The 144,179-nt window shown below is 38.6% G+C and overlaps 1 non-coding gene across 1 annotated transcript; it reads right to left on the bottom strand.

Annotated features, from left to right (window-relative positions):
- Positions 1-55,705: 55,705 nt before the first annotated feature.
- On the bottom strand, positions 55,706-55,778 carry Trnas-gga (transfer RNA serine (anticodon GGA)). The gene has a single exon. It is a non-coding gene; the product is annotated as a tRNA-Ser (tRNA).
- Positions 55,779-144,179: the final 88,401 nt, after the last annotated feature.

The raw sequence follows: 144,179 nt of genomic DNA, 5'->3' as shown, positions 1-144,179 counted from the left end.
TAAGAACATAATACTAAAAACAGATGTGAATCTAATCGTTTCTTTCTCTTAAGAATGATGCCTTCATATCTGTCTTCCATCCTTTCACCGGACTCACAATGAAATAGCTCTGCCCCAGGCACTATTGCTGCCCCAGTGTCATAATTCTGCGATAGTAGCAGTGCACTTGCTAGACCTCAGTTCGTGTGGTCGGGTAATTACGCGTGGAATCAATAATCACTCTTTCGTTGGACCCAATGCCAGTTGAACTCTAATCAAATGTAAATCAATTTTTATTTGCTTTTGTGTTGCCTTTTTTTCCTTTTCTTTACAGGAAGAGTGCCTCGATCCAGTATTTACCTCTTTCCCTGGCTGAGTCTGATGTCATCATGCAATCCAGCGCAAAACGCCCACCCTCCCCCTTCTTCGTCTTCTCTATCTTTTTTTTTTTTACTATGACCTCTGTACTTTTGGAAAGGATGGGAGTGAGGTGGAAGCTGTCCCTATTGAAGATGTGTTGAGTGCATGTGTGTGTGTGTGTGTGTGTGTGTGTGCATTCGATGTGTCCATGTGTGTTTTCAAACGGACGGCATGACGAGGAAACGTTTACGCTCGAGTGTCATTGGAATTTCACCTGTGGTAGTCACCGATCTTGCGATCCATGAATCCATCCATCGCTTACTACAGCGATTGCCACAGCTTGGCTGACTGGTGCACCCGGCATTTTGTTTGCCATATTGGAAGGAGAAGCAAGGAGAAAAAAAAGTACGCGAAGATGCGTTTCCTCCCGGTTTAGCCTCCGGGGTGTCATCCGTGTTCGCAGCGGAGTCAAACAAAGAGATATTCGATCACACGCAATTTAATCATTATCGGCTCAGTCTTAAACGTCAATTTTATCACACTGCATCCGCGCGTGGCGTTCACACAAAATCAGCGATGTGGGATCTGTTGGAAAACAAAGTTCAGAGAACTATGCGCTCTTAATCTGACAGAAAAACCTCGAAGGGGTTCCGATTGCTAAACAGCGCTGCTATTTCCAGCTGGGGTAAATGTTTGAGTTTAATTTTAAAAACCATTTTAGGATAAAGAAGCCTCCGTGAAGTGCGGGGTGGAATAACATTAGCCCGTTAAACACAACGACACCGACGGTTATTAACGTGGGGGCAACACAGAGGACGGCGCGCGGAGCGGTATGCTGCAGCTATTTCAGGCCCCGCGCTACTGATGAGCGCGCCCGCCTTGCCAGGCACGCACCCACCGGCATGGCTTCGTGAGTGATGAACGAGGAAAAAGGGCGGGAAATGACAGGCTCGCCTGCTGACTGTTCTATCTATCACTGTTCATTCTCTCTCACCTTCTCCACTGCGCTCTCTCCCCATCTCCCCTCTTTATCTCTCGCTCTCTCCATTTTCCTGTCTTTCTCCCTGACCTGTCAAATCTATCTATCCGGCTTTTGCTATCTGTCTCCTGATCTTTATTGTTCTCTTTCTCCCTCCCTCTATTTCATTCTGTCTCTCTCTCTTTCAGGCTGTCCTCTCGCCCCTCTCTTTCTCTCACTTTCTATTTACATCTATCCATCTATCTTTCTGCCTTATACCAAACCCGTGCCTGACCACACCAATATCCAGTATTATTGATGGCGCTTCAGTTCAGTCTGCGAAGGCCAGACGAGTAAGAGATAGATAGTGAGAATGAGCCGATTTTGAGCGACAGGCGCCGCCAATGTCAAGGTTTAACAAGTCCACACGCCGCTTGTATTTCTTCAGACAACGCGAGTAACGACCAATCAAATCCCAAAGTTGACTTGAAGGAAAGAGAGGGAGGGAGAGAGAAAGTGGGAGATAGAGTATATGTTTCGACTTCGACACCTCATGGTATTTCAGTTGTCGGCTGTCTGGTTGCTGAGACATGAGACGCCTCGAGATGGAATCAATGTCGCGGATATCTTGGTTAGATGTGGATGAATAGGTTTCACAACGCGTTCTGGCTGGTAATCACGAAACGAAAGGAAAAGAATAGGTAGAAATGCTTTCAGCTTGGAGTGAAAGTGTAAATATAAATAGAAAGTTTGAAAAAAAAGGTTCACAACATCTTATCACCATGTTGAGTAATCGATCGCACTACAAGCCTTTATTTAGAACATCACAAGTTCCGCGTTCCATACACATACGCATATATACAAAAACATCCCCACCCGTGAACCTGTTCCTCAACTGTGTAAGCCAGATCACAGTACCTTGGTTACAATCTCAGTATGTGAACACAGTCATTGCAGACCTTCTCTTGAAGATATGTGAAGAAAAAAAAGACTGGGTAGGCTTTCATGTTATAAGAATATTGTTCAAATATGAACTTGGTGCATGTATCGAAGTAACAGGTGAACGTGTATTCTTGTAAAGCAAATTAAAAAAAAATCCATTTATGCAGGACTTTAGGCTAAAATATGTAAATTATCGCTTTCTGTTTTTGTGTCTGTGTTTTTGTTTGTTTTCAACTGCTCGTTTGATTAAAACATTTAATGTTCTAAAGTCTGTGGTTCAGGAGTCATTGCAGACCATATTGCTAACTGTGAACTTTTTTTTCAGTGTGTGTGTGTGTGTGTGTGTGTGTGTGTGTGTGTGTGTGTGTTATGCGTTGGTGAGAGTGTGTGTGTTTTTGTTCAACATGTGTATTGTGTTACTGAAATTCATTCACCTTTAATTATCAACTCTGAAATGCCAACAACTACCCAACAATCGCCCTCAGATATTCCGTTCGATATGCTCAGAGATGTCAAATTGGCAACAATCCAGGCAGTCCCGGAATGGCCAAGTGAATACTGAAAAAAAAAACACACACACACGCATACACACGCACACACGCACACACATTTCGCTTGCAGATATTGCAATCTGCAACTATTTTTGCAACATTAACTTAGTGTCTTCCCAGATATACAGTGCGCATGCGTCGTAAGTGTGATTCTAATCGTCAAAACTATCCCAGTGGTAAGATTGCAGACTGCAGAGTTGATAATATAATAGACCGCTAGCGTTTCAAAAAAATAAACAATCAAGCACACACAACAAACAAAACAACGGAAGAACTCAAAAACAAAATGCATAGAAACTGTATACGAAGGACTACGGAAACAATAGAATTGACCCAAATTGGGAAAAGGTTTTTCAATGTCAGTATTCTCTTTCAAGTTGATATCTCCCTATCTATCTGTCTTTCTTTATTTCTTTCAATAAGGAAGTTATGTCTAGACTCGTATCCATGCCGGTAATAACATCGAAAGACGAACTCGCTAATAAAGTGTTTCGCAATTTCGGGATCATGTACGCAAAATGGCGTCGGCATGTCAAGAAGAATGAAAAAAAAAAAAAAGATGACCAGGTAGTGTTACCTCTCCAACACTTCATCAAATCGAGGCACAGTGTACTAGAGAAGCAGCCCTACATGGGTGTCGTCAGCACCTGGGTCCTTTTTTTTTTCTCTCTCTCTCTCTCTCCCTCCACACAAAGTCGGTCCGGATTGCGGCGGTGAACTTCTCGATGAGTATCGGGAACGACTTCTCAGACGGATGGCAGTCAACAGACACTCAATCGCGGAAACTTGAGAGAATATGGGTTAGACAAATCGCGACACTCGTAGACCTAATTTCTTTGGAGGACGGGCCACTTTTCTCCCGACTGCCACGACTCGGTTTTGGAATGAAGATTCGATCAATTCGGCTTAAACACCGTGGATATGTTCCCATTCTTTTCAGATACTCTGAACTTCCACCAAATAGCTTACCTTTGATGGACCATACCATCTAAATCTTTTGTCTGTTGGCAAAAATATGATTTTCATGTACTCCAAATAGCATTATTTCCGTGGAGAATGTGAACCACCTTCCATTTAACCTCAGGGTATTAATGACGTTTATGTTCACCAATTTCCCGTGTATAACAGAAATTCCCCAAAGATTCAATACCTTTACACGTCTAGTTCTCTATTCACTGGGTTACCAAAGGTATGTCTTAATGCATCTACTAGTATGGTCATTTTTGAGGAAAATAAAAATTATCCATAACCATCACTATTGGACTACAGAGAAAATGATGTGGGGGAAATCTCTGATGCGATAATTTGTTTCAACAAAACATTATTGATTATTTGTGGTTATACATTCTTCCCTTTTCTAAATGTTAAGACCTTATTTTTATGTATACATGTAACAGAAGTGTAGTTAAAGTTGATTTCTTTTGTTTGTTTATGTCATTGATCTGTAATTGTGTGAATCATGTTACTACAAATGTATTAGTGTTTTATTTTGTGTATATACAGGGCGCCATTGTAAAGCAGCTAGCAAATGTGCCTACCCTGTATTATTTTTAAAAGAAAACATGAATAAAATAATAATAAGATAATAAAAACCCCTCGCAGTGATACGATTTTTTTTTCTTTTCTTTTTTGACGAACTTTCCTTCCCAATCCCACACATTTTCTAAGGAAGCACATCACGATGTGTGAGTATTCTGAGACTAATGATAATTTTGTTTCAGTTTGACAAATCCCTTAGGTTTCTCATCCCCGGTTACAAGAAAAGATACACAACCATCAACTTCATCGATCGACTGGATGATATGGTTTTCTACTTATCATGTGGTTGTAGCAATTTCAAGTAAACCAGTCCTTAAGTACCCCTAAAGTTAAATCAGAGTTAAACGGTTTCATTTTCATTTGGGAGACCCATATCTTCTTCCAAAGGCATATAGAAGTAAAATGAAGTTCACTGCACCTTTTAGGAGCAAACTCTCTCTATTACTTTGACCCAGGGAGGGCTATTTGGTTTTGTTTTCAGCCTTTCTGCAGGTATCGCAGAGTAAATATGACGCGGATTTGGCGGGATTGGTCGCGATCAAAAGTTTAAACAAAAGTCGTTTGCGTCGGTGACTGTTGTCAAAGGGATATAGGACGCCGTCGTGTATCGAATACTCACGGTGGAGTTCACCTCATCCTCCGTATGAAGATGAAAGGATTAAAGGGGATGAAAATTATGTTACCACACCTTTCAAATCGCGATATCGTCTTAACCCATTGAATACGGGGAATCATATGTGTCACGTATTAAAGAGGAATTCCGGACCAAAATATTTTCTAAGCACAAAAATTTAGAATTTTATCAAAATCGGATGAAAATTAAGAAAATTTATTATTAGTGAAGTGATGATGTCATCCCATCATGCCATAATAGTTTGTACACACACACTGGTCGTTATTCTGAAGTTATTCAATCAGGAATAACATGACGTTTTGTACTTCTATAACAGAGAAATTATATTTTCGTCACTTTTTGTACACGGTCAATGGATAATTGTGAGTTGATGACATCATCAGCTCACTCATGTACATATTCATAGAAACTGTGCAAGAACTATCATGCAAAAAATAACTAATTTTTGAAATTTTTCAACTTCCTTAGCCTTCATCCGAGTTTCAAAGAATTTTCCTCTGTTGTGCTTGTCATATTTTACACTTTCTTTGCAGACCAACTTTAAAGTAGCCTGAAATTTTCATTTAACCCGTTCTATACGGGAACCTGGTAGCCTTTGTATTAAGTCTATGGGGATTTCAGAATTCAGTACAGAATGGGTTAAATCCACTTTTTGGGTGAAACTTTTTGGTAGCTTTTTGCATTTGTTGGAGACACAATTCAGAAACATTTGTCTTAAACACTTTTACTACTGTTTATACATTTTAGATATGATGCACTGAAATTGATAGAGATGTTTAAGTTCACGTAGGTTATAAAAAACAAGATACAAACGTACACATGATCAATAGAATGAGGTATAACTACCAGAGGGCCCCCCCCCCATAATCATTAAGCTAGAGGGAATAATCCTATGATGAGTTTATAGAAAATGGGCCTACTATGTTGACCATTCGAACACATCTTTACTGGTTCCTTGGGTGGTGCAGTTTCTTTCTTCTTTTTTTTTCCTTTTTTTTCCGTCAGTTTCCTGCCAATGGGTTTATTCTGAGTGTTTCTGCTTCATTTTGTTTCCTTATTGTTTCTGCATGTTTTTCACTTTGCTCAGCTTTAATTCAAACCAGTGTTTGCTTTCTGGAGAGTATATGCCCTTCCAGCAGCTCCGGACAGGTGTAACCCCCTAAACTTTGTTGTCATCAGGAGCAATGAATTATTGCTCCCACTATCGTCACCCTAAAAAGTACACCTGGTAGCAGTCAGTACAGCAAGATTGGTTATCAGATGTTTCTGCTTTCTCCTTCATAATTTGGCATCAGCCACTTCTGGCTCTCTCAGCCAACCAAAATACTTCCACATACTTCTTTCTCTAAGGGGAAATCCAGTCCAAATATAAGTAAATCTGATAAGAAAGAGTAATACGAGTTCAACAGTAAGATTTTGATCAAAATCGTGTGAAAAATAAGGAAGTTATGACATTTTGAAATTTCGCTAATTTTTCAGGAAAGTTCTTCAACGGTCAATATGAATATATGCAAATGACAAAGTGGTCATGTCATACCCTCACAACTTGCCATATAGTTTGTACATACAATTTTGAAATTTCCAGTTTTTCATTCAAACGCAATCATGCCCGACACTCAAATCCTGATATATCCAACTGATCACTATTCTGAAGTTATTCAATCAGGAATGACATCATGCTTCAGAATTCAATGACAGAAACATTGAATTTTCGTCATTTTTTTTTTTTTTTTGGTACAGGATCAACAATGATCAATTGAAAATTGTGAGGTGATGACATGATTAGCTCACCCATTTGCATATTCATATCCACTCTACAAGAACTGTTTTGCAGAAATTAGCAAAAAATTTTTATCAGACTAACTTATATTTGGACTGGATTTCCTCTTTAACCTCTCTTCAGTTGTTGAAAATAAACCTGTGACACTAACTGTAGTGTCATGATAACCGTGGCTAGCATCAACACCATCAACATCACCAGTTTCATCAACATCATTTTCACGAACCCCCCCGCCCTCCACACACACACACACACACATCACTGATATCGCGATCAAGATTGTTATCATTTGCTTCTTTGTTTGTTTGGCTTGATTTTATTTCTGCATTTTCCATCATTTTAGTACAAAATGACATCATAGATAATTTTTTCAGCATTACAGACAACAAAATATACAGTGTAAACATAACTTGCAAATCTATTATCAACGATGATTAATTTCTGCAATTGCCCTCCTTAGATTGTACCTTTAAATTATCATTATCATTATGGTACCGTGTAATTTGTATTAAATAATTGTCAATATTTTATGTTCACCAAGTCTATTAATTCTTCTTTAAAAAAATATTTATACAAAAGTACAATGTGTTTGTATATTACGTTTTTCATAAAATTGCAGAAATGAATAAATATCAAATGTCAAATGACGATGATCAAATAAAATGGTCTCCTGAATTTCTGTACATCAAGAATTGCCTAATTTGTCTTTGAGCAAGAGATACACTGTAACTTACGTTTGCATAAATGTATGCACAAATAGTTTATTTTCATTTTGAATTGTATTAGGGGAAAAAAGTTGAACATTTGAATTAATCATTAATTTATTTGCTTTAATTGTCAGATTCAATTTATACTGTGCTTAATTTGTTTGTTCAATTGACTTTGTACTTCATTTATGTATGAAAAAGAAATTCAGAAATAAAATCAGAATCAGAATCAGAATCAGAAAATGATTCATTAAGGGAACATGCATCAGACCACACATCGTAAGCATATGCTTGAAATGATGGTGACCTGAGAATGTGGCAATGAACAGAGGGGAAACATAAACGAAGTGGAAAACATTTGCCTGGAATTGTGCAAGGTGCATCGGGCTGTGTCATCTTCAACATCATCATCGTCGTTACCACAAGCAATGTTGCCATGAATTTCATCATTTTTTAAAATGATATTGTAAAGTCCAGCTGTTCCTTACTACCAACATCACTTGGTTCCGATAATTCCGATTTCCGGTTGGCGGTGTAAACCCCTCGTCGCGCGAGAAGGCGCCGACACCGATCTTCCCACAACATCGTCGCGCACGGGTTAACGTGAATCCCGGCTATGAAGAACACGAGAGCTGCTTATTGATTCAAGACGCGATCCAGGGCGGTACGTGAGACGATCGGTGACTGATCGTCATGGTATTGATAAACTTGGTCATTGACCACCGGGGGTGTACCAGGACGCAGCAAAGGGGGTTAGATGGGTCCTCTGTCTCCTCTTTTTCGCACCCCTCCTCCCTCCTCTTGCTCCTAATCGACATGCCATCATCGGTACACGTTGTCAAACCGTGTTTTTGTTTAGTTAATCCTGTCGACTGCCTGCATTACGTTACGGTATATCGCTTACAGCAACCCTCCTACATCAAAGTTCATCACTGGGATCAATATCCAGTTGTCGGATCACTGGGGATAAAACATCACCTGCATCAACCCTATATCCTCTCAATACCCCGCCCCTCCCCTCTATCTCTCTATCTATCCATCCATCTAACTATCTATCTACACATTTTTTATATCTTTCTTTCCACAACATTTTGCTGTCTTCTATTTCTTTCGTTCTACACACAACACGCACGCACATACACAGTACGCACGCCCACATACACATACACTTTCTAGTGACACAAAAATGAACTTATTACAGGAGCCATGTCTCCAGCGACTGAGATGGTACTTACGCCAGGTAATTAACACCGCGCGAAATGCGAAACCAAAGCCTTCTTAATCTGCACAGCCTGGTAAACAATACGATGTCGTGTCTTCAAACTGCTGATGTACTTTTCTTGGGGTCGGTGCGCCTGGGAGATAAACTTGCCCACAAGTTATAACACACCCAAACGACAAATAGAGTAGGCCTACAAACGTACGTAAAACTGGTCTTAAAAAGTTATGACTTGCAGACTTCCATTCTTTGATTCTTATAAAATTATGATTACATCACATCAAATTCAAATCAGTTTAATCTAATTCAATTCCTTTCCATTTTTCTTCCACAAAACATAATGATAAGAGAATCATAAAATGATCTTGAGTACACATTGGTTGAGTGTAAAGTAAAAATTAGAAGTGATTAAGGTACTGAAAACGTGTAAAGATGCAAAGGTAATATGCACAGACGTAAATATATTTTCAAATTTAAGTAAAAACAAAAAATGGTAATTTTTTGTGTCTTTGCTTCTTTGAATTTGCAGACTAGCAATAATGATACCTGTGAATTAGCCCCCTTCAAGATGAGACGAGCGGCATACTTTTCCTTCTAGCAACAGCATTTTGGTTGGTATCATAATGGTCATAGCGGCATTATATCCCTACCTTCTTGTTAGATATCGTCTTAAAAGGATTTGCCGTTTTGCATTAAGTTTTTTAAGTAAAATTTCGCGTTGAAAACACCCGAAAACACAAAGCAGCCGTATGCCAGCCAGTGTAAGGATAACAAGATCCGAATAAATCATTATATTTCTATAATAATATTTGAGATGAACAGTTGTATAATGAGTACGAAGAGGCGAAAATAACTTAAACTTTACGGATGTAGGATATCAATTTTGGTTAACTCGTGATGGTCATAAGTAAGTGTGCATGAAGGCGCCAGCGTTTGGATTGGTATCTCTTCGGAAAGAAGAAGAAGAAAAAAAAATATATATATATACCTTTAATGCATAAATTAAAAGTTGACCATATTTCAACAATTTGCAGTAATTGCATGAGGCCAACTAATTGGATGGAACGAATAGATGACTTCTCCATCTCCGATAATGACGGGAAAATTCATTCGCCAGTTTTTTTATTCCACAATTCAACAACTGGATTTTCGTCAACCGCCTCGTCGCTCGGTTTCCAATGGCGCCACCTTTTGCCGCCAGCAGCAGCGCCCGATGCTCCCGTGCTCCGCGCTCCTCCCATTCCTCAGCGGTCAGGACAGTTGTGTCACGCTCTGCGCCGCCTCCTTGTCCGTTCGACACTTTCTTGGTTCAGTGATATCTCACACACACTACTACTACTCACTACTGCTGCGCGCTCACTCGCGGAGCCGCTGCATCATGATGATAATCTATGACACAACTTGACGTAATAGACAGACCTTCATACTGTTACGTGTTGCGAACACTTACTGTAGTTCACAGTATATTATAATGGCATACCAGAACTGGTCTATAGCCCTGGACAGTTATTTCAATGGCGTTTCTCTTAATTGTGGCTTTTGAAAATGTAAAGAACTCGGATGTAGGTCCAACAGCCTACATTATTGCATGAAAGATCGTGTGTCCTTTTTGTAATCCTAAAAATTGACTTCCTTTCATAAGCTGGTAAGCTTTTTTATATTGTAGAGGTAGGCAATTCGGACCTTTCCTCAGAAAAATAAAACTGGAGGTTTTGTTATGAAGGAGGGGGAAATTTCTATAGGTTTCGGGGGGGGGGATGGATTATGTCAGGCAGTCAGTGCTGGGTAGAAAAGCGACGTTGTCAAGGTATACATTCCCTACAGAAACTTACAACTAGACAAGAACATTTACACCTTGCAACAAATCTCTCATTCTACGACCTGAATGAATGTTCTGTGCAAGGGGAAGCAGAATACCCGGAAATGAACGACTTTGATCCGGAAGTGTAATGAATGCGACAACAATTGTTAAAGAACACCATTGCATTAAATTAATGCAGTGTGCTGAAAAACTTATACGTGCAAAATGATGTCGTTGCCTTCGGGAACCCGATTGGCCCTGTGAAAAGTCGACGGATGTTTTATATTCCACTTGGAAACGGGTTAAGAGACCCTAAAAACACCAGCTCTAGGAAAGAGAGCGAGGATGATACAGGCAGAAATTAGACAAAGAGAATGAATGTCATGGCACACGCATCACAAAGAAACAACATTCATGCAGATTAAACCATCATGTAATTCTGATATCTTGACTATGGTGAGCAAACTTCACTATCCCTTCTTGCATTATATTTGATTATAATTATAATGACAACTTCTGAGCTGCTTATTAATAGTATCTCTTGATTTGATCTCAGTATTGTGTGGGACAAATTACTTTTTCCAATAATGCCTAATTAGATTTTTCAAATAAGCAACAATTACAACAACAACAACAACGACGACGACGACGACGACGACGACGACGACAACAACAACAACAACAACAACTCATTTTCCATCCTTTTTGTCCATGTGCTTTGTTTATTGTTTGGTTCATTTGCCTGACATGTTTCTTTCGAGTTACTTTCGTCATATTTTTTGGTTTCTCTAGGATGGTACTCAATCGTAATGAAATGGACTTGTGGAGTTAAAAAAAAGCGATATACCCCCAAAGAGTATGTTAAATCAAGCCAACTACAAAACAATTTGAAGCTATTTGCTTGATTAAAGTTAGAGGGATTAGTTTCGTTTCAACACGGATACATAAAATGTGTGAGGGCGGGGGGGGGGGGGAATTTAATGCTTCTGGACCCTACCCCGTGCTTATCATGCTCACACACACACTTTCTTGGACAATTAAAGATCAGAGATCCAAACTGACGTTATAAAAATAAAAAAAATAGACTCCAAGGTTCGTGGCGATGAGATGAACAGACGTTCTAGATACTTATTTCGATTTTCTTTCACTTTACACGGTTAAATGGGAAAACTACGTATTGTGGATTGGCCATCCGAATCCGCAATGTCCATCATGGTTATGACCATTTCTTAATCCAATCGAGCGCCCTCTTGCGTTCATACATTCCCTCGCTTTTCTTCAAAAATATTGATTGAGAATCAGGGGTAGTTATGAAGCTTTGCACACGTCCATTACTCGGCACAGCATGCAGTATCTATGACGAGAGAAGAAAATGGTTGTAACTGCGTTATAGTCGTATTTTCTCACAGAATATTTCTGAAGTATTGATGAAGTATCTAGGTATCTTGGAGCAATAAAATCATAATGATGATGATAATGATAATATAAGTTATGGACTATATTCTAGACATTCCGTTATCGCGTGGCCAGACGCCCCTTTTTTTTCAGAACAGGAAAAAAAATGTTCCATGATAATGATTTGCCTGCAACGTTGCTCGCAAGTCATATAGGTTTGATTTACAAAGCAGGCAATTATTTTTACTACCAGGCGTTTTGATAGTTACGCTATAAAGAAGATCCACGTACAAAAACACCCCCAAAAAATAATCAAATAATTACAACAGAGGAAAAGATAAGTGTTCAACATTTTCTTGACAGTGTGTACTGAACCTGCAGATTTGATGAAATTCGGGAGTTTATTCCATCCATTCGTTATTAATATAAATATTCAACATTGTCAGTAACAGGTACCACATATAAAACCAAATCAAACTGATTCAAAATTTTAGCATCATTATGTCATCAGTCACGTCGTAGCGAACCTTTATGCCAAGCTAACAGGAAACCCATACAGAGTCACGAATTACAGGATCGATTTCAGATGTTTGCAAGGGGAGAATGATCATACAGCTCCTAGTCGAGTAGTATACTCTTTTTTCTTTTGCTATAAAGCTACAACAAAATCCATGAGACACGATGTACAGTAAGAATGTCAAATTTTGTCAAAGGACGTGCAACCTATGTAGTGCAAATTATTATGAAACCAGACATCATTCTTCATAACGCTCATTGACTTAGAGTTGCACCCAGTTGTTTTCGGTCCAAAAACAAACATTTAAACAGCTTTATTCTTTTAGCTGGGACTGAAGGTAATCTGTTTGTTCGCTCGTGTAAACTTAATTTATTAAATAGTTTGATATGCTTTATTTAATATGAATAGGCAAATCGTGCAATACCGAGTTCGTGTATCGGTTTCAGACTCTACGGCCAGAATTACACGCGTCTGGTTTCGCTCGAGATGAATGGGGGTATTGTGACCAAACAATTCGTTTAGAATTGTTTAAAGCTTGCACTGGGGTACGGGTAAAGTACGGGTCACTACTGTAAATCAACCAAGGAATCTGGGGACTGAGTGATTGGCCTAAAACTGATACGGCCATCTGAATTCAAGGCAACATAGGTGGTCTGTGTGAATCAGTCAGAAGAAATAAAAAATGGGGTTATTTCCATGAGCTATCGACAAGTCATCAGGAGCGTGAATGCAGCGGACGATCAGAGCTCTCCGTATAGGAGTTAATGTCGTGTACGCGAAGGATTGTCCGCGAAACCGAAGCCGGAGCTGCGGGCAAACGTAGCGGCTCCCTTTTCCTACGGCTTTGCCGCTGTCGGTGTGGAGTTTGCTTATGAGCACTCCCGCATGTCAATGCGCTGTCAAAATGCCTCCGATACCTCAAATCATGCCTAAATCCGGCCGACTATATGGTATTGTACGATGATTGTGTGGCTTAGCATGACGTCTTCTTTTTTAGTCAAGTTAGCGACGGGAAAATGACTGTAACTTGCTGCTGAGAGTGATGCGTGTGACGGAATGGACAATGATATTTGGGGCGAATAGTTGCCTCCAAAGAACTGCAATTAGAATAACTTGAACGTGACATGATATCAAACGTACACAGTCAATAAAGTAGATATAAATTCGCACATTATGAGCATCATAAATATTACACTGTTTAGTTGAATAAAAACCGATTGATCGAGACACGATTAGTAGTACCTCGTTTTGCATGTACAAAGAGTACATAATTATGCAGGCTGTTATTCCTTTCTTCCATGTTAACATTCTTTTTTTTATTGGGTCATAGATTAAGATGTGATGAGACCATTGGGAAGCGTCAATTGCCATTAATGATAAAACGCTTTCGTTGCAAAACGTAAGGAAACAAAAAAAGAAATGAATTCATCATAATCATAATAATTCCAGACGAGACTCTGTATAAAATCACACATTATTGGACAGTCAACTATAACGTCACAGCACCATGCCAATCGTTATAGGTCAAACTATTGTTGCTGTTTACAAGAAAAAATGGTAATATCCATACTCATGGTTTGTTTGTTGTTGGTTTTTTTTTTTTTTTTTTGCCGCCGTACCGGTTTCAAGTTAATCGTTCTCGTATATAGTGTTGCATCATTTGGAACGTGAATGCATTGTCGGTAATAATTCCCGACTTGAGTGTCTATATCCCTATCTCATCTTACGGTAATATTTATCTTTTTCATCGTACAAGGTTACACCAATACTTCAGCAAAGGGCATTACCATCATAATCCTACAGCAATTCTATTCTTTTTTAAAAAGATCTGAGTATGATCACACATCGAATTCGTATAGACTCGTTGAACAGTCCGTTGCTGACCTGACCTGACCTTGAAACACTATCATATCTGACCCGGAAACACTTCATGCTGACAGAAATGGTGACGATACCACGGACTGTAGCAGTCAGCTGTCTGTTTTAGTGTTTCACGAATGTGAGAACCTTATGGTGTGTGTTTGATCGGTCCCACCTCCCTCGTTTGAGAGCGTTGACTGTGTACCCTATTGAACTACATATTTCGAGTGTCAGCAACCACAGCTTACACGTCGACGCAGAAAACGTTAAACGATTTGTCTACCGCTCGGTGGATTGAGGCTCTGCATTTTCTTCCAAGTTGTCGACATTTTGACTTTATTAATTTCAAGAACAACGACAGTGAAGACAATTGATATTCTCACTTGAAAAGCACTAATCTCATCAACTTTTCATCTCCCGTCCTTATTACATAGTTTGTATTGTTTAGTTCATGAATGGTTGATACAGAAAGAAAGCATAGTAATGTCTGAGTAAACTAAACCAAATTCATTGTTATTCGTATAGTTTATCCCCGGTGCCGAAAATCTGCACACTATTGAATAAACTCACATAATCGATCTCTCAGAGAAGTGCAATTTTTGATAAGTGTTGGGACTAAAATCACCATTTGGAAGGACATTTTCTCTGGAAAACAACTCGTAAAGCAAAGTTCTGGATAATTTTTGACTAAATTGATTAGGCTTTAAACTTAAGTTGTTTAAGACTGCAAATGCATCAAAGCCCCCGCCCGTCACCCTTCAAGCATTATTTGTGGTGCCCGTGTGTTATACGAAATGTGCAAACTCACGTAATTAACAAAACGTTCAACAGGTCCTTTGTTAAACATCGGAATAGCAATGTGCACGCTAATCAACATGCAAGCAAATAAGCGAGCAGAGAAACAAACAAACAAACAAACAAACCGCAGATACAACATATCATTTACTGTTGACGAACCTCTGACAAACTGCTCAAACGCCTTTTTCTTTGTGTATGTGTATATGTGTGTGTGTGTAAGTGCCGCACTGTAAGAAGGAAAATAAAACGCAACACAAAGTGCGTGGCATCTCGATCTATCCTTTTCACCAGAAATGAAATTATAAAAACATAACATAGAAATGATAAAGAAAAGAAAAAAAAACGACTATCTGTAGGAGATATGTCTCTGCATGTAATAATTGCACTGCGTTACTCCGCCGTTTTATAACGACGAAACCAAAGAAAACAAATGCGTAAACAACAGTAGCGAACAGGATATTGACTTTGGTTGGCCTTCTACTTGGGTTTGATTTTACTGAATGATAAACAAAGTGAGGCCCTGTTTATGGGGCGTTAATTGGGCTTTCAGAAACTGAGTTTATGTTGTATTTTTGGCTGCTTCAGGCACGTTCGTCGGCAAATCTCCTTCTTGCTGGTTCTCGTAAAAATCGACGAAGATTTGAAGACGGCGCATAGCTTTGTCTTCCAGCGAGAACAAACTGTGCCCTCAATTATTCACTCGGTTAACAAATTTTACAGCCAGCAAGGAGATTGTGTGCAGATTTACAGCTGAGATAACGGCTTAAACGCACTCGCCTTTTTCTTTTCCTCGACGCCATCCCCCGGTTAAGTGATCCCGGTAATTTTCACTTTCGGCACGTATCTTCCCTAGGTTTACTCTTTAAGTACGAACAAAACACTTCGCAGAGTAAAGTATAAGATGCGGTGGCAAGAATGAACGCCAATTAAGTTATCTTTAACGTTAGTTAACAAAATGCACGGTGACTGCACTGTTATACAAAACACGCTTTAACAGAAACCCGTTGACATTACTCCGTCCCAGTTTTCGTTCAAGTGAGACGCTTTATACACAGTGTGAGAAGATGAAGATAGGAATGCAGATACAAAGACTTACGCTACACCAGTCTTGAAGTGTTGCTACAACATCACCATGGTCATTTTTAGTTCAATTTCATATTAATGCAATCTCTGTCAAAATATTGCAAAATTGTCAAATTCCTATCGAAGAAACAATTACCCGTGGCACCATCACTACTTTCCAACCCAAGTTATGTCCCAACTGCCTAATTATCATGTTACAAAGTATACGAGCACATTATTCGCTTTATTCTTTACCATTAACACTACCGCATGAAAACAAAACTGCTTTTTTTCTCTTCTTTTTTCATGCGATAGGGTTGACGGTAAAGAAATGTGTTTCGATGATCCGTGTATCGTCATAGATGCAGTGATCAATGCTAATTTATTGGGAAGGGGGTGATCAATGTTAATGTATTTGGGAGGGTGGAGAGAGTTACCCGTCAGAGATAGAGTTGATATGTGTGAATTCAGGTCAACCAAAATGAATGGTGATGATTGAAGTTGATTTGGATCGAAAAATCTGATTGATGTCTTTTAAAAAAAAATGAAACGAAATGCATCAAAGCTAATCAATGTAAATTACGACGAATAAAATGCGATAGCATTGTTGGTATACCCTCTCGACATGTTTCTTCTTTTTTTTTTCATTTTCTTTGTTTTACCGTTTTCATGGCCCTGGTTGTCTCGGCAAGATATATCTTTCATTAAATAGATATTTCATATTATACCTCAAGTAATGTCAAACACTGTTTTCACCATTGCAAATTATGTATTGTTTCTATCATAATCATTATTCATTCGTTCATAAATATATTTTGCATTGAATTTCATAAAAATGCATTTCTTATAAATTGTAAACAATGTGATTCATTATATGTAAACTTTGTATTTGCATTAACTTCCGTTGGGTAAAAAAACAAGCATGAATAAATTGAACCAATTTGAATGATCACTACTAAAATATATCACGTACAGTAGATTCTTAATAAACGGAAGCGTATAGAAAAATGTGTATACTTGCGTGGTATAAGTACTCATTCGTAGAAGGAAATGACGCAACCAAACAGACATTATTTCATCCTCGCACTCTCTCTCTCTCTCTCCTTCTCTTTCTCACCCCCCCCCCCCCCCCCCACTACCCCACCCCATTCTTTCCCGGCGAGGTTTCTGTGCTATGTCTACATATCTTTTCCTCTTTCGGTCGACATATCTCTACCTTTTTTTTTCCTTTCTTTCTTTCTTTCTTTTTTTCGGGATCAGATAAAGACTTGAGTGGATTGCAGGAGGATACAAATATGACATCGAAGTGACTAGGCCAAACTTTGTGTCGCCAAAAAATGAAAGGACCCCCGATCGATGCGAGAGCAATATCGAACTTCTTGCGTTTCAGGTCACACGCGGATTCGGGTCACGTGACCCTGGACGCGCAGTTTCTCGCCTCGCGCTCGTTCCACCTTTTTTTTTTCTCGCGGCAAACATGAAAGTGACAAAACATTTTCCCGTTTACAGTCAAGGATTGTTCTCCGCTTTTCTCTTTTCCCTTTTCTTTCAGTCTTCTTTCTTTGTAGTTAAATTTACCATCTCAGCTAGATCTTTCTCTGGTTGAAGTCGAGTATCTTCGCCTGTCGATTCTGTGTTCTTTGGTGGGGTAAACAGCGCCAAGGAGAGTCCGCTTAGAAAAGGGTTCCCATAAGTGCAGGTGGCGGATATAATTGATTTTCTCCCTCTCCGCTTAAGTGCTTTTTCTCCTTGAGAAAAATAAGAAATAAATATTGCATTTTCGTCGTCAAAATGTTGTTCCGTGGGTATATTCCATTGGGGAAAATGAGGAAAGTGACATTATTGAATTATAAAGTGGTCGCCAGTTTTATTTTTTTTTCTCTCTCTCTCCTTTTTACCTGTCTCTCTTTTTAAAAGTGTTAGCTCGAGCAGAATATCCTGTGTGTTTCGTTGGGAGCCAAGTATATGACCGTATAATTACTAGTAGGTTCATGTCGTCGAATCTGAAACAAAATTACACCGTCTGGTCGTGATTGGACGCTGTCCAATTCGACAAGTTATGAATGATCAAAAGTAGCAGTCAGTAGGCTCCTAAAGGGCGAAACATCTGAATTTCATTTTATTATTGAACCGAGTATCGTAATTTATCACACATTCAAAAGCGCGAGAGAGAACATCGCTACATGGAATAATTTAGGACAAAAGCAAATCATAATCTGTTCCGCATCAATTTGTTTTGGTTTGATGTTGCCACAGGTTTAGTAAAGTGGCGCCATATACTTCCAATGTCCGTAACCATTATCCTCAATATTGCCTCTAGTTATATAAGTATTCTCTAATATAGTATTATGTTTTCGTTGTTTGTGTTCGTCTTCAAGTGTTGACTGCCAATCAAGTACAATTTGTAATCTTTGATTCGTTTGTTTTGATTGATTTTCGATCAAAAGCAATTATGTTTACGAGAAAAAAGGACATGAAAAAAAAAGTAAGAGATCGAATTATGTTGGGTAATAATGGAATGTGTATGTATGATATATGATATACACTGTATGCATATACACACACACACACACACATATATATACATATATATATATATATATATATATATATAGTAAAATAATCAGTAGAAGAATCAGTAGATTCTCAGATGCCATTTTTCTTATACACACACACACACACATATATATATATATATATATATATATATATATATATATATATATATACATATATGTATATATATATATATATATATATATATATATATATATATATATATATGTATATTACTGTTATAATACTCATCATTATTAGTATTACTATTAGGCATCACATTTTCGTGATGTTTATGCGTCATTTTCTCCACTATCTAAAATCAGGTCTAATCTCATTTTTCAGGTACGTTTCCATCTAGAACAGAAGGCGTACCAGAAGACTATCGGTTCAGCTGAAGATGTTATGTGGTGGCTGCTTCTTCTCAGATGCCAAACATATAATTCTTGTCTCAAAAAGGGACGCGATAATACCATATATAGATACATTGATCTACCCTCTACTATAACACAGTTTACTAAAAGCCACGGTCAAGACGTTCACAGGTAGCCAAGCCAGCCAGTTGCTTCTCGAAAGACTGACTGAAGTGAGCTGCCAGTATCTGATCGTACTGGAGCCATCCTCATGACATTCTGCCGTGGAGAAGCCCCTTCATAGGGGTGCATGTCACGACTTCGACTCCCACGTGTCACACAGCCCACGAGTTATACAGCCCATGATGAGTCATACAGCCCACGAGTTATACAGCCCACGAGTCACACAGCCCATGAGTTCGATACTGAGCAGGCAAGGCCCACAAGGCTGACACCTTAAACCCCATGTTGTAATGTTAAACTCGTGGGCTGTTTGTACCTATAGTGTCGAACTCAAGGGCTGTATGACTCGTATATGGTGTATGACTCAGGAACTTTTTTATTTCAATGTCGAACTCGTGGGCTGCATGACTCGTGGGTGTCGTTCTCGTGGAATGACCCTCTTCACAGCACCTAGAGGACAATGCGTTGCCACTCAATATCAATCGGATATTTTCAGCTCCCGATGCAGATTTTAGGTTGTCATCATTATTGTCTGGGATATTGTTATCGTTTAAAAAAAAAAGGTAAGATAAACTACATAGAACGAATTATCCTACCAGCCGCATCACTAAAGGATAATCTTTATTTCCAGCACTATATTGACCAAGCAACGACCATTTGTACTGCTAAAGATCGCGATTATGAATGCCTATTACTTTATATAACCTTGAAGGGCGTTCCAAACATTAGTCCTAGGATGTCTATGGGATTATGAGCCAGGTATCAGCAGTTTGGTATTGTTGAAATGAATATTTTTACTATATACGTGACGGGTAAAAGTGGAAGTCCGCAATTATATGAGAATAAAGTTCTAAATAACTATGCAATGTAAATGTAAAAGTACATCTTTCGTGTACGTGAGCACAGACATTGCAGTTTTGTTTTGCAGTAATGTTCTGTATTTTAAGGACTTTGAACTGGGGTTAACAAGGGTCGTGCAAGAAGACTGGTGCAAATCCTCGCACCCTTCTTCTACAAAGGGAGAATATGGTTTGGTGTAGATGCGCTACCGTTACCACACTTGCATATACATTACGGTAATCTATGATTGGTAGTATTAAAGCGTTGCAGAGCATAAGGAGAAATTCATGCGGCAATAAGTGCCTTGGTCTAAATGATATTTCATACCGATTCATTTGGCCGATTGAAAGTTTATGTTGGCTGCTGGTTGGGTATGTTAATTCATGGTGGTTAATAGCTTATTGTCATGGTTAATTTTTGCTAGTAAATCGCTGTCATGTAGGTTATGCATGATTCTCATTCCACTGTAGATTCACCTGGTGTGATGTTTGACGTTTTGATACCCATACTCAAGTGAAAAGGGTTTCTATTATGAATGATAACCAAACGTAATAAACGGCTTGAAACAAGAACAGCAAGGCATGAAACATTTATTGTTGTCGTTGTTGTTGTTGATGTTGTATATGAAGCCAGGATGAAATCTGGGCAGGGAGAAGTTCAATCTCACGGCAACATATGCCGATCAGCAGACCCCATCGAGGCTTTCACGTGGAGGGTTACAAGTTGTGAAATTACCGATGTATATGTGCTACGGCCTTGACAAAAGAAAAGAGAGAAATCAGTATTGCAATGGATTTTTTTTTTCATCTCCTCAGCTTGTTATCGCTCAAAGCCCAGCACGAAACGACTGAATATTTAATCCTTTTTACACTCCAAGCAGCGCCAGAAGCGTTGTCTGACCTTGATCGCCCGATATCACCTGCGAGCATGAGGCAGCGGCAGAGGGAGGGAGGGAGGGAAGGAGAAATATGAAATAATAATTGTGATTATTACATTGCATTTACGCCCGATTCATGAATTGCGCGCACGCGTCACGAGAAATGTGCGCGAGACGCATAATAATGTTTCCACGCGGCGCGTGTCGCCGTTTTCTCGACAGAACTGACGTCCATGACTAAGTGATTTCTCTGAAAAGAACACCGCCTCCATGATTACATCTTGTAAAGGGGGCCTCAAGTAGTTGCTTCACGCTAAAATATCATAACTTCATTAAGTTGCATTTCTTTTATCTGTATTCCCACGTACGTAGCACCAACACATTGTTATCTCTTTTTTTTTTTTTGGTGTATCGGTGCATTTGTCTAGTGATACCAGCGGCGTTACATCAAGCGCGTTGGATGAGCTGTGACCGTCAACAGTTCATCAAATTTATTGACTTAAACTTGACTTTATCTCCCTTCACGTCTCTCTTTCTCTTCCTCTCTCTTTCTTTCTTTCTGTCTCTGTCCTTTCTCTTTCGTGTAAATGACTCCTAATATGCCACGCGCGCTAAAAGTGTTTTCAATGAATAATTTCTGCTGGTGGAGACACGAGCTAACCTTTTGATCACTCCTAACTAGGCCAGCGATGGTCATTAATAATGTAACTCTCTATTCTCCCGCTTGTATGAAGAAAGAGCAATATGTACAATTCGCGTCATGTCAACAGTGCGAGGCAAGTGGGTCGGCCAGAGCATGCACGATAAAGAGCATTTTCCCCTCCATAAAAGGCCTATCGGACCATGCTCAAATTATGCCCACAGTTGTTTCATTACACGGAGCTTGCTCATTCTGTTATTTAGAACCATTGCACTAATCATATCAAAATCAGCCAACTATTTAAGTGGAGGATGACAAGGAAGAGAGAGAGAGGGAGAGAGGGAGGGAGAGAGAGATCTAGAGTGAGAGGGAGAAACAGAGAAAAGAAAGAAAGACATAACGAGAGAGACTCTAAGGTTGAAAAGACGTGACAAATTATGTGAAATCAAGCTGCAAATGGGTTGAGTTTGATCCATAACGCTCTAATTACGCTGGTGTATTTGACGCACACTTCTCCCCTTCTAAACTATATATATATACATACATATATATATATATATATATATATAAATTTACATATATATTTCGCTGTTATCAGTACACCTCCAACAGATTCTCAGTCGATTCTGTTCGAAGTCATCTGTAGAAAATACAAAATTACGAAACTCTGCAATTTATACATCATCTTGCCACGTGGTTATTCTGATTCACGCAACTGCACTTAACGACTTCCGGCGCCAAGTTATTTGAAATTACGTTGGCACACCGTATGATAAACAAATAGTACATGCGCTGAGGCGCTCTATAGTCGAAATTATGAAATATGCGAGGTATAGCAAAATAGTGCAATTTCAGTCAATCAAGAATCCATAGATTTACTAGTGCATGATAATATTTGCTGTATATCATCTGCAACAAATCTTATTGCGCAACAATAATCATGATAACTATAGGCCAAAAAATCACAAAGATTATGTTCTTCCTGGATAGTGCAAGTTTCGGCTGTGTAAATTATTGGCATGGATAAATAGATCATAAAGACGGATTACATTATACAGAGGCGCACGGATTCCAACACTCCGAATGCACTTTGCATGCTCTAAAATTGTTGCTATCTCTGGCGAGCCAGAGATAGCAACAAATTTGTTGGTTAGGAAGAGTCTTTGTTATGAAGATTTGCTTAACATTTGAATACGTTAAGACTCTGTAATGTGGACTCTAATCACGACTTTACGCAGATTGCGTAATACGGCCTTACAGATGACGTCATGCATGGGTTCTACTCTGTTTATAGGCAGTACATAGTGTATTCACTCTTCATGAATGTTTTCACCCTAGTGAATCGTTTGCTTGGGAAAGGGCTAGCTACTATCAGCGATAGATACATTCCAAGGTTTAGAAAATCAAGTTGCTGGCGTGAGATGTTGCTACGACGGGCAAGCATACTCTCTTGTCCCCAGCAATAAACTTTAAATGAAATTAAAGTATGAATAAAAACCATCATCATAAATCCAGTCTATTGGCGAAGGAAGCAAAGCTGGAGACCCTGATATGTGACGGGCAGAATACATGTAGGGAACAAATCTGTGTGGGTGACGTCAGCCAAGACATTTGAGGCGCATACGCATGCCTGGCTGAAACTGCAGTAGATTGCACTTTGTTACAAACACCAAATTGCAGTGGAATCTGAGTGTGACATAACGGAATAACACTATTCGACGTCCGCAACTTACACACTCACCGACTCTCGATTCGAAATGACAAATGTTACTGCTCACTGGAGTGGCATTAAGCAAGATGGTGTTTCCACGCTTGTCAGGAGGGAGCGTCTTTAACCTGTTTTCTTTTCCTTCCTTCTCTTTTTATTCTTTTTTTTCTCTTTACCACCACCATCCCAGTGGGGTCATAAATGAACTTGACCCGCGCACACTTGCGCGTGACGTCACAGCGCATCTTCCTTCGTCTGGTTTCACCATTTTGTTTTCTCTTGCTGCGCCGTGCTTTCGTCGCATTAGCCGATTATCGGACGCTTGACCTAGTATTACGTCGAATTACTCTACATAACCCAGATTCGTTATTAAGGGACCGATCCCCCTTTTCGAACAGGCGAGTGAACTCGTTCAGCCTTTCAGCCGAACTACCAAGCACTAGTGCGCGTAAAGTGACAGCACACCCTTACGGACAAGAAGTATCAATGGTTGCTTGGAAGATTATACCGGCCATATAGAATTTATGCACAATCCTTCTCCTTACATCCCTGTCATTTATATCCATGTAACATCGTTTTCACTGTACCTGGGTACCTCCAATCGTCCTAATAATCACGGGGAAATTTTGCTACTTATCACCACTGAGAATTTAAGTTGAATAGATGATGGAGGATTATAGAGGACAGTAGAGCAAAAAAAAAAAAAAAAAGCTGGTAGACGTATGTGGATGAGATGTCGAGCAAGATAAACTTTTGCCAGTGTTGTACTTCCTTATTTCAATCTTGGTAATGGGAGAGAGGAGTGGAAGGTTTGTGGACGACAGTATACTTCGGGGACAGTGCTCGCTCGATCTCGGTCGTTGTTGAGAGCAGTTTTCTGCTGGAATTTTAACAGGGACTCGTCTTGGCATATTGCAACGTTGATTCTTCTTTGGGCGTCTTTTGTTTTTCATCATACCCGACGCGTTTCACCTGGACATTTTACCTATCGCCTATCGGAGGCGCGGGAAAGGCGCCTCACGCCTTTAAGGCACAACAACTCGATCGTGTTGTCCCGAAATTATTGGAACGTGAAAGTCTCGTGCGCGGGTAAGCGCGCATACATTACGGAATGTTACAGCTATCTATCCCCTCTTTCTCTCCCCTCGCCCCCTCTCCCTCTTCCTTGCTTAAAGCTTTATCATTGTGATAGTGCTCTGGGTGCAGTTTTGAGCCTGAACTCACTTGTCCTGTATACCTCATCAGCATGTTTACATTATTGATCAATCACATTTCTGGCTCCCCTTTTCTCCTGTCCATAAATCAAGCCAAGTATCAAGTATACAAGGAGAGCAATGAGAAGGAGATACAAATGGAGAGAGGGAAATAGAGAGGGTGAGACGGAGAGAGACAGAGAGAGATGAAAAGGCATAGGAAGGATAGATGAAATAATGAATAGGTGTAGAAAAGAGAGAGAGGGGAAAATAGAAAGGATAGGAGTGAAGAGGGGGAGGTGATCCTTCCCAGGAGAGTTGACCTGCCAGAATCTTGGCTACGACAGGAAAAGGATAGAGCGAGTGGTCCATGAACCGGCTAGACGTATGACAAAATATCGCTTTCAGTAACATTCGGGTGACGACTGTGGTGAACGGGCACCCCATATCCTCTGTACAAGTCACAAGCGCAAAGTGCAAAAAGAATGACAATTTTTTTTCTCTTCATTTCTTTCTTTCTCGCTTCACTGTTTTCTTCTTCTCATTCATCGTTGTCTTTCGTCTTTCCTTTAACCATTTACTTCTTCCTCTATTACTTGTACTTTTGTTCTTGTTTTTCATTCTTTCATCAGCTACTGCTTCAGTCTTCTTTGTCAACATATTTCGTCATCCTCTCTGCCTTTTTCACTTCTTCTTCTTTTTCTTCTTCCTCTTCTTCTTCTTCTTTTTCTTTTGCATCTTCTTCTTCTACCCCTTGTCACGGGGCCCAAGGAAAAGATAGTGGTAATCGACGGTAAAGGACATCACACGCATCATCATCATCAGTGACATCAAACAGAAAACTGTATCGCCAGCAGACTTTGAGAATCAGCAATTGATAGCATCATTTCTAGCCCCCGAGTGCCCTCTCTGTCTAAAAAGAAAATCTCAAAAAAATTTATTACCCTACGTGGACTTAAGCATGCTACACTCATTTGCATAAGTTCATAACACCCTTCTCGTTATTCTGCTCTTGTTCTTTTTGGTCGTCAGCTTCTTTCCCCGTCTAAGTCGTCGTTTTCTTCGTATTCGTCATGGTCTCCTTCGTTGCCGTCGTTGATGTCCCAGACTCGGTCTTCTGTGTCTTCTCTTTCTCCTCCTTGTGCTTCAATTGTGTTTTTGCTTTTTTTTTTTGCTTTACTTCTTCTTTATTACCATTGATGTCCTTGTCTCAGTCGTTCGCATCTTCTTTTGCTTCATCTTCGTCGACTTCTCTGCTCCTATACTACTTCTTATCTAACTTCATCTTCCTTTTTTTTTCGTCTTCCTTTCTTTCTTACATTGATAATTTTTTCTCCCTCCTTTTGTCCATGGCTACTGGTTCTCGGTAAATGTCATTTTCTATAAGAAAAAGAAAAGGAGAAAGAAAAAGAGCTCACCCATTCTTGGAGCTTGTGGAAAATCGTGTCTAGAAAGTGATTGTGGAAAGCGCCTTGGGAAGGTATTTCATAATGGGTTAGCAAGTTCAAGTGGAAAGTCAACACCGCCCATACACATTGACACCTGTTTGATACGTTGCTCCGCCACGGCTTTTTGTATGGGTGTGCCTTAGATTTAACCCTTTGTATACTATCGTCGTAGTGTGATATGCATGAAGACTCCACTGGAATAGCAAAATCTCCTCTGGGAATCGAGCAATGGGTTAAATGCTCACTTAAGGCGCTTTTATCCATGCCAATCAAACGTGCAGGCTATCCTCAGGGCGTCATCATTTCTATTTTGGAAAACAAATCGAACCAGGAGGAGTCTTAGCGCTAGGGTGCAGACACACCCCCTCCACCTCCCCATCCCACCCCACCCCTCCCTTCCCTGGGGTGGCCTGGTGCTTTGTAAGTCAATATTGCCATACTCTGTCTTAGCGCAACATCCTCATCTGACAAGTATTCAGGGGGTTGAATGATTAGCAAACTTGACTTGAGTGTGTTGACCTTTTATGCAATGAGGAAGAAGAAGAGAAAGGGGGAAACCGTTCTGGACCACAGGAGCCACGCCCTTGCCACCTACCAACTGTTTCTTTACCATGCAGACAGGTTTAGTGAGGAGCCATACACATATTGCTCGCTGTTCTTTTGAGAAAGCGTCTCAAAGAGACGTCCATGTGTTAAAAATATTGCTTTGCAGAACAAACACATTTCAGTGATCACAAAGTGATATCATTTGATAGCATTAGAAAACAAAAGTGTGTTTATCTGTTGTGGGTAACAATATTGTCTTCAAAAGTTTCGAACGCAGCCTCTAGTTCTCTATTCTTACTCTGCGTATGCCACCGGTGGACGTTAATGTGCACCGTCATACATTCCCTACTCTTGTGGATCAGAATAAGATGGCGTCTTACGCTAATTCTGAACATTATTAGCCACTTCATTTGGGCTTTTACTTCCTGGAATCTGTAGTTTCATCCTCTCCTACTGTAAATGTCGACTCGAATTTTGTGTGTGATACTTGATGTGAAAATAAAGTGAAATCATTTTGAAGAGAATACCCAATGCATAATAACAATATTGAATGCGGAAGTATATCTTGTTTTACATATAAGTATCTACAAAAGAAGAAGAAGAAGAAGAAGAAGAAGAAGAAGAAGAAGAAGAAGAAGAAGAACAACAACAACAACAATAGCACCTAATTAATATCACAACCTTTACAACAAATCGTGTGTTAAGAAGCTTCCAAGTCCAAGAAGAAACAGAACATTATTCCTTCCGAGAATATACAAATGGACGAACGACCTTGTTTGTTGTTTATCATTTTTACAAGGGGCTCCATACAACCTATGTATTGTCCATCATTTTAGTTGGTCTTGTGGTCTCCCTCTATTTCTCTCTTTCTTTCTTTCTCTCTCTCTCTCTCTCTCTCTCTTTGGGTTTACCAACATATACTCTCTCCCATAGCCTTCGTCACTCCCCTCTTTCAGTGGTTGTCTTCCCTGTGTCTGGTCGTAATTCCGTAATTGGATTAAAAAACAAAGGGGTATATCGCTGCAAAACAATATCCATTTCACCGTGAATGCCTGGACACAAAACGCAGGTTTTTATGTCAAGTCCACTGCGGTCAAATAACCGGTATTCATGTGATTATGAAATTATGATTGTCGCTTGAAAGCAAACCAGGGAAAAGGAGTAAAGGGTGGGGTGGGGGGGGGGTAGGAAGAAGTTAAAAGGTTGGAAGCACGCAATAGTGGTGAGCAGCAACAGGGCGTTGTTAACTGCAGCGGTCCAAGGAGGTATACCACAATGTACTAGGCTCGCCCAGTACCTCCTTGAGTGAATTGGTGCAGTCTCTGTTGCCGGCGTGCATGCTTGACACGACTTCTTTTTCTTTCTTTCTTTTCTCTCTATGTTTAGGTCATTTGTTGTATCCGTGCTCCTTATCTTAATCTTTACGCTCGATTTTAAGTGGGACCTACGCTCGACACTTGCTTCTAAAGTAGGTTCCATCATATTTCTTTAGCATTCCTTTTCAGATTCCAACTTTCATAGATAGACCACTCTGCTCCATAATGTTTGCAATACTCTATTATGCCTCCCAGCTGGATATCATGTATTATTTTATTCTGGAATATTATGTCTCCTAGCTGGATATTATGTATTATTTAGTTTCATTATATTTGATGTATTTTTTCATCGAGAAATATGAAAATAAATTGAAATTGAATTGAATTGAATTAAATCTATTTGATAACAGCCAAGCCACTCTCGACCCGCTGAGCGTATAGTATATACAAAATCGTTCATAATGTAGCGTCACCATCATCATCATTATCATCAAGCGCATATCATTTAACAGAAAAAAAACTCAAATCTGTCACACAAAACAAAACAAAGCAAAACAAATGATGATACCTAATAATCGTTCTTATGATAAATAATGACAAATAGCAAAAGCAGCAAAAACATGAATGTCGAAACCGATACGTTGTATAAGTTCGTACAATTCAACAATGATGTTTATCATAATTGAAATACGGTTCTCTTTGTTCAGGATGGTTTTCACCGTGTAAGCACAACCCTTAACAGAGGGACCTGCCCCGATTTACTTCCCATCATTGCCAGGCAACCAGTTTCGCATTTGGGTCACGAGAGGAACGTTATTATTTAAGGTAAAACACTCTGTTCAAGGAAGAGTGCACCCACCAGGATTCGAACCCTGACCTTCTCTTGACACATTCAGCGTCTTGACTGTTTTACCGCTGTGTTCCCGAAAAAAAAAAGATCGATTTTGTTTTATGAATAAAAACGTTCAATCGGAGAAAATAAGGAAGAAGAAGATGAAGTAAAAAAAGAAAATGCGTGATTGCGCAGAGGATACATCAAAAGAATTAAATTTGTCATATTCAGAATGGCGAACTTTAAAGGCTATCATTCCCCTAATGCACACGAATTGTGTGAGGCAGGACAAACACGCAGTGATAGCTCAGCGGCCTAAAAAACCTCATCACTTTAATGCCATCCCAAGACGTTGAGGATAAGAAAATGTGCGTGATCACGGTTTGACAATCACATTCGCAAACGCTGCAGAGGTCTGCGAATGCTTGATTTGATGGCTGTTGGTTTAAAGATAAATGAAAGACTCTCGTATATCCGAAAATCATTTCATGACACTGAATCCATAGTTTTGATGATGGGAGGGGGTGGATGACGCAAAGGAAACGAGACTTGGGAATACATATCTAGATCATTTCATTCAATAGGACGAGCTTGGGAGAAAAAAAAAACTACCATAATCCCCCACACAGAGCAGTCTCTCATTCGGTAAAAAGCCGAAGTTCCACTGAAGTGGAAGAACAATTATTTCTCGAGTGCAATGATACGGAAATATCGGGATCTTTAGCCGAAATTACACCCAAAGAGAATGGGGTACAAACTCGTCCATGATGGACAACTCTGAAAGCTTCTCGCAAAGAGAGGACGGATGACATTTACCCCCGTCTTCTCCAATCCGTAGGGGAAATAAGAAAACCCCCTTCTTGATTATCATGCGATCGGTTTACATCATTTACAAGTTGATGCATTCTCCTGCCTTTATCATGTGAGGATAAATAACGTTCTATAGCTCTATTGTCAATATTACGGTGAGGCGCTCTCGCACTGTACTAATAAAGAGAAAACACGATTCCTAGATGCCATGTCGATGCACCATTTAATTGTGTGGTCCTTATAGCTGGTGGTAGAAGCGGTGGGCAGAAATGATTGTTAATTTCCGATAGGAAATACGCCTCATCTTACCCTGTTAACTATGTCGTCTCCATTATAAGCGTTTTACTACCTTTTCTTTTTAAATCATCGTATCATAATGACATTGATGTTCAAATTCTTCTACTCTTCTTTGCCTATAATTTCATACACACAGTTTCGTGTCGACTGATGTTATCTAACAGGGATTATAATCCATGGTTCTTTTTAGATCTTAAGCACTGATGGCCATCGTCATTTTGTACATTTTCGCATAGCAAGAGTCATGCAACATCCAACGCACCCGTAGCTGAGAGACAATGTGATAAATCAGGATTTTATAGCACCCGGATTCAGTCAGAACTTGTCTACTACTGTGCGTCACTCTAAGAACATTAACATGGTTTAGGGTTACTTCCAGTGATTTTGGGGGGCTATGATATTCAAGTGACACATCGTAAGGGTAAAACAGCAACAACAACAATAATGATATAATAATAATAATATGAAACAATCAGCGTAATTATAATGTAATCATTATGATTGTAATAATACAACATACATCTATTCCTAATTAATACATACCCATATCTATGTATTTGCGGGAAAATACATAATGCTCAAAGTCGTTCGACGATCCAATTCCACGTGATTGGACATGAATGCACATGACTTGCCCTCAAGTCGCTAAGTCTACTAAAAGACCGATGGAACAGCATCCATGGGGGGAGAGAGAAAAAAAATAAGTGAAAACTGTGAGAGAAAAAAAGTCATTTGACGTAAGATTTCTGAAAGGATTGCTGAAAGGAAAAGTGAATCTGAGCAGCCATTATCGGCATACATCTTCTGTTACATTGCCGCTTTTATCTTCGCCAACAAAGGTTGAAGAAAAATGTTAGCGCGCTTTTGACCTCAAAGAAATCCCACCGCCCTGCCACCAGTCGTTCTTTTTTTCTCTGTCTCTCTCAATCTCTATTTCTTTCTTCTTTCTTTATCTCTTTTTTTTCTACCGGGATGGTGGCTCACAAATCCATGGTCCTCCCTCTTATCTTTTTTTCAACTGTTAATGTTCGGAACTCCAGGTATTTCTTTGTGTCTTTTGGATGAATACAGAAACTCACGCAGCGCACCAGCAGAGGATCGCGATGATGATTCTTTTCTGGCGAAATATACGCCACTTGCAAGAGACACAATGTCCAAAGAATATAATGGAAAAGGAGAGGGGAAAAGGGTCTCGATACCGCTCCGCTTTCTTTCTTCCTTTTCACTGGGCTCGCCCAGTGTTTTTAGGATTGATGCGGATCTGCGGGGAGAAGGCAAGGCATCTCGGAAGGGCTGCCACGGCAACGCTCGTATGGGCGCCAGCCGTGTGGAGTCCATTCATTCTTGCGAGCAACAAAGCCGCGCTCCTGAGTTTATACAGCGTAACACGCTGCGATTTGAGCTCTATCAAGGCTGGATTACGCAAAAGAAAGAAATCATTCGCTTCTTCCTTTCTCTTTGGGCAAAATAGGATGGGGAAGAAGGGGGCCTAGCTACACCGGCTGAATGTAAATAGAGGTGAACATTAGATTTGCGCCGAAACGTATATTTTTCATCTTTCTTTCTTTCTTTCTTTTTTCCTCCCTTCTCGCCATTAATACGAAGGTCGCCTGGAATCGTCCAAATTGCGTTACTCGGCGTTATGGATACCGTAATTCAATAGGCGATTCAAAAAGCGGAATGAATTATGTTTTCTTATACTGGTTCCCAGCATTCAATGTCAGATTTAATGTACGAATCGAAATTCAGCTGGAGCATGTACTAATTTCATCAACACACTACCGAGAAACGAATCAGATTCCACCATGCTACGCCCGAGTTGATTCCGTATTTTGTTTTCCACTCGAAGTTCCTAATGGAACTCTCGTTTGATAATATATCGCCAAACTTTATTTCAAGAAAGGTCACTATGGTCTTTTCTCTTGACATCTAAATTCAATGGCACAGTTCGTAGATGATTGTTGGCCACAGTGCTCTTATCATCTTTCCACTGCATTAATTTGTGTTGAGCAGACGACGCGTTTCCAGTCTTGGTTACAATGAGTAAAGATAAGGAGTTTCAGCATCGCTGTATCATGTCGCTGATTGGTATACATGCCTGAAAAACAATCATTTTCTCTTAAAAAACTGAGAACAATTTGAAGTTCAAGTTTGTTTTTCTTCATCTCCAGATAATCCGTCAATGAGACATTGTACTAAATGCTCATGGAACCTACATCTTAGAAGCTTTTGCTTTTTAGTAGGTTCCTCATATTGATGTCCTTATATAGGCTTAAATTTTGTTTAATCTTATCTCAAATTGACTGTTGTCAAACTTATTTTTCGAAATCAAATGGCATGTAAAATTTTTTATGAATATGGAACAAGAATAAAAAAAAAATCCATTGCACTCACAATGTAAATGAAAGGAAAGAGATGTCAACATAAGTAACTGAAAAAGTAGGATATACATTACACATTTGATAAGAGTTGAAGAAGGAAAACATTCGACTGACAAATGATTTGGGGGTGGAGACGGGAGACACAATGAAAAGCGAAGCTTGTAGATTGTGCGTCCCATCAGTTACAATATACATAAAAGAAACAACGGGTGATCATCAAGTCCAGTACATATTACTCAATCAATTCACCAAATCAAGCATATATTTACAAATATGTCACATTGCTTAGGGATTGATAAAACTAAATAAAGTCTAAAGATCCAGCAGAAACGAGAAAAATCTAAAACATTTAAATGTAAAAACGAAATGAAAAATCATATTATGATGAGATTGAATTAAAAATACAAATTGGAGCCACAACTTTGGTCCAATAAGACATGAAAATAATCATTTCCGTTCAGCTTCGTCTGTTTTTCTGTTTTAGAATGTATGACGAAGTTCCTTTGTGCACAAGTGTTCATTTCCTGCTCCACTCACATCAATACCATGCATCCATACTTCTGCCTCAATTCATTACTTCCACCTTTTCTATGCCAACATTACCAGTTTGGTCTTTAATAGACCACTCAGCACTCAGTGCATTGGTATTTCTACTGCTGCTACTACTACTACTACTACTACTACTCCTACTACTACTACTACTACTACTACTACCACTACTACTACTAGTAGTAGTAGTACCACTGCTACTATTACTACTGCCACTACTACTACTTCTACACTACCACTGCTACCAATGAACGTAATAAAGGTAATAGTAATGATAATCATGGTGATTAATATTTCATATTAATATATAGAATAACAATGATAACAATGATATCGTTGGAAGACAATGAAGAATAATGATGAATTTGAATGATTTGACATCAAATGCTTATGAGACTTGATAAATCTCATCTCTTTATAGTTTCTGTAATAACTGTCAATGCCATTCTTTTTTTTTTTATTTCTCTCAATATCAGCCTAATCATGGCAGGAGGCATTTCTAGGTTACAGATAGTTCATTTCACAGTTGTAATCATATTCTCCTTCGGGCTGCAAGATCTGACAGACATCCATTGTGGTGTATATCTTGAAAAAAATACAAAACTCCATCATTTTCTGGTGATTTATAATTTTTCCAGTGATGTTTTATTCCGTCAAATAGATGTAAAAGGCATCATTATTTCAAGCCATTTGAAGCGATCTAACAAATCGTTCTGACGCCATAACACTATTGATCTCCGTTATCGAGGTTACATAAATCATACTGCAGCTGAGCAGACACTCGATCTGCAACCAAATATAGGTCCTCGAATCAAGTGAACAAACAAACAAACAACAACAAAAAACATCAAATTAGATGTGTATATATGTGTGTTTGTTTGTGTGTGACGTACGTCCTTCATATGCCGTCTTCCACAATGGTGCGAAATTAAAATCAGCATATATCGCCCATCATTGGGGGAGAGCTGCTTTTTCCTATATGCATTACGAAGGGGAAAGCTATTGACGAGTCTTGCGTCCCTGCGTCGGCCACGCGGAGCCCGTGAGCCTGAGTGGTTCATTCAGCAGTAGTGCAGCAGCAACAGCCCGGCTAGCCCCCACTTTTCTTTCGTTCTGTCTTCCTTTCTTTCTTTTATTTTGCGTAAACCCAACGTTTTGATGAATGACGTGAATGCCGCAGTTATCTCGGGTTATTTTTTGACTCTTTCAACCCCTGCCTTCTATATGCGAACGAGCTGTTTTCTGGCTGAATCAGACAGGTAGCTTTGTCTGGTTACAATGCTGGCTTCACAGTGGTCATTCATTGAAGTGACCCAAGTTGTAAACGATATATCAAACGCCAGGAAATGCCACGCAAGTCACCATCAATGAATAGAGTTCGAGAGAGAAAGAAAGAGGGTTTTTTAATGATAAAAATAAACGTGCATTCCTGGAACTGCTTTATTACGTCTTCATTCATTTTGTTTTTCTTTCTCATTAAGTCGCATATTGACCTGATATGACGTATCTATGCTTCTGTGTCATCGTAACAATGGCAGCGAAAACATGGGTGTCGTTATTAGTTTATGAACAAAAGAAAAATAGGCCAGAAACCGTGTGACGGAAAGAGAGAAAAAGAAACCCCAGATAAACCAGAAAGTAATTATTTAAATCATGCTCGTCTATCAACCCAAAACAGGACAAAAGTTGGGCAGTCTAGGGGTGAGGGTGATGTGTACAAAATGAGAATATTTTCATGCGGATACAACCCTATAAAAACATTGCATTTTCGCGAGTGAAGCACGTTTGGCGGCCTTTTTCTTTACCTCAGATGTTTACTTAGCATAGATATAGGCGTTTATCCTTTTGTGCGCATTCGTATGTGTGGTCTGTGTGTGTCCGTGTGCCTGTTTGTCTGTGTGTGTAATTGTGTATGTGTGTGTGTGTGCAAGTTTTTCTAAAGGCACAATGACCGTTCATATTTGCACAATCTTTTCTATTTATGAGATTCCTCTCCATAGTTTGCTGTGGACACCAACATTAAGAACAATTCAGTTTTCAGGTCAAACACTTTAACGTACAATGTTTGTGTATATACGTGTATGTGAATTGAAATAGTGTGCGTTTGATATCAAAAATTATTGAAAGAAAATAAAAAAATTAAAAAATGGAAACAAATCCCTAAATCATACTGGGGCAGGGATCTCTTCGCTCCTTGGACAAGATAACCAATACAATTGTCATAACATTCAAATATTGTATCATGGTTTTGTTTGCAACGTGTCTAAAAGACCTGTTGTTTTTCGTTTCCATCATCAATTCACTTTCCTACTATAGATAGACATTAATTTGCTATTTTGTTTACAATGGCATATGCATCACAGACATCAGAAAAAGAAAGTATCTTTGTCATTTAAGCAGAACATAATTAGTTTTAAACTAATCTCCGATATAGAATTGGATGGGGGAGGGGTCAATCAAGCTATTCTAGTTGTGCTTGTATTATAACAACACACTTTTACAGTAGTTTTTTTTATGTAAAGATTGCGTGTGTCTTTTTTTTTTTCTTGCCTTTTTAAATCGGATTAAAGTGTGGCTATATTCACCTGCTGTCCCTGTATAACTTTGTGTCGGCAATAGAAAATCAACGTGTTTGATGATTGCATTGCATTTTCTTTCACAGTTGATAGCATATTATCCAGTCATGTTATTTAGTTCCCCGGAAAACCACCCCAAACATCATGAACAACAATAACAGAACAACAAACAAACAAGCAAGCAAGCAAACAAGCAAACAGATATAAATACAAACTGGTCTGCTTTAATAGTACAAGTGAGTGAAGTGCTCTTATGTCGCCAATTTTACGGTTTTCTTTTAAAAAAATGCTGTGTACAGTTATTAATTAAACCTTTGAATGGGGAACGAACATGTTCTTGTGCTCTGCCGATTGCTACATGTAATTGAAGAAACAAAATTTCTACAAAATACAATGCAGAGGGGAAGGGGGAGACAACGTGAGGAAAACACAACATAAAAGAGACTGTGCAAAAACAGCAGAAAAAATATGTTATATACTATTATATATTCATGATATATATGATATAATATATTATACGAATATATTATATTCGTATATTCCTATTATATGATGTAAGTGGCGTATTTCATAAAGACACACACATAAACACACGCAGAACTATGCTTACATAGAGAAAGATAAAGAGAGAAGAAGAGTGAAGAGAGGAAGAGAAGGGGAAGGAGATAAAGCACGTTTTGTGTGAGAGGAAACCAGCCAGAGAGAGCGTAAACCAACCTGCAAACTGCGGAAAGTGGTCTATTAGGCAGCCCGTTTTTTTTTTCTCTCTCTATTTCTGTGTTGTTTTGTTTTGTTTTGTCTTGTCTTTAATCGTTTGCTTATATTTCAGCATGTGTGTGTGTGTGTGTGTGTGTGTGTGTGTGTGTGTGTGTGTTTGCATCTAACCCCGTTCAGGACATACAGGATCCCCCAGCCTATATGACAAACGAATGCACCTCTGCCTCAGCATCGCTCCCCCCCCCCCCATTTTTTTTTCTTCTGTTCTTTAAAAGTGAACATAGGGGTCAAGTTGGTTTTGGTTGGGCATCCATCAACCGAATTATTGGGCTTCCAGACAATTACTGGTCTGAAATGGCACAATTATGAAGTCATGGCCCTTCATACAAGCGGCGTGACCGTATGCCAGCTATTATGCTTTAGAGAAAAGTGCAACGCGCATTCAGAGCGCTCAACGTGCGTGAGGTGGAATCTAACAACGCCCTGGTATACGAGCAGCCTACAATGATTACGCATGCATGACTAAGCTGAACGACATTATCTGTATTAAAATGTCATGAATTAATTATAACCATACTATGTAGTCCATGCGTGATTCCGAATAATAACCGTTGCATTATACATACCATGCCTCTAACACCTTCTGTGAAATGAAATAAGTACTAAGACTCTTTACAAGCAGAAGAGGAGATAGATTTAAATAGATATACTAAGTAAGTTATTATGAATTATATATAGTAAGTGATCCACGTTTTACAAGCCCTGCTTTTCAGTGTACCACTATATTCCTCACTTATTTTTCTGTTAACCTTTCAAAGCATGCATTGCTGTTCTTGGTTGTTCTACTTAATTGTATTTTATCAAGTACTTTACGATCCACACTGCACCATGTATTGCTTATAAAATGATAAAACAATACAATTTGTGTAATGCATGCTTTGAACAACTTTGTTTTACTCTTTTGTTGGATGGAAAAAATGTAATTGAATCTAATTTGATTTAGTTTAATTGAGTAAATGTATATGTTTGTCTACATAGTAATATATCTAGCTCCTTACCCTCTCTCTCTCTCTCTCCCTCTCTATTTCTCTCTCTCTCTCTCAAATTCATAAATATATTTTTATATATTACTTATTATATATTCTATATCATTTTATATCATTCATATATTTTACACATGATTTTATAACATAATATACATCATATAATATTGTGTTATATGATATACCATATGACAGTTTATAAACACCAATACTACATTAAATTAAAAAAGACACCGACCTTATAATGTGAATGACATAACACAAATAATTAGATTTCAGATTTCAGAGAATACACTCTATACAATTTTTGTTGTTTTTTTATTTTGTTCTCTTGTTTGCGTGGTGCAGCTATGGGCTACAATGTAAAGCATGATCTGATCTTGAACTAGATCTTTGGTATTACATTTTTGTCTTTGTTTCTTTCTTTGTTTTTCTTCACTTTTAACTGATGTTCCGTTTTATCGATTCGTCTGATTTACACGAAGGCCTCACAGAGAGCGTTTTTACCTCGCTTGTGCTGCCCAGATCGAACGTCGGCTTGATCGAACGTCGGGTTGATGAATGTAATTGTCCCAAATATTATACTTCAACTGATCGCAGTCATGGGAATAGATGGCCTTGCAGTCCCTTCCCCCCCTACCCCTTCCCCCACAGATGGTAACTGGTAGCTCTGGTAAAAAAAAGGGGGGCTTTCCTAGTCCATGTCGATTTGAGTCTGCGCAGTCCCCGCCAATAATTCCCCTCTACTTAGCGCGTCAATATTTTCTCTCCGTGACAGCCGATGCCGTAACCCAGATAATAACTCGTGAACTAGAACAGAGCGCGAAAATCGGCACATTTCTCTACGCACGCAGGGCCCAGACAGCAAAGAAAATGACAGTGACGACGGGCAAAGGGAGGGAGAGAGAGCGCACTGTCGCTGACCCTTCAGAATTGAAAAACAATGCATTTCATAATATTCGGTGGCGGCGATATTTGCAGGAATGTAAACTGCGTCGCGACAACTCTCTAAACCAAAAAAGTATGTCTCTTTCTGTATCATGAACGAAGTATATCCTTAAAAAGAATGTTTTCTCTCTTTCTGTGGGGAGATGTTTTGTCAGGGGGATAGCCATGAATCATTATAACTCCAGTTTTATTCACTTTTCTTGGAGTTATATGATTTAGTGGTAAGGCATAGATGTCATAATTTTGTTGTTGTTTGTGCTGAGGACGCGCATGAATAAACTCGTATCCTCTATTATAGATTATTGGATTCCTTTACTATGCTCTTAATGTCCGGTTATTCAGAAGCTAGAGATTTAGAGACATTATCTGGTCAAAGAGAAAAGAACTTAGACTTCTAACATATTAATCAGAGAAAAGAGTACGACCCCCCCCCCGAAAAAAAAAGAGAAATAAAAAATAAAAACGCACACAATTACATAAAAGATGTTACACGACAGACGTTATATGCCGGACAGAAAGGCATCCTTTTTGGAGAATGCGGATTATACAACACAATGCTCTCGAGCTGGTCTGTGAATAAAAAATATTTCCATTCAATATTTCTATTTACTTCAAGAGACATTGTCTCCGCCGTCTGATTTATGATGTCCGGAACAGTCACAGCATCACAATACCACGTTCGGGATGAACAATTGATAAATCGTCCAGAAAGGCAGGAGTAAAGCTTATCAATTCAATGCATTTTGTTGGTAAAGGATATTACCTCCTTGTTTAAAGAAGCCCTGTTCTGTGATTGGTCTACGAAACGTCATGTGACCAAACATAGCGTTGCAATGTTGAAGACGGAATGGCGAATGAGAAACATGCACCATCCCGTTGACATACTATTCACGGCATAGTGCACCATACCATGAATATGACGTCATATTGACCGTATATTCATTAATTTTATTGATTTTTTTTATCGATAGTGATTATTAAGTACTACCGGTATCGGTCTCATACACAAGTGTGTATAATCACGTCCACTGACAGCAATACTCTCATCGTCTGGCCCGTGATGTGAAACAGACAACCAAACTAGACTAACATTTATTGGAAGTGAAAACATTTTTTTTTAAAGTTTTGTTCAAGGATGTAACACAGATGATACATACATGCCTCGGTTACAGGATTGACACTATTATTCCGTCACCTCAGAATCCATGATTTCAACTAGAGGCTATCATCGCATGGTACATGTATATCTGTTTACTATGTGGGACCAACATCTGTATTTTCTGAGGTGTCACAAGTCTCCATTCATCTTATGTAACACCGATGAGGTTGTGGTAATTTTACCATAGTACGATTTCCTCTCTATCTTTGAACGAATCGTGATAATGTATACATTTAGTTCTGTCAAGTTGTAGGATGAGGTTGCATCTTCTAGGCATGCTGTACATGTATTTGATTGTCTGTCTGTGCGTTCAAAATATCTATAGTCACTCATTTCTTTGCACGTGGATCAAGCTTGACAAGGTTCATGTCATGTCGCCTCTACCTCTGACTATTTCGATTTTTAGTGGAAAAATGAGCAAAGAAAATGGGATTCCATCGGGATTCGAACCCGAGACCAACGGATGCTAGCCCGGTGCTCTACTGACTGAGCTATGGAAGGCCCTTGTTCAGTGTCCGTCCGAGAAACCCTGATTCTCAATACTCGGATAATCAGAAGCTATAGCAGTGTGTTTGTGTGTGACACACACGCACACACTTAAACCTGACATAAACCCGAAGGATAATTTAACTTGGGGATAAATGCGAGGGATCACCGAAGTGATGCAGTTTTTTGAGTATGTAACAAACGAAAACAGAAGAAAACTGATCAGAAATGAATATAATTCATTAGTGGAAAAATAAGCAAAGAAAATGCGATTCCATCGGGGTTCGAATCTCGACGGAATCCCATTTTCTTTGCTCTTTTTTCCATTAATAAATTATATCCATTTCTGATCAGTTTTCTTCTGTTTTCGCTTATTTCGATTCTTGTTATATGCAGGAGAGATACAGCAATAATAATGTATCCATAGAAAAATGCTCGTATTTTGGGGCCAGTCATCAAAGTCTGGTGTCCTACAGTGAAACCTTGACGGATCGGATATTAAGAAACTACATCTAAACAAACGGTGCCGTCTCGTCGCTCAAAGAACATCAATTCCAGCGACAGGCGAACAATGAAATGCCGGTTTCTAATTGCCTGTCACTCTTTCTGATGTCAATGTTCATAGCCAGCATAACAATAATGATACAATAGAGAGACTTGTAATGATTGCTTTTCCCTCTTGTTTCTCGTTCTCCCTATAAAAATCTCCCTACAGGGGATCGCCTTTGTGTATTCACCGAATGAAAACGTTTATTGTAAAGGTTACATCAAAAAAGGGAAAAAGCGTCGGTACTTAGCCTCCATTGTTTCAATGCCCATTATCCTTTCACCGTTTGCATGTTTTCAATTCTTTTTTTCTTTATATCCCCGTATGGGGGTTGATGGTTGAAGGGGGCTCTAATGAAACGTATTCAAACCACAAAATGTCATCTTCTTTTGTTCTTTCTTCATTTCCGTATTTTAATTTTCCATTTAGTTTTAACACGCGGAGATGATGCCTTATACAAGATAACACAAAAATGCTTTGAAAACTTAAAGGGGGATGTAAGCGAAAAAAAAGAGAGGCATAGAAAAAAGGGTCAGAGTGAAGAGAGAAAGAAAGAAAGAAAGAAAGTGAATGAAAGAGAGATTGGTAAGGAAGTCAAGACCGAGGAGAGATAGAGAGAATGGAGGGGGGGGGGGGGTGACGAGAGAGATCAACACAACGTGACACGAATTCAGTTGATGAAGACATTAGTAGGCCAACGATGAATGGAGCTGAGGCGACCAGTTGCACTAGTCTCCGAGAGCAATGAATGAGTACAAGGCCGCCGCGGCGACTACATTTTTCCTCCCTCAATAACGCGTCGATATACATTTTTCTTACCCCTCTTTTATCGCACAATCTGATGGATGTCATTACGTCAACTTGGCATCATTGTTCCATATTTCTCGACTTCCTCGTTCAATCACATTTTTGTCTGTCTGTCTTTCTCTCTCACTCTCTCTCATTCTCCCTCTCTCTTTTTCTTCTCATTGTTCGGCGACGGTGCGAAATGCAGGATTACAAACTGCTCGAGAGAGAGAGAGAGGCTATGAAAAAGCGCCGGTTGTCTCTTGGTGTTTAATAGATTAAGTTTTTGAATTTAGGCTGGTGTGCCCCGCGTAGCGATCGACACGAAATCATTTCATTGCCTTATGTATACCTTTAATCTTCACCGCTATAAAGCGACCACCAGTTCGGTTTGACAGATACGCAAAAGAAAAATAATAATGATAATCACAACCTTCGTAGCAGGGTTTTACATTTGGCGTCTTTTGTCGGTGCCCAGCCCGACAGAATCACGCCGAGCACATCACGAGCGCCGAAACTCGTCTCATTGAACAATAGGAGGCGAGGCGCGGTATAAGACTTCAATTGAATGTAGGTTTAAGGAACCCCTCAGTTTGATAAATCCTCTTTTTTTTTCGTTTTGGTGAAATTTCGGATGCTTGGGAGGGGTGGAAAAGAAGAAGCGTGGAGTCATTATTGATAATCAGAATGGTAAATAGACCCATATGTCGAGATTCTGCTCTTGTTCTCCCAAGACTTTTGCCTTAAACAACGTTCTCACCACCATGCACGCTACATTGCATACGTTCAATGCTGGATTCTGACTGATACATAAACGCACCCTGTCTTGTTCAAGAGCTTCCTGTTTCGATATCCAAAAAAGCAGGTTCTTGACTGTGAAACCGTTGTCATATAAAACCCAGTATGTGTGTTTTCTGCGTATTTTTTTTTTTGTTTCTGTTGGTGAAGAAATGGATGATAGAGTGCTCTGTAGTCGATTGTCTTAGCATACCATTGTGGAAAATACATGGTATGGCAAGTATGAAACGTTCCATGGTAAATCGAATGAGTGATTTCCTACACATCTCAATTATGTGCACATTATTCATGCATGCACACACACTAACACACTGACACACCCTCACGCACACACACACACACACACACACTCTCTCTCTCAACTAAACACTAACAAAAGTAAAAACGCGGAAAAAATCTAATTTTGAATTTGATAGTCAGTTGAAGGGAAGACTGCTCCTGAAAAATTGTCATGCTGAAAAAAAAAAGAAATAGTTCACACGTTATGACGCAGAGGGGAAACTTAATCAGGTGTTTTTCACGAGATATATTAACCAAAGTACTGATAAACTGCGTTGCGAGTTGTGACGATGTAAGATTGGTGTAAGGAGAAACTAGTTTATTAAGGAGTCAAAGAAAAATGATATATGAAAAAAGAACAAAGACGGAGAAAGGTGAGTGCGAAGATAGGAAGGTTGAAGAAACCATCAAACAGCGCCTGTTAGAATTTGAGCACGTTCACAGGCATCCCGGAGGTAGTATAGGGCGTACACCTTGGGATTCTAAAGTACGTCACTCTTCTCTCCCGCCCTCCCAGAAAACTCCTAAGCCACCCCAAATAAAGTGACACAAAGACGAATCTAGCAATATCTTTACTTTCGTGAGAAACACGGCAAACACTTCGTGTATGTGTGTTGTCAGGAGGGGAATTGAGAACGAAAGAGAAACAGACAAAGAAGGAGAGAGTTGGGAAAAATTCTGAGCGAGAGAGAAAAGAGGAACGACATGAAAGTGGGTATGAAGGACTAAGGGAAAAAGAAAGATAAAAAAGAAACTAAGACAGCAAAAAGACGCATAAGTGATCGCAGCCTCTTAAGCCGGATTTCCGAAACCATCTGCCAATTGTGCTCATTTGTCCTTTTTTTTTCTTGTTTATCTTTTTTTCCATGGTACAGACTTTGTTTTCTCTCTACTTTCTACCTTATTTTCGACACCTGCCAATTACAATGGGTCTAGCCCAGGGCTGATCACGCCAGCGCACGTCGGTACGCCATGAGCCGGAGAACCGTTTGGTTGGGCTCTTATCGTCAGAGCGCCCGTTCTTGTGAGTATGGATATGGCAGTAGGAGTGACGAGCTCGTGTGCGCTCTATGTGTGCGTGCGCGTAAAATCGCGAGTATGCGGAATCTGAAGAGAAGACTGGGAGAAGGAGGCGGTGTATATGAGCTTCATAGACGGACAGGAAGATGAAGAGAAGGAGGGGAGGGGGTTGAACCGAGAGACAGAGAGAAAGTCACTTTATTTTTGTTCCTCCGATGTCAAATTTCCTCTCCAACCTCTAAACGCAAACGCCTAAACGCGAAACAATCGTAGAGGTTTCCGCCCTCTTTTAGCAGCGACCATTAACCGGGTAGACTTTCTTATTTGCCTGACACTCTGTGGAGATTGTTGGTATAGAGCGAGGCGAATGAGTGATACAATGAAGAGGGAAACGAAAGGGAAGGTGGAAGTCTTGCTTAAAAAGAAAAAGAAAAAAATAGGGAAAATCGACTGGAAATGAGGTTAAGTCAAGACAATGTCACTTGTTTCTTTTGCGCTTTGTTTCCTCTTGACCCTATTCTACGGAGAGGAAAAGTACAGTGATCTGTCAAAGAACGTAACGTAATTGGGGTTATGGGGCTGCCTTGCTCTCCTTTTCCCGTCTTTGATAGGCCTCGACGTGTGGAATGATGGATTACGCAGGAGCAGTCGTATGATGGCGATCACTTTAAACCTTTCTTTGGATGAGCGCTGAGGAGGAATGCATTTCGTCTTCACGTGGTTCCTCCATCACTTTTGTACCTTGCAGCCCAACAGCCACTTCCCATGACGTGGAGGAAATAAAATTGAGTAGACCAGACAAGGGATGCATGTCGTGAGACATAAACAACTAACACATCTCATTTCATTTCATTTCATTTCATTTCATTTCAATCTCATCTTTGTTTCATTTGAAAACAGGTCCATTTTGATCAAGTTAACAAGTTATGAACCCATGGAATTTTAACCCATCAAAATTAATGATCATATCCCTGCCTGTACAAGTAGGCCTAAGTATATTTCCTCCTACCTATGTATCTATGTATACATGTCTACATAAAGCTATCTGTACATATACACATGCATGTATATATACATGTATATATATATATATATATATATATATATATATATATATATATGTATGTATATATATACATAAATACATATCAAATGGTCATATCTCTGTCTGTATAAGAACTTATATTTCCTCCTACATATCCATACATAAAGAAATGATTATTACAACATCTATTTCAGTTTCACATGTTTAGAAGTTGTAGTTACAATAACTGCCACTTCATGGGCTTGTTTCCTAGCTTGCGATCCAGCGAGAAGTGCTCGGTTAGAGACGGAGGGAATCGCTCTCTCTTCGGCGCTTAGGTCACTGTTCTTTTCCACCCTCCATTTTTTTCCTCTCTTTCCACCACCCATCAATGAAAGCAAATTTACTCAACAAAGTCAACTATTGGCTGAGCAAACTATCGCTTGGGAAATAGGTTCAGTGGTGGCGTGTGAAACCTTCATAAATGTTTTTCTTGTCCCTTTGCAAGATAATCAAAACAGAATGAAAATTTCTGCATCAGTCATGTAGCTGTACCACCGTACGGTACAGTCCGCCCTTTTTTTTCGGTGCGAGCGATCAGGGCATATTGTATAAATTTTGACTCGATACCAATTTATGAAACTGTGTTTACACTGCGGCAGGTTTAACGTAAACGGAGACACAATGAGCGCAATTATGACCAATAAGGAGTCAAATATGGCACTCCAAACAATTAGCTGTTCGATTGGCTTTTCCCCGACAACTATGAGGTTGTTGGATAAACTTACCCACTTTATTAGTGAGAGAGGGGGAAAAGACACGAGTCTTAAGACGGGTTTTCAATTTATGGGTTTGCATACCAAATATGAGGAGAAAAGGGGGGGGGGGCTTGTAGTAGAGGGATGCCTCTTTCGTTCTCTTCCAAACACCGTCCGAGTGTATTCAACTTGGCAAATTCAATTTTCGCAGAGACATGGCATAGCATGCATATTCGTGACAAATACACGATTGTACATCACAATATCAAGTTACCTTATGCCATGTAGTAGTACAAATAGTTTGATTGAGTATTGATCTGATCCTGGAGCAAAAACATAATAATGAAACGTAATTATTCATTGTTTAGTTGCTGTACCATACTGCGAGCATAATCGTCCAGAGTGCTAATAAGGGGCCGCTCCCCAAACTGTCAAACTCCAGAACGTTGACTCTTACAGTTCTTTCATTGATCCCTCCTAGATCCAGTACAGTGTGTCACACCTTTGAAGAAGGTTTAAACCATAAGTGTCGTTACCAAGACCTGACGATCTGTTTGAGATGCAGTTTCTGTTGAATAAATCAACTCCTCTTTTTTTTTTAAAGATTATGGCGAGATTGAACGTTCAACGCACTTGAAGGCAACAGCGAATACATATCATATTGAAAATAAGCATATTGTGAAATGCCCAGTGTCTTTTACATGTACATCTCTGTTTGGATCATTGTATCCGGTGACAATTGAGCCAATCTAAAATATTCATCACTAAAAAAAAACCAAATTATTCAATCAATTAGTCAATGAGTTACCATGAATAAAAGAAAAAAGGAGGAGCCTGCGAAAAGACTTATTCTATAGGGAGTAATTTCTATTTACAGACATTAAATTGTCAATTTACAGTTGATTATTTAACATTACTTGTTGATTTGCTCAGATATTAAGCAATTGAACAATGATAAGCAAAGAAAGCGACACTCTGATAGTACATTGCAAAAACACGTAGCGGAATACATGTAAGGGCAATACCATGTTTACAGTGCGCGCGCGCGTGTGTGCATGTGTTTGTGTGCGTTGTGTGTGTGCGTGAATGTGTTGTGTGATGTGCTCTATTCTTCTGCTTTTCATATGTATGTGTGTGTGTGTGTGTGTGTGTGTTTGAAGTGATTCACTTGAAAATAACGCATTTTCCTCCAAAAATCTGTAGAGATTAGCGCAGCACTAACAATGTTACTCTTCACACAGTCAGTCTAAAGTTTACAGGAAAGTAAACAATCGCAATATCATGATTCGACGCATTATGCAAACATTCATGATTAATTTGCATAAAGTGTCCTCATTAACATTACCTGAAATATAATAGACACCATGTACCTACCACCCTGTGACACAAATAAATTCTCCAGACTTGCAACTAGAAAGATCACACACAATCTGCGTCTGCGGCATCACTGTATCAGTCGGACCGATCTATGGTAGATGCAGACATACTCTTACTACCAAAGATAAACTAGACCCATAGACCCAGTTACAGAATTGCGTCATTGTACATGCTCACACCACCGCATTTGTTTGTTTGTTTGTTTGTTTGTTTGTTTTTTGCATAGAGAGAGCGAGAGCCTGTTGGGTCTTTACACATTTGACTCGTAAAAGACAAGATAATGATATCAATACACAATACACGCATTCACACATAAACAGGTATTAGAATATGATTATGGACATGCATACAGATGCACATAAAATTGTGTTATTGTGAGTGCATTATTCTACGTATATATACGAATACATGCATAAATAACAAAAACGCAATCATGTACACGTATATATGTATGTAAAGTCAGGAGGCGCCACGAAAATTTGCTCCAGCGCTTGTTAGTTGGCGCGAGCCGCTGCCCAATATTAGATTCTTGGACGCCTGCTTTGTTTTATCTCAACTTTAGATCTGTTCCAGGGGTTAGTTTCTGCCCCCAGGCTACCGATTCCAGGGAGCGTGACAGCCATCCCCGTCCAGACATATCCAGTCTTGAAACATGATGTCTTTCTGTGGTGTGTGTGTGTGTGTGTGTGTGTGTGTGTGTGAGGGTGTGTGAGGGTGTGTTTGTGCTCGAACAGCACTGCTTTATTGCTCCTTGCTATCTACTTCCTTTGACAAGCTTGCATTTTGGAAAAAAAAAGTAATAACTTGTGAGACACAGAGAATAATTGGAGACATAACCTGCAGATGTAAGAATTGTGTGTGTGTGTGTGTGTGTGTGTGTGTGTGTGTGTGTGTGTGTGTGTGTGAGAGAGAGTTTGCGTGTGTATATGTGTGTGTATGCGCGCGCGCGTGAGTGTGTGTGTGTGTGTGTGTGTGTGCACGTCTGTGTGTGTTTGTGCGCTCCCTCTCTTCAGTTATGATAGGGGGTCAACAGCTACGAAAATCTTTTTGTCGTCATAACGTTACTGGAAAAGCTTTTTTGGTCTTTGATGAGCTAACAGCATCCCACATGAAACTTCCATGACTAGGTTGCTGTGAAGTGTTTTGGTCCTTGATGAGCTAACAGCATCCTACATGAAACTTCCGTGACTAGTTTGCTGTGAAGTTCTATTCTACATGTACGTGTAACTTCACAGCCATGATAATCTGTTGCATACGCGGCAAAAGCCTTAAATCATTTATTTAGTTTATTTATTTATTAAGTTATTAATCATTTATTTATTAAGTTTAAACAGTAGTAAATGGTGTGATATCCCACATGTTGACATTGGTGTTGGGCTATTGCCATCACCACCATCAGACCAATGTGCACGATGGGCGGATTTGTGTGATTTCGTTTACTAAATTAAGGGCCTAATAAATCCCATCTTTGTTGGCCAGGACTTTGAGAAATAGGCAGCATCAACCACTTCTCTGTCTCTGAGTAGAGCTAGGATGACTTCGGTCTTAGGATCTACTTAAGTTTTGTTCTCCAGTTTTTGTTTTCGTCGTTCTTTTTTTAATGCAACAAAAGGTTGAGAAAAAGCAATTAAAGTAAGTCAGTTGGTCTTGAGGCTTACCAATGTGCACCGGTGTTCCAGCTAGAGATGTTCCAACTGATAAACGATTTGATTTCCTTTGGAGAAACGTGGTCCACTCTGAAGGATCTAGTCCCGTCACAAAACAGTGCAATGACTGGATCTGTCTTCTGATTCTTCCCATCACAGGCCCCGTGGCTCCCAGCGGCAATACGATTTCTTCCAGAGGAACTGTTGCTACGTTCTGTCATAACCTTGTCTAATCATGAAATATAATATTCATAAGTTTCTTTCTTCTCTCTCTCCCTCTCTCTCCCTCTTTCCCTCTCTCTCTCTCTTTCTGTTTAGATCTTAATGTATTTATGCCAAGACCTCCCACTCCTTTAATACTCTATCCTCATTATAAGGGAAAAAAGTAACACCATGTACCACCAACAGAAGGATTTGTACACGGACCCCACCCCATTAGACCTCATCACACCCGACCCCCTAACATCCCACTCCGACGGTCTCGCGCTGTATGTTCTCCAGCTAACTTCAACAGAGTGGCCAAGCAATTCCGACAATTAAGGTTCAACACCATCATCGCTTAGAGACTATTGTGTATGTCTGTGTGTTTGTTTGTGTACTCACAAACACACAGAAACACCGACACACAAACACACACACAGACGTTCTGTATCATTTGTTCAATCAAGATGAAAGATGCTGGTTGGTATTCTAAGTAATATTGCTTCCAAGATGACCATTATTATTAAGCATGATCATTACAACACCATTGCTTTCAATCTGTTCACCCTCGATGAACTAATGATAGACATTCATAATTTCATTGGCTTGAAACCCTCCAAACAGAGCAATATACCCTGGACATTTGCTCATACACTTTGAATCTGTTTCGTGGGAGAGTTTCTTTTTGTTTATTTGTGTTCATTTTTGTCCATCTGACAAGATGGCTGAATATAGCCGATATTCAGCTGCACTAGCTGGTCTTCTATGGAATCAATTGGTTTTCGAAAAAAAAAAATCCGTTGTATGTTAAGCACCTAGTTTTTGTATGTGCAGGGTTGTGTGTGTGTGTGTGTGTGTGCGTGTGTGTGCATTTAGTGTGAAGCTTTCAAAGTTGTTGTTGTTGTTGTTGTTGTTTGTGCTTTTTTAAGGTAAAAAAAACTGCTTTAAACTGACACGAAAATGCAAATCCACCACAACAAGAATACCACGTGTCTTTCATCTCTACCGAACAAACATGTAGGCAGTCAATCTGTCCGTAATGTTTATTATGTAACGTGAAAATGTCGACAGTTTCGCCCATACTCTTTTAGAGAAAATTATATCTGTCGATTTCTTTTTTCTAACCACCTTGTGCAGGGGGGCTTGCACTCTACGGGCGGCTCGCGGGAGAGGTGGGTGTACGGCCGCAATGGCCGAAGACAGTAATCCAAAATGCGAGGGGACCCGCTGCAAATTTGACTTTTAATTCCTTTAAGTTGTTTCAAGATCACGCTCGCACACGACTGAACAAGATGGTAGGTCCTTTTTTGTGTGTTTTCATTCATCTCCCCTCCCTCCTCTCTCTCTCTCTCTCTCTCTCTCTCCCTCCCTTTCTTACTTCGACTCTATCTGGGAACCCATTGCCCGTCATTGGAGGAAATGGTATGGAGGGCTAGGTTTTTAATTTTGCCCCTAGGGACCCAGAAAACAAACTTAAATCCATTTTGAAAATCGGGCTAGACAAAAGACGACCTCCAATGTGAGAGAAAAGAAGGGACAGAGAGGAGGAGAGAGAGAGAGAGAGAGAGAAGGTGATAATAGTAAAAAGGAAAAGATTGTAGGGGAGGGGGGAATAATGACAGAAAGAAAGGATAATAGCGAAGGGAGGATGAAATGGAGGGGGGGGCGATTTTTGGCCCGTCATGTAGAGGAGAATCAGATCTACCCTCTCTGTCCAGCACAACTATCCGACTGCCTCCCTCCCCACTAATCCAAATTCTTCTTTGGCAGACATACAACCTTGTATGCCATCTTACAATTTCGTCTCCACCCAGTCGATTCGCTGAGGGGACCAACCCCCCCCCCCCCCCCAAAAAAAAAAAAAATGATGGAAATGAACATTATGAAGAAAAGAAAGGGTTGCGTTTGCTCTTTTGATCTTCCATTCCGTTCTCCTATTTCAAATATTTTGCCCTTCTCCTTCAATACGTCTCTGTACTTAACTTCCTTTTGACGTTAAAAAAAAAAAATCTCGCACACCCTTCCCTCCCTCCCCTCCACCCCCCCCCCACCTCCGTCCTTTCCATATCGCTTTTTGCTTTAGTAAGTTTGTCTTTAGGATGAAGTCAAAATTACTGTGCGCCCTGACGGCTTACAACAAGAGAAGAAAAGAGATAGCAAAAAAAGAAAGTGACAGAAATTGAGGAGGCAAGAGAAATACCTGTCTCTTACTTGGTAGCACAGAAAAGGCCCCCAATGTTCTTGTCGCCAATCATTTCTTGGTGATTATTCGAAACAAGGAGGTGTGGATATTTCATTCCCGAGTGTCAGAAAACACAGAGCGGTAAGTTTGGATACCTTTTGCAAGTTGTCAAGAAGATTTCAAATTATGTCTTTTCTTCTACTTTGAGTACTTTGATTCATGGACAAGACATCTTGGTTCGATTTGATTCAAGTCAATTTCAATAAGTGCAAAGCAATCTTAAGCAGTTTTAACAATATTTTTCTTGTCATACGTCTAGCTTAAAACATATGACCACACCCACTGCCCCCCGGTCGACACAATTTTTTTGGAAGGTAATCATCAAATGTTCGGCAGAAGTGTAGAGTCTCCCCTACCTACAGATACATGAAGTCAGAATAGGCAATATTACGTGCTGAAGCAAACAGAATTGTCAAAGAGGGGTGCTATCCTAACTTTCTCTAGATGATTAGTTCTCTGGATGCACCCCACTCCGCTTCCTCGTGTCCCCATTCCTCGGCCGGTTCTTTTGTCAACTATTCGGTGGCGACGCACTTCAATAAATATGTACACGTTTCGAGTTAAGAGGCATCCAACAACGGACTATGAGGCATTATTTAGCGAGCGCAAATAATTAATGTAAGGTGTATTGGACGCACGGGGTTGTGTGCAAATAATCGCCCTCACTGCTTTTTTTTTCCCCTTAGACGAGGAAAAGGCAAATGTTGTACCGTATTTGCGCACGTTAGATTGTTTCGTACTGCTCCGTGTGCGCTCAAATATGTTTTAACTTTTCGGCTTCGCTGAAATAACTGCTATTGCTGGAAACTCAAATAGAAAGTAGCGCGAACTGTAAATATGGCTGAGCAAGAGTCGGGGGTATTCTATTATTTGGTATACTGCTAATATAATTGATTGACTTTTTTCGACTAAGCTATGACGTAGTTGCCGAAGAATGCAGTCAATTTCCCCCTCTCTCTCTTTCTCTCTCTCTCTCTCTGGCTCTCTTTATGTGTATTTTGTTTTCCTTCATGCTGTCTCCTACCTCGTCTAATCTATTGCTTCATACTATCAGATACATTTTAAAAGGAGCTTGTAACAGTTTCATATTGTTCGAAACCAAACACATTAAGAAATGAAGTAACGCACTAACTTGACACGACCAGTTCACCTAAAGTTGTTGTCTTTTTCTTTCTTCATGTCGCTTTGTCGAGATACGATGAAAAAAAAAGTACAATCAGCAATATGTTTGACTGACGTGGTCATTATGTATGAGTGATGCCTAATATAAAGACTCGATAAACAACACTACACAATGATTTTTGGGAGCAAAGGGGAAAAGCTTTGTTGTGTGGTGAACAGAAATTTAGAGTTTTACGTCTAAACTTACCTTGGACAAAATGTATCCTGAAACTCCAATTTTCGAAAATGCAAATATTTTTCGGAAGCCTAATAGTGCAATGTTTTCCTATTGACCTATTATTTTTAAATGTCTACCCTGCCTCAAGTTAGACTGCACCAGCTATTTATAAACTGTATTGTGGTGACCAGTTTTCTTACTGCTTCTGTGAAAGAAAATTTAAAAGATAAAGGTTAATAAAAGTTTTGAAAACCCGGAGCATGGAAAATAACAACATCGGAAAGTGATGTCCTACGACTTTATCATTGACAATGACATTAACATTATTTCCACTTTCACTTATAAATGTCACACAAAATTAACACATTGAAGTTTGGAAGGTATAACTGGTAATGATTTGCACCACACAATACTTTTCCTTTTTAAAACAAGACACTTAGAAGAAGAGATTACTAGTAAGTGCAATCTTAAGGTATTATGGCTTTGAGTAGTTATACATGACATTGAATCTAGTATGGCATGATAATTCAAGGGAATGAATGTATATGTAATTGACTAAATCTTACTAAACTTAGTGGGAGGACGCTTTCTGGAAAGCTATAGTAAGCTTGTGTAAAATAGGTCCTTCGGAAGACCATTTTGAAGAGAGAGAAAATAAATGTAAACTATGGAAATATCTTTCTGTTTTCAGGCATTCGTGGTGACCTTTCACTCGTTCAAACTGAAATCTATTCATTAAATGTTTTATTAATTCTTCAAATGTTACATATATATATATATATATATATATATATATGCAGATTTTTAAGTTTGAAACAGTTGCTCATTTTATGGAGAGTAAGATGTAGTTTTTCAGGATCGTATCTACTTTGGTTACATCTCGATGTGGTGGTTTTCTAACTTTTTTTCCATATAGCTTTCTTTCGTTCGTTCTTTCTATACGAATTCGTATCGATGTATTTCCGTTGGGGAAGAAAAAAAAAATGGAGAGGGATACCCAATATATGATTCTGGCCTGCATGCCTCAATGAGCAAATTAATGCGATTACACATTGCCCCTACGAACCCGTCTTTTGTTGCCCGCTAACCGCACTGAAGACGCGAAAAGAGGGAATTTGTTACTTTTTCGAGGGCCCTCCGTGTCTCTCGCTGGCGCGGACAAGCGTGAAGGATGGGGGGCGAGCTGCACTGGGCCCGTTCAAGCCCCCAAGTCTCGGCGGGCGTTCTCGGGCCTCGCGTTCCATCGAAAGACTAGTCAACCGTCACCCTCTCTTGCTTTACCGCTTTAGCTTGACTTCCTCCAGTATTTCTTTCATATTCTCTCTCTTGTTGCCTACTCCTCTTATATTTTTCCCCATCTCCCTATCTCTATCTCTCTTTCTTTCATCCCTAAAGAGTGAAAATGCATATGTTTGTGTGACTCTGACAGCTTCCAGCCGAGGTATTAACTCTCTATTCGAGAGAAGAAATTTATTCATGAGGTGTATGCAAAAGTCCACTCTTTTGGACTTTCTTTGCTTTTTTTCTACTTTTTCTTTTCTTGATGGACAGATCTGTACATGCACCTGACCACTCTAGACTGTATTACTAGTGACCGCATAATAGTACGGGCCATACACGCTCCACTTTGCGGTTACCCTATTTACATTAGCATCTGAACGCTCTCAAACAGACTTTTCAACGTTAACTCCAGTTTTGTTTTGTTTTCTTTTTGTTTTGTTTTGCTGATAACAGTCTTGTGAATGCTTTTCTGAAAAGAAAAATGTATTAAACCCTACATGGGACCCTTACCCTTCTCCTGTTTAGTATTCACCGGGCAATGCGACATGGCGATCGATCTCAACTAACTGCGATCAATCGCAACCCCTTCGCGATCTTCAGTTCAGATTAGTCAACGTGGAATGGCGACCGATTGCTGTGGGTTTGCGATCGATCGCTTGGTTTTATGTTACGGGAACCTTGGCAATGATGTAGGTGCATGTAGGCAGCTGATGATTAGGAGGCCGCGTTTAACATTTTTAGGTTCAGTTCTTAATTTCATGTCTTCTCATCAAGAATAGACACCATTCCTAAGTTAGAGTTCGACAGCTTGGACTTTACTTCAGATGTAGTTCTTTCTCGTCTCTTGTATGGGAGCAATCAAATAGGTCCTCGTGAAGAATGACGCATCGATTCACCCTATCCTTTTCCAGGAACTGCTGATATAAATAATTATGTAAGCTACCAAAATATTCTCTTTGACAAAACAGAATTATGACTATTGGCACTTCCGCTGTGGGAAGCTTGTCCGTGCAAGTAGGGACAAAATGAGTTATTTTAATTCTGAAGTTGGCGATAATAAACAGCGTCTACTTTTGTCAACAGTCTGACTTGCTGTCGCAGAAGATCTTTAAAAAAAGGACCCTCTGACAATGGTAGGGACATGACAAGATTATACATGTCATGATTGTAGCATATTTATAACAAAAAATGACAGGATTACAGATCTATATAAGATCACTGTTGTGAAGGAAATCAGTATAAACGACGCGGATTCTTTTGTTGTTCTTCTCTTTCCATTTGTTCCTGTTGCTGTGTGTTATGCGCGTGCATATTCCGACTATACAAGCAGTATCTTTTTTTCTTATATACGCACGAGGACGCCAGTATGAGGGTAGTTCTTTAGAAAAACAAAACAAAACAAAAACATCGTATGCTGTTGACTCAAATGGTCATCTGCTCCGACCACGCTCTGAAAATTTTGTTAGAAAGGACATCAATTACGATTACAATCGCTGACCGTCTTCCTGGTCAGAGCGCTTGACCGTTCAACGAAAAAACCAAAAATAAGAAAAAAAAAAACGAAACGGGGAAACAAAACAAAGACAACAGCAACAGCTAGAAAGACGGATCGGCGAAAACAATGCATATGCGGCATCGTGTGCGAGGATGCGTACGAAGAGATATGATAGAGTTGAGTTCATTGCTCGAGCTAATTGCGGGCAATTAATCACCGTCAAATTCATCTGGTTTGCAGTCAGCGATGAATGGCACCTATTTGTTTGTTAACCGTCGCATAGGGAAAAGTAAAAAGAGAAAATTGATAAACCAAGCTTTGCCACTTTGGAAAGTAATTATCGTTAGAATACACATCGGACATTTTGTACAAAAAGTTGTGTATGAATAATCGTTCCCCGCAGTTTATGAAATCTGACGCCAAAAGAAGACCTACTAAACATTTTTTTTTTTTTTTTTTTTTTTGGGGGGGGTGGGTGGGTGAGGCGGCGGGGGAATATATGAGACAAGCAAGTCTTGCTATAAAGGTGGTGGCGAACTTATAAAGCTAAATATTGTGTACATTTACATTATTTATGGCAGGTCACATTTTTGTCGTCATTCAGTTAGAACTAGACGACACGTTCTTGTAGAAAACCGGAACACGAGTAAAAGAAACATTGATAACTTGAATTTCCATACATAACATATTAACTGTTGTATAAAAAAAAAAAACGAAAACATAACCAAAAAACAAAAAACAAAACCAAGCAACAAACAAACCCTTAATGGGGCATTCCAGTGCTAGTTAAAAGTTAGTCTAAAAAGACAGAACACATTTTTCGTAGCACAACTATGTAACTTTGATCCGAAAGGGATGGAAAGTGACAAAGTTGTGAAATTTTAATGTTTTGATTATCAGTCCCGTACAGTTCTTAAACAGTCACATTATGAATAATCATGCAAAAAGTGAAATGATGATATCATCCCCTCATAGTTTTCCATATATTTTGGACATTAAATGTTGAAATCTACCAGTTGTTTTGTTTTTATATTTTTATTCAGAAGGCAAGTATGCCCTTGTCTTAATTCCTGACCTCTGGCTGATCATTATATGAAGTTATTCAACCAGAGATAACATGACGTTTTACACTTTATTAGCAGAAAATTTGAATAATCTTATTTTTTTGCACACGATCAATGGAAAATTTGAGGTGATGACATCATCTGTTCCCTCATTTGCATATTCATATCGACTGCACGAGACCTTGCAACTGGTTGACACATTGCCCTACATCGACGTAAATAAGCACTGAATTGATCAGTGTTTTAGTAGTAGCCATGATAAAAAAAAAAGAAAAATCATGGGCGGACATACTCGAGTAGGATTCGAACCTACGACCTCCTGATCTCCGGACAGGCGTCATCTCCACTAGACCACCAAGCTTTCACCCGACAGCAAGGGTTGGTTCAAATCCAACGAGACCTGTTCTGCCGTGTCTGCAGAAATCAGCCTGTCCTGCAGACCTGTTCTGCAGAAATCAGCGAATCCTTACAAATTCATAACTTCCCTAGTTTTCATCCGATTTTGATGAAATTTTCACTGTTGTACTTATAAGATGCTACTCTCTCTTATATATAGCTTAGTGTCGATATGATAACGAACTAGTATGAGAAATTGACACAGCGTTGAGGCTCTTGCCGTTGTTCTTGTTGTTGTCTATCATACCGCGGCGAAAATCAAGAATTCATCAACGTGTGAGCACTTTTGTTGGTGTTGATGTTGACGAGGTGGGAGGGTGGGGGGAGGTGGAAGGGGGAGGGAAGGGTGTTGAGAGTATTGGAAAAACGCAAACAAAAGATGCTGGATGCAAATTCTCAATATTTCGCCGTCAGAGTTTTCCCATGTATTGAGTATGCGCAACGTCACGATACGATCGACATTGGGGCGAAACTAAATCGTTGTTTTATCTCCGCGGCACTTCACTCGGACGAATTTAAGCGCTGAGATAATTGAGTGGAGAACATGTAAATAACGGGAAGAGAGAGGAAAAAAGAAAGATTTCAAGCATAGGCCTCCCCCCCCCCCCCCCCCCCCCATAAAAAAAAAATGGAAAAAGGGGGAAATATAAATCAAATTGGCTATGGGGCTTACGTAGCAATAGGACGCCAAGAACGCGTGTCAACACGATGTACTGACTGAGGGAAGTAACGCAATATCTACTCAAACATTATTGGGGGGATAGCCGAACCTGTGGGCGCTACGGCGACCAGCAACTTGACTTGCCGTGTAGATACAGGTGTTATCGTGGCGGTCGACATGAAAGAATCGGCCTTGCTTGAGAAGGAGACAGAGAGAAAAGGGAGAGATAGAGAGAAAGCATAAAAGATAGAGGGGAGAGAGAATGGGGAAGGGGGAAAGGCAAGTTGTAAAGTCCAGTAAGGAAACAGAAAATTAGAAAGTAAGAGTGGGAGAGAAGATGGGAGAGTAGAGATGCGAGGAAGGGCGAGATGGGGGGGGGGGGGGGGGTTCTGCGAATCCAAGAAGAAAAACTAATTCAAAAACAGGAGGTGAAGATGAGAAGAAAGCAAAGGCTGAAGAGTGCATCGACTCCGACAGGAATAGTTCCCTATTTTTCCTCCATCCACATTTATTTCCCTCTGCCCTTTCCTGTCATTTTTTTCCGTCATTCCCTCTCCTTCCAGTCTCATCCTTTTTTTCCTCTCTCTTTTTCTCAAGAAGTGCCAGTCAATTCACGGACGATAGGATAGGTGGAGAGACACAGATTCGAGGTGATATGGACTTTTCTCTCCTGATTTTTGTTGTGAAGAGAAATATTGATGTTCGGAGACGTTTCCTTACGGTTGTCATGGTAATAATACCTTGCACTTCTTGATGATTTCTGTGTCTTTTTTTTTTAATATTTGAAGCCTGTAAATGACGAGCTATTTATAACTTTTCAAATCAGCCCAGCCTACCATCCAATGCCTAGATCCGATACCCACTCCCCCACCCCCTGCTCCGCGCCCCTAAATTCACAATACATTATTACACCTCTGCAGTGTTGTTTACTCTGAGTGAAATATTACAGTGGCTACATCCACAGCTGTTGCGAACAAACAGCAATTGCAAAACACGCAACCGCAAAAAGGCATATTCCAGGCTAAATTTACAAAACAAACCAACATGAATGCTTTACCCGAAACGATTCGGTAGACATATGTTGAATTAAAGCTTCTTCAACAGTATTCATGTCATTCATTTTGGTATGCCTTTTTCTTTGTATACAAGAACAAACATTGTGGGCCTGACTAATTTTGTTTTCACTTTGATGGCAATTCACAACATTAATTGAACTTAATCTGTCAGTCAGAGGCCAACATAAAATGGCTTCCAAGCGTAACTATTGGCACTGCTGAATCGAAGGGATATTAGTCATGGCTTAAAGATACGTTATTTTAGAAATAACCATTGTTGTTGTCCCGTTGTCGTTGGAGGTCCAACGTTTGAATGTGGACTCTATAACTGCTCCAAATATACCTTACAACCCTTTGTCCATTCAGGGAGGTGCACCTCCCTGGTCCATTTGAAGGCGCCATGTTATTATTAAGAAAAGCAAACACACCTAGACTCATAGACCTAGACTTAATATCCAATAATAGCAACGACTGCAATACTAACAACACTTCAGTGCGGAAGGTTCAAACTTGCCCGTGTCTTCGACGATTTCACGAAACAGAGGAAAATACATCTTCCAATAAGCGCTGTGCAACGCTTTTAACTTAAAAATAGCAGTATATATGCCTGTTGTGGTAGCGGCATGGCAACAACCAATAAACTGCAATCCAATTAAGTGGTTGCCACGGTAACTTCAATCACTGTAACGTACCATGAACATGAACATTTTTGTTTCTTCTGAAAAACTATAATCCTTTCCAGTATGAAGTCATCTTTGACTACCCGATTGGTCTGGTAGAAGTTAGTACTACAGACTAATACATAATACCCTATGTACAAGTTATGATAATGTTACACGATGTATTCTAAACCACACAGACACATACTATGCACATGAGGCAAAACAAATGCATTTATTTTGCCTCATAAGTTATTATAGCTGTTTCATGTTCTCTTTAGAGATGCTTAGAGATGTCCTAGAAACAAGCAAACCGACAAACAAACATTGGTAATGTATCCCTCGTCCTCATATCATCTGTAACCATCACTGTCAATCATCTTAGTATCTATCTATCTATCATTCTATCCATCTATCTATCTATCTATCTATCTATCTATCTATCTATCTATTTATCTATCTATCTATCTATCTATTTATTTATCTATCTATCTATCTATCTATCTATCTATCTATCTATCTATCTATCTATCTATCTATCTATCTATCTATCTGTCCATGTACCTATTTACCTGCCTAGTATTGTTTAAATCTTGCGTCAGGGCTGCAATCATATTGTAGGTACCGAGTTTAAGACTTGTTAGCTCATTCCTGTCAGTCGTGCGAACTGAAATTACCGAATAAACTGATTAAAAGATTATGTTGCAATCCCCAGCTCCCTCCTCCTAGCTTCTGAAAATTTAGTGTAATCATTTTACACAAGTGATTATGAATAAGTTATTGATAAATTAATGTTACAACACTGAAACACATAGTCTTTTATTTTCCATACCATAGTATGTGGCTTTCTTTTGCATGAATGTTGAAAATTATGAAAACAATGTAGAATTATGACGAAACACATTTTCACGTGAAGTACAGGAAATGATTTATCAACTATTACCTATAACATACCTCCCTTTTCAGCAAGCTATATCACATTATTACATATCTAAAAGGGTATATTCATGCCCAAAACAGAAAGAGGAAAATAATGCTAAGCATGCGTACATTAAAATTTGAAACATTATTTCTTCCACTCTTCACTGGGCTTGTAACATTGCGGGCAATATGCACGAAGCTTTTCTTGGAAAAGATTATGAGAATATTAAGAATCTTATAATATTGCTATCAGCAAGCAATGGAATACCTGAATATAAAAACGACCCAAGTCCAAATGTGGCTGTCATCTTTGGAGACCCTTTACGAAGTCATGCAAAGATAAAAGATAGATAATCAGTCACATGAATGTTTTACATTCAAATTTATATAAATAACATTCCACTAACTGAAAAAAAACTAAAAACATTAAGAGTTCTTTTTAATGATTTCTTTTTTTTTGTAATGGACTTGGGTTGTTTTTGTATTCAGGTATTCAATGGTTACGTTCATTTAATTATAACTCAAGTTAGAATGACATTTCAGTACAAAAACGTACATGTATGCCAGTTGGAAAATGGTCGACACCCCGTGCACAACCAGGTGGTACCCAGACAATGCAGCTATGAAGGCCAAGTAAAAAAAGGAATGAATAGATAAATAAAAAGTGAGGTCATCTCTTTGCAATGAGTCAATATCAATACACAGGAATGACGAATATTTATATCCTTAATTATAGACAAATAAAAATAAGCACAATGGATTATCATACATATCGAATGAGACAAACACTTATGATTGTCTAAGTCTTTTTGTCACAGATTTTTGATGTAACAGCATCAGTTGTAGATTTAGAATTGGAGGCAGCAGAAATACCATGACAAATATGAGTAAAGGAAGGACAGAAAAAAAATCACAACAATAATGCTGTATTACGGTCAGAGGTCTACTAAGAGACCCCACGGTGGTGAGGTAGTGATAGTAGTAGTAGTAGTAGTAGTAGTAGTAGTAGTAGTAGTAGTAGTAGTAGTAGTAGTAGTAGTAGTAGTAGTAATAGTAGTAGTAGTAGTAGTAGTAGTAATAGTAGTAGTAGTAGTAGTTAGTAGTAGTACTCTCTAAATACCTTAGATTTAGATGAGGGACAAATCGCAAATTAGAATGAAAATCTCAATCTGATAGATTTAGAAGTCAATCGAATTTTTAAGTCTAATTTTGGATTTGTTCCTAACCACAATTTCATAGATTGATTTCCAATCTAAGAAATTTAGAGAGTAATAGTATTATTACTAGTAGTAGTAGCAGCAACAGCAGTAGTAGTAGCAGTAGAAGTAGTTGTTGTAGTCATGGTATTAGTAGGAGTAATTATTTTTGTTTTAACAGCTATCGTTGTGAAGTAGTGAAATAATAATTGTATGATAGTAGAGGTAGTTGATGTTTTTAAGATTAAATTTCTTTGTAACAGGTGGCACATCACCAGAAACACCGCCTTGAATATACGAAAATATGAGGTGATGATCGAAGGTATGTAAACAATGTGAAGATTCATTTTGCTGCAATATTATATTTTTTAAGAAGTAATAAAAAGAAACGAAGCCCTCGTAATTAGCGTTAAGATAAAAAAAAAAAACAGCTGGCGATCACCACGTGATTGTTTTCCACGGTTATCAGCTGTTCTGCTTGGGTTTTCATCGACGAACTCTGTTTGACTCCGTTTTCGGTTTCATCGACGTTGATGAGTTTTTCTTTTGTTTGTTGTTTCTTTCATTTTTCATGTTTTACCAACACACAGATGTATATTGTACTTACGTGAGACGGATGGAACATTTATTTAGCGATCATAACCGTGGGGATTGTTTTACACCAAACTATTGCTTGAATTTGTGATGGCTTTGCAATTCGAGCCGAATTCCGTCGAGCGCGCCCGGTCGCAGTTCTAATATTTGTTGAACAGGGCAGCCTAGCTTCTTCCATTGCACCATTGGCTTCTGCAGGAGTTACAATTACGTTTACACAACAAAGCTAACAGATCATTCTAGACGAACGAGGTGTGGTGCCGTATTATTGTCCTTTAAAAAAGTGCGTGCAGCCGTTCCCTACAAATACAAAACAAAACAAAGAGTTTAAGGACATGACCGCGTTAGGTAGATAATGACGTTTCGTTAATGTCCACTATCGCACCCCTCTTGTTTTAACAGTACACTAAAATCACAAGCTCTTCACGTTCTGGTATGATATTTCAATATGCCTTCATTTCAACAACCAAATTTGAATGAAGGTCCCATAAGCACGACATGATCGATTAAGGAATAATGTTGAAATCTAGTGCGTGCACGCACTGACTGAAACATTTTTGTCATTATCGGGCATTTGAAATTAAATTTTGTGTCTGCATAATCAACGGTAAGGACTTACTACGGAATCATTCGAGGAAAAATCCACGAATCTGTCATTCAGCTGCAGAGCTTATTACCGTTTTTGTTTCCCACGCGCACCCTATAGCACATCCAGCCAGTACAGTACGGTACAGTATGGCGATATGTACTCATAAAACAAAAATCGCTTTTGATAAATTTGCAATACGCTTTACGAACGGCATATTTTGTTTATTTGTTAGTTTTTTGTTGTTTGTAAAAGAAAAATAACCATAAAAAAAAAAGATGACGATGAAAATGAAACAAAACGAGCACCTAAACATTGATGGCAGTTTACGGCACAGACTCGATGGTTACTGCACTCTTTTCATTTGACTTCACTCCTGATATTATCAACTTCATGTATCTAATCAGATGATACACGGACTCTGTGCGTGACTGACCTTCTTTTTAGGGTGCATTCTCCAAGTCCGTTCCTAGATGTATTCATAATACAAACATTATTTGCATATTATCCAGCGTCTATTGCACCTACTTGTCTAAATACGCCAGAGTACGAAACAGTCAGTTTGGACACTTTATCAAAGCCAGCATGTGATTGTTAGAAGATGATTATATTTTTGTTAAGCTTTCAGTATACCCTGCATGAATAATATGAAAGCGTCCTCGTGTGAATTCCATCGAATGATATTAAGTGTAATATCACGCCATGCTCACGTTGGTGTTGATAAGTTTGAATATAACATCAGACAGAATGATGCAAGTTTCGTCAAAATCAGATCAATGATATTTTGGATATTACATTTTTATAAAGTGCCATATTAGTAGAAACCACATTGCTCAAGTTGGAAATAGTGAAGAGGTTCCCGCTTGACATGACAGAGCTCCTATTTTCCTATTTTCCTGCACATGAATTCTGACAAATTTCTCCTCTTTAGAATCTGAAGTCAGTGGGAAATCATGCGATGTGTCATTCGCATCAAAATGATTGCAGGCTTGAAATAACCGAGCAAAGATGACTTTTGAGGGGTAAAGCTGTTGCGGTTGCTAAACCATCAACCAGAAGCATGCATTCAATGGCATTCATGCGTACAAACCAATAACAGAGTTACGAAGTGATGACATCATCGTCTTTGCCAATTTGAGTGTGCGGTTTTGACCATAATGATACCTATTTCGTGGACACGTGTTAAACTTTAGAATTCCGTAACATAATTGTTCCTCTTTCTTTTTATTTAATCCTATGTGGGATGTTAATGAAACCTCTACCACTGTGTTCACGTATTTCTACTTTATCGATAACATCAACATAGTGTGAATTTGTATTTTAGATAATTAGGTAGATCTTCATGTTTAGTGTGTTTGTTTTGTGCATAGTATCTGAAAATGCAGCCCATTTTACAGAGCTTTGCACGCCACCAGTTTTTGCTATATGTACGTCGTTATTACTCCCTGGATTATATTTCCGTTACTACTGGTCACATTCAGTAGCTTCATCCACATGGCCTGCATGGTCAATGAAAACCAAAAGAACCAAAGAGAAATTATATGAGAGTTATTGTTGACAGGATGCTGGTATTATTGCACGATCGTTGGTTGACATGAATAGTAAAATCCAATGTGTTAAAACACAAGCAAAAAAAAAAGAAGAGATATTGATTGAATATACGCATTCTTAACCATCAATGTTTATCGTAATCATGCTTGATAAATCAAATGCGTTCTGTAGGTTATTCGATTCTTTTGTGAATATGAATATAACAAGCAAACTACATTCTAATTTTACCTTATACTAACTACCTGCTAATTGAAAAGCAATTTAGAAACAAATAATGCCAGAGTGTTTTACAATTCCACAGGAATATGTTCTTCGTCAGCTGCTATTAGACATTACCTCGCCTCATGATTAAATTTTCGTTATTCTCTTCTCAGTTAAAAAGAAAAAATACAAAATAGGTTGATTTGCATTACTGGAGCAAGTGCTCAAATTCATATTTTACACGCTTTAATTTTTAGTCTCAGAGACACGTACATAATGATAGTAATAATAATAATAATGATGATAATAATAATAATAATAATAATAATAGTAATGATAATGATAATGATAATAATAATAGTAATAATAACAATAATAATAATAATAGCAATAAAAATAATAATAATGATAATGTTTATATATTTAATATATATATATATTTTTTTATTATATATATATACATATATTCTGAAGTCGTATGAAATCACTTATCAAATTGGCATTGAAAGTTGTTGTAGCTGTTGTTTGCACCTCATGACACATGTTTTGTCACTGATCACGTATAGAAACAACGAAAAAAAAGCTTACAATGCAGACTGCCATGCGCCAGATGTGAACTGATCATAATAATCTGTTCATATCATGATAGGTTTGTCTGGGTGTGTGTTTGTTTGTTTGTCTCTCCGTTTCACTCATTCTCTCTCTCTTCATCCCTCTCTCCCTCTCTCTCTCTCTCTCTCTCTCTCTTTCTCTCTGTGCATTGTCTCATTCTTACATACAATTATCTACGGACTAATCGATGTCTTTATAAACATACAGTATTACTGTTGGGTACTGTGTTTAATTCATCGCATAATGTTCACTTCTACAATGTCAATATTAGTTCATCTGACGATCATCACATTCGGCTATATTTGTTTATCATTAATCAAAGTATGACTTTGTTGTTTTTGTTTGATTTTCGTATCGACTTCTGTGTCACCATTTACAGTGTCCTGAAATTGATTACTGCGTCCATGTGTTGGCAATGTGATAATATTCCATGAGCAATTCGGACTATGCGAGAATAGTTCTAAAGTATTATGATTATCTGATATCTTTCGCATGTGGTTGTGATGAAGTTCAATTGTCAAATTTACTAAGTCCATATGCCTTTAAACTCACAGCTGACATTCTGTATTTTTCGTTTGTTCGTATAGAGTCGCTCTCCACAACCTACAAAAAAGGAAAATAAAACACGTACGACACCATCAAGAAAGAATATTCAAGAATGCCTAATGCGCATACATTTACAAGCCCTGATCCCACTAAGTGAAGTTGTTGTTGTGCTTCTGCGATGCTTTGCTTTAGCTTTCGTTTCTTAACTTTCGCTCTTGTGTTTGTCATTCCTAATAGAGTACATTCAAACTATTGGCATGAAGAGTAGAGCCATTTTTTTTCTTTCCTTTTTTTTTTGAGCCCATAGGCAGTAGAGCGGGTTGGATGAGTGGACGGAGGTCTTAGTGTCTAAAACGCTAAAAGCCACCTTACACTTGGCTGTCGTGTGCCACTTGACTTCCAATGAAGTCGGCCAGTAGCCGGCATAAAATGGTCCCATAGACGCTGGGAGAGCTATAACGAGAAGACTTCTATGTCATTTGCAAGTTTCATCGTGTGCTTATGGCCCGTACTGTATCCCTGAATACTATCAAAAGACCTGAATTAAGGGGGAAAAATGATTCAAGCAACTGTGGAAGGGGGGTTGGGGGTGTAAAAGAACTTAATCCAGTGTCTCTATTTTATGGAAATAGTTTTCCCCACACTTTTCTTCGCTGAGGTGTTGTATTACTCATCGCGTCGACACATCAAAATCGGCGCTATTGAGCGCCGGTGCCGCGTTGAGACGGCCCCCGTGTGCGCGGGCGACGGCTCGGGTGGGCCGCACGGCGACTCTTCGGCCGAACTCGCGCCGCGCCCCACAAAGATTCTCGCGAGTCCCATTCCAAATCCCTACCCAACTCGAATTGCTCGTTTTCTCTCGCCGCTAATATTTGACTCCTTCACTCCTATTCTATTCCTCTCCCTCTTTTTCCCCCTCTCGTTTTCCTGTCTTTTGACATTTTATTCATATATGATAGCATCTTGTTGGATGGGAAATGGAGCCGAATATCTGGTCATGCGCCGGAGTATTTTCATTTCGATGAGAAATACGGGGAACGGGGAATATCGTATGCAAATTCGCCACTTGACAAAACGTGATTCATTTATCGCATTTCCCTGGGAAAAAAGAAAGAAAGAAAGAGACGAAAAACATCTATGAAAAATTTTCGAATCCATCCATGTAGCGGCTGCACCTGTCAAGGCGTTTGATCGGTTAAGCAAGCAAGTCGCGATGGAAACCAAAGTGTCTCCCGCGTTGATACCCTTTCGTAGAAAACGAATAAAGGATAACCGAGCTTTATTCATGGAGAAATAAGACGCCTGCGAGAATCTATCAAGACTCCAGTCACAAAATTTTGAGCCTGAAGTAGATTTCAGTGGAGACATTTTGATCGCATATGTTGAAACTATAACCTTAATACAAAAGTTGGCAACATCATGCACACTTATTTAGCGGTGAATGTAACTGCATTGCATTTTTGCTGTTGCTTAAAAACAGGAAAAAACAAGACTATTATGTGATTTGACAACACACACTGAAACCCCACACATTCACACAACGACAACATTTAAGATGACTTTGTAAATGGCTTTAAAAGTGTCCATACAGTAGTGGTGTCATGTGCAAGTGTTTGATTCTCGGGACGAAACTGCGCCAATGGCCACGGGGAAGGAGAATTGAGAACCCGCACCGCGCAGGCTCCAATCCGACGGAATGTATTCGCGGAGGCGAGCCCGGGGAGTCGGCTTCGCTGTCCGAGCCGGATCCGAGCATCGGGGGAAGATGCGGAGGTGCTGGGATGCATATAGGAGCATTATACATAGTACGATGTAGGGCTTGATAACGCCGCTCGTAGCCCGCTAGACTGCCGGGACGTCTTCGGCTCAACACAGACTTCCACGAAGCCTCTTACTCTCAAAACATTTCTTGCTCTATTCGCCCTCTTAAAGATATATAAAAGAACTCAGAAAAGTGAAAAAGAACGAAAGCGGGAAAAAGTCTTTATTATTGTGCTTGTCTTTCTTTCTTCTCTCGTCTTTTGACCGTATACAAGGAGAGTGACTGCACTTTTCTGAGAGCAGACTATTGTATATGTATTTAGGTCAACCTACTTGGGGAAAAAAGCGAGAGGGAGAGAGTAAGAGCAGGGGGAAAAAAAAGGAGCGATATACGGTGTGGAATTGACGTACACATGGGAGCAGATTCCGTGGACGACTATTGGGACCCATATCTATATACTTGAACGTCGATCGTAGCAAATGACGGGTTTACTTCAACCATGTCACTATAAGATAGATATTAGAACACTGTACAGAGTGTTCCTATCCAGCCCCTTTCCGCAACTCTATCGCGATATCTATGACCTCTGTGCGCCCTGCTTGCTGATCGAATTGTAAGAAGGATTTCGGATGGTGTGAAGAAAGGTAGTCAGCAGGGATTCGCCCATTGACAGACAGCTAACCCATTCGCCCCCTCTCCCTTCATCCCCCCCCCCCGCCTCCTTGTAGAGACATACACACTCAACATGCCTATTTTGCAGGCCATATCATTTTTATTTTTTAACAAATTCTCATTTTCTATTTGTCCATTTTTTTCTTTGTGATGGTATATCCTCCTACGAGTGGGCCCCAAATTCTCGACTGTCTTGAAGACGAGAGGGGGGAAAAAAGTGTTCGGACATTTCGGACGAAGCAGGGACCTCGCGATTTTAGTTGAGTTTGAATGAACTTCAAACACTTTCCACAAACGAAAATAACATTGTTAAGTGTTCAAATGTAAGGTTATTTGATAAATTCATGCAACTATGGATACAGGCGTGTATAATACATATAGATTATGTATTTGACGTTTATCATCATCTCATTTTAAATATCCTTTCACAGCCTGAAAAAGTCGCAGGAGCTCACGAATGGCGGAAAGAATAATAATTTTAATATCAACAGGATCCGTTCAAATGAATACTTTCAATTCAGATGACTGTAATACTTAAAATCTCAAGATTTTTCAGGTTTCTTTCCTTCTTTCTTCTCTTCCTGTTTGTCTTTCTTTCAGTCCTTCTTTCATTCATTCAGTCTTTCACTCTTTCCATTTTTTTTCTTATATCATAATTTCTTTTTCCTCTTCCTTCACATAAGAAAAGTATTTTTGTGTTCGTTAGGAGGAAAACTCATCAGTAAGAATTCTTGGACTTGCTAGCATAGTTTCTGTTTACTACGAGGTGTTTACCAGATTGTTGTGTGGGTTGTTAATATCTATTTCGCATAAAGACCTCGGAAGGGAAAAAAGAGAGAAATGATGAAAATGATGCTTGAAGATAAAAAAGAAAGAGAATCGGACAGCTCTTTAAATGTTCATCACATTTGTTGCAGTGCTGTTTTGCATGACATACGATATCAGCACACATGCTTTCATCGTAAACAGTGGCAAAACGTTACGTCCACTGATTGATGTTCGCTGGTATCAAAAGCACGACGGGGCTCTGCTAAAACAATCACGATATTATTGTACATCATGAAAGTACAAAAAGAAAAAAAAACGACTCTATTGTAAAAGACTTGACCCCATTTTTTCAAAGTAATACTACTACACCAGTTACCACGTAACTTGGTTGTTTAAGGGTAATTCAGATATTTGCATCCGTTGGTTCAAGTCATTATGGTCTCTACCGAAGGCAAAATGGCAGCAATGGGATACTTGTGTCTTTCCTAAGATATAGGTCAATTATGTGTTTGCTCATTGTGTAACTTTCTCCACAGTTTATCACTTTTACGTACAAATCGTTTTTGAAAGACGCAAAAAAAAAGATCAATTTATTATATAAAACACGTAATTCACTTCCGCCCGGTTTATACTGCGCATTTCAGAAACAATATTTACTTGTTTTGCAGAAAAACAATGTCATTCAACGTGGCGTTTTGTTTCACATAGCACGATTGTATTACTTTGAAGCATTCAATTGGAAAGGTTCGATTTTCATTTATCAATTGCGACAGAAAAACACTTCCGGGATCAATCAAAAATAGCACTCTTTCGCAAAGGATTATCGGACTCATAACTTATGCAGTCCCATAAGGGTTTCAAGTGGCAATGTTTGGTATGTTGTTCTGGCAGGTAGTCGAGTAGAAGAAGAAGAAGAAGTTTACTATAGTAGTAGTAGTAGTAGTAGTAGTAGTAGAAGTAGTAGTAGAAGTAGTAGTAGTAGTATTTATAGTGGTAGTTGTGGTGGTGATGGTGATGTTGGTTATGTCTGTGGTACACAATGAACAAAAATGTTGACTTTTAGGCTTGGAAATTTCGTGTATTCCGACAGGACAAGAAACTGCGACAACCTTTTTTTTTCACTCTCTCTCTCGAAGTTGCTCTGAAAGTTTCCGCCAACAATGGGGCATGTATGCTTTCAGAAGTTGGGGGAGAGTGAAAAGGTTTTGCGGGAAAATTTGATTTTTGATTCTTAGCAAAATAGAGGGTCCAAAAGGGAGGGTTAAAATTTGAAATTCTAGCACCTACAAACACTGGCACGAACAAAAACCTCAGTGCTCGCCGATTCAAAACGTTTCCTTCATGTCAATACTGGCGTTCACAAAGACTCTGAATGGGGGAGGAAGTGTCTGCCTTCGATGTCATAATGGGGCACACTGAACAGGTTGTATGAAGAGAAAGAATTCTCGAATGCTCCCTCTCTCTCATCTTTTCTTTTTCTTTCTGCCTTCCTTTCATGAAAAGAATATTATTGTGTGGGAGAGTGTGTGTGAGTGTGAGTGTGTGTTAAGTCCAGGCGGATGGCGGACATCCAGAGTTTGACGAGCTGCCATTGATCGGACATGGCGGAACATTTCTGACATTTTGCGCTCGAGACGGCCTCGACGATTCTTGGGGCTCACGACGCTACTGGCACTGGGTCGTGTTTCAGATGTGAGGAGTTAACACGCAGTGCTCGGCAGTAACGTGAGGAGCGGCTCGCACGGTGTCCATAAAAAGCTATCCTTTTCTTATTCTTTTTTTTCCATCTTTTCTCCATTATTCCCACTCTCTCTCTCTCTCTCCTTCTCCGATATTTTCTACCTGACATGGCGGGATAACACAGCCTGGGCGAGAGCGGCCGGGTGCACAGTGTCATCGAGACCGCCCCTGTTTTATACCTGATACAAAAGTGTTTCCGTTTCTTTATTGAAGGAAAACTTCGCACCCCCCGAAAGTGTTCTCGAATTCGCCCAGCTACCAGACGGCAGTCTGCGGTCTTGGATGATAGCTAGCATCAGTAACAATTGTTAACTCGTTCACTTATGGACGCATCCACTTGTCGCATTGGTCTCAATAACGGAGATCGAAGATACAGTGCAAGGTTTTCTTGTTTAGTTCGTTTTACTGTTTTACCATCATTTTTTTTTTCTTCCTGTCTCTATGGCTAGCATTTTGTTGAGATTGCTTAAGAGGAGAGGAGATGTTAAGTTAGGAAGATCATCTTATGTTGAGAGTTAGCGTTACTCGTTTAAGAGGGGCCCCCCGAACAGATGATGGGGGGAAAGGGAAGGCGTGGTATTTGGTTCGCATGGTAGGCGAGGGGCCGTCGGGTGTACACAGCGGTGCGCGTTGGACCCGGTCGATCGCAGGACAGGCACCCGAGAGGGATGGCGAAAACCGATCCCTGTCGTTTCGATTCGAAGCCCGCGCACTCCTTGAGTTTCGCGCGTGCACAAGAAGGAGAAAAAAAAAAGGACACAAAATAAGGGGAAGAGAAAGAAGTAAAACCAATCTTACAGAAAAAGGGAAGGGATGTTACGCTTCGGTTGGACCTTCTCTCGACGTCGGGCTACGGCTCACACCTGCCTTCTTCGGGTTACCTTAGACTCCTCGCTTCGGTTCTTGGGGAGGAGAAAGGAGCCCCTGATATAGGCTCGCGAGCATGTATAATGGCCGCATGACATACACGGGATAGAAGAAAAAAAGAATATCGAGTTTTATTTGGCAATTGACACATTGATATGAGGCTAGAAATGTGCATGGAACAGAGGAGGTTTGAACTCCCCTTTAATTGAGTCACGTTCAACCGATGAATTTGCGGGTGTGTATTTGAAAGTTCCCAGATTAGTATTCGCAATAGCAACAGTGTAGAGTGATGATCGCAGCAGTCATTCCAGAATACACAAAATTATTTATGCACAAATGAACGTTTCGCTGATTTGAGGAAGAAGAAGATGAGCAAGAAGAAAAATGTAGAATAAGAAAAACATTTATTGTCACATACGCATATTCATGATCAAGACAGACTGACTTTGCATCTTACTGAATCTCTTACCTAGAAATGTATCAACTAAATAAACATGACAATCCAATATGTGAGCATGTAAAATGCATGAATATGATAGATTAATCTATGTTTAACCTTTAACTTATCAACGCATCTATTCATCTGTTTATAAATTCATTTGCCTATTTCCTTAGAGCTAACGCTTTATCAACCTATCTCTGCCTTCAATCATCCAATGAAACATACATGTTGGTAATAGAATTATATAAAGCAAAACAGTGACATGAACGGAAAAAGTGACCTAAGTAGTATTACACATACTGATCAAGACTAAAGAGAGCCTATGAGATATTGTGTCATGACGGGGTGTATCGTAACGTGCGATTATGGCGACAATAAAAGAACAGAATGAGAGTGGGAAAATAAACAGGGGAAAATGGATGTGGTTGGATTCTTTTAAAGCAATCCAGTCCAAGAAAACAAACGAGGAAAAAAATGCAATGATTCATAGGAAGACGTGTGAACAAAAAACAAAAACAAAAACAAACCACACCATGGAATGTGTGTGTTCCTCATCGCGCTTTCTGATTGGCCAGAAGGTTTCACCTGTTTTGTCGTGGCAACACGATTCCATACAGTCGCAGGTGTAACGTTCAATCTCGATCAGCCGAGTAGACGGTGGCCTTTCGTTACCAATTTTGATTGTTGGTCTGTTTGTCGGTTTTTTTTTTTTCGTTTTTTTTTTGTCTTATTTGTTTTCTTGCTTTCGGTGTGTTCCATTTCCGACATCACGAAACAGACAGCATGTACATTATCATATTACACATTTTCATCTTCGCACCGATATTGAATAAGTGTTTAGTAAAGTTTTGGTTAAGATTGCTGTCATCATAATTACTATACGCATCACTATCATCATCATTATCACTAAAATAATCCTAATTTTGAAGTATCATTATTAACGTTATTGTTATTCAAATTACAATGAATATCATCAACATTACAAGTAATATTATTTCTGATAAAGTATTATTGCTCCCCTGTGGTGTCATATTTTCTGTAATTTGTTTGGTTTCTCAGAGGGAGTTCCATTACATCAAAAATGGTATACAAAGTAAAAGAAAATGAAAATGAACACTGCCCCTGTTCCCAACCTAAAGTAAGACTTGGGAGATGTTCTACCTTCATCTTTTCACATCATGTATCCACTCATCAGTAGAAGGCAAGAGTCATTAAGTACCTGATGAAAATTTGTTTGGTTCATGTTCTTGCTTCATCGATCATGTTCCTATTAAAGCTATACTTATGAATAATGGCCCCCTGTATTCCATTTTCTTCTGTATTTTTTTTCCTTCTGTAAACGCTGAAGGGTTCAAATTTCTTGGTGTACATTCAACATGAAATAGCTTTATATCTTTACTTTCAACGCCTTCTTCATATGCGTTCAACAAAAACGAAAATGTATGTTAATTTCATGTACAATGGTGTTACAAGTTCTTTACAAGATGCTATCGACAATGGAATGCAGAAATAAAACTAAAGTTAACCTAACAAAGCGCAAAACGAGCATCACGTTTTATGCCTTTAATGATCTGATAATGTTTTTTTAACGATATTTTCATACACATACAGATTTTTTATGTTTTATATTTTTAATCGGGTTAAAGACTTGAATGCCCTCAACTAACGCCACTTACTCATCGTTCAAAAACTACGTGCTGTATGATTTCAATCTTCGCGTCTATCTGTTTTCACCATTATTTTTCTCAGTGAGAGCAAAAAACTGCAGACGTAATACCTCTACCTCTGCATAAAAAAGAAAAAGAAATATGTGTCGGAATTGATACCATTAGACACCAGCACTTAGATGTGTGAAAAAAATACCTCAAGACCGAGTTATTTAAAAATGCATGTATCTTTTAGAGCGTTTAACTGGAGCCTGCACTTTCAGTTGGGGTATTAAGAACGTAACGGGCACGCGTAAGAGGTTAAGATAAAAAGAATAAGAAAAAATAGGTGGGGGTGGGGGGGGGGGGGGGTAAAGTTTTAGCTGAAGGAATCTCCGCATCGCCGTGGGACCCGGATGTGTCATGGAATTCTAGGCTGATGGATGGCCGAATCAAATGGATACTCAATTTCGTGCGATTCGGATCTAAATCAATTTGTTTAACACCGGTTTCATCAGGGTCCCCACTACGACTGTCAGAACGGGTTTATGGGGGGAACGTTCGCGAAATCTGAGCTAATATGTCATCCGCTTCGCGATAACCACGCAGACTCGCTTTGCGCAGCTCTTGATGAATTTATTCAACACAACTACGGCCAAAGGTGACCCCCCCCCCCCCCCCCTTCTCCCATCCACCCTTTCCCTACGTTCCCTCCCGATTTCGACCAGTCAGATGTATTTTGCGTGTCACGGGCCCGAAAAATGGTGTCAATTGCTTGTACCGTCCGAGATATCTAGATCAAGAAGGGCCTACATATATTTCCGAAGCCTCAATAAACGAGGAGAATATTGGGATTTAATAGCACCGGTTTTACAGCGCTCTGGATTCCCGAAGTACGCATGCGCAGATATCTCTCCATTTATTGTTGATGTTGTTGTCGACTACTGTCTTATAGGGCACTACTCGACAACACTTTATTATGTATTTCGAATAATGATAGTAGCATTTGCGCGATCTTTATTATCTTCTCTGTTTTTAAACATTGTACATTGGTCTGCACGACTGCCTTACTTCACTAGTGCAATATCTTGTAATAGACTTATAGCCAGTTATATTAATCCACTGTAACATGTATCTATTTGTATAAATCCATTAATTCACTCCTCTCTTTGTTTCGTCAGTTCTTGCAGTGTGTTTAAATACCTTTTAAAAGGACATAACTCTCACGATAAATGTAGAGCTTTTCCGGTCAATAAACTTATTCAGAGCACCAACCTTTGACCGTTCACCTTATGCTTTACCCGTTTCCACTGGATATCCTAGACCGGAATGTCATATGCTCTACTCCCTCTAACTCTCATCTCTAGAAATTGAGGAAAAGATATAGCTGTAGGTGGGCAGGTATAGACGAATAGCTAGCTAGCTAGCTAGCTAGATAGATAGATAGATAGATGGATGGATAGATAGATAGATAGATAGATAGATAGATAGATAGATAGATAGATAGATAGGTAGATAGATAGATAAATAGAGGGATAAATAAATGAATAGACGGATAGAAAGATAAGAATTTAATAAATTCATACATACATACATAATCATACGTATATGCGCACACATACGTATACACATACACACTGACATGTATACATATTCATACAAACATAGAATCAAACCTACAAACATACAAACAAACGTGCAACATATGCTATTTGGAGAGAGAGAGAGAGATAGAGAGTCAGTGGGTATGTGTGTGTTTGTGTGTAAGTATGTATGTATGTGAGCAAGAATGAGGGGGAGTCTCTTATTTTATTTCTTCATGATCAATCAAAATTCCATTTCTGCTTCGCTACCATGATGTCACTGCGGGTTTTTTTTTCTCTCCAAATACAATCCATACCCCAGTCTTTCTTATCCCTCCTTCTTCTCCTTCCTTCTCTCTCACTCGATCTCTCCCTCTCACTATTTTTTTTTTCTCTTACCCTGTGTCTATTTCTTCCTCGCTTACCTCATCTCAGAGTGTTCGATTCCTCCTCAAATCTGATTCATAAAGGACGGGGAAGCGCCTTGATTACACCTCCCCAAAAAATGGAAACAATTGCAAACACTCAGATTTTCATGCCTCTCCGGTTTCTACACACAATTTGCCAACCTTTTTCAAATAGTTTTATTTGTCTTTCAGTCCCTCTCTCAACTTTTCTCATTCCGCCACACACTTTTCACCCCCTCTCCTCGTTTATCGAATTTCGCATTAGACTTCATTTGCCTTAATAGAAACGTCCGCACTGGAATTGGTTAGTGTGAATACCAAGAGAACCCGATACGCTGGACCGGTCCTCTTGGAGCGGACTTGCCGCGAAAAATAATTCTATCGTGGATTTGAGCAAGAAGTTATTCTTAATGGATTTCCAGATGACCTCACGTTTTTCCTTCCTTTTCTATTTTTTCTTTTTCCTGGAGAGAGCTGGGACTGAATGAGAATGAAGATGAGAATAAGGATGTTGAGCTCTGTTTGGTGATAATTTGATTTTTTTGAAACTATATTATATGTGCTCTGCCTGTCTCTACACTTTCACTCTACTAACTCTTTCTGCCGTAACGCTGCCCCCCCCCCCCCCTTCCACCCCACCCCATCATCATCTGCCGATATGTCATCTTCTGCATCCATTCTTCCTGGTTTATGTTTTCAGCAAACACCTTGAACGTATAAAAGAGAAGGAAGAGACCGGGAATAGAGAATATAAATTGCAATCGAGAAAGCTGCACTTATTTCTTATTGACCGCAAAAGCAACGGGAATCGGAGCTGCTTGCCAGTCGCGGCCGTAGCCTTACACACCCTCGCAGGACGCATTTACGTGACAAGCGAACTAACTGGAAGAATTTTTGCCCTATTTAAATTTCAGCGTCATCGTCTTCTTCTTCAGTTGCACTAAAAAAGTGAAACATTTTCTAAAGATTTCCCCCCTTTTCTCCGATGCATTTCAATTCAAAGTGGAGTTTCGCCCCTTGTCTAAGATTTTATATACGGGGTCATAAACATTTCCCTGAGAAGGTGTAGTTGATATTTTCTCTCTTGCCTCTTCGCCAGCCCTTTATCTTGTTTTCCTCTCTCTTTTTTTTTCACTCAAACGCACCAGCTCAGTGAGAGGGATGGATGTCGTTTTGCAGGCAGGTACACGAGTGCAGCCATCAATATAGGACTGTGTCTCTTGGAGGGTCCTTGTTGCTCGTCTAACATGGCGATGGATTCTCGGCTGCCTAGTTCCTCGTGCCCTCTCGAAAAGGACCTCCGCCCAGGGCCCATTTGGGGAGGGTGAAACGAAGGCTCCGTTTCCACCTGTGAAGGAACGAGGTGTGTGACGGAGTCTTTAAAAAATAAAGCGGCCATCTTCCTTGTTTAGGACTCGGAGGGATGTCGTGACGACGTCCTGTAACCCAATTCTCACAGTCTAGAAGTTTTTAAACTCGATTTTTTTTTTTTTGGAGGGCGCCTCCTTGAGGGGCTATTATTGTCGAAGCCCTAATTGGCATTCATCGTCTTCTAATCACGTGATGTGTCCCCTTACGGAAAAAAAAAGAAAGAAAATGAAAAAGAAAACGAATTTTTGCGGCTCTCCATCGTCATCAGTAACGTTATAACTTAACAAACACAAACAGAGATTTCGGCCTACATACCGAGTGACTACGCTGATTGAATGGATGTGTGATCTAGGACACGGCCTAAATAGCTGCTAGAATGGTGGGGTCCACCGGACAGTTCCCTTGTCCGGATAACATAGCACAAGTGCGAGAGGAGAGACGCACTTCACGCCTGCGTAAGAGTCCTGCAACGATACAGCAGTACTAGTCGGGTAGGAGGAGGACGGCCGCCGGAGCTGACAGCGCCGGCGACGGCTCTGTGATTTCACCGCGCAGCACCATCTCCCTCGTGTGCCGATATGCCTTATAGAAGACGATCATAAGCGCCATTAGCTACGTGCGACGCTACAGTAATTCTTTTACCCACATTCCAAATATCGATGAGACTCTTCCAATCACATCTAATCTTGATTTTGTTTCCTTTCTCATATAAAGCCCCTGTGGCTGCCTATTTTCCCCCCTCTTTCGTTTTTATGAAATAACTCATGTGCTCTAAGCTGATGGTATTTTCTCTCTAATCCAGCCATGCCTCACGATTTGGCACCTCGTTCTTCTTCACCTGCTATTTCATAAAACATAAATACGCCCACGCAATCCCAAAACAGTGCATTGAGCTAATTAAAACTATTATATTAGCGGTGCTGGCGAAACCTTCCGCCTGTTAGGCCCTGGCTCAATCAAATGGTAAGGAAATAATTAGGTCAGGCGGACTCAAAACCGGGTCATGATCGATATGGAACTAAGGCGCCGTCGTCGACACTCCAAACAATTTTCGCGCTCGACCAAGTTTCGCCCATAATCTCCGTAATACAACTGTTTGAGTTTTCTAAATAAACCATGTATGCTGGGCCAATTCACTCACTCAGAACTTTCAATGTATGGTGGAACTCAAATAAAAGTAAAAAAAAAAACAACCAGAAAAAAAGAAAGGAAAAGATACTGAACGAAAGGAAAGCAACGGAGAAATCTAGGAAACGTTCTGAAAGGAAAGTAGTCAGAATCGGGATTTATAGTTTGCTCTCTCTCTCCCCCCCCCCCTCATTTTAGTTTCTTTTCAAGCAAAATAATACTAAGAGCTTTATTGATTCCAGAGTTGAGAATAGGTTTAATTTACGTGACAATCATTGGAATTACATGGACGGTATTTCATATTGAACCAAGATAAACATCGTACAAATAGATCAGATGGAAAAGCGGATGAATATGCCAAAAATGATAGATCGTAAAATGCATTACGTTTGTATATTATACTATCAATTCAAGTCACTATTCAATCCTTGTACTTTTCTACGTATCCATTTGTCTATTTACTCATTCTTATTGTATGCACATCCTTGTTTAACAAACTCATTAAGCTATATGTAATCAATGATCCAACAGACACATTTCATTCAAATTCTACAAAGATTTTTATTAGTCCATTGGTAATTGTTTGATGGCGCAGACGAATAGTATTGGTTATTAGCGATTGAATAGATTCATATTTGCATCGGTTGTCTCTATACGCTGAGAAAGACGGTCATGTTTTGCGCCAACTTAGAATTCACGACAGGTTCAAATTCAAACATTCACCGTGACAGCACGTCGCCTTATACTGCCACTCACTAAATACGTTCTCATTTTCACTGCGTACAAGTATAGGAAAGGCACAGAACGACAAGAAAACGTCTTTGCCGCTTTTCATAATGCTCTCATCGGCACAATGACTACGACTTTTTTTTTTGCCCTGCTCCGTTCTTTATACTTTTAATAACATGGATAATATATTCAAATCGACACTCAAAATTAGACGATTCGATCCGGAGATCACGAGTTTCCACAAAGGACTGGCGGGTAAATCGACCTCGGCTACCGGTCTGTCTCCCGCGTTATCCTAAACTGCAACTCGGATCATCTGCGTTTGGATACTGTACTCTCTCTCTCTCTCTCTCTCTCTCTCTCTCTCTCTGTCTCGGTTAAACCAAGTGGTCATCAAATTGATCAGTCACTTCTCTGGCAGATATAGAGGAGGAGGTGGGTCGGGGAACAGTCCAGGGAGTGGGGAAATGGTGAGAGTTGGAGACGAGGAGAGATGGGGGAGAGAGCGAGTGAGATGGAGAGGAGAAGAGGAAAGGGAAGTGAGTTGCACATATCGGGGAGGCGCATGTCGCAAGAAAAAAAAAAAGAAATAGGACAGCATTACAAAGGTTTACAAACGAACAGACGGCGAAACTAGGTAATGTCAACATAGAAAAAGTCGGAGAGGGGGGAAAAAGTTCTCACGCGCCTTGCAAAAATGCGAGCGATGCGTTCGATGGGGTTGTGTTTATTCACAAATTTCACAATTGTCATAATGTTTAGAAGAAAGACTGAGTCCTCGGAAAAAATTTGTGTTTTGCATACATTGGCCTCGATTTTCGTTCTCTCGATTTTAAAGGCTGTGGCCCTTTTCGTGCCCGCTTTTCTTCAAATCTATATTACTATATTTTGCCTGTCATATTGTATCTTATCACTATTGCTTATTTTTTCGTTACAAACAATGCTGGGAGTAACCCGACCGAAGGACGCATGTGTTCATCCGCTCGCTTCATGAGGCAAACGTATGGCGATCCGGTTGAGCGAAGACCCGGAAGCATTCACTCGTAGTGTCACTTAAAAAAATACTGCCTCTTTCAGAGAGAACCACAAAAAAAGGAATACCGTTACAAAGTGAAATTCACTTTGAATTATCTCCGGTTATAAAGCTTCTCCTGCTAAGACAGTCAAAAACAAATCTAGAAAGTGGGAATCTTCATAGTCGCAATCTTACACCTACCCGGTCCCCTAAGGCGATTGGTTGAGTTTCGTTTAAATTTTAATCGGCTAGTTTGGTTTAACTTTGCTTTGAGGTTGTTCGTTTGTTTGTTTGTTTGTTTTTTCTTTCTTTTTCCCTGTTTTTTGTTTGTTTGTTAGTTTGTTTTTTTTTGATAATAAACAAACGCTGCCGCATCTCCGAAAAGAATATATATTGCTTTTCGTACAAATGTAGCTCCTTGCGTCACCTGCAGAGATTCCTTCATTCCCTGAACATGACAGACTGGGTGCCATAAGAGATTGGTTTATAAGGCAGATCGGCAACTTTGATCGAGCAACGAAGAGTTATAATGTAGAAGACTGAACAGAGGGATGGATTGGGGAAACGACACGTGTTTTTTTTTTTTGTGTGTGTGTGTTTTTTTTAATTCTAAGCATGAGACATTGCGCAATAATGTAGCCTTCTGTAGTCATGAAATAGCAACCGATAATGGAGTCCGCCAGTGTCTGGAGCAAACGAGAGTTCGATCGTTGGCAAAATGGAGTTCGTACAGGAAACATCATTCTTCTTTCTTATTGTCTTGTTTTATTCGTGTATGCTGTTTTATCATTACGTGTTCTTATCATTCACACACACACACACACACACACACACACACACACACACACACACACACACACACACACACACACACACACACACACACACACACACAATCTCTCTCTCTCTCGTCTAGTCCATCCGACATCCACTGTCTTTGTGAAGTTATTGACCATGGTATCAAATTGGACATTTCTTCTTCATCTTTAATTTCTTCTTCTCCATTTTTCTCTTATTTTCTCGTTAATACCACACGAATTCGTATGAGGATTACGGTTTTCAATTAGAGCTCAGAGTGGAATGATGAAAAGTTTCTAGCGAGACGAAAATCGGCTGTAATTAGCCCAGGAATCTCTGTTAGGTATCGCACGGAACTGCGTCCTTCTATTGATCTCATGCGACACTAGTGCAGATCAAAGCCCTAATGAACCCGAACCGGCGCGGTATGTTATTGAGGATATGCCGCGAGGATAAAGAAAATGATGGCAGGAGACTTTCGGTGCCCTTAAATTCCATAAATATGCATGTCTAATCGGATGGCCTAATTAAAAATTTACCGCTGACGTTTGACAGTAGAATATATGATATATCAATTCAAATGACTCACCTCGTGGCGTTTAATAGTATGGAAGAAATCTCCTGGAAATCTTAAAAACCAAGTAGATTTGGAGAGAATTTTCATGCACAATTCAGGAACCCAAAACACCATCCATTTCGGACTATATACGTCTTGCATATTATAACATCTTCTCAAATTTTCCCTCATATCAACATATTTCGTTCAGTCCGTTAATGGCGAATCACCAAGATAGATTTTCGGGTAGGAGGGAAGGGGTTAAGTGTCCTTACTATACTTTCATAATAATTAGGCTATCCAAATACCCTTGCCCCGTATTGTCGTAAACCGCTGCATTCTGCCTAACGCGGGACACTGGAGCGCGCTCCAGTCACCATTCTAGTGGACATAGGCATAGGGATGAGGATGGGGGGGGGGGGGGGGGGGGGTAATGGGAAGGGGCGGGGATGGAGAAGGGGGAGGATCATCGAAGTGCCCGGATGTGTATTCTTTGTAACCCAGTTCCGTGGCCTATTTATCGTGACTGCATAAACACCGACCCGTGAGGCTGTTACGAGCTGTCGAGTAGCCTTATTCTTATTTTATTAATTCTCTACAGTTCTTCCTTTATCTTCAGATAAAAGGGAAGGAAAAGGTCACCAATACTTTTTGACTCTCCCCCCCCCCCCATCTCTCTTCCTCCTCCTCCGCTAGGCTTGTCTATTCAACTTACATCACGGTGTTTATTGGTAAGCTTAATGGATGACCAGCCGACTCTGGACACGCTTTGTCCAAGTTGGATCAACGGGAACCCCGCGAATACTCTGTAAGGTGTTATGATACGCATTTTCATATTCACACACATACACACATACTCATATAGATGTATTTTCACCTAGAGAGAAGTATGGATAGATATACAGCAAATAGATAGACAGATAGATAGATAGATAGATAGATAGATAGATAGATAGATAGATAGATAGATAGATAGATTAGATGTGTAAAAGTACAATTATCAATATGATAATTTCAGTTTAAGAATTTAAATCAAATACAGGTTGCAAACAACACGATACCCTTATTGTACTTATGGTACCTAAAAGTAACAAATACAAAAAAATAATAATAATGTCTGACTGTGGCGCGCCTCAAATCTTGATAGTGTGGAAACCACTTGTCATTTAAAAAAAAAGGAAAGGCAAATATTTATCATTTAATCCGACTTCAAACACATACATAAGCTTTGAAATCCAAGAGCGAAAATCGGCGTTTAGGTTTCCAACCTTAAATTAACAAGTTGTTTTTTAACATTTCTATAGAAAATCAATACATCGGATTATAGCAAAGGGAGATCCTCCATGACATTGGGGGAATTCAACACGGAAAAACACGAAACAGAAAGAGACAAAAAACGTTACGGTTTCAAGCAGAGAAGATGCTCGTTTGTTTGGTTTATCTTCGGCCGTGAACGGTTTAACTGTGCATCAACTAGCACTTAACATGCCCTTTTAGGGCAAATGATGACAGCCTTGTGTTTCAGTTAGATGAGGAAGAATCAGGAGGAGGAGGAGGGGGAGGAAGGAGGAGGCAAAGGGGGGTAAAGACTGGTAGAGGGGAGAGAGGGAGAGCACAGTGGGTGAATGTGGAGTGGTATAATAAGCCAATGTACTTAAACCAATGGATTCCTCCCCCAAAGGATGTGTTGTAGTGGGTCAAATGGGATAAATAAAGATGATCAACGGGAGTGGGATTAACGACACTAGAATCGCATCATACCAGAGGGGAAAGAATGGTCAGGAGACATGGGGTTAGAATGACAAAGACAGGGAAGGAAATGGGGGGGGGAGGGGGCAGAGAGAGAGAGAGAGAGAGAGAGAGAGAGAAGGGAAACATAGGACGAGAGTAGTAGAGAGCTGATTGGGGGTGGGGGAGAAGGGAAGGGTGGAAGGAGAAAGAAGGAATGGAAAGTTTAGATTCCCTAGCCGGTATCACCTTACATTGTCCCTGCATCGGATACCAAAAAGTGCACCCAGGGATGGTGGGACTATTTTGCCAAAATCTGACAGACATTCTGTACTCGATTATGCCCTAACAAGGTACAAGCACTGGACAAGAAAAAAAAAATGGAGAGGAGAATGATGTAGGGAAAGCGGTTCGCTCACCAAGCTTTCGTTGGTTGAGGCATCCCAGTTCTTCCGTCCTCACTGAGTGTGGTTTAGGCTTACGGAACGCGCCATATCATTCGATTGTATTCATATCGGCTGGGTGATCATTGCTGATACAAATCTACCGCTTGAAAATATTCATAGATTTTTTTTTCCTTTCTGTCCTTTCAATCGTTTTGATGTTCACCTTTCTAACCAGCTATTCGAGATGTTTCCCTACCACCCCCCCCCCATCCCCCACCACCTCCTCTTCCCCCGCCATTCCAAGTCAGTCTCCTTTTACCATCAGTCGTGTCATTTTACAGCGAGTGCCTGGTGAGGATTAGCGGGCTAGGCTCGGGTCGCCTGGGTGGGCGTGCACTGCTGGACCGGCTGGAAAACCCAACGAATGAATCAGGACGACGGGAGAGAAAGAGAAGGAGAGAGTGAGAAAGTGAACAGGAGAGCGATGGAGGAGGGAGAGAGAGAGAAAAAAAGCGAAGACAAAAAAATGGGGAAAAGAAGCAAACAAAAGTGCTAAGAACTCTAAGACTTCAGGTGGATGACCTACGAATCAAAGCTTTCGCCTTGTTTCGCGCCGACTTGGAGAAGGTAGCGACAAAGTGCAGCCGCCCTCCCTGCCTGAATGTACACATGCACGCAAGGCGATGACTGGAGCTCGTATTTGGTTTGCTATATCGGGCAAACAGGCCGATGCGGCCCGCTATGTACACGACTCGACCCTCCGAATCAAAACTTTCAACGTTACTATCTTACCGTAGACAGGTGTGTACACGTAACATCAAGCAAGAAGGAAAGAAAAAAAAAGAGAGGCAGGGATGGAAGAGAGGGGGTAATCAAAAGAGGGGATTCTCTCGTGTAGATTTCTTTCTCTTCATCCTCCTACTAAAGCAACACAATGAGCCTTTCTGAGCAAAGTGACTGCCTCCAACCTTCCTCGGAAAACACGTTATGATTTATATATATTTCTATCGATTCTTAACCTACCGAACCCTGAGTGGCGTTGATGATGAGGTCTGGTAGTAGCAAGTGATAACTGGGGAGCAGAGAAGCGAGAGTGTGTGTGTGTGTGTGGGGGGGGGGGAGGAGGGAGAGAGAGAGTCAGAAAGGAAGTAAAGCCACACCGGCATGAGAAATATAATCATTCAATATCAGTGAACAAAGTGCAATTATTTGATTTCATCGCAGTTGCAGTTAAAAGGGAGGGATATTCCCCTGTTGGTACATATGGCGAGGTTCTCCGCGGGCTGTATCACTCCGTTTTGATTTTAATATGAGCGGGCAGTGTTCTTCGCCGCATCAAAATGATTGTGTCGTTGTTTCAAACAATAAGCGAGTACAGTGAGCTCACTACGGAAAAAAAAAAAAACGTTTCGCCTCAAAAAAGATTCCCTACATTAGGTACAAGTTTTATAAGCCAGTTTAGCTTTGTTGGATCATCAAAAGGGCTCACTTAGCTATAAACTCTTTCACACAACCCTGAGAAGAAGAATCGAGAAAGTAAATAAATTTGAATTGATGAATCCAAGGTAGTGCTGGGTTGATTAATCAATCGTCATGATGTTCCCGTGAGAAATAAGGACCAGTTTATCAACATGTTTTCACTTTAATACGTACCCCTTACACAACGTTTATTCCTACCAACAAGATAAAAAATGCCCAAGCCTTGCTCGATTATAGTATCAATTGTGACCCTGCACCTCAAAACAAACAAAAAGTCGCCAGACATGAATTTTTAGTTAAGACCATATTCTGAAAGAGCAGACTTTAAGCTTTAAAAAGATGTATAACTCAAACCAAATTGACTCTCCTAACCTATCTAAATATTGGAAAGAAAGCACAAACCCAGCAAAAGTGTGAACTGAGAAAAGAGGCTCTGCAGTACAGTGTCTATTCAAGCGCTTAATCTTTACCAAACCGTGCTGGCTGTGCGATGAATGGGACAAAAAAGAGGAAGTAAACCACCAGAGTAACAACAATGAAGGGATTATCAGATTAAACTGAAATTAAGCATGCCTCATTAACACATTCTGTCCATAATTAATGCCAACTTTCAAAGCAGTAGCATCGTCCTTTCAAAAGTTATTAGAGTTGAAAGTGAAGAGTGTGGACAAGGTTTTTCAGAAATGAAAAAAGAATTCTAAAGGCACACCTAATCACACTATTCTACCAAAAATATTCGAGATAAACTGCTAAAAAAACACACTTTCCTGTCCGTTTTATGATACCAAATTTTAGCATAATGTAAAAGAAGACCCGCTCTTTCAGAAAATATGAAAAAGTCAAGTTCGGTTAGGTTGACCCATTTCACTTATTTTCAGTCCTCACTCAAAATCAGTGTGTGCGACTTTATGTTCGTTTTGAGGTGCACGGTCACAATTATACAACACGCTGGATTCCAGGGAATTGCATTGCGTTTTGTTGTGCGCAGATAGATCGAATAATTTTACCACTAATTTATCAGAGGGAGATCATACACTTTTTGAGAAACATTGCAGTAAACTTTCACATTTACCAATATACCAATTTACCAATTTACCAATTTCTATAAACATAGAACACACCAAGCTGTCATTTCCCAAATGACGTATCACGGCATTGAATATTTCAGGGACAGTGATTGGATGCAATAAAGGGAAAAATTATCTTGAGTAATGCAACATTTAGAGTTTTAACAGATAATGAATACAAATAGTAGGGCTTTGTTGAGAAGATGTGACCGTGATATTAAAGACAATCTTTAAACAAACATTTATGCATGATACTTGAGAAAAAAAAATGGGTCTAGTACGTAACATTATTCATCAACATCAAAGAGACCGATGTGCTTGTGTAAGTCAAGTTACTTAACTTTCCGTCCGCTTCTAGGTAATTTTCGCAGTATAATTATACAATATTCTGCTGCAACTGATCAAAAAAAAAGTATCCTCCATCGACCTAAATAAACACTGAATATGCATTGTCTAAGTAATAGCCATAAGACAATCATGGGTCTTATATAATCAATTGAATTCAATTCAATTCAACTTTTATTTTCATTTCCATTAAACAAACAAGGAAAATCATATACAATGAATTAACACAACATATTTGTAATAATTTCAAAAACGTAAATTAACAAAATACATGTGATCATGACTAACAACATAATTGCATATTTAAGGTTTATACATATGCATAGTACAAGGATGGGAATGAAAATGGAGGGTCCCAACTAAAAAGCCAAGCTAAGCATGGGTTCGAGTTGGTCTTGAACCCACGACCTCCTGATTACTAGGTAGGCGTCATATAATTATCTATACCGAGCTTCAGGCCTATAGTCAGTGATGATTCTTATCCCTATATCGATTAATGATTCCTGCGTCGAAATTCTTTCGTTGCAACTGATTAACAAATTGGCCTTCATCGACGTATATAAATACTTATCATTCTGTGCTGAGGGTTCGAATCCAATCCGAATATGTATCAGTTGCAGTAAAAACATCTCCACGCAAGAATCATTTTATTTGCATACTATACTTTTGTCTTTAATAATGTCAGTGTCTGCTTGTTTGTATCTGCCTGTAAAAGTGTAAGATGGTTTGTGTGTTTTTGTCTGTACTTCTCAGTTTAAACAGAGAAATGTGTCGTCACAACATTTTCATTAAATGAGAAAGGGAATTCCTGTTCTAGCTATTAATTCGAAGAATAAACCGTCGGTCACTTTGAACGACGAGTGCCAAAGTTGGCAACCGTTGAATGCATTGTTACGTGACTGCAATTATCGCGGAGACCAAAGGAATAAAAACAAAAAGGTAACATCTGCTCATGGTCTACGCAGAAATACATTTACACACAAATTTACACACACACACACACACACACACACACGCACACACACACACACACACACACACACACACACACACACACACGGAATCGAATGTATATTAGATATGTGCATCAGGTGTCGCCAATTTTCGACTTCGGGCTTGGCTAAATAATATAGGACTGATGGGGAGGAATGTCCCCACAACTTATTGGCAGTAAATCACTTGGAAAGTTTGTTTAAATCGACCGTGGGAACTAGTAGTAGAAGTTACTTGAATTGGTTAAAAGATATATATTATATAGGATCCTACATTCAAACATACATACACCCTTACTTAGATACATACGTACATATATAATACATATATGCACCCATACATACGTACGTATAAATAATCATACGTGTACATAACAAACGCATGTGGTGATAGTGATGATGGTGGTGGTGGTGTTTGCTGCCTCTTTCGTAACTGGCTCAACTTTGAGAATCCAGGGACTCAGATTATCGAAAAATGGCGTCCACAGCACTTCTCCGGACATAAATAAGGCCTACCTGAAGCCTGTTTTCTTCTTACTTACTTACTTACTTTCTTTCTTTTTTGCTGACGATGAAAAGTATTCCATCATCCTCTTACTCTTGCAATTGAATTGATTACCACCAAAATGAAAAAGAAAAAGAAAACGACGGACTAAGTGGAAACGCAGATCCTGGTGATAAAACTTAAAGTCTAGGTGCTTGGCAGATGACTTTGCAAATGTCTTTGGCGATTAACTTCATCATGACTCCACTATCAAGTGCTTCATGCTGACTTGTCGTGAGAGCAGCGCGTTGAGGCAGGTGGGTTTGTACCATTAACCCTTGTCTCGAAAGGTTTGATTATGGGGCATCGAACGTTCACAATGCAAATCCATTTAACTGATAACTTTTAGAATTATTCATTACACGTAGTTAGCTCTTATAAAACCTTCTTCAAAGTGATAAAAGGGATGGGGCTCTTTTGGTAAGAGCACTCTTTAAAGGGATGGTATAGTTTTGGTTGAGATTGGGCTTCAGGTTTTCAACTTTTTTGTGAGGTAATGAGGAACCTCTCATAGAATATAAAAGAGCACACAGTTGTAAGAGGAGTTCAAAGTTTATTTGATGAAAATTGGTTTTGAAAGGGCTGAGATATCCAAAAGCAACTTTGTTTCACTTTGTTTTTCGTATATCTCAGCCATTTTAAAACAGATTTTTATCAAATTAACTTTGAATTCGTCTTAGCATTGCATGCTCTTTGATATTTCCTAAGTGGTTTCTAATTATCTCGTAAAAGGTTAAATCTGAATCTCCCATCTCAACGAAAACTATGCGATCCCTTTAAAGTTGGAAAGGGGAATCTACTTAATATGTTAATCTTTTGCACTTTCTGTGCTGCAGGGTAAGAGACAATAAATATTTTTTACCTACTCACCTGCTTGACTGACTTTTATTTGCACACATCACTCATACTGTATATCTATTGTATATTCCACCCAATCATCACGTTTGAAGATTTCAATTTGATATTGACAACTGAATGATATTCACCGGTGTAATTGAAAATGCCATCAGCGCTTTTATCACATCTTTATAGATACAACTTATTCAAAATGTTTCACCAAATCAAGTGAAATTAGGCGCAAGTGTTACACCTGTTTTTATCACATTTAGACTGCTGGGGACAAAAATTAGCATGAAGATGGGGTTCAGAGTGACCAAAAGTGTTGGTATTATGGTTGGCTGCAAGCGCCTCTCCCTAAAGTCAATCTGTGTCACAGTATTGTACATAAGTTCATGAAGCGATTTAATATATTTAACCTCAACTTGAATCCAGGCAGGACCCAAGTACCTCTTTGCTGTTCATTACATGGAATAGGATGTTCGTGTTTGACACGTGGAACTAATTTCAGACCGAAGGATACCTACACTACAGAAAATAGTGCTCGGGTATGTAGTAATGCATCTCCCTTGCGATTTGGTGATTAGATGCATTAGCAGCGCCAGTGATAAGCAGTAATTATGGTTAACCGCCAAGTTAAGGGTTCGATACCCCACCCCATTTCATCCCCGCCCTTTCCGCGTCGTGCGCCCCAGTCACATTGCGATATCCGGTGAGCCAGTTGCAGCATTAACCGCACTGCTAAACGTGACATCGATAATTTATCTCAAAAAACATTTACTCGGATAATTATCAGGTGGAAAACATACCCAGATTCTGTCGAACAACAACAGCAAAAGTACAAGTGGTACACGGCATGTGATAGGCTTGCTTCCAGACTGAGTCTAGCTGGGACAGCGAAACTCATGTTAGCATGCCACGATGCGTGATTTCAGGCACAACTTCATCGTCAAAATGTTGATGGGCTCAGCTACAAGGTCAAAGAAAACTCATTTTGTGGTTTGGTTCTGTAGCTTTTTATCATGATTTGTACCATTCATGTTTGCCTTTATGTTATAGGTAGAGTGAAGAATTCTCATCCATATGGGCCTTCTATTGTATTTTTATAGTTTTTTTTTGTTTCTGTTGCGGAAGTTTCAAAAGCTTCATGACGCTACATTCATATGTAATATCTAATTTGGCAACACTTTTCAGAAGCTGAAATTTCCTGATGCTCTCTCAAATTGGCATTGTGTGTGTGTGTGTGTGTGTGTGTGTCTATGACTGTTTGCTTACTGGTAGTATTATGCAAATTCAAGAAATCTTGTTAGTTCCACTTAATCTTTTTTCAAATAGCCGAATGATACCCAATAAATGTTAGAGGCGCCAATCATATAATAACAATGAAGCTTGATGGAATAAAGGGCAAACGTTTTGGGTTTAATCTGATTTTCTAAAGAGCAAACAAGAAAAAAAAAAGCTGCAAATACACGATTTGTGACCAGTAATATATAAAGAATATCACGTGGAATCGGTTTGAAAATCATTCATTGATGAGATATGGGCTTCATGTATACAATTTTACACTACATAAATAGTATTCGATTGACACGTTCCGCTACTGCCTTTTATTGACTTTTTTTGTTTTTCCTTGATCTTTATTGATTTCATTCTCAAATCGTACATAAATGAACAATTCGTCATGGGTACAAAATAAAACATACAAATACAGTTGAAGACAATTATCAACATCATTTTGTAGTATTTACTGCCATAATCTCTCTCTCTCTCTTCCTTTAACATTGATAACGATAATAAATCAAAGTCAAAGCAACTAAATAATACTACAATACTTTTATAATATACCTTCTATGCCATTTGAATATATGCATTATTTCCCACTAGCTTAATTATGTCTACATATGAAACCATTTTTTCACTTGAATGCGTAAACATTTAACTCATATGCCAATTTAAGAGAATATGCAAGTATTATATACATATATATATACGAAAAACACACACACACAAACATAATACAAAAATGCAAACATAATCATTTACACAAAGAAAGGCTCTGGGCTGTTGACCCGTACAATGTATTTTGAAAAGTTATTGTATTGATTTATCGATGAATAGCATTGTATCAATTTCTGAGCTAATACATTTATATATAAAGCAGTAAGCTTCTATTTGACTTAAAGGCATAATTTACCATTTGCAGATGAAACAAAACTTAGCATTAGTGCTTTAAAGTAGTTCTAAAATGTGAGTTAGGGATAGAAACAACCACTGTAAAAATTTGAAGCTGTATTATTGATGTTAAGTAGTGTTAAATACACAAAATGTGAACAATAGTTATAATCAAAATGTTTCCAGACTAAACCGTCTACAGTTATGGTTTATTAAGAAACATACTGATATCTCCTTATGTTAGGCTTTATTGCAAAAAAAAAAAAAAAAATTATACGGTAGGATGTTTTGTGATACAACAGGCCTACGCATGTGCATCAAATATGATATCTCGAAAACTTTTAAAATCACTGCTCCCAACGGTAAACTGGACCTTTAGCACGTTATATGATGTATAAAGTACACATTGTAGTAAGCGTCTACGCGATTTAACACATACATCTTTTTAAGAATTGAAAATCAACTCATATGAACATTTTGTTGGATATGAAAAAGACAGTTTATTGTGATTCTTAGTCATTCTTTGCCGTTACTGTCGACACCATGTCATTGATGATTCAAATACTGCTCTCTCCTGTAAGGGCCAGGTTACAATGCTAAATTAGTCATATTAAAATTACTTATGTTACTGCGCATTCGAAATGACTAAGACCAGTTATTCTGGCAGCATCTAGGGAATGCCGTGTAGGATTAGTCAATGACATCAAATGACTCTGAAACAGATTGTCAGTTTCAGCTCAGCTCAGAATTATGTTGACTTTTATTTTTTTAACTATTCTTTTATACGTTACTTTTTCTTGATTTCATGTTTTCCTTTCTAGTATTATTATTTTTTTTTTTGCGTTTCATATCATCAAGTATGCATTACATTTTGTCATTCTCATGATTCTCTTAACCGTATACTTTGGATTAAAGAGTACTTCAGAGATGTCCGACAAATGGTACGACACCCAGAGCTTTTGGGATTCTGTAGTAATATCTACCGTTCTAACTTGTAACATGTAAGGTGAAAACTTTCTTCTACAGGGAACATCGAATCCCTCGTTGCAATTGTTGCATTTCTTTTGTTTCCACATTAAAAAAGTGAGTACGTGTAATTGTAACTAAAAACGGAAGTTGCTCTCGTATGACAAATGGGCAGTCTGAAACTTGGCGAAAAAATCGAGTGAAAGTAGTTTTGAGTGTGGCGTGGTAGGCATCCGGGCTTGTAAACATCCATTTTATTTCATCTGTCATATCTTGTAGCCCTGCGGCACCAGAACTGGTTGGCCTCTATTTCCTCATTTCCATTTCAATCGACGAGAAAATAACCGTTCGGAAGGCGAGAAAAATGATTCGAAATTGATGACACTCCTCCGCTGTACAGGCACGTCAGTCTAAAGGCGAAAACTTGAAAGAAAAACGAGAGTTAAACTGGAGAAATATGTCCCTTTTGGCAAAAAAAGAATAGTTCCACTGTTAACAGGTAGTTTAATGGCATCGCAGAACAGCATCACCTAAAGATATTGCGTTTACAACATTTCATAATTGACCACTTGTATTAGCTGACCCTTTTTGAGGGGGAAATTTCTATTTTCTTAAGCGCCTATTGATTTCTCTCGGTTTCAATTGAAGGACCACCTTTCATCATTCGCATCATCCATAATTTCTTAAACGTTGATGTGACAGAGGACGACCCCGGATCGCTTTGGTAGCCGAGAGGAAGGGGTTCTCCCTCTGAGCGAAGGTGACGGAGACCAAAAAAAGTTGGATTTGACATGATTGACATTTGTAGACCGGGGGCAGGTACCTAGATAGAAATGATGACATTCGGCCACATATGCGGTTCGCATCATTGCCCTATTTTGTTGTAGTGTATTGATATGAAAACTTGGGCGAGATGCGGTGAGCAGATGCCCTCGGTAGATATAGTGGAAAAAAAAAACGGCGACGGGAGGGCAGCAAACTCCAGCTTAAGGATCTGGTAACAATGTGCCAAGTGAAGCCAAATGTCGCGGGCCGGAGACTCACGGTGGTGTTGGAAAAGTTATATCCAACTGTCACGATACCCTCACCAACCTCTCATCACACCGCTTGTGTCCCCGCGAGCAACCAAAACACCCCAGTGTTTCCCAGATTGAGAAGGCCAGGACATACGACCTTTGTGATTTTTTTTTTCCTAACACAAGAACACCGTAAATTTATCCTCCGCACATCAACGGATGAAAATCTTAAAGCTCTTTTTTGTCATATCATTTTTTTTTCTCTCCTTTCAAACTCGAACCCCAAAATGTTCAAACCGCGACATCAGTTTTCATTTTTATATCACGATTCTAAACGCAGGATCCACCCACAAAAGTAATTACAAATCATTACTTGAATGACATATCCATAGTGCATATAAGTTTAATAAATCAATATTTGTATATAATGTCCTCCTATATCAAAAGTACTATTAAATAGTTGTTTTATGTAAACATTGACAAATGCAAATAAGAAAGCATAAATTGACACACTTACACAAAATCCAACCAAAAAAAAAAAAAAAAATGTAGGCTGTTGCTTAAAGATCCATGCACCCTTGTGTCTATTGTATAGTAATTCTATACCGCCAGAAAATACAACGATGAAAATGTTGAAATTTAAATGATGTTCCCATCTTCACTAGATGAAAAACTTCATTTTCTGTTTCAACTCCAACGAAGTCAGTGAACTCGCAAACAGTTATTTGGCACTCAGTTGCAGGATTCAAAACTGCTTCGATAATTTATCTGGTAACTTTAGTCGGTTAAACGCATTTGCGATAAACATCAGCGTAGATTGGCATCTGTAATACATGGAAGGAACTTTGTGACCGAAAAACATGTGACGGAAATTGCGACATGTTATTATATCCTTCTTTAACATCGATAGTTCTTTGCTAGACATTAAAAGAGGGGCAAATGTCGAAGACCTCTGTCTCTGTTTGTCTGTTTGTCTGTTTCCCCCCCCCCCTCTCTCTCTCTCTCTGTCTCTCTCTCTAGCAGAAACGTTTATTCATTGCATGTGATTAGAAATGGACATTTGCCAATAAAATGTGTAATTACAATGAGGCTTCAAACTAGCAATAGGAAAGCATTTACACTTTCCATCCAAGCTCTCGACTGGTACAATTCTCAGCAACTTTCACGTTCACGATGATAACAAGAATAACTCGGATTAAGAGAAAGATGGATATGTCTCATCACAGTCAGAACTGAAATAGGACAAGTCTGGAGTGTTAAAGTTTTACATGTTTCCATCAAATTTTGACATTAATGGTTGTGAACAAAAAATATAATCATCACCACATAAGAATATGTTTTTTTGTGTGTGTGAATTGACGATTGAGCGTCCTTAACCCTCTCCTCTCTACAAGTAATAATATTGCTAGCTTAATGCAAAAGAAAATGAATCCTACAGTGGATGTACCGTTGCTCAGTCTTTTCACGTCTAAAAGAGGAAATTTTGTGAAGGTTGATGAGTATGGGTCACTTGCACACTCTCGAGTTCGCGATGTGCTCACCTCACTTACTTTGACTATGTGGATATTCGTTATAATCATATCTTCTTCCAAAAAAAAACAACAACAACCATGAAACACTGAAATTCTTTGGCTTATTTTTTCATCATGGAATCTTGAATCTTTGAATATTTTTGGGTCCAATTTGGATGAGATTAATTCTGTATGTTTAGCTTTAATCTATCTATCAAAGCCGACTTAAGCAGAGAGTTGAACTTAACCAAAAGCTCTACAAGCGCCTGGTATAAGCTAGCATTTGAATATTGTATAATGAAAATTGTTAGTTGCTTTTAAACGTACGTTTATTTGAAGGGATGATATTGTATTGGTGGAGATTAGGATTGGGCTTTTAACTTTTTGTGAGATACCATGAAACCATTCATGAAATGATATAGAGCATACCTTTCTTAGAGAAATTCAATGTTTATCAGATGAAAATCGGTATTGGAATGGCTGAGACATCCAAAAACAAAGTAAAACAAAGTGATCATAATAAAAATGAGTCCCATCTTTTATTAGGATTGCTCTGGCTCAGAATAATATAAAATGTCTCAGCCATTTCAATACCAATTTTCATCAAATAAACGTTGAATCCCTCTTGAAATTACATGTTCATTCATAATTATTATTTCATGAGAAGTTTCTTATCATCTCACAAAAAAAAAAATAGAAACCTGAAGTCAGGTCTCAACCAAAACTATACGATCCCTTGAGGATAAATGAGGGGGGAAAAAACCGCTTGGATATCATAAGCACATATGTTACTTGAGATGATTGACGACAAATCATGTATTCTTGAATACATACATTTTCTGATTGAATAAAGCTCTGCTAAAGATTGTGCCGGGTTATAGAAATTACATTTTACGATCTATGGGAACTTACGTACCAATATCCTTCCACAAGTTTTACGATTAACGAATCTGAAATTCGTCGATCGGTTCTGCCGATACTTGGCATAGGTCATCGGATCAATATTTTGGGATTAGGTTTCGTCCAATGAGGTTAGTCGAATGTTGAAGGACACCTTCTCTTTCCCGACGACCTTTTGATATGAGTTTGATCATGAAGCCTCCCTTGTTTGACTGACATAAACGAGATGGGCTTGGTGTGGCTGAGTGTGTGAGATATGTGTGCGTTTCGCTCCCGTGTGGCACTCTAGCGGATGTGTAAGTGCGTGTTTGCCGAGCGCGTGGGTTATCCCAATTGTTTTGCTTTGTTTTGAAATTTGAGTGGTTTTTTAGGTTAATTTTGCGTTGCTTGATATTTTGTCGTTTTCAGCACTGTGTCATCAGTTGTGCGTGAACAAATGAAAACGTTTGAATCTCATTTGTATTTTGGCAGTTCAGAGTATCGTGTAAGCAGTTCAATTTGATTTGAATTTTACTGAATACGAAATCCTGATAGTATCTGATGCAAGAATATCGATAATAATAATAATAATAATAATAATAATAATAACAATAATGATAATGAAAATAATGATAATAATAATAATGATAATAATGATAATAACAATAATGATAATAACAATAATAACAATAATGATAATGAAAATAATGATAATAATAATAATGATAATAATGATAATAATAATAATGATAATAACAATAATAACAATAATGATAATAACAATATTTACAATAATAACAATAACAATAACTAACAGTGCTTACATATTGCAAAACACATAGTGCATATGTCCCTATGGGCTCAAAAAAAGTGGAAAGATCGTACAAAAACATACAATTCCAATTACAATGATTATTAGCAAAGATTCCGTCGGAATCCACCGTATAAACAATTGATAGATTAAACAAGTAGTAAGCACTTGCCAGCATCTGATATCACTGCCGTAACTTTTATTACAAGTAAGCATGAATTCCACCACGAAATTAATCATTTGAAGAAGGATGATTGTCGTCATGAATGTAATTATGAAGCGGTATATCTAAAGGAATGTGCAGGCTACCACGGAAACGTGCCAAAAAATCTCTCCGTATACATACACTTACACAATGTACATACAAATATGCATATATATATATATATATATATATATATATATATATATTATATACGTTTATATGTCTGTTCAATTACCACAATTTTGCGTTGCTGCACAGTATCCAGTAGAAAAACTTTATTGAACGGGGAGATAACGTATACGATCAAACGTTTTTAATTTCAGAAATGCACTTTCATATTACAAATTGAACATGCTCTGCTATGCACTGTCCGTAACTATTTCCTCTATTCCAAAAGCCTTGATTATATTGCAGCTCTCATTTTATTATTTAGAGCAAGTACTTTGGTTAATGATGTATTTTTAGTGATTACTATCTGGCTCACCATTTATATGATGCACAAATATTTCTGGATCTAGAATAATGCACGCATTCTAAAAAGTCTAGACACATACACACACACACACTCACAGATAGAATTATATTGTTGAATAATTTTGTTATTCGTTAAATAAGCACTGTCGTCTTTTGTGTACGGACGTGCATAATGTTGTGTGTCCTTTGTCATGTGAAATCCTGTGTAATTGTTAAATAAGTTAGTGATTGATTTCGTAAATATACTTTATTCATCACATTATCTATGTTTTATACATGATGTATATGTATATATATATATATATAATATAACATTGTATGGGTTTATATTTATGTATATATATATATATATATATATATATATATATATATATATATATATGATAAATAATGTATAACATTGTATGGCTTTATGTTTATATATATATATATATATATATATATATATTTATATATACAGTGTGTCTCTGAAAAAAATAATGTGCAAAATATTTTATAGTTTTCTGAAAATTTGCTGTTGAAGTTGGGTTTACTTTTTTTTTAAAGACACACTGTATATCATACAACATAACTATGATTACAGATTCTTACTTCTTTGTCGTCAAGGGTTGTCTGTCTATCGAAACTCGTCTGTCATCTCTACGTATTTTGCTTCGGGTCTGACACATCTGAAAAAGTAATTCTAATGTAGATATGAGTTCACAGTGAGAGCGTTAGAAATGGGGGCAAAATTATTCTTTCTTTCGAGCTGTTAAGAGCTACGTGGGATGACGCATTTTGAAGTTGTTAAACTCGGGGAGAAAACGTTGGGAAGCGAGGATATAGTCACGTAGCCCTTTTGAACCTACAAAAGATGCAGATCATTTAAAGGATTGCCTTCCCTATTTTTTTTTTCTGCTTTTGTTTGGTTGTGCATTTTGGTCGACCTTTTCCCCTTTACCCTTGCTGATTCACACTTATCTTTTTCACCTACTGCAGCAGATGAAAATTATACTGTGTCTATTATAGAGCGATGTATTGTGCATCTTCACAATTGGTTATTATCCAACAACCTTCTACTCAATGATAAGAAAACCGAATTTGTAAAATGTGGCACTCAACAGCAAGTTTCAAAATTACGCACTGAAAGCCTGAAAGTGATTGATGTTGATATTTATCCTGTTGATTCTGCACGGAATCTGGGAGTGTGGTTTGATTCACGCCTAGCTTTTGACAGACATATCTCTGAAGTATGTAAAAATTCATTTTATCATTTGTTTAATATGGCACATATTCGGAAGCATTTGACACGGGAAAGTACTGAAAAAATCATCCATGCGTTTGTCACAAGCAGATTGGATTATTGTAACAGTTTATTTTATGGTTTACCTGATAATCAGTTAGGTAAACTACAAAGGGTGCAAAATGCATGTGCTAGATTAGTTTGTAATTCTCCTCGTTTTTCTCATTATCGTCCATTACTGCGTGCATTACATTGGTTGCCTGTAAAGCAGAGAATCATATTTAAAACTCTGCTAATTGTATATAGAGCTATTCATGGTACAGCACCAGTGTACATACAGGAACTTGTAGAGTTAAAAAAAAAAACATCATTTCAAACATTCTATCATCTTCGAAGTTCACGGGATCAAACATTATTGAAATATCCATCGGGGAAATCAAAAGTTACTCTTGGTGACAGGGCATTTTTGTACGCTGCACCAAAATTATGGAATAATCTCCCTTTGTTTGTAAGACAAGCAGTTACAATTAATGAGTTTAAGACCAGGTTAAAAAGTCATCTCTTGAAGTAGTGTATTTTCTGTTTGAATTTCTTGTATGCATGTCATTTTGTAATGCGCAGTAGAGTATATCATTATAGTAGCTGCGCAATATAAATGTCCTTTTATTATTATTATTATTATTATAAACGGAAAGAGCTTAAATGAAGAAGGGTTCGAATTAAGAAATTTGCTTTTCTTAACCCATTAATGCAATTTATTCAGAATGGCAGTCAGGAAGAAATACCATTACGTCTGGCATATTTCAACATTTTAATGACATTGTAAAACATGATAGCATTCACATCAAAGTTAGATAACAATACATAGAGCACAAAAAATAATACTGTTGTACTGAATAGGAGTAATGATATGAATAAAGAGGGATGAATTGTTTTAAGAGTTAATTGAAACAATCATTCTACTTATACACTCAATCCAAAACTTCAGCACGGTATAACAATAATCAAAACAGTGAATATTGTAATGATATCACTATTTTCTATCATTGATTTTTTTTTGTCCTCAATTTTAGGGACTTTATTTAAATCAATTATTCAGAATCATGCATGAGTCAATACAAGCATAAGACAATTGTAGTCATAGTTCAATTTACATCAAATGAAAATTCTGTATATAACGGATTTTATCATCGATTTCTCGAATACTTCTTTTTTTAGAGATGTCATTACAATATAACAGAAACTCATATTTGAATTCTTTTACAATAAAGGATGCACTAAATTGCTGGTTTCTGTATTCTTCCATGAGATATACCTTATAAATTACACATTCCATGATATTAATTATTGCTTTGATAAAGAAATAATCCTTCTCACAAATTTCATACCCGATTACTATGATTTTCTCATCTATGATAATGTTTTTTTCTTGAGCATTCAAAAATAAGGTCAGTGGTCCTTGCCTAGATGTTTCTTATTCTCGGACAATATTATTTTTTATCATTGATAGTTTATACAATAAATTAAAAAGCATGTAACATGTATATAATATAGGTTATTATCTCACTTCTTACCGTCTGCATTTTCCAGTCTGTTGTTGTTTGAAATTTGAAATGTGAAATTCTGCTGTTTCTCTAAATCAGGTATTAAGAATAATCATGTGTAAAATTCGACTTGATGCAAGTATGGAATTTCTAAACGTGTTTTCTGAAATCTTTTATGTGACTCCCTGTGTTCTTGCTGTATCGCTATAAACTATTTGCTTTTTCAAATAAAGCATAAAAATGAGCACACAATTTGAAGACATCATCAATACATGTACATACATAAGTAACATAAATATGTATTTGTGATATATAAGTGTACACACACACACACACACACACATATATATATATAAGTATGTATATATAAATAAATATATATATATATATATATATATATATATATATATATATATATATATATATGTTTGTGTAGTGTGTGTTGGTGTGTGTTTGGATCTGTATCTTTCTCTTTGTATACATACTGTGAACTTTCATTCCATACATTCAACTTTACATTGAAAAACGTGAACCAGCAAGGTTCCACAAGATAAGTACATTTCCTTTCAAATAATAATTCTTTAACAGGTAAATCTAGTCTGAAAAGAAAAAAAAAAGTCTTACTACCACAGCGATGGAACGTTTAACAAAATTTGCTGAAATTGAGGGAAGTTATCAAATTGTGAACTCTCGCTAATTTTGATTTAACAATCTTAAAACAATTTCAATTTTCCATTGAAAATATTTTTTCGTCTTCAATTTCGGATTGAAAAAAGCATGACATGTAACAAAGTAAGATGATACCAGATATCCATCTTGTGTGTTCAATGAAATATTATCAACTTAGAATAAGGTGGTTGATATATGAAATAATTAATGAATATGGAAATGAGTAAGTTCATGATGCTATCTCCTCACGACTTGATATTTGTAAGTGTTTGGGTTTTTGTTTTTTTTGTTTTTGTTTTTCGTGCAAATGCCATTATGACTTTCCCTCAAGTCCTTCTATAGCAGAATATTGAGTTGTCATTATTTCTGTGCACACGGTCAAAAGAAAATTGCGAGTTGATGACATAATGAGATAACTCATTTGCGTATTCAAATCAAATGTTCGAGCACTTTTAAAGCAAAAAGTAGCTACGTGTAATATTCAATATTTATAACTTTATTCTTTTATTCGATTTTCGATTATCTCGTTGTTGCGCTTAAAACTTGCTTGCCTTCTTTTTTTTTTAATCAAGTCGTATCTCTATGGTTCAGAATTGTCATTATAATAGCCTAAAGTTTTGATACAGTCAAGTATGCGGTGGAAGTAAGAACATTGTTTTAGTTTGAAAATTGAACTTGGGGCAATCACGATATTGACCTTTACCCTATTTCCCCCCAACAAATTACGATGGCAAATTAAAATCCCTAATTTTAGCCGCACCAACCGAATATCGTCTTATTTGTAGTATTGTCGCTTGTGACAGGTATGCTCTACTTGTAAAGCTATTATCACGCAGACCGGGACCTGTCCATTTCGAGAGCCCATTTAATTAGAGATACTTTTCGAATTGCAAGCATGGATACATAATTCCAAAAAAATGATTAAAAGTAGGAAGGGGGAGTGATCTAATGCTCTATTAGGTCCATTGCAACAGGGAATTCTTGTCGTATGTTATTTTGATAATCCTACATTTGTGTATAATGTAGATATGGGCCTATATACAGATATATTTCATAAATTATCATGTATTATCCACGGCGCTTGTTTTCGTCTTTCTACGACTGTCTGCTATAAGATTAAAATAGCTTTATTCCAAATGAAAACTTACTTGCATCAATTGATGGTAGTGATGCGTCCCTCAACTAGTAGGTAACTTTTTTTTTTTCAAATGTCGTCCGGGCCATTGACCCAGGTAAAAACAGTTACACGTGTCATGAAGCACAATGCTGGCGATCTTGATAATGGCAGGGCAAGGTGGAACTGCAATATTTTTTTTCATAAAAGAAGCTAAAACGATTCTTATCACAGTATGGCCATTAAAGTTATTGGGTAGCCATCATTATCACTTCGTCTTTGTATCTCTAATCGTGTGATATAAAGCGTAATGCCCGTCAGCATGCGATTCGCTTCTATTCAGTTGTAATCTGCTGAGTTTTTCTACTGTCGCTTTTAAAGATGACTTACACTGAACAGACTGAAGTTTGAAACATACCGGGTAATGAATAACAATATACTGTAAACAAGACAATTACAATGAGAAATCATCAGCAAGTATATAAAGATATACAGCCTTTTAGATATATCTGAAGCTATAAATAGTTGAATATGACATAACAATGCTGGGAAAGAAACAGATATCAAAATGTCTACTAATAAGCTAAATCTTACTAATGTTAAAAGAAGGAGAAACCGGCTGAATGAAATGCTAATGAGTTTCCGTAGAATATGTCGCTCGAGAGTGAGAGAAAATAGAGGTTGACAGAAAACACAATTCACACACTAATGCAAGACAACATAACCATAACTGCTGACATATTGGGATTTGGTAAAATTGCGTTTCTTCTTTGCGTTTATATGATTCGACGTTTTATGTCAAGAGACCTGACATAATGATAAGTTATCGCGTGACTATCCTGTTAAGGTTATCACATGTGGGACTTCCCCCTTTACTTCAAATATGCAATATTTACATAGATTGATGGATATGTCCGCCGGGTATCCCATTTGCCATCACTAGCGTCGTCAGCTCTTCCAATGCGGAGAAGTTATCCCCACAACAGAGGCAGAACAAACCGTTTGGCATCATATCACCCATTGGTAGAGTATGGAATATCTGAGAAGCTAGTGATTGATTTGCCGCCGCGTTAAAGAGTTTATGATGACAAGGGGAAGGAATACCCATTGTGGTTTCACAGAAGAGAGAATGGAAGAGAAAGAAAAGAGGGAGAGAGAGAAGATAGAGATGTAGGCCTAGATAGACAGAGGGAAAATGTTCTTCTCCTTTATGACAAGTGATTTGGCAGAAGATTGGGAGATTTTAAAAAAATCTATGAACAGTTTTGAACTTTATAGACATATAGTTCAAACTTTGGACTCCCCTGACCGATTCCAACATGAGGTGGAACAGTCAATTTGTATATATTTCTGAGATAAACATTTCGTTCTGTTTTTCTGATTCCTTTTTCAGTAAGATTCACATGGGTCGATCCGTGCTATGACGACAGTAACACATTATTTTGTGACGTCTAACATGTACATTCTTTGGTGTGTTTTCTCCTTCTCTCTGCCTTGATCACCCACTCTGTCTTTCGTTCTTTCGTTCTTCTTTCTTTCCTAATTCTGTCTTTTTCTCTCCCATCCCCTCTCTCTTGTAGTCCATCTCGATTCCATAGTTACGATTGCTCTCACAGATTGGAAAATGCGAGCTGCCGAACATCGGAGACGAAAAACGAGCATAAACTCAATGTGGGGGACAAAATGCAGCAGTAGAAATTGAGCTGGAGTGTGTGATGATGAGAAGAGCCAGCGAAACATACAGATACCAACGATCAAACTGAAAAGGAAGGAAGACAGAGAGGAAGAGAGATAGATGATGGTTCGATATTGGGAGAGAGGATGATAAAAACAATAGGGAGAATAAGAGCACGGTTGAGGGAGCCCTAGTTAGCTATTCACAGGAGAGTGAGAGGAAGAAGGGGGGGGGGGGCGGGATCGAGAGCAGGAGGGAGCTCTGCCCGCGAATCGGGGTTCGAAAATAGCGCTCGAAAGTGCAGTAGTCCTTGCACGACCCAGAAACGAAGAGTTGGCGATAAACATTTGACTGGTAGCGATCAGGGTCGTGTGCGCTCGGGTCAGACGGTAGACGGTTATAATATGATCAAAATAGACCGAGATTGGGTTACACCCGTCTCTTCTGCGACTCGGCCGTGGTGAGTGATAACGGGTGAGAGAGCCTATGTTTGCAACCAAGTTTGTTTCAAGAGGGAGTGGGTGGGGTAGACAGACAAAACAACAGCAAATAAAGCAAAAACAAAGCAAAAACAAGAACAAGACAACTTTTTAAACTTGTTATCAATATATTTGTTTTTACTCTTTGTCAATATGAAATTCTACTTCATTTCAAATTTATGCTGTTTAGACTATTTGCATCTATGCAGTGAACTTTCCAGTCAATACAAAAAGGGAAAACACTCCCACCTTCCATGACCAAACGCCGAAACAAACATTTACAATTACAACACTTGTGTGGTGTTTTAATCGTGCTGACGGGAACCCCCTCTTCTTTTTTTGTCCTTCTCCCTTTTCGTGTCAGATGTGATCTTGCAGTTCTTACTTTCACTTCCGGTTCCCTCTGTCGTGTTCAGCTTTTATTTGTCGCATTAGGTGACGGTTGATTAGGACTTAAATTTACTCTGTGATTATATTTTTTTTTTCTAACTCTTTGGCACGAATCAACTCTATCGTCTGCCGCAGCCTCGGAAAATTGTGTTGATGTTTGCGAGAGCGCGTGCAATCGTGCTAACATGCATATGTTTACGTACGTGTTTACCTGTGTTCTTGTGTGCGTGCGTGCGTGCGTGTATGCGTGCGTACATGCGTGCGAACGTGCGTGCGTGTGTGGATATACAAGAGAGCATGTGTGGCTTTCGCTTTGTTTGATTATTAGTTGGTGCGTGCGCGTGCTTACGCATGCTAACAGCGCAAGAATGTTTTAGGCGAGGTTTCTTTGGCGAAAAGGACGTAATCAACGTAAGAGGAAAGAAAAAAATTCGAAGACCCCATTCCTATTTTATGTGTACAGCGTATCTAGCATTTAATTTTGATATGCAAACATATCCATGCACATATAATAAAGATGTCAATTTGAGTGTAGTATGTATGACCACGCCGCAGTTCAATAAATACTTGTGTAAATCTCGGCTACGAGCCATCGAAACATTTTGAAGTTTTGTTTATTATTCTGGAAAGTGCTGTTGTAATCAAGAAATATTGATTCTTTGCGTTGGGAGTGATGTATTGTCATCAGTGAAAACAGTAATAACAGCAAACCAAGTTTTGACATAAAAAAATAATAATGATAACAAAAAACGACATACCCTAATTCTGCTGATTGTAAAATTCGGACAGGTCGAGATTTCTGTACGAGGTATTGTGAATTTCTAGTCGAAACTGCCTGGCTTGGACTACGAAATTGCTCTGTTGTTGTCGTTGCTTTTTCAACTTTCCAGCATTAAAAGGTGCTTAAGAATTACTCACAATGTTTTGGAGTAGATTATTTCACAGTGTCAGTTGGGAGTTTATCAATTCATATTTTTCTGATATGAAAGAAAGAAAAAATCCTATGAAAATTACTGAAGTGAATGATCATTAAAGTAACATGGTTTATTCATATCAGTTGAAGATTGACGCATGCCTCGAGATGTGATATGTTCTTTGTAGTTTAGCTCAAAATTCTGCGAGCCAAGTACATCACTATACCTCTGATGTGTGAGCTGCAATCTCCTGACTGGTATACACCAACAATGTGTTCTTACGCCAATGTAAACGCACATATCGGACTGAAGTTACTGGGCACACCACCCCGCCGCTCGAATTCGAAGGAGCGCCAAAAAACCATAAGATGAAATATGAAAACGTATGAGATATATCAGATGGATAGATAACATAAACACATATAAATAAACGTTTCCAGTTTTGTCTAATCCAACCGGCTGTTGTCAGAAATAAACTAAGTGGGTATAGCTTCGGTAGAAAATGAACGTATGTTGTATAATTATTATTTCCTTCTCTGACGAACTGTCTAAGGCCAATGTGTCGAAAGAGTCAGAGGTGAATCTATCGTTTCTATGATGTTGCAATTATTATGCAAACCAAAAAGAAGGACAGAAAGTCATAAATTGATCCATTATACCTGTAGGTGTGACATGCGGGCTTGTTTGTTTGTTTTGTTTTGTTTTTCTAATGTTTACAATAAGTACATTAAAAAAAAATGGAGTTCTAACGTATAATTTCAGCCGGCCTTTTCTAGTCGTGCTTCCAACACGAAACAGCAGCAAAATCTGTAACGTAGGACATGCTCTGCTGTCGGAATGAGTATACTTGAAAGATTGGAAATGGGATACATCCTTATCTATGAACGATTCTATGAAATTGTTCTTCTATTCAATAACGTCTCTTCAGAATGTTGACATAACAAGTAGATGAAAGTAATAGATTGCAACATGGTTTCCCTCGTGTTACAAGCTTCGTATTGTGTTGTTACACTGGATATAACCGTCCCGAGCGTGTTGGGATGTGGGCAGCTCTTTAAACGCAGTGTTCTCACTCGTAAAGGACTTCTGGTGAATATATACGATGGAAAATTATAATTTTTTTTTCATTTTGGTATTTAGGGGGACGCATAGCAATTGTACCAATCACGCAGATCCCACGGAAATCATTGAAATATGCTATTCTTATTTACTTATTGTTTCGGGACACATAGGCACGAAATAATTACACAAACGATATACTAGGATGTGATTCGTGTGCAATCCATTATCATTGATTAGTATCTATTTGTTTGTTTGTTTGTTTTTTCCTTGTTTGTCTGTTTGTTTGCCCGTTTGATTTTGTTTGTTTGCCTATGTATGTGTCCACGTTTGCTGATCTGTACTTTAGATGACTAAATAATGCAATACCACCATATCACTCTCCACATATTGATTGTAATTTATCACTGCAGAGTGACTTTCTAACTTCTAAATCATGTCACAAAATCATCCTTGAATTGAATGCGACTAGAAAAATCCTTCATAACTGGTGAACAAAAGCATAAAACGTTCCACTCAGAAATTGTTCTTTCAGCAAAGACATTCTTAGTCAGCTGTAGTGTGGGTCCAACGTTTGTTTCCTAGCACATCATTTACACAATACTGATAGTATATCAAAATTTGTTTACAATGACTAAAATATTATGATAATTCGATGATATCAAAGGCAAAACAATGCTAACTTCGCCATCATAAATTTCGACATTGCGTATCAGATTCATGGATTGATGGTATTGCCTGTCCATAATTTTGCATTTATCATGACCTGCTATAATATCAACCACCTTTAACCATGTTCATAGCGAGAACACTATTTTGTATAGAATTCTCCTTTGAAGTGTTTCGAAATGGTCACCAGAAAATGTCAGACGAAAAGTTTTCAAACAAAACTCTGCTATCGCCGTCTGCAAATAACGATGTAGAATACTCGCGCACGCGTTCTGATTGATATCAAAGTTATGGCACCAGCATCGTTTGACTTTGTTGACATTGTTCTTTTACCACGGTCAAACAACGGAAGAATAGTCGGGTGCGCTCATTTGCTTACCATACCAAAAAAGTTCCGACATTTCGTCCAAGGTCAGTTTCTTTCTTTGTGCACAAGAAAACAGCGTCTGGCTATAAGGAGGAGAGAGACATTCACAATGGCGAGAATTTTGGACACTCTGGTAGGCAAGTTTATAGGAAGGTGATTAAATGGCCGGCGGGCATACTTTACCTACGATGCCCCATATGTATGTGCAACACGCTCTGTAGAGATCGGGTCTCAACAGTTTGATAGGGCAAATATCTCGGGGCGGTGGAGGCCCAGTGGCAGTCACTGCCCCGGCGAGAAAAGGTCATGCGCTTACCGCAGACCAAGCCCATCCAGTTTAGGGGAGGCTGGCCCCCACCCTCCCATGGAGAAGAGAGAACCACACGTCGACCAAACAGAGGAGGAAAAAAGAAAGGGTTGGTCCATCAAAGTCGCTGGACACACTCACGTCGCAATACCCTGAGTAAATACTATGAAAAGGGAGACTCCACATTCTCCTATTTCCACTCCCGCAAATTAATTGAGAATTTACCCACAGCTCCATGGGCGATTTAAGAACTGCAAATAGAAAGATTCTAATAGCGAGGGGGGAAATGCGTAACGCAAAGTCTCTGTATTATGTCGATGTTTGCCCCTGAATGTTGTCTTCGTCTGTATCATTACTGGTTTCATTTTTCAAAAAGGTTCCGAAAAAATCGAATGCTCGCTGAAAGAGGCCGACGGGTTTAGATTTATGTCTTAAATCACTATCCTGTTCTACAAGGGCGACAGAAGTGTGCAAGAGAAGGTTCGCAACCCTCCTCGGGGCAGAATTACCCGACAGTAAATACATCGTCTTCAACAATGAACCTGCAGACCAGTGTTAATGGACGAATTCAAGCACTCCAACGCGGGTCCCCGCTACCCGTTTCGCGGCGGGACGGTCACGGCAAGTGAGGCAGACAGGGTCCCGTTGGGGGTGTGATGTTAGTCGCTGTGCACCTCGGAGAGTGGGTGCGTGGAATGGACGGATGACCCGTCGTCAACCGGCCGTCTTGTCAATCCGCTCGCCTCTCCCGTCCGGCTGGGCATCTGCGTTGGTTCGTGGTCGACAGTCTCCACTAGCTAGCACAAATACACTGCGACTACTGTGAGTTCTTGCTCGGTCAAAGCGATGCTGGGTCCCGTTTACGACCAACGTACACATGTAGTTGAGTTTGAAAGAAAAGACATTGTAGAAGCAAAATAATTATCAAAGTCCGAGAACTCCTCGTCCGCGCTCAACACCACACCAACACTGTACCTCTAAAACAGTGTAATTACCGACTGACATATCTTCAGAATGTTGCTTATTAATGCTAGCAATCCATTCTAAGCTGTTCCATCATCCCAAGAACCCACACTAACCCCATTTATTCTTCAATAAAAAACACTAAAAATATTTATGTATCTGTACTAGATATTCTGAACAGAATGAGTGGGCCTTGCTTTTGTAGGTGTTAGAATAACGCGGTTATCTCTTTATTTTTTTAACATAATTTACATGATCTATATACATTTTAAGTTTCTGCTGTCTAAATGTTGTTCATTCATAGTCAACACGCTCTCTCCACATAGAATTACATGCATTTCCCCCTTGGTGTCACATAGTCGGTTTGAATAATCCCGTGGAAAGTTGAAATATGAAAGTAAGAAATAAAACATTTCAATATCGAGCAGCGAGATCATGATTTTAAGGGATTGAATTAAAGACAATGACAATTGTACATTTTAAATGCATAACATGACTAAGCGGGTCATTGGCTTGGTCAACGGAAGAATAATGCCCTTTGCCAAACAGTTGTCGATCTGCAAAGGTGATATCTGTGATTAGTATGACCATGAATATGCAAATACATCGATGTGTGATACTCTTGACGCATAAATCATTAAAGTATCAAGTCAGGTGGCGAGTGAGTCAGTGAAGTGCGTGAAATGCAGGTTGCTTGTTAATTCCACATGTCACCCCATCTCGCGGTTCCATTATGATTGACATACGCAAACACACCTTCTCATCTCTTCTTCTTCTTTTTTTTTAATCCAGTTGCCATTAGTTTGATGTTCAGTGCTCTTTCTCTACGTAGCGAACACCAAAGTGGTGATTAGATGTGATGAAAGTAATAATCGGTTTGTTATGATGATTAGTTGAAAGTACATGTTGTCTTTTAAAAAAACCATACAAAACACAAGCAAACAAAATGATAGATATTAATGACACAAGCACATCATATATTATGCACAAATTCTAATGGGTATCATGATTGTCTAAAGAGCATTTCGAGAAGCCTAAAAATTATATTACCATGACGACTATACTTCACACATATACAAGTAAAAATAATGACTTTGTTGTGACAGACTTGGTTTTCCGTTGATGTTCGTGAAAAAGCGGAAATCGGCAAAGGTGATTATAACCACATGTAAAGACTGGTTTCATTTCAGATGAAAACACATTCAAATTATATGCAATAACTACACCGAATAAATGAATTCAAACTGCTGTGTAGTAGCGATAATTATTTTGCAAGCACTTCTTCTTCTCCTTTTTTTTTTTTACCCAGAGGTGTCTGTGACTTGATGATGCCTTTTTGTTTTTGGTTTGGTTTTTTTTTTTTCACGTCTTTATTCAAAGGTAGTGTCGTGTTCTCGAATGGGGTTGGCTTCTGACAGTGTCTGAGGCGATGGAAGCCGGCTCGCTGGACCTGAATGGGAGATATGTTGTAGGTTCAGTTCTAGCCGCTGAGAAAATGACAGCCATATGAAGTTGGCGGTAAATAGATAACAGAAAAGAGAGTGTACAACGGCAAGAGCACACCAATATAAGCGTCTACAAGACATTCAGACGAATTTGAAAGTAAGCGTCCTATTCACACCTGAAGTTTACAGATTCGTTCACATACTCGAACACACAAACAAAATACACTCAATTGCAGAAATGTATGATCATCTTCTGCTTAATGGGGCACCGCTCTTGCCTGCTGAAATTCAGATGAAGATACATGAATATCATGAAACAAAGAGTATACTCATAGAAAAAAAAACAATTTCTTTCTATGCTATAGAATGGCCATTAAATCAGCAAACGTGAACGTATACAAAGGGGCAAATTTCCTTGTTTCGTGCACGTTCGCCGCGTAAAGTTTATTGTGGCAGTTCAATGCCATACCATTGATGGGCACAACAGGAGATAGCCTATATCAGTACATGCAGTGCGATAATATGGTCACTCCGATGACTCATATTTTGGTTACGATTATGCCCTCTCCCTACACCTCTTACCGCTATTTTTTCCTCGCAGAATATCGTGGCAAAAAATCAGAATAACTAAAAAAGGAATATTGGAAACTATGATGATTATTACACATCTCAATAGCAACACCGCTGTATTTTTCCCCTTCTTTCATATCATTTCCTCTTGCTGTACACACAGACCAAACGCTTGCAGTGGATCATATAACGTTCTAGGTTGCTCCTCAGTCCGAGTGGCATGCAGTAAGGTACAATGTGCAACAATCTAGGCCCCATGCTTTCTCCGCTGTCGATATTACACCCTGTATTCATGCGGCAGAGAACCACATTTGGACCACTCTTTCCCCGTATTCCAATATTCTTCATGCTCTATTTTCAGCATGCTTTATACAGAACCTCCAAACATGGGTATAATCTTTGGAAATTGGACATGTTCCATATACTGCCCATGAACCCTATCCCTATACGTTCGGTCGCTTTCTGTGTTGTACCAGCGCCATGATGGATTTGACCTAGCTATTATACTACCGAACCACATCCGGGCAAGACACATTCTGCCATTAAACCATTGCTGACGAAGTTTGTAGTTGACATAACTTGCCAACACTACATACGTAATGTCTTTGTAATCTATATTTCATCACTGTTTAACTTTATTTGCTGCAACTCAAATTCTTTGAAATACTATCTTTATTATTATTATCATTATATATTTCCACTCATTTGTATAAGCAACAGTAGAATTGTAGAAACTGGTTATTGTAGGAAGACTATGCGATATAACTAAACCTTGCAAATAAACTATGATGTTTAGCGAAAACATCATATGATTTCTAAATTCATAGCATTGCACACATTTATAGTATGCCGTAATTCTACGAAAGTAGTATAAAGTAGTCATTGTACTCATCTTTCCCTTTGTACTTGCGGAATAAACATTGACTTAAAACAGTATTGCTTTCTATGACATGAAATTTTATCGTCAGCCATAACATTGCAAGAATTTATGTTATGACAAATCATAATACATCACATCGATGCGAATCTACGATTGTCGTATAAAATAGAGCTTGATTATCGTAATATTCTGCCAAGATTTCGTCTCTCCAGATTCAAACACTTGTGCAATGACTTGGTATGTGTTGAAATATTTTAGTTATATAAAACTTAGTGTCACTGTGTAAGTAAATGCCATTTTATGAATGTACACATTATACAATGATATTTCCATTAAGTTACTTAATACTATCATTTTAAGTTTTGCTCTCTGCATTATTATACTGCCACGTTCTTTTGCGATACGGACATAACAATGGAAATGTCCTCGTGCACACAAGAGTCAATTTCTACAGCTGACTCGAGGTAATTTCATCAGCCAATATTTAATCAGCGTCCTGAATTGAGTTTACCATCAGTGGGTATAATCCATACTTTACATCAACATTTACAAATGGCAAGGGTTTATCAATTCACCGGAGACGTCATTATTCTATTACATTTTTTTCTTTCTTTAAAAAAGCAGAGAAATAATAACAAAAATGAGAAAATGGGGCCATATGTGTTCAACGCAGTGTCATTATTGAACGGGAGGCGAAACGGGCAAACAGGCCTAACCACACAAAAATTTGGAGCGAGTATGATAAAATAGGATATTCCCACACTCTCAGAATGTATACAAAATGGAATGACAGCGCAAGGCAGCGATTACGAATAATCTAGCCGGCTTGCGTATTGACTTTGCGTGCACTATTCATCACAGGCACGCCTTACCACATGATGTATCAACGGCGCCTAGCTTGTCGCCGTGCCCAGCCGAGTGGCCCCATCGTAAGACATGATGACATGTTCTTAGTCTTTTACGTGGTTGCTTCTCTTTTCTTCCTTTCATTTTGGGGGGTTTATTTTTTTTACATGAAGCTCGTTTTGACATAAACCTCAACAAAAAATATGTTACGGTATTGTTCTAAAGCAATATAACACATGCGCAATTAACAACGATCAAACTTAGCTGACGCAAAGTGGTGTGATAGTGCGGCCAACAACCCCTTCTTCCGCTCTGTGACAATAATAGTATGATACTGTACATGACGATAACGACTCTCTATCCATCGCATATATCTCTAATCTGTCCTTCTCTCTATCTTCTCTCTATCTCTCTTTATTATTCCCCTTTTTTTCTCTTTTTCTCTCGCCCGCTTTTACGGGATGATACGAAACAGGCGTATGGGGAGGTCAAAGGTTGAGTTCAGGCATGACACGTTGTAAGAACAACAGGTATGTATCCTCGTGCTTCGTGATCGATAACTAGTTACAGTATGCAAATATTTAATAACCGGAGGGGTAGGGATGCAGGAGGAATCGTCTGATAACGATTGGGCGCCACAGACAGCTGCTGACAACACACGGGCACACGAAGATGAAGATGATCCGCCACGCGCTCGCCGGGCGAGGGTTTCGTTCGGTGGCGGCCTGCGCATGGAGCTGACGCACGTTTGGCTAGCCGTCACATAGATTCCTTGGACGGTGATACAGGCTTGTTTTTAAACCAATAGACCCCCACCCTTCTAATCCCCCTCCCCCTCCTCCACCCCCCCCCCCCCATCCCTCACCCCTATCTGTAAACACATGCATACATACAAATTGATAGTATGCATGTGTAGTGAAGATAGCAATACGAAAACCTTATTTATTACACAATGATTCAAACTTATCAACTGCCTGTACAGGGAATCATCTTACAAAATCAAATTAAATGAGAAGAGCTACGCACAAACAACAGATACATCAGATCTCATTTTACATTTCCTCTTTTAATTTAAAGGAAAGTACGTACGATAACCAATAACATTTATAACAATTAACCAACACGAAAATCCTGTTTTGTTCTATCGTCTCCTTCATCTAGTGTTGCACCAGGGGGGGGGGGGGGGTGGGAGAGACCACTTTCCTGATCGCACTAATTACTCTATGAATGTATAACAGATCGAGGCCCCTGCCATAAATTTTAACCCAGCGTTGCCAGGTACACACTTATACAACGGGATCGAGGGGGACATGGCGGGTAAAAAACATTTTGTCCATCAAGGATGGCAGCACTGGACGGGATTCGAACTCGTGACCTCCGATTGACAGTCATCATGCAGTCAACACCCAATGTGTCCCCCTATTATTCTATAAGCAGCTTTCTGCCCTGTTTAAGACATTCGGACAAATCTCGAAATCTCAGAAGAAAAACAGATGACAGAAAGATAGATAGATAGACAGATAGATAGACAGATAGATGGATAGATAGATAGATTGATTGATTGATTGATTGATTGATTGATTGATTGATTGATTGATTGATTGATTGATTGATTGCAACATAAGATTATTTTGACAGATAGCAAGATAAGGAAGTGACTTCTATTTCCAATCAAGCTCCTGTACAATCCTGGTAAGTATAGATATAAAATCATATTTCCTAGATATGAAAATAAACAATGATTGAAAGAGCAAACTCCCAGCTGAAAACCACGATGCCTTTTACCACCAGTTGTGAAATTGACCAAGGAAGAAAATGTTGATTAAAACAGTTGTACCTAAATATACATATTGATATACATATACATATATATAAATTGTACATAGATATAAAATATGAAATACATTTATTAAGTCAATAATTTTTCTGCTTTTGTATGATTTTTAATCAAATTATGTATAAGGATTAACATTATGCTCACTTGCCTTGTTGTTTTGTCTTTTGTAGGTTTTGTACTTTGTAATGTCTTCTGTTTAAGTTTTTATGATGTGTGTTTTGTCTTGTTGATGTAATGTATATTTCTGGGGGATTGACCTTGAAAGGCTGGTTTAAGCCTATGTTGATTCCTCCACTTCTCTTGATATAACGCCTATGTTTTGTATATTTTTTATTTTGCCTTTATGATGTCCTTTGTATGCTGTCATGTACGATGTAATTACCCCTTTTATCAGATTTGTGGAAATAAATTGAATTGAATCGAATTGAATTGAATTGAATTGAATTGAATTAAAACGGCTATCGAAACATTATGTATGCCATCACCGTCAGTGCAATAAATATGCCCCCCCAAAAAATGTTTTAAAAAGAGTATTAGTAGTAGTAGTAGTAGTAGTGGTAGTCGTAGAAAAGTTGGAGTAGTAGTAGTAGTAGTAGTAGTAGCAGCAATTATCATACACTCTAAGAAAAATAGGTTCAATTTTGCACCTTATGCCACACTTGGCGCACCTTTACGGGTGTAACTTTGCACCTTTCAGACCAGTTAGCATCCTTCAAGTTGTAACTTCGCACCTTTCTCATCTGTAAGGTGCAAAGTTGCACCCGTAAAGGTGCTCCCAGTATGACAAAATGAACCTATATTTCTCAGAGTGTATAGTAGCAGCAGCAGCAGCAGACGCGACAGGGGCTTCCATGTATAGACAGTAGTAGCCCTACATAATAATTATGGTATTAGTATTGTGATAGTAACAATAGCAAAAATTGTTAGGAACAGAATTTGCCATCGCTGTGCACTGTGGATATTGTTGCTATCGATTGGAAGGGTATACCAGTGTGATACTGAATCTAACTACTGATGTATCACCATTTCTCGAATAAACCGCTGCATTTCTTGAAGTCAGAGATGCGCTCCTTCATCTCAAACTTTCACAATGCATTTCTTTAAAGAAAAAGAAAATCCATGTTATGATTCTTGCTCACATGTTTTAGGCACACATTAGTTGATAAAAAATTAGAAATCAATTGTCGTAACTTAACATAACTTCAATTAAAATAAATTTAGGAAAATATGAAATGAATTATTATCGATGTTTATGCCCATGGTTGTTCCTCTCATTAAAACATTATATAGTTGTAAAATACCAGGCAATATCGACCATGAATTAATCATAGACCACGTATAGACTAAACGTATTATATACCTTGCTTATTTTTTTTTCTTACCTCGATCCTTTACAGCGGATGATTTCCTGTATTACCGGCTGTATTATTTCCTGTTTTCACCTGAAAGCTATTTGGCTGTCTTGGCACAAATACTTGGCGATGAAAAAAAAAAGTCGTGTTTTGTTTGCGCTGTGTGAAATCCGCTCACAAAAAGGGACTCCAAACAAGAAATATTATGATGTTGAGTAAGTGCCTCCTCCTAATGAATGTGTTTAGTGTTCAGTTGCAACAATTGTATGCATTCTACATTTCAAACACGGCATCATTAAAATGTGTGTATTTACTGGACGTAGCCACTGACTGTGAAGGAATCCAAAACTTCTTCCGAATATTCTGTTTCTCATGCACCAGAAACATAATGAATGAAACTCCTGACATTTTGAAAACATCTGATACTCTGTTTTGAGCATTGTTTGTATATACTATATACTTGAAGAGTCTCGTTTTAAAAATGAGTAACCTTCATTCGTGGTAATTTTGGAGACTACAAAGATGATAGGAGACACAGAACTTGGTATAGGGAATTGGCAATGTGGGATATTTTTATCATAACTTCAAGAATATTTCTTGAAATGAAACAAGTAAGATGTCACTGGAGATGATTTTTATTTTGATCTAACTGATGATGGTCTTTACTTTGAAATAATTATGTAAAAATGACACTGAACCCGTTTTAGGATTAAACTCTTCATAATTCATATTACATACACATCACAAGATGTCCATATTTAGGTCACGATTTCAACAACATTAAGCTCTTTGATAGGGCTGCAGTCCTTCATTTGATGTTTCTAATATGTGGGGGAAAAGTTTTGAGATTCGTAGCCCCAGAGGACCCCATTAGTGTACTAATTTGTATCAAATTGTTTTCTTTGCACAGTGATATCAGGATTCTGCTGAACTTATTAAGGAATTGTGATTCTTCGGTAACCCCATTCCAATTCTGTGTTTTTCCATGGATTCGTTCCAACTCATATTAAGTGCGTATATAGAGCGTTGAGAAATGAGTTCAAAACAGATCATAATCAATAATGTACGTGTGTTATGGTAATGGATCTCTGAAATCAAGCCGATATGGTATATCTTCATTCAAGACTAAAAAATCGTTTAGGTAAATACTGTCTTTCGCCCGTGCCTGTGTCTCGAACTCTCTCTTCACCCCCGCAAGATACACGAGCATGAAAAATATTTATATTGTGCCACTACGCAATACAAGTTTCAATCGCCATACGTTTTATATGAAGCAGAAGCTATATATCTCCGTTAGATTAGGTAACATTGATTTTTGTGAGTGTGTGTGTGTGTGCGTGTGTGTGCATATGATGTTGCCTGACCGACTTTCCCTCTAATATTTAGCTATATGGTCCAAACATTGATTCACTCCAGTGGACCTATAATGAAACAGATGATATTAATACAAACAGTAATCTTAGATTCGCATGATTGGATGGCATAGTATTGGTTGAGATGAGGATTCAGCCTTCAACTTTTTTGCCAGATACTTAGAAACCACTTCATGAAATGCTAAAGAGAGCATATAAGTCTAAGAGGAATTCAAAGTTTATTGATGAAAATCACGTTTTGAAATGGCTGAGATACCCGAAACCAAAGTAAAGGAAAGCGATCCTAATAAAAAGGTGGATCGCATGCCCCTTGTGTTAGGATTGCTTTGTTTTGGATATCTCAGGCATTTTAGAACATATTTTCATCAAATAATTTTGAATTCCTCTTAGAATCACATGCTCTTTCATGTTTCACAAGAGGTTTCTCATTTTCTCACAAAAAGAAGTTGGTGGCCTGAAGCCCAATCTCAACAGAAAGTATACCATCCCTTTAAGACGCTATTCCTTCTTTCAGTTACCGTAAGTATAACCTTTTATAAGTTGAAGAATGTGAATAGATATTTCCTTCCTATTTTCTCTGTAACCTCCCAGTAAATATTGTCCTCTTCCTGCAGTCCTACTGTCCTGGTTCTGTTTCACTGTTGCTGACAGTATCGAAGCCGATATAAATATAACAATTAATTGATCGATTGATTTTAGTGATTTATTGTTTCGAACAAAATGAGCAACAAAAATTAGTTGATAATGTGACTAACTATGTTGCAAAGTTAAGCTGAATATTTCCTTTTCGAGCGGATTAACAGTATATATTTTATAAAACAGATCTATTATGATAGTTTATCATTGATATTTGGCAGGGCACATTTCACTAAACCATGACTATGTTATAAAGAATACGGATCAAAAGGTGGACAAAGAATTCCCTTTCAAGACATTCTCTACGCTCAAGAAAGGTCAATAACATTTACGATAACCCGAAAGCTATCAATAATGTTATTGGAATGCCGTTCCAAGAACATGTTATTACACACCATTATGGCAATTTATCAACGGCTTCATTGTATAACCATCTGCTATGGCTATTTAAAGACAGAAAGATTAATGCATGTATCTCGTTGCGTCTGTGCGTCCGTCCGCCGATAAAAGCGCAATCACAATCCGCCATCATGTACATAGTGCGTTGTGTGTGCGCGCGCTCCAGTGTGGGTATGAGCAATATTTCAAGTGTGTATGGGCAGTATACTACTATACATGTGATACATGTACAGTGTATAACAAAGTGTGCGTATTTGATGCAGTCACTTTGTATTTCACACCCAAGAACTCGAGTATTCAACTGCAGCCTTTCCACAAAAGACTGACTGCAAAGGGGAAAATAAATCACTCTGGATCTCAAACACGAATCTGCAACCAACCCCATGCACCACCATTCTTCGGAAAATATGTTAAAATGTTGTGTCACCGGCATTGTCAATAACAGCTGTATTATGTTTTTATTACTTGCGTAGCAACATAAGCGAGAATAGAAAAGGTGAAAGATGCTATTATATAAGTTTACAAAATGAATTCTTATGAGTGCAATGGACAGAATATTTAATGAGATGAAAGATGAAAATGATCCATTCAACTCGGCTGCGGATTGTTGAATGGATCAATAATTTTATCTTTTATTCAATCCATTGCAAGAATAAAACAGTCATTATTTGTTTTATATAGCACCTAAAAATAGATCCTTGTCACTTGATGTTTTATGAATTTAGGAACAAGAGAGAAGGTTGATCACATGCTCAATGCAAACGCAAGCGTTTTACGTACGTAGTGTGCAGTTGGCTCTCTGCGTGCGAGCAATGGAGCAAATTGCATGGATCCACAATTGCACGTTAAATGGAGCCAAAATTGCATGAATTATGACGTAATAGTAAAATGGGACAACTGATCAATATCAAGCAACCAATCAAACGACAATGATCTATTTAGATGTTGTATAACACCAGGTTGTATGTGTGACACCAAGACACTATAATCTGTCGTCAGTCATACATTATGACAGTGACGTGGTCATGAAACTGGCCGACTGGTGAAAGTTTTAACGTACAAACAACCAACTTCAATCTTGTAGTGCCTAGATTAATTTGGAATTTTTAAAGCACGTGAAATCTCTTTAGTCTTATACCTCTGTACATTGTATTACAGTCCATAATACTACTCGCGTGACACTTCTTAACATGTGTGTACTTGAGGTCACAACTTATATCTGCAACACGAGATCTTTCGACTTCCAGGTTAGGAAATGGTATGAAATAGTTATCATGGTAGAAAATACCGAATGGATGTTTTTTTTTTAGATGAGATGTACATAAAAGGCGCATCTTAGAATCAAGTGAATTTCTGTTGCTTACGAGAAATAATGCGCTACACGTACATAATTCCTAGCAACAAGCTTTCACAGGATGGCATCGCTGTTCCTCAGGAGTGTTGTTCGATCAGGACAAGCGCCCCCACACGACGACGCGACTTTGCTCCGCTACCGAAGTGGGACGGGAATGATAAGAATGTAAGTTTACAGTAAAGATGGCACGTTACTTCAATCGCTGAAAGAGGGTAGGGAACATTGATATTTGAGCGTATGATCGACTATACTGTCATTCCAAGAATTCCAGGAAAAAAAATGCCACCGGAACAATTTCACAGTTTGCAGACAAATTGTAATAATATCAAATTGATAATGATTCATCATCACAACAATCTACAACGCTATGCTTACAGAAATTGTAGCGCAATATGTTTTTCCTTTGTTGTCGTAAAATTTAAGTACCTTATAGAATGAGCTGGTACTAACGAATCGAGCGGCGTACGGTTAAATGTTCAAGAGCGCAGGGGCTTACAATTGCTTCTAGTTCAAGCCATAGTTACTTGATCAACAATTATCAGGCTCGTTGCACTCGAGAACAGAACTGAAAATGACAGATTTCGTTGTGAACATCGATGTACTATATATATCTGGATATGTCTTTGATATTTGGATCAACAAAACGTACGAGGTCTGTCACGTGTTTGAACCTGATGTCTGAAACTTATATTTACTGGACTGAAAGTAGCGTATATTGCTCACTGGAGCCTTGTTGGGTTGTGTTTAGAAGTATATGAACATCTTATAATTTTTCACTGAAGCGTACTATTCTTCAATATGTATTAGTGGTGACACGACATTTGCTCTCGCGACAGTTTATTGCCCCGGTCTTATTCTCTCCAAGGACTTAGGGTTAGGGTTGTGATAGGGTTTTAGGTGACAGATATTTTATGGGAACAGTTGTCGCAGGAGCAAATGCCATGGAACCGTATTAGTATATCCATCAACCACTGATTTGTCCCGTTTATTTAGGTTATGATGGGAAAGTATCTAGACGTCTAGCATCTCGAAAGTATAGATAAGTCCAAACTTCTCTCCATAATACCAACTAAAAGAGATAGTTGTTTTATGTCTGCTCCGTCTAACGAAACACATCAATCGTCTGATGACGAAGGAATGGTATCAACGATTGCTACTAGACGATATTATCGTCTGCTCTGCTAACGCGCGGGAGCTCTAACCAATAAAAATAACGAGTATTCATGGTAATATGTTGCTTACGTTCTCCCCACAAACGTACACAATGGAAAGCTTCCATTCCCTGACATATTTGGCCTCCCTTGCAAAACGAACAAGGTGACCCCCCTCGTTTGTAAACCAAAGTAAACTGACAAGTGTGAATAGAAAACCAATGTTATCCATGAGTAGAATCCAAGCATTGATTGTATTTCTGAAGCCACCCAAAATACATGTGACCTACCACTGTATTGGCTTATCAGTGAAGCGAAGTCGTGTCCTTAGCCTCCTGCTAAGCGAGTTCTGTATTTATCGTGCCATGGTCAGGCGCGGGCTTGAAATTAAAAAGGTAGAACGAGTGTGATTGTGTGACGCAATTCAAAACCTTGAGCCCAAATAGTGTAAACACAAGTCGACCGGTGTATGACGGATAAGTGTGACGAGGGAAGTATAATACATTGATGTCCATTCCGGCGTGAAAAGGGGATTAGCTAAAAAAACGTGGTACGTGTATACACTGCAATTAAAAATATTATTTCGAATACTAATGTTGACCTTCTACCCAGATTTGGACAGTACACAACCCTCACAAAGTGCACAGTCCCACTTGTTGTCCTTTAATGAGGGTAAGATTAACAATAAGTGTTGACTGGATAACCAGAGCGAGACATTCAGGGGAGATATGATTATCAGTCTGTGGTGCACCCTCAGCCCTGCATGCGCACTAGAAAAGAGTTTGGATGGAGCTAATGTTGATGGCACACTTAGATTACATTAATTTTTGCCACGATGCACTTGTGAACTATGTAATGTACATTCATCGTCACAGATTCGCTTTCCGATACTGAAAGGAAAGCGATTTAGTATCCGATTTTATACACTTTGATCTTTATTTTTCTGTCAACAAAGATTTTTTTTCTGGAATTGATGCCCGCATATTGCAGGGAAAATGAAAAGTACCCCCTCCCCCGTCTCCTTCCTTCGTGTTCCTTGAAAGCACGTTGTTAGAAATCTCAAAAGAAAGACATCATGCTCTACCTATTAGCTATTATTCGTCTTACGTTATTATTCTTCTCTGATATTGAAATTACTGCATCTGTGGACTTGGTTGAAATACCATCGATTCAATTCAATTCGATTCAATTCAATTCAATTCAATTCAATTCAAGTGATTTTATTTCCACATAAAGTAATAAACAACAATATACATGACGCTTACATCAGTACATAATATTTTACGGAACTTTGAATCACATAAGTTTTAATAAAAGACTCATGGATACAATTGTAATAACATCAACTTTGTTTTTAGATAAATGAACAAGTAAGCAGCACACAATTTTGCAACTCTGTATGAAAAAGAGGAATTCACAAGAGAAGCATAGCTTGTAAATTTTGTGAATTACCCTAGAAGATGAGGGCATCTCAAGATCCGTCAAGGACTCCATGTATGAAAACTTTAATATTATGATATGACGTCAAGGAAAACAGACAAAAAGAAAGGACTATAACAAGGACAAGAACGAAAGCACGGACCGAACAGGCAGGAAAACAAACTAAGCAAAATTCCATGTTCATCTTCAATTAAATCCGTAGAATAGACTTTTGGACAGTTTCAATTTTGATTTCAAAATGCCATTAATTGATTAATGCATTTATCTCGACAGAACTACTGGTAATACCTATTTGTAGCTCAGTTGAAACTCTACTATGCGTTCAGTGCAACATAAGAACTGTTCACAGTGCAACATAAGAACTGTTCACCCAAAGTACATTCATTCAGATAATATGAATTACAACATGTTCTAGTTAAATGGAACACAGTGAAAAGATCACAACAATACAAGAGACGACAACTCTAGAATGAAGAGTTTCACATTGCGTTCCACGACAGTGGATTTCTCGCACGGTCACTTTCATGCGCATTGGAGACGTCATGACATTACAGTGTTCCCATTCGCTTTCACGTCACGGTTTTAATCAATTACCTTATTTTGACACGAATAAAAAGGTAGTAATCATCATGAAAGTAATAAAGTAATAAAGATAATACGATATCAATGAGAATATAATAAGACCTCGGCAGGAAGAGGGATTTTAAAGAAAATACCATAATATTTCAAAAATTATATCTATGAAAATCTGTCACAGTCCGTCTTCAATCTTCCTTTCGATGACGTCTTCACGTGATAGTGAGCATTATCAATCTGTCAAAAGTGTGTTAAAGAAATGCATATAGTGCATACATTCTGTTTAGTCTTTTTGGCCTTGTGTTCAAAGCATCGATCCACAGACCTGATACCTGAAACAAGCCCTACAACAATTACTTTCCTTTCTCACAAGGTGGTGCACTGAAAATAACAGCTTACTATCTGCCATTGTGTCACGCTAGGTTTTTTTTGTTTTTGTTTGTTTGTTTGTTGTTGTTGTTGTTGTTTGTTTGTTTGTTTGTTTTGTTTTTGTTTTTGTTTTTGTTTTTGTCTTTGTTTTTGTTTTTGTTTTGGTTTTTTTTTGGGGGGGTCACTTACTGTTGTTTTATATTTTATTTCTTCCTCAGTGAGAGTAACCAGTCAATTATTTGATATGACCCTTTTCTTACATCTAACTGTTCAAAACAACTACAAGTACAAGCAAACAAAAGAAAAATTAAACAAACAAACAACAAACAAACAAAAGACAGTTTGCACTTTTTGTGTTTGAGAGGAGAGTTCAGTGTCCTTTTTCTTTTCCATTTTGGAAAGGAAATGAAATCATTTTCCCCGTGTTCATATCGATGTATATACATGACATTGTATTTTAGGCGCTCGATTAGTGGTAAGAAGAGCGTGAGCTTGCAAATTCACATATATAACTCATGACTCTCCCTCTGCCCAGCAACACCTCCCAAAACGCACCCCAAACCCCAAAAGCGCGCTCTGGCATGCTTTCAATGGGCGACAAGGTAAGGACCACTGGCGCCCGGCTCCTTAGCAGAAATAAGATGTCAGTCGCGCTCGCAAAATATTGGTGGTTTCTAGGGTGGATATGAACTTCTCAAGTGTGCAATAACACGACAACAATTAGCATCAGAGCTTTGGGAACGCTGGCTGGGGGGGGGGGGGGGGGGGGTAAGGTTGCAGGGGCACATGGATGGCCTCTCGTGGTCGCTGGCGAGGGTGCACGCCTGGCCAGTCGATCTGGGGGTACCACGCGCACGAGGTCGACCTAGACCTCGCCTAATTGGGTGTGGTTTGTATCGACGCTACGTCATGAATATGCAAATGGGCCATGTGGTAGCCGCGAGGGGTGAATGACATCTGTACAATGGATAGTCACATTGCACCCGATATTCCCCCCCCCCCCCAAGAAAAAGAAGAAGAAATAATGAATAAAGAGGCTCGCTTAAATGTATGAAGCCTGGTTAAGCAGCGAGTAAACTGCATTGATTAATGATTCATCTCATCTTGAAGCTTTGTCTTCAAAAAGAGTTAAGGAAGATACTGCAAACTAAAGATATGATAATCATCCTTTTGTAATCCAAAGAGAAACACCCATAAACAGATAAACACCGAGAAGAAATAAGTGTCAATGGAATCTTTTCAATATCATGTAAAACCAGATGACACCACATTCTGGTGCAAGTGTATATCGTGGTCATAATATCGCTCGAGTCATTGGCGAAGAAGCGTATAAGAACAACATTAACGTGTTATTGGTATATGACATGGATACAGTTGCTGATACTTTTACTCTGTGTAGACGCATATCCTAATGGCTGATCTTTTGAGTTTTTTCACCATTTTACCAGGTCAGAAATCATAAAAACTGAGTCTCGCTAGCCATTTACCATTTGCCTCTCCCGTATGGGTCCAGAGACTTACCTGCCCTCCCACAAGTTAGTCATCAATCGTGTCAATAGCAGTCAGCCATCTTGCCGCAGATAGACTCTCTATAGCCTTTCTCAATGGGGCCGTTGCATTTTGCGATATGTTCTGCGGGAATGAACGGAACGAGACGAAACGAAACGTGGCTTTCTGCGCAGTAACCTATCTCCCTCCTCCACAAAAGAAAAGAAAAAAAAGTAACAAAGCTGAAGAAAGGCCTGCTGTAAAGGTGACGGGAAAGCTTTCCGAGCTTCCTAAACTCCCATCAAAGCTTTCGCTTGAATCTTTCTTGTCCTATCAGAATTCCATGTTAAATCAGATATCGTCAAGATGTTCGTCAACTTTCCGCCTGTTTTTTTTTTTTAAGATGTTCCAAAGTCGTCCTTAAAGCATAATTCGACGTCATGTGTCATGTTATATTGACCGTAAGAATCTAACAAACAGATTCGTAAATGTCTTACAAAAATGTGATATAAGACAACAAGTTGTGAAATTTTACATGTACTCACAGAGCAACTATAATTGCCTGAATCGCATAACCCTGCAAAGTTAAATGAGATCTTGACGTCAAAATCTCACGGCACCCCCCGTGTTTGCATACAAGATTATCATAATACATAATTATACTTCCGTTTTTGGACGTGTTTAGTAATATCATAACATTTGACGTTCCCGCGGGAGTTATATTTTCACGAAGATTTTATACTTTCCCGAAGAGCACGGCGTTGAAGAAACTATTTTCTCGAGCAGGTCGAGGGGAAACTGTACCTCATTAATAGATACTGATACTTGTTGCCGTAGTCACGTGATTGCACTTTGGCCAATTACATGTCAGTATCATATAGACCCTCTCATATAAAAAAGAAAAAAAAAACATTGTTATTTTAGTCAATACTTCATGTACTGCAATATTATTGCTAGGTTGTCACAAGATGGGCACGTAGTTAAGGGGACACATGTGTAGCAATGGCATCTTCTTATTAGCTTATATTACGATGTAGCTTATCTAATTTGCATAATGTGATTGAGACCATTGCCGTTGTTTTGCCAAAACAAGCGGTTGAACAGATTATTGTATGATCACTATAGCTTCTTAATTTACCTCCGAATGAAATTACAATTATTGTTATTATTTTTTTTTGTTTTCGAAGAGATGTGATTTATTGAAGTCAACCCTAAACAAACATTGAGTGGTATGAACCTGATACACGCCAGTGAATAAAGTGAGGCTTCTACACTGACACCAGGAGCTGACAGTTGGCATCACTATTACCCCATGTGACTTTCTCACAACTTTAGCCTGCTGTCAATAAAAAAAAAGATATATAGAAAGTTTTATTCTTTCATAATCACAAGTTGCTGTCACCGACAATTTACATAAATATCAGTTGCTTGAGATGGTTTAACTTCGACGTTTCTGTCTTAAACTTGACGTCAAGACATTTACATGCTGAATCAGAGCTCTCTTCCACCCAGAAATGTTATTTTCACTTTCATAGGCTTTTTGATAATTTCAAGGAGGTTGCACTCCTGAAGGGAAAAGAGGTACTTCCAAAGTTCATTTGGGTATATTGCCAGACGTTCGGTGGATGAAGGTCGAAAGATGTTAGCGTTTTAAGGCAGTGGTCCTCCGCTAGCACATCGACTCAAACCCGTTCGTTACGATATTCTGGCATCTTCGCAAAATCTTTGCACAAATCCTCTTAGACTTTGGTAGACAAAGGGTTAAGCCTGTATGTTGAAGCAGCTAGCATGTGAGGCATTGCGTCACGGTATTGGAGTCATTAATCTAGTACATTGTACCTCTGATCGCTCTTTCTCTCTTTTTTGTTTTCCTTATGAAGCTAAAAGATCAATATAATCATCCAGTGAAATGTTTTGGTGCGGTGAGTTCTGTGGCAAAGTGCGATGATACTGTAGATTCAAAATTGAACTTTTTTGGTGCGAATTAGCGAGTACATTACTGGAAAAGATAGTTCGAACCAACTTTATCTCTCTCAATTAAATTGTGTGACTGGGAGTCCGCCGATAATGTGAGAAGAAAACAGCGACCTTCTGTGTGCCAAAACAAGACCACACACATTTTTCTGTGTTTGTATATGCTACTACCTTTTAAGAAGGGGGTGTGCGACTTTAAGCATCCGAAGAAAGACGTACTTACGCGTCTCATCCGCCTACTCACCGCAGAGTTGTCTTCGCATTGTCAACGTTTAGCATCGCTCAATTACCGCCAGTTTCACCGGCGTCAAAACTTTGCTTAAATTTCGATACATTTCTGTGGCACCGACCTCAAACTCGGCCCGCCTTGCCTTAAAGCTGGAAAATGATGCACGCAAGAGATAAGACGTCATCTTCTTCGAAAATCCACCCATAGATGAAGACAAAAAAGAACTAAAAAAAAAGATAAGGAAAGTCCTTGTCAATGATCTGAAATGGCCTACAGTATAGACTCATGCATTCGTATTTAACAAAACACAATAGAATCAATAAGTCTATAGACATCATTCATTCCTTATGACACACTTATCCTCAGTAACTCACAAGTCTAATTCAGATTTTATTCTTCAGGGCGCTTCATGTATGCGACGGGAGGTTTGCACATCTTTATCTGTGGATATACCCCCTAAAAGGCAAATCCAAATCTTCAGACAGTCTTTGAGATAAATAGATGAATCAGTTCTTTGATCATTCTATAGTATCCAAGATCTTCACGTTTTGCTGAAATCAGGAAAGAGTTATAACAAATAGAAGAAGGTGAATACAAAATAATGGAATAACATACGTACAGAGGTCTTTGCAAGATGCTCAACGGTCGCGACATGTCGCAAAGGAGATTGACCGGTCTTTTCGCTGATTCGTGATACCCGTCAAGGTAGCTAACACGAAGGGAGGAAAACCAATGTGTGAAACAGGAGCAGCTAAACCACACCCATGATGCCATGCGTGTAACAGGGCGTGACCGGCCACGCAATTCGTCCCATGCCTGCCAATGAGGCGGTGCGGGGTAAAAAGGTACAGGGTGAGCCGACGAAAAAAAAAATTTCAAATGTCGAAGTGCATACTCGATTGCTTTACAATTCATATACTGTAATGCCTCCCCCTCTCTCTCTCCCTCCCCTCCCCCCTCCTCTCTCTCTTCCTCTCTCTCTCTCCCTCTCTCTCTCCCTCTCTTTCCCTTCATCCCCCACTCTCTTTACTCTTTGTTTCTTCTCTCTGTCTTTCTCTTTCTCCGTCTATATCTTTCCATTTATCTATCTTTATCTCTAATCGACCTCTTTTCCTTTCTTGATCTGTTGTGTCGAGTCCAGAGTGTCCAGGTTTGTACCATTGTATGCCTTCATTTTTCGTCAAGTTTCTCCTTCTCTATACTTACTGTATGCGTGTACATCAATCTTCCAATCAATACTCTTGTACAAGTCAAGTTTTCTCTCTTTCTGTCTTTCGTACTTCTATTCAATCCTGCCTTAACCTGCATTGATTTTGCTATATAAACACGCATTTCCCATAGACACCTGTCCGAGTATTCTCGGGACTTGTCTTCCATGGATTAACGTATACTCTGTATATTATAATTATGTTTATCTCTATCATTTCCAGCCGTGATATGGTATTGTGCAACTGTAGCATCACCTGTATATCATAGCAACCATTCTGTCTTAAAAGGGGAAATCCAGTCCAAATATAAGTTAGTCCGATAAGAAAAAGTAAAATATTACGAATTCAACGGTATAAATTTGATCGAAATCGGACGAAAAATAAGGAAGTTATGACATTTTGAAGGTTTGCTATTTTTGGAGGAAACATTTCTTGATCAGTCAATATGAATATGCAAACGACAAAGTGAGCATGTCATTCCCTCACAACTTACCATTGATAGTTTGTAAATAAATTTGGGAAATTTCAGTTTTTCATTCAAACGCAATTATGCCCGAGGCTCAAATCCTCATATATCTTAACTGATCACTATTCTAAAGTTATTCAACCGGGAATAACGTCATGTTTCAGACTTCAAGGACAGAAACATTGAATTTTCGCCATCTTTTTTTTTGTACACGATCAATGGAAAATTGTGAGGGTATGACCTGGTTACCTCATTCATTTGCATTTTCATACCCACTGTACAAGAACTGTTTAGGAGAAATTATCAGAACTTCAAAATATCATAACTTCCTTATTTTTCATCCAATTACAGTCAACTTTTTACCGTTGAATTCATAAAATTTTACTCTTTTTTATCAGACTAACTTATATTTGGACTGGATTTCCTCTTTAAGACAACACATACATTTTCAGGTAGCTATAGTATCAATTACATTATGTCTCTTAACTTGGATATTCGCTATTTTGAACGATTCTCTTCATTCTTTTTTTTTTTTTTTTTTTTGGTCACCGTTCAGAAATCAAAATCCCATTGAATAGATTCAGGTGTGTGCATCCTTCAGTACGTAAGTATCATGCTTTAACGAAAACTGGTTTTCTGATCATTATAATTTTCAGTGCTGCTTGTAAAGCAATTTCTTATTGGCATATAAAGAGCGGCTTCAAAGAACAAGAAAAAAAAAGTCGTGCTAGTTTCTAGATACTATTTGCAGACGAGATGTGTGCTAAAACAGCTGTTGCTTCCTATAACATGAAGCGTGTAAGCTCTGAATGTGCCGTGGGATGCGAACATTACCATCATTCCAATTATCCTACATTGTTTAAGAAACAAGACCAGCCATCAACTAAAAGACCGCTGGAGCACGTATCCCAAACTACCTGCAAAAACGATCCGTCTTTTCATATACAACTCTTATTGTGGTGAATGTCAATCACTTTTCTAAACTTTTTTCCTTTTTTTTTTTTTTGTTATGAGGGAGCTTATTTGCCATTCATCATAAGAAAATAAATAAATGTGCCGGAATAACATTTTGCTTTGTTTCGCTGTTTTCTCCTTTCGCCGCATAATATCATTCAGTCGGGCATGTTGCATGCCCGGAGGGCGTTCAGACGTGGCGCTCGCGATCGCGCATGTGCTGACCCGCGCACGTGGGGGTCACAGAAATGTGGTATGGCCATCAGACGCGTGCACTGTAACTATACCGTCTTATGATCAAAATGCCCAAAATAATATCTCTGGCATTGTGAATGGTATAACATTCAGTAGAAATTATAGACCTTTTATGTAAGGCTGTAGCTGTTTCTTTTTGTTAACTTGTTTGTTTTTTACTGGCCACTCTAATTGGTAGGGATAAAAGTGACGGTGTCAGCTGTTTGTTTATTTATTAAGCTTTTTTTTGAGGGGGGGGGGGGGGTGGAAGGGGGATTTTCATAAAGCTGGAAGTGCCGTTTGTACTAATGGCTCAACCATTCTTGAGGCTTCCTTGTCCCCCGTCTGTCGATATTCCCCTGTCCCAAACACCCTTTAGGATTAACTAATCGCTACACAAAATCAGGGGCATAAATTCGAAAGAAAAAAAAAAGGAACAGAGACTAACAAACAAACTAGCATTTGACCACGTAGAATTAGCGGATGGATCCAACCTCCATTGGTCCTAGAACAAACTCGACGAATGGGATACACCACACGACCTTTTTTTCCCCTAATTTTCCTTCTTCACTTTTTCTTCTTTTGCGACACCCTGTACACGTACTTGACGAAAGTTACTTCCAGCGAGGGGAAAATTGAGCGGGAAACTGGCCGTGGCCGCTGCAGAGGACAGATAGGGGGCAGAGATCCAGGCGTGAGCCTCAGTGTTGACTGTACCACTGGATCCAACCATGATTTGTTGCTTCACATCTTCGTAGAATCGTCTCAACTTGCTCCTTGTCATCAGCGCTACAGATAAGATGTACTTGCATTTGATTTGACAATTAAGAGCCTGATGTATCATTGATTGCTGTATATCCATGTTGTCGTCTGCTGACGTGTATATAGTGGAATCGCACACGATATTGGAGTAGGAGAGACAACATGCCTTTTCATTTGCTGTGAAATGATAATCCACAGCGTTCAATGGTCGATCCTATGGATGAATGATCAGAGTTTGACATGTCACACCTTGTAGGATTTTGTAGCATGAGGATTTGCGATGTATTTGTCAACAGTGTTTGATTTTAATGTCTATTGCATTCAATTCGATCAGAGATATTTCTCCCATCATAATATATCAAAATGCAGGGACACATTACGTAGCACACGACAGTTATAAGTACTGTTTGCCATTGGGAGCATGGGTGCCTAAAAAAAAATGTTCGAGTTATCACCTTTGATGCATATGTGTAGGTCAGTTCTATCACAAAACATCCTACCGTTTTAAAACGTTCGCAATAAAGCCTAAGATATAAGGAGATATCACAGTTATTCTCAATAAACCATAACTGAAGACGGTTTATTCTAGAAACAATTTTATCATTACTATTGTTCACATTTTGTATATTCAACAATAATGTTACACTGATTGTTCTGATTAACATTTTTCTTTGGTTGTTTCTTTCCCTAACTCGCATCTTAGAATTATTTTGAAGTATCAAAGCTGGGTTTTTTGTTTCATCTGCAAATGGTAAATAATGCCTTTAACAAACAGTGTTCTGAAGAACAAGTCACATGTTCTCAAACTTCCTAGAAATAATTGACATGTTTGTGTGTTTATATCCTGGATCAACAGTTCCGGCATGTCTTACTGTTTCAAAACGTCTCCCTTTTTATAGTGCATAGATAACACGTAATTTTCAAACCCGTAAAAAAAAATCACAGGTGGGCACTTTGTATAAAAGGTAGAGAATTCTTTAGATTTGGTCAAGTAGTTATGAAAACTCTTGTTCAGGAAGGAAAAGATTCTCTAAAATAGGATAGTATAATTTTGTTTAACGTTTTGTGCACAAAAACATTTTGAAACAAGCATTGTAACATTGTCTTCAAATAAAGGTCTATCCACAATTCTAATACAGATGTCAACTATAGTGTCATTATTTTTAAATACTTATCACAAAATCCAAGCCTGATTTTTATTCAAAGTATTAATTCTTATCCATAATTTGTATTAGCTCGCTTATAATCTTTTCAAGTATCTTCGAAAAACATGAAAGAAACGAAATAGGGCAGTAATTAAATAATGTTACTCCTAATTTCTCAATATTCTTGATTTATCAGGAAAGATACCTTCATTCATTGACAAAATATTAAGGCAGCTGTATGATTTACTGATTGCACTTATGATGCATTTATGGAACTTGGGCTAAAGTCATCTATTATGATGGTTTATTACTCTTGAACAGGTTCATTGAATACTCATTTGTGGGACAGAATTATAAAAAGTTTGATCCCAAAATGGGCTTAGCGTTATATTTTTCTTCTAAATAAAGTAAATGCATCATTAGATAGAGTTAATTAAAACCTTTCTAATGATATCTCACTTGAAACATAACAAGGTACATTCTTAAATTTATGATTGAAAATATCCTGTATCTTGTAAATCTCATCAAATCATCTCCAAAAATAGTACTATAGGCAGAATTCATCCCTCCACAACGTGAAAAAAAAAAAATCCAAAAACAATCCTTAGTAAGGAAAGTTTTGGGTTTTTTTTTAAGGCATCAATACTTTGCTTAGAAAATATACTATGCTCAGAGCTTACGCCTCCCACATTCATACTCTTGTATCAAAAGATGCTCTTTGACAAATAGGTCAATGATTTGAAATACATGTATCAGTATGCAATATCCCACTGGCAGGAGGCATCTGAAGTCACTTTGTAAAATCATTGGCCAGCTGTGTGGCAGTAGAGTTAATTATACTGCTTGGTCTTACAATTAAACCTGCACATACTAATGACTGAAGTGCAAGTAACGAATCTTCAAGATTTTGTGCATCTCTCCTTTTTTTTTTCTCGCTTTAAACATCACCAAACACACAAACACCCACAAATATATTCTGCTGTTGTTGATGACGTGCATTTTCAATTTGAATCACAAACTCTAGTTAGGTTACTGACGGCTTAGAAATTCAAGTTTGACTTGAATCCACTGATATTCATTCGACAGAGTTTAATCAAGGGACTTGTAGTCTGGTTAGGTAAAATGTATTGAATGTACATACTCAAAGCTACAGTTGTTAATTATTTGTATAACAATATACTTTGCATATGAAATATACAGATATATTCTGCGAAATAATTCAATAGACAACAATGCTATTATTTTTCGAAACACCATATGAAGAGATACATCAAAGAGCCAGGTTCAAGGTGTATTCCTTGTGACACTGCCACATTCACCCCCCCCCCCTTCACCAAGGTTTTAAATACAAGTATTCTATAAATATTCTCTTTTGGTTCTGTTTTTGAATATTATTTCTGTCTAATAATAGGATAGAACTTGTATTTCGTACTTTGTAGAAAATGTATTTACAATCACAGTTTTTCCTTCGTTGCAGTGTGGTAGTGATTATATATACCTATATTTGTATACAAAGATGTAAATGTTTTTTTTTCTGTAAAGGCATTTAGTTGAAAATAAAACAAATGTACTGAATGAAATAAAATGAATAAAAAAGTATTATAATATTATGTTTGAGCCACCATAACAGTAGCAAAGAATTACTTCTTTGTTTTCCTGTTTTGTGAGGGGGGGGGGGGTTGCGCTTGGCCATTTTTGGGTGGTTTTTGTTGTTGTTGTTGTTGTTGTTGTTATTTTGTTTTTGATCATCTTTGTCTGGCCTAGTTTTCAATTTACGTCTGTTTACAAGAGCATGGGGATTTGGTGACAGCCCATTTTACACGCCTGTCGAACGCCTTATCGTAACACGAGACGGATTTGTTTAAGCAATACAAAACCACGAATCTTGGTTCCGGTATGCGCATATGGAAGGGGGAAAAACGGCCCATCATACAAATCAACATATATTGTGTTTCCACCTAAGAATGCCTACAAATTATTTTCAAGATGTATACTATTCCCGACCTTCTCTCTCCCCCCCCCCCCCTCCTCATTTTGGTTAAGTCCTAATCACAATTTCAACCGTCGATGCTCCAGAGATCGAACGCGACAAGGAGGCAATAGAAACCCCCCTCCTTCCCTCTTTGCGCACGGACGGGGGCGAATAAAGGGGTGGTAGTAATTTCGATGTGCCTCTGAAGAATGCATTTGGGCCACTCCAGAATGCTAATATTTGTATGACTACATAAATGAATGTATTGGTGGCGTAAGAGGGGTTTTGTTTTTCAGGTGGGGAAAGCATCTCATCGCGTGTTTAACTGTTGCGGCTATTTCCGCAACGTCGAGGACGTGCATGATGTCTGCATATGGAGAATACCGCCCCGTTAACGATACCGCTACTAAAGTAATTTTTCAATCTGCGTCCAAGTTTGATTTTTTTTTTTCCCCTTGCATTCTCAATTTCACTCATTTATGGAAGTCCAAGCTTCTCAAGTTAACTCACTCGATGTAGGGTACAACTTCACCAAAATCACTAAAGATTTGATTTTCTCTTTGAAGAGTCACGATCTGTTTACTGGTGTACCTTCAACAGAAATGAATGTTTGCTTCTTCTTGATAGGATTATTTCTAACCATAACGATTATTTATTTTTTTGTAGGATTTTTCGTATGTTGTCCAAGCTTAGATTTCGTAATTTTAGAATTTCTTGGAAATGTTGCACTCTTAAGCAATTTGCTGGGTTGGCTTTTACGTTTAAAGCTCGATCATCGCCACGGAAGTGGGGAAAATAGCCCCTAAGAAGTTGTTAAAAAAAAATAAGTAGCGTTTTAGCACATTCTACAGTTTTGTTGCTTTGTTCTATTCGTCAATGTCCCTACCCCCCACAAAAAATATTTAAAAAATCACCTTGCAAAATAAAATAACCAAAACAAAGCAAAACAAAGCATGAGGAGGGAGGAAAAACATTATGTCAATTCTTTCGAAACTCTATCGCGACCGATCAATAATTTGTTGGAAACTCGATTTTGTTGGTGGAAATGAACAGTCCTTTCATCTTTTATATAAAAAAAAAAGATGTGAATAAAAAACTGGCTAGAAGTAAAACATAACTGCTTCTTTGCTCATAAAAACAACCTATGTAATACGTTATAATGCACTCTTGAGTACAAGGACTTTAGAAAGTCAAGGTTGATTGATACGCGCATACTTTCCTTTGGTTCAAAAACCCGTTACAATTGTGAGCTTTTTAGTGGCAGGTATGTAGTAATTATGACGTAATAAAACGTGTATGGATCAAAATACCTTCCAATTGTGACAGGTGAGAAATAACGAATGCTGATGGTTGCTGTATAGTTGTGGCATAGTGGATACAGCTGTGTTTCCCGACTACCGACTCCCAACTCCCAATCGGAGGACCCGACATGCCCGAGTTCGATTCCCGCTCGGTGCTTACGTCCTTTGACAAGATGTTTTTAACCACAATGTCCCTCTCGACTCAGGTGTATAGATGGGTACCTGACAAAGGTGGGGGTAATAACATGGCAGGGCTTTCTGGTAGGGCATAGACAGCACTGCAGAGGCTATACCCTGGATAAAGAACGCCTTACTATTGCTAGAATTATTGTGAATTTCAATCTCAGACTGTATGTCATTATACTCCAAACTGTTGAAACGAGTAAAGGGTTTGATACCTTTTGTGGTGAAGCATTCTAGTCTTGAGTATAAATGCCAAGAGAGAATGTATAATGGCCGGCCCACAATGATTTTTATTAAACAAAACTAGTGCCTATGTAGCCTCCAAGAACGTTAGTTCACGCAGATGATACATTGTATTCACAACCATATCTGGGTTTTGTTTTGAGGGGTCACACAAACACACACCTACACACGATATTAAGCGTAAAGATACACATACTGGCAGGTGTATGGCAGTAAGTTGGTACAAATGACTTTATTTGTATAAACATATACAATATAAATATTTATAGGTAATAAACAAACATATAATCATGATATTACACTACAAATAACACAAGAACCAAACATCCTCTTAATAATCAGTATGAACATGAGACGTACATTGGCCTAAAATAGCCTATTATGTAAGGCAGTTTTATCCTGTGCCGAAAGTTTACGAATACGTTCCGAAGGTTACTACCACATGAACAAGGACCAATGTCATCAATTCAGTTCAATCCAACTGAACTTCTTGTTTACTTCTGTCGAACAGAAAATACAAATACAAAAATACATTGATAAATCTTATTTTGTTAACAATTCGTAAGCAGTGCCGATCATGACGTTTTTTATAGAATATCAATGAACAAACAATAGTAACGACGGGAAAAGTGTTCTACTAAAATTCGGAGCTTGTAAAACGTAAATCATTGGAAAAACAAAATACCAAAATGACGTTACAATATCCAAATTTATCAATTTAAAGTTAGAGCATTTTACGATGAATACATGATTATGTATGTTGCAGATTGTTTAAGAACACATGATATACATAACACTTCATCTCAAGTATTTTCAAGTATCTACAAGTGTACAAAAATAGTGTAATGAGAAAAAAATAACAGTACAAATAAACACACACAGTTGATCGCACAAAGAAAAAAGAAAGGAAGAAATATTAAGGAAGAAAGAAAGAACAAACATATCACAGCACAATGAAGGATAAAGATCCATAGGTCGTCATGCTCTCCCTCTCTTTCTCTCTCCCTCTCTCTCTCTCTCTCTCTCTCTCTCTTTCTTTCTCTCTCTGAATCCATGTGTTTGTGACTAAATTTTTTAATGTGGTAGACAATGGCTTCTCTCTTCGTCCCAATTTTGTTTTTTATATTACGAGACTTAAAAGCATTGCTTTAAGATATTTTGAAGATTTTCGGTGTCTGCATTCCACGACCTTGACCTTCTCCTGAAAAATATTCTTATGCACACAAAAATAAAGTAAATAAAAGGGGGAGGAAGAATGTATCAAAAAAATAAAGTATGTGTAAACAATAAAAATAGTCTTTGCTTGTATAGTCAATGCTTAATTCTGTTTTGTTTGCCCAGGCAAGGTTGCAAACCAAGCTAACTTTACTTCAGTACTCATCTCTATAGAACATGAATCAACAACTACAACAACAACAACAAACTTCAAATTTTGGATGTCGGAGGTTAAAATCCTGCTCGAGTATGTATGCCCATGACTTCTTTTTTTTTCTTGGCTACTTCTAAAACATTGATCAATTCAGTGCTTATTTACGTCGATGTAGGGTAATTTGTTGATCAGTTGCAACAAACTTGTTAACAACTTTTCCGCGTTTGAAAAACTTCCATCAGACTAAAGTGATAGACAGTGGTGTCTCAGTTTGATTTTGTAATACGTGACCTAGGTATTGTCTTAAGAATTTTCGAAGATCTTTAATATTTGTATTTCATGACCTTTATTGACCTTCGCCGTGTGTGAACATTGATGTGGGAAGCATTTTTGTGCACAGAACAAAAAGAAAGGAAAGAATGCATGAAAAGAATTAAGTTTGCGTAAATCATAAAAATAGCTTCTTTTAGAGTTGTATCGATTACTTACGTGTAAGCCTTTTTTTTCCTCATAGTGCGTCATTGTCACACAACTCGAATTTTCATATCAATAGACCAAACGGGCACAGAAGAGCGCGAACAGGCAGAGCCTTAATACCCAAACGGCGTGAAAATATGCATTTGAAAAGAAAACGTACAAATGCACCCACTCGTTTGGGCCCTAATTTCCGTCACCCCTTTGTTGTCTTGATCACCTGATTGTTATCATCGTTATTGTACAGAAAATGCCTGTGTCAGTAGTTGCACCATGATCAAGGTCATGTGTTTTTCCATCTTTTCTGTGTGTGTGTGTGTTGTTTTTTTTTTTTTCTTTCCAATATCGATGCGTTCTATTTCCCCGCCACAATAGGCGAGTGAGGCCTGCCCGCTACAGAAGCTTACAATCACATTCGATCAGTCACTGGAACTTGCCAATGGTTCCGGAACCTTCTCTTGCGTAGAACTGATGGAACATTTCTATAATTAGTGTAGTGCTTGCGTTCGATATAAATGGGGGGGGGGGGGGGGGATGGGGTGGTGTATATAGGGGAATGGTGGATAGTCACATCAACCGCCAAATACAACATGTGGATACACACGATGGATATTTTTTTGCTTATATCGGATACAATATGCAACTGTTACTGTGGATATCCAATCCTCCTTTGAGCCTTCGAGCATAATCGACTATTCAATTTCTCATTTTCGGCTACAAGACATAATGTTTATAATCATAACATTATTGTTTACAAAAATCCGAAGGAAATTGGAGCGTTTGGTTCAAAGATATGCAGGTATAGTATGGAATCTTAGATTAGTAAGCTCCTTGATAATATGGAGCGTACTTTACTTGCAGGCATTAATCATAATCTTCACCGTAAGTGGACATTAACACTCTGCTTGCCGTATTAATAAAGGAATGAAATCAAATGAATTCAAGCGAATGAGATATATACTTTTTGTGTGGAATCTGTGCACACTTGACTCATGAATGTTTATAAGTAATTAAGCCACCACAAGATAGATGACGTCCAGTCCCATCCGAAGGGCTTCGTGCTGTGGATAGTGTGCTCTGCCTACGGGTACAACAGCTGCTGTTTGGAGACTCGAACCACATCAGGGACCCAAAGATTGAGACTCCGAAGCCTTATCCACTATGACTCCACGGCTTTCTCTTATTCTTTCTCTCCCCTCTATCACTCTCTGTTATGCTTTCTCCCCCACCCCATCTCTTTCTCTATTCCATTGTCAAACTCCACACTCAAAGAACAACAACAAAGAAAGTTCGTCTATACAAGCACCATAAAAGGGTTCTCAGCACTGTCACAATAGCTACACCTTTGCTTGGAGCTCGTGAGAATCTTTTCAAATGGTGCCTGTTTAAGCACCTTTTGTCTGATAGGTGCCCATTACAACCTTTTCCAATTAAATGGTGCTCATGAGTACACGGTGTACCTTTCGAATGGTGCCGATAAGCACCAGTTTACTGCAAAAGGTGGTCATGGGCACCCTTAGAAATAGAGGATCTGAGCACCTTTTAATTATGTTTGTCAAAAAGATGCCTATATAGGCACCTTTAAAATGGTACTCATGAGCGAGCACCATTTTAATTGGAAAAGGTTCCAATGGGCACCTTTTGCAGAAGGTGCTGATAGGCGCCGTTTGAAAATCTTCTCATGAGCTCCAAATAATGGTGTCTCGCTATTGTGACAGTCCTGAGAACCATTGAATGGTGCTCAAACGAACCTTTTTCTTTCTTAGAGTGGATATATTTCCCCGAATTATAAATGAAGCTTATGGTATGTCTATTCAAGAATAGACATACAAAACACAATATTGCAAGATATTCTTCTACTTTCAAAATCACTATTAACAGATGTTCTCTATCTCTATGTCTCTTCTCCATCTCTCTATTTTAAACAAAAATTATTTCTTGAAGCCACATATTCCTGTCTTACCTTCGGATTATTTAGTATTCTGTCTCATGGACAGAACGAATCTGCTTATGTTGAACCTCCATGGTTCAAGGAATTGATCATGCAAATCAGTATTTACTAATGAAATCTCCCCCTCACTTTGTTTCTTCATTAGCATATCTATTTTCATGCTGAAGTCATATAACTTATGTACAGAAAGGATTATGCTCCCACTGTTGGATGTGTATTTTGTTGATTAAAAGCATCTAATTTTCTACTCCCCTGTAACCATGGTTACAAGTAACTTTTTCATAAACTATGCGTAGCCACCAAGCTCGAGTAGATGAGTAATTATGTTTCAGTTTAAAAACGACAATGAGTATGTTTAATAATGAGATGGCCTGTACTGCGTGTTTAGTATAATAAGAAAAAAGAATCGCATTTTAATGACTGTGTTTCATTGTCTCGTTTGATTATGGCCTCAATGAATACAGGTTCGGATATACATAGTGTGTGCAATGCTGTTTCCGGTTTGCTAGGGGCAAACATTACATCGCTGACAGGCTATAACAACCAAGTGAGGAAGAGGGAGAAGGGCCCAAAACAAACGACAGTTTTGTATAATTTACCTTTTATATGACGAACATCATCTTTTGCCCCAGTGACGCATCACAATGTGACACCATTGTTCAAGCAATATCAGTGTAAATTAGATTTGAATTGCAGCCGAAGATTATGCTATCATTACCTTCGGTGTTGTCATCTCCTTAACGATGATTAATTGGATTGAATTACCCCGTCGGAGCTCAGGGCAGGTTGATATTCTCAATAGATTTTCAACTGTGATTTGGCTCTCGAGTTTGAAGGAATATATCAAATTGATCACACACACACCCTCACACACACAATGAAGAAAAAAAGTATCAGATTAATGAATAAAACATGATTGTTATGATCAGTCATAATATACGCTTTACGCCCATAGGCTCCTTTCAAAATGATTATATGAATTAGGGTTGAAATGTTTCATAATAAAACATTTGCTAGAAGGTTAAATGAGTGGTAATGATACTAATTACAGTTGAGATGCTGATGCTGACGGGGAAGGAGGGGAAAAAACACACTTCATCGAGAAATCAAAGGTTAAAATGCATATCTCATTTTCATTCCATTTATATTCCATATCCAAATAATAAAAAAAAATATCATAATGAAGTAACAATAATCATTTGCATGAGCGGGTGAAAAGGCATATTGGGATAGTACAATAAAGTAAAAAACAAATTATAAGCTCATGAAAATTTCATTTTCATTCATACATGGTTGTTTGATATTAATTTAATTGATATCAAACAACCATATCATGAATAAATGTACATGATTATACACTCCAATGCATACACATTATCATTATGCAAATACTGGTATATTAATATTCGTGAAAGCAATGCAAATCAAAATGGAATAATTACAAAGAATATGGAGGGAACTTAAAAAAAACCAACTCACATATGATATTTATGATATATAAACTACAGCGGAATATAAAAATCGCAGGTTCATTCAGAGAATTGTAATGCATATTGTAAGGGTTAATTGTAAATTCTTTGGTATGTAAGTGAGTCATATACAAACAATAATAAGAGGCGTATGTTTGGTTATACAAAGCGGAAGTGATTTTATTATTCACCACTTTTAAAGGGATGGTATAGTATTGGTGGAGATGAAGATTTGGCTCTTCACTTTTTGCTAGATATCAAAAAATCACTCATAAAATAGTACAAAGCATATCATTCTAAGAGGAATTCAAAGTTTATTTGATGAAAATCGATTTTAGAATGGCTGGGACATCCAAAAACAATATAAAACAAAGAGACTGTATATTAGGAACACTCTGTTTTGGATATCTCAGCCATTTCCAAACCAATTTTTATCAAATAAATTGTGAATTCCTTTTGGAATCACATACTCTGTCATATTTTCATAAGAGGCTTCTCGTCATCTCACCAAAGAATGTTAGAAACCTGAAATTAGGTCTCAACCAAAACTATGCGATCCCTTTAATGACATTGTAATCGTGACCTAGCTATCTATTGTTGCAAACTTGTTCCACTTTGATATTTCATATCACTCTAATGCCTTCTTTTAAGGAGACTTAACCTTACTGCAATCCTTTCTGTCATCCTTAACGTAGACTGGCCTTTTCTCTTCTGGTGAAATTTACATCAAGTGTATTCCATTATCAGCCAACATATTATTCTGTTGAAGACACCGCCACACAGGCCTTATATTCACATGTCCTATTGCACACTCACACACAGACACGCATGTGTTGGCCCTTACCCCATGCTGTTAAGTCAAAATATGACGCAAAATCATTTCAAACACTTCATTATTGCACACAGACAATGTTCAGCCAACACTGATAGATCAAACGATAATGAAGGCCTTACTTGCAATGGTGAGTGCTGCTCTGGCAACCATAAGGGATATCTTTTTTATTCCATTTTATTTTTTTACTCAGAAAAATAGCGTGAAATATTAAAGCATGCTTCGAGGTAATTACCCTAATTCAAATTGGGTTTTCCTGCGGAGACGCAACACACGGATAGAAAAAGACATCGACCAAGCTCTGCTGTTGATTTAAAAAAAAAGACAACAACAGCAACAACCTTGCATTGAATACCAGTTCGAGCAACGTCCCTTTCAAATCACTTTCACTTATTACAGCGCGATTGAAAACTTGTCCTGATTCTCTCGCTCTATGCGCTTTTCACACTGTGTGTGTGCTCGTGGCATTGAACGTTCCGTTATTTCGAGAAGTGATTATGTTTATTCTGGCGCGCTAGCGACCACGGATTTAATAATAATGATAATAATGATTATACCACTGATAATTTCAAAAACAGTTTGAATAATGGACACAGTACCTGGTGTCCTCGCTGTTGTATCGAACAAAAATAGAAGTCTTTCTCTCTGTGTCTTTCTGTCTCTCCTCTCTCTCCATCTCTCTCTCTCTCTCTCTCTCTCTCTCTCTCTCTCTCTCTCTCTCTGTGTTCTGTGCTCACTGGTTTTATGCCTACTGACTTTCCCCTGGAAAATGAGACACACACAAAAACACACACACATACTACAAAAGAAGCATACAGAAGAAAAGATTTACATGGGTATTATGAAGACGCAGTGACACCTATCAATGATTCAACATTAGCATATCAAAAATTTGAATCGAAAAAAAAAATAATTAAAAATGGGGAAACAAAAGAGCAGCCCATCATCACGAACAGAGGATAGAGGCACAAACAAAGTCATGACCAAATTATGATGTTTGCACATCAATTTATTGACTACACCTTACGCACTCTGAAGGGAGAAAGAAAAAGAAAAATAATTTACTGGCGATGAAATGTATTCTTTCATTCTCTCTTTTCTTAGGTGAAGGTACATATAAGAGTTTGAAAGTGGGGTTTCGATGGAATAGGTGAATCACTGATTTTGAGTGAGGATGCGTGTGCGTGTGTGAGTGACAGAGTGAAATACATTAGAAGCATTGCATGTGCAGGTGTAAGGTGCAGCTGAGGTTTGCACCTGTACATGGATGTGATAGTTTCAATTCCGTTCCATAATCGCCATTCAATGCCTAAAGTTAACCAGGATGTACAATGATACTAGTATGTGGAAGTGGCAGAACTATGAGAAAATACTATGAGAACGTATTATCTTGCACTGTTAAATTTGCACACAAAATGTACTCTTACAGGAAGGCAATGATACAGATATTCCATCTCACTCACACAAAACCTATCTGCACACACGCACACACACACACACACACACACACACACACACACACACACACACACACACACATACACACACGCACACACACACACGTCAAGTCCTAGAACATTGATCATCCCTCAGTTTGACGTCTTCCCCCTAAATATGAATTATTAGGACGGTATAATCGTGCAAGTGCATAAGTGTAACGGTATAGTAATAGATGTACTCCACTCAACCTAATAAGAGTGTATACGTATTGTCAATTCCGTAACATCACTGGCCCCTATAACATTATATAGATGATGACTGGCGGGGGAGGGAACATACCGAATGTTCCACCCGAAGGGTTTGAAATGCTATTGAGGGAGGTTTGTGGAGCCGGGAAATGTGCAAACGCCGATTTCCCGGCTCCACAAGGTTATAAGTCCCTCGACTTCGTCTCGGGACTTATAGCCTCCCGAAATAGCATTTCAAACCCTGAAGGTGGAATGTTTGGTACATGTTCCCGACAACAAAGTCATCATCTGTTATATTATATGGGTTAGTCAAATTAGTGAAAAATATGATCGTTCAATCGTTTGGTATCGTTTGTCATTTGTTACGTGAAAATGTTTTCCCATGGGAGAACATTACAGAAATGTTCTGCCCATGGGCGAACATAACCAATGTTCCTCCATCACGTGACTGTGTTTAGCCAATCACTAACCGGTATTTGACTAACCCATTTCATATAACATAATAGGGAAATAGAGACATTAATTACACCATAATCATGTTTAAACGACGTAGAACAGAAGCCCGCCATTATAGGGAGAGCCTGATGTGGATGGCCCCCATCTCGTACATCCACTCTATCATAGTGTGCACATATTCGTAAGGGAAATGCGATAAATTTGGGTGTTGTAATTATATTTAGTCTAGAATTAGGTGAGGTTGTTGTATATTTGACTTCATGTGAAGGTTTTATGAGTTTATGAAAGTGAAAGCGCAACACAAAAGACACAGATGTTTTTGTTCCATGTTTGAAAATCAACCGTTGGTATCAAAAGTTGAATTGGTTCTTCGATATAATAGTCATTACCCCTATCTGTGGCAATGAATCAATGTGCACAAATTTCACACACATACCTAAGAACAGGAAATAAATGTGACCTGCACAGGATTAAGATGGAATTCATCGTTATGCTTCAGGTCGTTTCTTGCGAAGTATTTTTTTTCTGATATGAACAAAGTTTGTCTTATTTACAATTAATGTTAATGTACTAGATTTGAAAAATGACATATCTAAAATGATTCACAATTCAGATATGAAATGAAGATTCTTATACCAGTACGTGAGGAACTTGCATCTGAAGCTAGCATACAGCACTGTGAAGTGAAGAGGGATTTATTATGTTATTTTTGGTCGAAATGATATTTGATAAAAAGAACCTTGAGGTATGTCTCATAATATTGAACGCTATACGCATTTAATGTTTATGCTTGTATTTTAATGCCGCTAATGTTGTTTACAGTGATACCAGTGATTTGTGCACATGAGCAGAGCTTGTCCTTGCACACACCGCAAGAATTGGGTTTATGGATTCTTTCTCCATGGCCAATAGTATCGAATGTTTTATATGAATTCCATGCATTATCTCAAGAATGTTGTTCTCTTTCCTAAACAAACAAACAAACAATGGTATCATATTTCATGAGAACTTCCCGTTTATGGTTTCATGAGTGGGGTATTTGCGTCTGTCTGTCTGTCTGTCGGTGTTGTTGTTGTTTTCGTTTATTTTGATTGTCTGTTTGTGTGGCTTGTTGGTTGGTTAGCTGTTTGTTTGTTTTTTCAAATAAGAGGCCAACTGTGGATTTTGACTCGCCCTGGTAGTTGTTAGGACAAGTATGCGATGATATTGTTCATAAATGAGTCTCGATCATAATGACATGTATGGACTCTTGCAGGTACATAGCCCCTTAGTTTTAAATCGAGCATGTCTTACAAATCTAGAAAAGACTAGACGTGGATGACAATAGATTGTAATTTTATATAATGGGGATAAAATGTACATCAGAATTTTGAAGAAAAAATGCGTAAACCAAGGTGACCTTGAAAACCAAAGTGTGAACTATTAATTTCAGTTCAGTTCAGTTTAGTTCAGTTTAATCAATTTTGCATTCCATTTTGAGTACAACATAACAATTTTTTTACAAACCATCGTAATGATTATACTAAGTTATATCCAGCAAAATACGTTATGTAATACAACTCTAGGAAAACGTATAAAGAAAAACATGAATCAATATCAGATTGAAGGTACACTAGTAGAGGGATTATTTCGAATAAACCCTTGAAAAAAAATAATTGGAAATGCAGGGACCATCTTCATAAGCAGAGGTTGACTGCAAAGATAGAACAAGGTAAAGTTGACATTCACCCTTCCATTTTTATCCCGTCCCCGTCCCCGTCCCCACCCCACCCCCTTTCCTCCAGCTTTAAACCCCATGAACTCACTTGCATTATGAATCAAAAATCATCAAAAGAGTATGAACTAGTTTAGAATGCGGTGAAATTTCATCACAAAATGTGGATACGATATGCCAGGACTCGCAAAGACGACGTACCTCAAGCAACTAGGGGTTAACCTCTAACTACTTGTTAATATCATTAGCGGTTCGTAACCAATTCCGCAATGCCGCTTTTCGTGCAATACCATTTGCAGATGGCAACGAGAGGTAAAGCAATTAGTGATACCAAACTCATTCTGTCATTTCAATTCCGTTACCGTAAGTCTTGGAGAACACTTACTGTCACACGAATGACACGAAAGACCATAAATGTATTGGGCGATATTACGTAAAGTATGACGTTTAACGCGGCTTCTATTATGGATACCTTGATGACCCAACGGGTCGCTGTCTTGTCTGACCGCCTTTTGCAAATTGTGATGAGTTTGTAAGGGTGCTGCAGTACAGTGCACCATAAAGAGGGATACGGTCTCTTCTTACAAACACAGCACATTACTGCTTTTCTATTGAATTCTAGATTCTGCAGATAAACATCTCATTAAATGAGAGTAGCTTTGCCAAGAGACGAAAATAGATATCACTTTTGTTGTTATGTTTGTTTTATGTGAGCAATAAGAAGTGTTGTAATTCAATTCTCTTGATATCATGAATCGGGGTCTGCAGTGAGGGTGATGACCAAATAATGGGAATGACACGAGTGAGAGAATGTAATGAAAGTCATGTTAAAAGGGGAGAGACGGAGTGAGTGACGAAGGAGAGAAAGAACCAACTTTCTAAAACACGTACAGAAACAAATTTGGGTTGATGCATCTATCTCCTGGTGGCGCGGGGTGCAACAGGTCGCGGGGATTCGTGCGCGCACGGCTCCTCACCCCTTCACACCAGCACACTGGGTGACAATAGGCGGTTGTTCGAATCCCCCCGCCGCCACAAAGTGAAGCGATTGTCAAAGCCGAGCCCGCTAAACTACTGCGAACTCGGGGTGAGATGATCACTTTTCACTGTCATGCCCTCTCTTTCCGACTCTGTTAATCATTATCATTTCCCATCAGACCCAGAGCTTGTTCTCTC

The sequence above is a fragment of the Diadema antillarum genome, unplaced genomic scaffold, assembly GCF_040938485.1.
Source record: "Diadema antillarum isolate AM-2024a unplaced genomic scaffold, OU_Dant_1.0 scf00000094, whole genome shotgun sequence".
Lineage (NCBI taxonomy): Eukaryota > Metazoa > Echinodermata > Echinoidea > Diadematoida > Diadematidae > Diadema > Diadema antillarum.
Note: the sequence above shows the minus strand (reverse complement) of the source record. Positions and strands in the feature narration are given on the sequence as shown.